Below are 117,493 nucleotides of genomic sequence, written 5' to 3' on the forward strand. Positions count from 1 at the left end.
TACATAATTTTGGCATGAAAAGGTTTGAGAACCACTGACAGAAATCCGGATCTCATCTCTAAATGGGTTTTGACTGGGAAAGCATCTGTGTCATTTTAGATTTTAACCATTTTAACCATACAATTTTATAATGTGGCAAATAAATATGAAAGAATAATACTAGCTAAAAAAAACACAGCCCTCACCTTTCTCTTGGCGTTGCCGGTGTAATGTACTTGCCACGCATGTCCAAGGCCGCTACTACGTTGAGGTCAGAGTCGTCGTCGACAGGAAGAACCACGTGTTGAGTCCGATAACGTCAACAGAACCGGAGCAGACTTCATGGGACACACCAGAAACAAAAAATGTTATAAGGACTCTTCAGTTTAGAATTAGGCCACGGACCCCCATAAGTTAGTGTGCACAAATGGTATCAAATGCACTCAATAATGGTAAATATGGTTCCATCAAGTGTTCCACCAGTAAGATTCCCTGAGGGAGAGAAGCGACCTCGCCCTAAAAGGGAGAGGTTGCGTGCACGCATCCGCCTGGGTGACGGCAGACTGCTGGGTGAGTGCTGGCGCTTTCGCATGGGGGGTCAGATCAACACATGGAATGAATTCTGTACTGGCCATATATGGAGTGTACCTTGTGTACAGGGTTTGATTAGGTCAGATCAACATATGGAATGTCGGAACAGGTCAGCTCCATATATGGAGATCTAAGGGTTTGAGGTAAGATGTAGAGTTGCTGGCCGGCTCCATATTAGTGGTGCATTCAATTAATCGATATGGCAATATATTGATTGAACATCCAGACGATAGGTGAATCGATCGAGAGGCTGCTGTATGGATACGGCAATAAGCGGCATGAATTATCTGGGTGACGCAGTGTTGACAAACATACCTCTGTTTTATGTTATCAAAGCCACCCGTGCAGGTTGCAATGCACTCCCTTCCCAGACCCCTTGTTAGGAATTAGCCGGGGAGCCACAGGCCCAAAAGCTCAACGGTTAAGGATTAACCTGTGATGTCATGCCGTACTTTTTATTTGTGTTTTTTCTATTAATTTGGTCATTAAGGTCCACAGAATGAGAGGTCTGCTCTGCCGGAAACAATGCGAAAACAAGTTATGGCCATTTTTGTATACCACACCATAGACAACCAATATAAGGCAACATTTTCCAAATTCCATCATGCTTTAAGTAGCATGTGACAATTGTGACATGTCAAACTAGGGTGTTTTCATGCTTCTGAATCCATTCCAAGCAATAATTTTGCAAGAACAAAACTACTTGGCCTAAATTCGGCCATAGCCACTTGCCAAAATGTGCCCAAATGAGCTGACCTCATCACATTTGTGCTGACCTCATCACATTTGTCATTACAGCTATGGCCGTTTTTAGGTCAAGGAGTGTTTTTCGCGCAAAACTAATGCTTGGAATGGATTCAGAATCATGAAAACCCTCTAGTTTGACATGTCACATTGCCTCTCATTCTGTGGACCTTAATGACCAAATGAATAGAAAAAATCACACCTGTGTGAAGTGAGTGGTGCAACTCCGTGTGGGTTTTCTTTTGGGGGGGGTGGGGGGTTTCCAGATAAACAGGAATGCACCCAGGGTGCCGGGCCGGTTCCGGCGAGACGCCCCACGTCCGAAACGGTAGAGAAATGACAGAGTTACCATGTGGGGGAGTTCCAGACCCCGGTTCCGGCGTGCCGCCCCGCGTCCAAAAAGGGTTGAGAAATGACAGTTACCGTGCGGCAGTCCCTTTACTGTACCCTCTACTGTACTGTACTGTAAGCATCATACAGTTAATATGTGCGTGTGTGTTTGTGTGTGCGTTAGGTTGCGCACAGGTGGTGAAAAACAACCATGTTGTTTTCGTGCTCATACCCAGCCAGCCAGCCACCCAGCTACCCAGCCACCCACATAGCTCCGTAAGGGAGTGGTTGCACCACTCAAAAACACAAATAAAAAGTATGGAATGACATCACAGGTTCTGTCCAATTTTGGGCCTGTGGCTCCCCGGCTAAATAGGATGTTTAGACATTTTATTTTAATTTAAAGAGCTCTGTGGGCCTGAAAGCGTTTTATTGTATTTGTGCAACATGGTCATTGTTTTGAATAAACGTATAATCGATATATATCACTCACCTGCCCTGGCACGCAGACCTGATGGACTTGTTAGCTGTGGTGTTACTGGTCCCTGTGGTCACTCTGAAGGACGCCACTAGCTCCTGGGTATGTATGTTCAGCACTACGATCTGTGAAACTACAGGACAATAACTCACTCCACGTCATTGGAATTATTTAATGGGCGAGTACAAACGGAGCATTTATCACATTTATGCCGCGCATGTTTCATTTTTACCAGGAGCGGGTGCAACCGATCTATGGCTCCTGTATGTGGAATACTGTACCAACTGTATGTAACAACAGAGACAGTCTAGGGCTAAGTCGGGACATGATGCAGGTGTGTACCAATTTCCATACATGTAGGTGAAACCTAGCCCCTCTCGGAACCCTCGTAAAAGGTTTCTGACATTTGGATGTTTAACTTTTACGGAGGGTTCCTTCTCAGTTGTCGCCCGCAACATGGCGATTCTGGGATACACACAGACTTGGCCTCGCATATGTCCATGCTGCGCTATTTGAGTGATGGTTATATGTCTCTAAAGAAGCATATATCGGCAATAGGAGACAACGGAGACAACGGAAACCTCAGCGAACGGCGCAGAAGCCGTTCGCTGAGGTTTTGGCAGCTCTGAAAAACATCCTGCATGTATGCGGTCGGCCAATCAGAGGCAGTAACTAGGACGTGCAGCTAGCCAGGGAGGCGGGATATGGGAAGTGAGGAAGAGGGAATTTCAGAGCTGCCAAAACGGTCTAACAAAGATTAAAAATACTTAACGGCTTCTGCGCCGTTCGCTGAGGTTTCCGTTGTCTCCGTTGTCTCCTATTGCTGATATATGCTTCTTTAGAGACGTATAACCATCACTCAAATAGCGCAGCAAGGACATATGCGAGGCCAAGTCCGTGTGTATCCCAGAATCGCCATGTTGCGGGCGACAACTGAGAAGGGACCCTCCGTAAAAGGTAAACATCCAAATGTCAGAAACCTTTTACGAGGGTTCCAAGAGGGGCTAGGTGAAACCATATTGTGGGGCTTCAAGCACAAACTTTTGTAGGAGGCACTATTGAGCCATTAGGCAACGCCCTCAATTTTACGATAAAATACGTAATCTTTCGCCTCTTGGGATGTGTGCAAAGTTTCACAACTTTTCACGTACATTTAGTACCTCAAAAACGTGATTAATTCAGGGGAATAAAGAATAATAATCATTGTGATTTCAATAGGGCTTTGCACTACTGTGCAGTGCTTGGGCCCTACAAGTGTATTGCATCACTTAACCCTACTGAATATACACAAAATAGCTACGTGTCACAATGTGAGCTTGTAGATCTGCTATAAAAAAACTCTAAACATTTTAACACCACAAACCATGTAGGAGGTCCCTGGCACAAAATCTGTTAAGATGGGGGTCCCTGGCCAAATACATATCAACCTGGGGCTGGCTGGGGGTCCTTGACATGAAAAATAATTGAGAACCACTGCTATAGCCTACCAGGAAAACAAACCAGCTCAATAACAATGGTGTTCTGAAATATAGCCTGTAGAGACCAGAGCCAACACACATTGATTAAGTTAATATTATACAGGCTATATGACCGTTAACAGATAGGCCTACTACTGTACAGACAGTTTGGTTTCATGTCTTAATCTGTGTCCTAAATAAAATAGACACTTTGGCTATCAGCCTGTGTGGCCACTTTCTTGTTTTTTCAAGATTCCCTCTATACTGTACAGACTAGTGACGTAAATAAATCAAATGAAAAAAGATAGACCTACCAGCTAGCAATAATCATCAAATCACATCAAACTTATGTTTTATGGAGGAATTACACATCCTGTAATTTAGCAGAAATTAGCTCATAACATATGTACATTGGATTTTTATGAAACAAACTATTTGCAGACAGAAAGAAAGGATAATTCAAGCTTTCCTTACAGTTGCACTTGCAATGATGGTGAGTAGGCTACAAAACAATGATGACGTCTATAAACACAGACACTCTAAGTAAACAAACGTAATATATGGATATCATTTATGTAAACATGATTAAAACAATGTTCATCAACTGAAGTAGCCGCCCTACATCACAACACAGCATTACACAACAGACAACACTAGACTGCACACAACTCATGTTGTCAAACGACGAACAGAATAAACAGTGATCCACAACTTTGTGACTTTTGTCCAACAATAACGTAGGAGAACAGCCAGATAAAGAATAAATAATATAAAGGTTAACTCACTCACGTCGCTCGCTCGCTGAACTGCAGCAGAAAAGACACGGGTGCTATGATAATGAGTTAAAAAACAATTGCACGTGTGCATGTTATTAGTAGCCTATAGATGTAGATGATTCACTCCACCAGTAGATGGAGCCATTGATCTACTGCTCCCAGAAGGGAATGAACACACAAGTCCTTTCCTATACTCTCTCTCTATAAAGACTATATTAAAGGCTTTCAGTACATATTTACAAAACATTAAAATACATTATGAAGATTTTAAAATTACCAAAATATTATATTAATCAATATGTGTTTATGCAGGGCTCCTCAACTTAAGATGGCTCAGGGGCCAATCATTAAAATTCCAAAAGTCCAATTAAGGGCTGCAAGCTAAAATGTCAATATTATTTTGAAACGTGTACAAATGTATTTTGTAACAGACCACACGACTAGTCTAAAAATGAAGGAAACCAAGTAAAAAGCCACATTTAAATCTATAAGGCCAATTAATTACTGGGTTAGTAGTACACACACTGCATGTGTCGTTTAAACGCAGACGTGGTCAGTCTGCTAACCGCCTGGGACCGATCTATGGCTGTGTAATTGGAATACATGCATGTATTACATGTATGCATGTAAGATGATATCACAGACATTCTTGAGCTACAGTATTAACACAATTGGGAAGGTGATTATTAGGAAAGCAACACAATAGTGCCACACAATATTGGTGGCTGCTATAGGAGAGTCACAGAAAAAGTGAAATCAATAGCCACTTGTCCAACGGACAAGTACAATTTTAATGTAGGCCTACTTGTCCGGAAAGATGTATTACTTGTCCCGGACAACCGGACAGGCCTTAAAGGACAACTGTAGTCTGTTTTTTTTCAACCAAGGTTCATGTTTTAGGTTGTTATTAGAGAAAGTAAAAGATGTGTCTTAATATTTTTCATTTGCTATACTTTCTTTCGTTTTAGAGATTTTAGCTATTTTTGATAATTCATTTTTACTATATGACCTGTCAAACTAGGGGGTTTTCATGATTCTGAATCCATTCCAAGCATTAGTTTTGCATGAAATACACTCCTTGGCCTAAAAACGGCCAAACGAACATTGAACTAAAAACAAACATTAAACCTACACAAATAAAAAGTATATCATCATGACATCACAGGTTAATCTCTATTCCTTAAGCTTTTGGGCCTGTTGCTCCCCGAGTAAAAGGGTTTCAACTTGGATGCATGCAGATAGCATTAAAGACTTAGGTTGCTTGTGGCTAGCGGGTTCGTCGCTCTGCTCCAGCTAAACTATCGATAGGAATATGAACCAACCAAGTGGAGTCCACCTCGTTAAACTGGAGTTTCCACTGCATATTTATCTCAACATTAAATATGAAGACGGAGTGATTTATATAGTGCTGTCTTTTTGTTATATATTTAATCTTACTGTCAACTTCCTCATGTGTTGTTCAGCACAATAGTTTCTCCTTCTGATTAAAAAGGCAGAATAAAATGCATTAGACACGTCTGAATGTGGATTTATTCATCACTATGCATGTAAGACAGTGAATGTGAAAGAATAACGGCAAGTCACCTCATGCACTTCAACTTATTGTATTAAACTAGATATTAGCCACACTAATTCAAACACACTGCAGCTTTCTTAAAATAAAAAATGAGGAAAACTAGGTAAGCATGCAGGTTTATAAAGTGCAGTGTAGACTAGAACATAAATAATGACACATTGAAAAGATGCTGTAATGTAACAGAGTCAGATATTCACAAGGTAGTGCAATAGGTATTCACAATGTTGGTGAGAGTCATTAAGAGAAGCAAATAGTGACCACAAGGGGGTTCCACTGTGCCTCAAGCCTGTTATTCAACAGGGTGCTCCTTCTAACCCAGCAAATAGTGAGGTTTTGTGTGTGTTTAGGTGTCATTCATCACATTGTTGTTAGTTTAAAGCTGCACTCAACATGCAATACTGTCTCCGTCCAAAATCAGCAAAAGTAGCAGTTCTACAAGCTCAAAAGTCAAAACGCATTGATTTGCGGCGTTTTGAGCTTGTGGATCTGCTACTTTTGATGCTTTTGTGACACTGTTGTATGACCCATTAGGTTGTTAAATTACGAAAACAAAAAACTGATAAGAGGTTTCTGCCAGAGAGGTTTCTGGCCAACAGCAACGATATATCCTCCCTGGGATTTCAATGTGCATCCTACAGCATGACCTCACTTGACCAACATTTCCTAGTGGATTTATCAACTCACACCTGTGTTGAGGAGGTGCTGACCACACCTGGTAGCCTATAATAATGTTGCACAACTCTTAGCTCACGATGCAAACATGTGGTTAAAAAGGGACAGCAAAACCAACATGTTGATGGAAGTGTTCCTGTACCTTTTCAAATACATGTTTGCATCGTGTGTGTGTGTGTGGCCTCCTCCTCAAAGTGGCACTATACGTATGTATCTATGTTTTATGAATATATGGTCATGTTGTCCAATCTGTATGGTAGAACATGTTAATAAAGGTGCCTTAAAGGACTCCGTGAGTGCTGGTATTCTCCTTCTTCAGAACATGTTAATATAACTTATACAATTGGGGCGTTTGTATTTGGTCAACCTGCTCCTCTATTGAGACATATAGATACTGTGTCTAGGTGAGTCATGACCTTTGACCTGATCCTGTGTTGGGTATTGACATGATTTTGTTTACCTGAAGGTCGATATTAAATGTGTCACCTCATCTGATCAAGCAGAAAACTAAGGTGTGCCTACTGTAGCTTTAACATATCAGGCATACTAGTTCTAAAGTCTCATTTAATTTAGCCCACAATGTAGGCATTTAGCAGATGAAGGGCCACACACGAGTCCCACAGTGTAATGACTTTGTGACCCAGTTGTAAAGCTACGGCTACTTAGGCTATCGTATGCCCATCAGAATCCTCTCTTTCGCCACGTGCACACACCCTGCTTACACGCCTCACAGTGGGACGCCTCATGGGGGCCGTTGAGCTCTCTTTTGAAGTGCTCTTTGTACTCCTTTTTGGCCGGCATTTCATTGTAGAACTTGACCCCGATCTTCTCCATCAGGTGATCCAGGAGGACGTTGATGTTGGTGGGGGAGAAGTGCGCCTTCTCCATTGGGGCGTCGCTGCACTCCTTGCAGTTCTGGCGTAGAGGCCTCACCTTGACGGTTCCCTGGCGGCCCGTCAGGCGCATGTGGAACACCACCATGGCCCGGCCCGACGGCCAACATCTCCTGCACTTGGAGCAGCTGAACCTTTTTAAGAGAGAGGGCGTGGTGGATCAATGCATTTGTTGTTGTTATTGTTGTTGTTTTATTGATACATGATTTGAATGGTTGCCAAACTGGGGGTCGGGACCCCCACATTATTTTGGGGGGTCTCCAGGGGATTATAGCTTAATGTGTAACATTGCTTTCTCACTCAACAGTAAAAAATAAATAAAAATACAAAATACAGTAAGCTAGTGCATACAAGATATCTGCACATTTATACAGTTACAATGAAATTACTATTTAATGCCAAATTGGCCAAATTGTCAAACATTGTGAAAATAGCTGATCAACAAGCTTGTATAGTTATTAGTTTGTGAATACCCAATGTCAAACTTGAATGCTTACAAGTGTTTGTCAGGGTGGGGGTCCTCAGTTCAAATATGCTTATTTTGGGGAGTGGCATCCTGAAACGTTTGGGAACTCTTGTTTTTATTGACAAAAATGCATATGACCATGCTGTACATATTGGCCATGCTGTACATATTGGCAACACACACACACACACACACACACACACACACACACACACACACACACACACACACACACACAGCAGCCTAAATAAGAAAGTACATCTGCCACTGACCTTGCAAATCCACCCCTTTGACATTGTTTCCAGCCAAAAGGTGGTTTGTTCGGCACAATACTATCATCAAACTCCAAACGCCAAGAGTCACCTCGGTTGAGCTTTGCAGCCTTTGCCTGGAAAATGCGCATCCACTTCCCTGGCATGATTAGATTGACAGAGAAATAGAAAGTAGGCTATTGTGTAACTTCTCCAGGTGTCTGTGGGTGTGTGCTGTCTGCAATTACTGCATCTTATTATAAGCACTCAGGCAGTACACTGTTGCCAGATTTTGTGACCAGCTGGTTGTGTTTTGGTTAAAATGAAACTAATAGATTTCCTTAGGTTTCTGTTTCAGTTTCAGTTCATTTTCTCATGCTGTCTGCAAATTATATTGCTGATAATATAAACTCTATTGCTAATAAGACAAATATGCCTTAAAACATTATACATTCCCTTTACAACAAAAAATAAAATAATAAAAACACCTTAAATATTTTATTTATTTCATAAATAGAGAATCTTTCACTCAATAGGAACTGCTCCTGTCGCAAGTTGATGATGTCATATGTCCCTGTGTGGTCTAGCCCTGTGGAATATATGGAATGCACATGCTAATAAAAAACAACTTAATACTTCCTATGGTTAATATTTTAAATACTTTTTATTAGCACGTGCATTCCATTTATTCCATAGGGCTGAACACACATGGACATATGACACAACTTGCGACAGGAGCAGTTCCTATTGAGTGAAATATTTATTTTAGTCATAGAGGGAAAGTAGGCCATTCACACTACCGTTGTGTGACCAGATCCGATCTGTGCATTCAGACTGATTTTAACAACTCAACGCAAAGCCTGCATCGACATATCTGCTTTGGTTACCGTGGTAACCAACAACAATCTAATAAAAAAGTTAGGAGCGCACACAGTAGGGAGGTGCTGACCACGGGAGATAAACTTTAAAATAGAAAGGAGAGGTCGCACAGCTCGTAGTTTCCGATGCCAAAAATATTTTTTATTATACAATACATTGAGAAACAAGTATAACTGCTATAGCAGACAACACGCAGCACTCCAGGTTAAAACAAAATTCTTCTAGGTTCAAGGCTTGAGATATAAGTTGAGGTGAAGAAAATGCCAGCACTCATTGTATGTCCTTTGCATGATTTTATTTACCTCTGACGTGTCATTATACAATACATTAAAAAGTATTTTTGGCATCGGGACTACGAGCTCTGATTGATTGATTGAATTGATTGAAATATTTATTAACAGTTTGCAGAATTACAGTACATTTCAAGCACAAACTCAATACAAAGACTGTTAACTGTGAGTGGACGACCCAATTAAGCATTACACTTGTTTACAAGAGGGTCCACCATGTTCCTTTCTATTTTAACCAACGACTATCTGACATTGCAGATACTGTAGGACCGCGTGTAGCCGTTCTCCTCATATATCCTCATAAACGGCCTTAATTGTTTCTGTACATTTAGAGAAGTTTAGAATATTGTACGGAATAACGGAGGAATCCTCCAGTAGTGACATGACAGCCAGGATCGACTCGAGGAGCGCATTGTCATTTCACATCCTACCCGGTTTGCATTTAACCGCACCCCCCCCCCCCCTTCGGAATTCCAATAACTTCTTCATATCGCGTCAAATGAGAACTGTGTTCCAAAAATAAACAAATGATCACAGCGGTTTGACTCAAATGGATATAAAGAATCAACTGACTGAGAGAAAACTCTAATGTTACTGCTGCCGAATTATTAACATTTTCGCTAGAAAGAGACTGTATCAAATATGAGTGACTGACTGTTGTAACGATACAGAGACACCTCCCCGACATATCGTTTTGACAGTTTATTTATTTTTGGACCACAATGCTTATATGAGACGATTTAAAATTAAACTTTTTCGACCCTGGACCAAGGGATGAGCGAGTGACGTCAGGACTTTGGTACAGATGTCATCGTCTGTCCGCTCCGCTGTAGTGCTTACATAATGAAGTGACATTATTCCTATAAAACAAACGTGTGTTGCAATATTGTTTTCCTCTCTTTTCCGTCCTCTCGCTTGTTTTCTTTTTCTCTCGTTTGGTTGTTTTTCTCTCTCTCTTGTTTGTTTACTTAAATAAAAATACTCGCGCTCTGTAATGACGTCATGTTAGTAGCGCTCGGGTCGTGCTGCGGGTGACGTTTGGACATCTTGATATGTGACTCAGGTCAGTGGTCACTTCATGTGGTCGTTGCATTCAGACTGAGATTTCAGAATCGGATTTGAAACCACCTCTGGATGTGACTCAAGTCACATTTGAAAAAATTGGATTCCATGTGACCTGTCTGCATTTAGACTTATTTAAGCAAATCGGATTTCTATCACAGTGACACACAGAGCCGGATTTACCTTGCTGAGGGCCCCCGGGCTGGAGCAAATTTGAGGGCCCCCCTTGGGGCGCGCGGCGGAGCCCTGCGTCCCACGATTTTGCCGAGCGGCGCAGCCGCGAGGCCGAATTTTTTTTGGGCTATTTTGTTTTCATTTTGGGGTACCCAGGCCCCTAAAAAGAGAGGCAGGCAGGCAGAAGCTCTCAATGGTTTAACCATAATACAACTAAATACAATAACAATACACACATTTCACTTGAATTGGATTTCACTTTACAATTTTTTTTTTTTTTTTGGGCCCCCCATTTTTTTGATATTAGGCTACTCCTCCAGATTCTGTCCAAAAATCCTGCAAATCGTTACACAGTATCTCTATAGTCATGTGTCCAAGACGGATCTGTCCGATATTTCATATTCCATCCTAATTGGCTAACATTGGCTTTCAAAGTTAACAGGATTGTGTGTGCGTCTGTTCAAATCAAATCAAATCAAATCAAATCAAATCAAATCAAATCAAATCAAATCAAATCAAATCAAATCAAATCAAATCAAATCAAATCAAATCAAATCAAACTTTATTTATAGAGCACATTTAAAACAATCAAAATTCACCCTTTATCCGCCTTCTGATTGGTCCCTGACGGACCAACCAGCAGGCTCTTTCTGCCTTGTCCCGCCCTTGTTTATGTTGAATTTTCTAAAACATAATTTTTGGAAAAAATGTAAAACAAACATGACATGCCCACTGCCCAGTCACCATGCTGCACCTGTGATGATCATTTTTTACTGACACCAAGTTTAAAATAAGAATTGAGTGCACAGAATATCAATACGGAGCAACTGAAAAACACCTTATTTCAATGGTAGTGGATGAATAGAGAGGATTTTTGTCCAACCACGAAACGGCAACCAATGGGTGCGAAGAGGGGCACAACCACGGGCGGGACTTGACAAAGGGTGAATTGACCAAAGTGCTGTACAGGGTGAGATAAAAAACATCAACAATTAATACCACAATAACAACAACAAAAAGCATCAACAATTAAAGCCACAATAACAGGAGTGCAACAAAACACAAACATTAGGTGCGATTAAAAGCCAAAGAATAGAAGTGTGTTTTAAGAAGTGATTTAAAAGACTCAACATAGTTTGCATTTTTAAGTGGTGCAACCACTTCCTTTAGTGACTATGGTCCTCATTCACAACGGCGTTTACGCTCATAACGTTACGTAACGTGAGCGGAGCGTGAGCGGACTGGCATTTACGTGGATTCCCACATTACGTGGGAATTCATGAACTTGAACGTGAACTTTACGGTGACGTTGTTTGTTCGGAAACTCCGCTATAAGCTGCGCCAGCTCAGAGGGTCGTGTACTGCTTGCGTAGATTTATTCAGAAGGCTTTAGTCTTCATTCTGAATCAATTAAAAGTCCCCAAATCTCAGATAAAATATGTAGGCATTTGTCCAAAACATTGGTCAGCACATAAAAAAATGATAGCTTATATAAAAGCCAAGTATCACTTGGATGCCTAAATGCATGCATTCTAGAGGCAGGTTAGCCTAGAGTCCCATACAGAAACTGCCCCTGCAAACCCGACACCTTTTTATTTATTTATTAGGATATTTCTAGCATGCGCGATTGCGCTGCACTTGACAGCTTTCTACTCGCAGTGCAACGCGTTGTGAGCTTGTAGATCGGCTCTCGCGGACTCGCGCTGCATGTTAAAAAACAAACTCACAATTATAATAAGAACATACACTTATCTGCATTCTGCACTGTACGAATTCATTGGAAAATGAATATAACGGTGCGGTGAGCCCGGCCCGGACAGAACAGATTATTTCTATGGTTCACAGACATGCAAGTCCACATTATTGCATCAGCGCGTGCAATTCGGCCAGTCATAGTTTTAAGCCAGTGCACCTTAATTAATTATAATATGGGGAACTTATAGCTAGGCTGTAGGCTACTACATTGATGAGATCAATCCAGTTTGGTGCCAAATGTCTCGCGAAATTCGCGAATCATTTTAATATGACGACATCATCATAAATGAACCTGCACTTAGATCTGACAAAGAGGAGGCTACCCGCCGTATATGGTTGAAATTTTAAATAGCTATAGGCCTATGCCTACGTGTCCATGATCAGAACAAATCCATTCTCCACATGGCATTCAGACAGATGACAGTGAGATGATATTAATCTATTCCCCGCATGAATCAATGCAGCTCTGATACAAATATCGGATATATGTTTTACCTCTGCAAAGGTGTGAGTGAGCAATTGTTCAATAGAAAAGAAAAGGCTTTATAATATAATTGCCAAGTATACGCTAGCTTGCTGCCTTGGTCCCGAACTTAAATAAATAAATGACCAAGCTGCATTTTATACCGTAAGTCAGCTTGACATTGCTGCAGCGGTGCGGAGCAGCGTTCACCGTTTTGTAAGCTTGGGAAATGATTTATATAGTTTAATGGTAGGCTATAGACAATATAAAGAATCACGCACAAATGTAATGGTATATGGATGTAAAAAAAGAGACTGCAGGTGGTGGTCGTCGCTCCGGCGCTTGACATGGTCAGATCATTTTCTTTTAATTTCCTAATATAGCCTAATTCTTTCCAGCAATCATTTTTATTTTAATTTGTGAAGCCACTATACTGGAAAATATCATTATTGTGTTGCATTCCGTCAGGAGGACCTCTATTTCGTTTGAGCTGTAAGGCCTTCTTTTTAGTTTTTTTTACTGCTGTCTGCTGAGTCATGCTTGACGCCTTTTATGGTGTGAAATGGGGCGTGGATCAATGCAAATGAAGTTATCCGCTGATTTTCCGATCATTTGGCACCCGCTCGCATTCACCTGCGTACCTCACAACATACACCTGCGTACCTGTGGTACACACCGCTCTTTGAATTGCACGGGAAAACAACGTTGCGTGATCGGACGGAATTTCCCGCATCTGTTTACGCTTCCGTTACACTCTTGCGTATTTCTCCTTTGTGAATGAGGACCTATGTGTGTGGGTGGGTGGCTGTCTGGCTGGCTGGGTGCGTCTGAGCACGAAAACAGCATGGTTGTTTTTCACCACCTGTGCGCAACCTAACACACACACAAACACACGCACATATTAACTGTATATGGTGATTTCGGGTGTGCCAGTACAGTACAGTACAGTGACTACAGTACAGCACAGTGGAGGGTACAGTAGAGGGACCCCCACACGGTAACTCTGTCATTTCTCAACCGTTTCGGACACGGGGCGGCTCGCCGGAATCGGGCCGGCACCTGTGCGCAACCTAACACACACACAAACACATATTAACTGTATATATGGTGATTTCGGGTGTGCCAGTACAGTACAGTACAGTGACAGTACAGTACAGCACAGTGGAGGGACCCCCACACAGTAACTCTGTCATTTCTCAACCGTTTCGGACGCGGGGCGGCTCGCCGGAATCGGGCCGGCACCCTGGGTGTGTTCCTGTTGGTCTGGACCCCCCCCCCCCCCCGGGGACCCCCACATGGAGTTGCACCACTTACTTCACACGGGTGTGATTTTTATGTTAAAGGACAGACTATTCCAGAGCCTAGGAGCAGCAGCTGCATTTTGCACCAACTGCAGGCGCTTGAGTGATGCCTGGTCGATGCCGAAGAGGAGGGAGTTGCAATAGTCCAGTCTGGATGATATGAAAGCGTGTATTGCCATCTCCAGCTGTTTAGGTGGGAGATATGGTTTTACCGTGACCAACAGTCGTAGTTGAAAAAAGCTGCTTTTAACTATGGAACTAATGTGTTTATTGAGTGTGAAGGTGAAGCCAAGGTTTTTGACGGAGGAGCGAATGTTTGAGCTGAGGCGAGGGTGAATGGAATGGTGTTATTTATGTATGGTGTAGTGTCAAGGCCAAATAATATGACTTCTGTTTTGTTTGAGTTCAGTTGTTTGTTGTTATATAATGCTAATCTCCGGCACCATTAAAGGAGAATTCCATGCTAGAAGGCTTTCTTACCTTTCTTTGTAGTTGTTACGTCCCCACCAAAGAGGTCCAGGTGTTATTTGTAGTTGTTACATCCCCACCAAAGAGGTCCAGGTGTTATTTGTAGTTGTTACATCCCCACCAAAGAGGTCCAGGTGTTATTTGTAGTTGTTACATCCCCACCAAAGAGGTCCAGGTGTTATTTTGTGCAAAAGCTCCTTATTAGCTATTTCCCCTACCATAAGCCCTAAATGAATTGCATTGAATTGAATGGGAATTGAATGGGGCTATGGGGTGTTGTGCTAATTCGCTTATTTCCATCGCTCAAAATTATAATTTCTTTGTATATATCCTCTCTTCATAATGTAAATAGTATCCCAAGCGGCACACTTTACTACTTATTTCGATGGAAATAAGCAAATTAGCACAACATCCCATAGCCCCATTCAATTCCCATTCAATTCAATGCAATTCATTGAGGGCTTATGGTAGGGGAAATAGCCAATAAGGAGTTTTTGCACAAAAAAACTCCACTTTGGTGGGGATGTAACAACTACAAAGAAAGGTAAGAAAGCCTTCTAGCATGGAATTCTCCTTTAACCCGGTCGATGCCAAATTCTGCACACACACTCCCTGGATGCCAACGATGAACCTATGCCCCACGTTTTTTTTTCTTCACGTTGGCCTATTATAGCGCCACCAGGAGGCCACAACCTCATCTGCCCTCGTGGAGACCTGTGCCCCGAGGGGCACTTTATCTAGTTTCATGGGTAACAGGAAGGGTGGGCACCAAAACATTCTGGGCACTAGGGAAAACTGGGCACCCAAGGAACAGTGGGCACTAGGGAAATGTGGCCACCAAAACAGATTGGGCACAAGGCCTCGGAAAGGTGTGCACTACATACCCAGTAGTCTTTGCCACAATTACAATAATTATTTTTCATTGGTTGCATTGACATTTTTCATGTTCTGTTGTATCAATTATAATTTATTGACAAATATTTAAGCATGTTCTAATCATGTATACTTTACTTTACATTTAACCTCTTGAGCCCATTTCCCCCACCGGCGGGGCGATGGCTGTTTACCTCTGAACAGCACTCAATAAATCTAATCAGACCTAATCAATCTGCAATTGCAATGTTGATTCTGGGGATTTTCCCCCTGGACCCCCTTATAATTATTTTACATTGAGTTGCCGATGTCCCTAGTGCCCACCTGTTACCGTTAGGACACTACAGCGAGTCAGACAGTCTCAAAGGCACGCACCAGTCGAGCATCATGTGAAACAACAATGTTTGACGTGCAGGTGTGTGCTGGAACCAGTGAAGGGTCCTGGTCAAATTTGACCATGAAGAAAGAAAGAAAGAAAGAAAGAAAGAAAGAAAGAAAGAAAGAGTTTGAGAACCACCGGCATAAAAAGACTGTCTCGGCGTGTCTCGCTGTATTGCTCAGGCTGCATTTTCGTCCAAAATACAGGGAAATATGCTACTGCAGCACAGCCCCCCCTCCTCAAAAAGGGCCAATAAAGTAAACATTAAAGACATGTAGTATAACTAATAATTTATCAAAAATGTTAATGCCTTTTTATTTGTATTCAGACAGCCAGCAATATAGGGATATATAGGGATATAGTCTGAATTAAAAATAATAATAATTTTAAAAAGTCATTACAATTTTGATATATTATTACTTAGTTATAGCTACTTTAAATAAAGCTCATGTCATAGTAATGTCTCATTTGCCGGTTTAATGGAAACAGATCATATCTTAATTACAGCTGAAGGACACAAATGATTTATAAAGGAAACCAGATGCCCAATTAGCAGGTAAATTCTTTTTTCATGTTTTGTATATAAAAAACTGTTATTGCAAAACTGGAAAAACTAAGAAGCACCCTCCCTTCAAGATTGGAAATCACTAATGAAATATTATTTGAGTATTGAGAAAACAATGGCGGAGGACAGTCATAAAGAAAACCAATTTAACTCTCTGTGGAGTTCAATTTATGAGGCTTTGTAGGAGGAGTGGAGCCACTGAGTCAACCTGTGCTGGACAACCTAAGGAACCTGCTGTGTGTGTGTGATGTTTTGTGTCGTTCCCTTCTTGTTTCTTCCCGCATTTCCCTCGTGTGTGTGTATATACGGGAGGGCTGAGTACGTAGGTGGGTGGGGATAGACATGTAGCAACGCAGATAGGTTAGTTAGGTAGCCTGTCTGTGTGTGTGTGTGTGTGTGTGTGTGTGTGTGTGTGTGTGTGTGTGAGAGAGAGAGAGAGAGAGAGAGAGAGAAGAGAGAGAGAGAGAGTGTGTGTGTGTGTGTGTGTGTGTAAGCGTGAGAGCGAGGCTGAGTAAGAATGAGGTGTGAATGAGGTGTGACCTTTGCCCCCTCGGGGCACAGATCTCCACCAGGGCAGGTGAGGTTGTGGCCTCCTGGTGGCGCTATAATAGGCCAATGTGAAAAGGGTGCCATTTCTTCTTACGCCTTGGATGGCAATTGGATGATTTGAGGCATTTTGTTCCAAAAATGTGTTTTGCAAACATCCACCTGGTGGTGGCGCTATAACAGGCCAACGTGAAAAGGGTGGGATATATTCCTCAGCCTAGTAGAAAAGTCTGTGAAAGATTTCACGTAAATTGCATGCTGCAATCTGGAGGAGTAATAACAAAAAATGTGTTTTAAAAAAGTCGGCCTCCTAGTGGCGCTCTAACAGGCTGTTCTGGAAAATTTGGGGCATAGGTTCATCGTTGGCATCCATGAGGGAGTGTGTGTTTAAAATTTGGCATCGACCAGGTTAACGCTGCCGGAGATTAGCTGTTAACAGACGGACACACACACAATTAACTTTGAAAGCCAATGTTAGCCAATTAGGATAGAATATGAAATATCGGACAGTCTGTCTTGAACACATGACTATAGAGATACTGTGTAACGATTTGCAGGATTTTTGGACAGAAGCTGGAGGAGTAATATAACAAAAAAATTGTTTACAAAAGTCGGCCTCCTGGTGGCGCTATAACAGGCCGTTTTGGATAATTAGGGGCTGAGGTTCATCATTGGCATCCAGGGAGTGTGTGTGTTCAAAATTTGGCATCGACCGGGTTAACCCATTTAGGCCTGACGTCGAAATTAAAAAAATGTCTTCTAAATCATGACAATTTTCAGAAAACTGAAAAATCTCATGTTGGTTCTCAATATTTCATGTCAAGGACCCCAAATATTATATGTAATTGGCCGCCGACCCCCATATGAAAATATATTGTTCCAGGGACCCTCCCCAGAAGCAACTATTTGAGTTAAAAACATCTGAAATAATATATTATATTCAAAGATTTGCGGCACATTTATACGACTTTCCAAAAAATAGCAGATCTACAAGCTCGTAGCAGGGCACTCAGAGCCGCGCTATGAGCTTGTAGATCTGCACGCGCACACACACACACACACACACACACACACACACACACACACACACACACACACACACAGTGCAAAACATACTCTATCCCCATGCCTTCGGCCTGGTGGAGACAATGAAAAAACCATTGGGTGGGTGAAGCCATAACTTTACTGAAATACGTAATGTTTAATAATTCTATTGTTACGTAAAACCATTCCTTGTTCTTCCTTGACTACGATCATGTATTCAAGAATGTATGTAACAACTCAATCACCCAATAAAAACATAGGCCTAATTATATTAAAACAAAAAACAATTGCCCTTGTCTTGGAAGGCCACTACCCAAAATCCAATGTCCAAAAGAACATAAGGATTATAGACCCACAGCTCTCACTTCAGTGATTATGAAATCACTTGAAAGAATACTGTTACAACATCTTGTTAGTATAACAAAAGATAAATTCAACCCCTGTCAGTTTGCTTATAAAAAGGATTGCGGTACAGAGGATGCGGTTGTCACACTGGTCCACTTAATTACAAAACACCTAGATAAGTCAAATAAGAATCATGCAATGGTGCTATTCTTAGACTTTTCTTCAGCTTTCAATATAATACAGTCTGATATACTAGTGTCAAAAATGGTACAGTTGGAACTGAATCCATACTTAATTCACTGGTATGCTTATTTTCTTACTATCAGAGTGCAGAGGGTGAAGGTGAACACAGCCCTCTCCTCGGCACTAAACTAATGTTGGTGCTCCCCAGGGTTGTGTGAGCTCAGCTGTACTTTTCACCCTTTATACTGACAGCTGTTGTATTGAGGAATGTCATGTCTGAATGTCGCACTGACATACGAGACCAATACATTCTAAAATACTCCGATTTCTCTCCTAGATAGTTCCAGTGATCCTGGACTACACCCCCTTTACACGAGAACGGTGTTCATAGAAATCGGCAAAATAAAGTATTGTTTATTTTAGACGAGAGTCTTCGGGGTGTGACCCAGGCAGTTCCAGACCAAGGCAGACCTTGCCGGCCCGATTCCGGCAAGCCGCCCGCGTCCGAAACGGTTGAGAAATGACAGTTACCGTGTGGGGGTCCCTCTACTGTACCCTCTACTGTACTGTACTGTCACTGTACTGACCCATAGGAACGCACCCAGGGTGCCGGCCCGATTCCGGCGAGCCGCCCCGTGTCCGAAACGGTTGAGAAATGAGTTACCGTACTGTACTGGCACACCCAAAATCATACAGTTAATATGTGCGTGTGTATTAGGTTAGGACAGGTGGTGAACAACAGCCATGCTGTTTTCGTGCTCATACCCAGCCAGGCACCCACCCAGCCACCCACGCACACACATAGCTCCGTAAGGGAGTGGTTGCACCACTCAAAGATATAACCATCCCATGGCGTGCGCTGCCTCCATGACTCTGTGCTGCCTGTCAGCCTGTGTGTTACTCAGTGCTTAGTAGAAAGCAGTTTTCATAAAGTGTGCGTTCTCGTGTAAAGGGTCAATAAAAAATAAGAACGCAACAGGACTTTGCCGTTGCCGTCTGAAAGAGGCCTTAGAAGGCATTTGTAGGTTAAAGTAGGCTACATTATATTTTGTTTACTCAAGTACATTTTCAATATGGTACTTCTACTTGTGTAACAGTGAGTATATCTACAATACAGTATTGATACTATTACTTAAAATTGATACTATTAAGTAAAAAAAAAAAAAAACTTTGCCCCACTGATAGCTTGACAACATTTCCCAAATGTGTTGTTCACCACAAAGGACTATGAAGACAACATCAATCAAAACATTCCCAAAGAGTAGTCTACAACACTTTACATTTTTATTACAAAAACAGGATTTGTTTTCTTCAAGAATGAAGTCCATCTACTCGGAACAAACAAAAAGGAGGAATAAGAAGGTGTAAAGTCTTCTTTTTCTATCTCTATTACTTAAACAATGTCTTAGATGGCAAATGCTCCCCTCACAATTGGGAAGCTAGGGTTGAAGTTATTATACATACAAAGTCAAAATAACACATATTTGGTGGACCCCCTGTAGTAACTCTGAGGGTAACAGGACAAGTCACCCCTTTTCTGTTTTCCTCCCGGAAGTTTCCCCAGTGAGGGGTGGGAGAGGCTGGACGGCAGCTGGACTTTGAATATCTCTAACTATAAACTCCGTAATCGGTCATGGCCAACAAAAAACAGCATTTATTTTAGAATGAATCTACCAAAAAAATAAATTGAGAGAAAGGCCGAATAAGGTGTAAAGTGTTATTTTTCTATTAATTAAACAGTTACTTAATATATGTATATATTTTTAATTTGCTTGCGTGTGTGCGCATGCATGGTGTGTAATACGAGTGAAAAAACAAATGGCTGGGAGAAGAAAGGAGGGGTCAAATCTGCCATGCTTGACAGTGTGTGTGTGTGTGTGTGTGTGTGTGTGTGTGTGTGTGTGTGTGTGTGTGTGTGTGTGTGTGTGTGTGTGTGTGAGTGAGTGAGTGAGTGAGTGCGAGACATTTATTTCTGCCGTCTCTTCTTGGTGGATGAGGGTCTGGCGGGTGGAGGAATCTTCCTCTTCTTGCGTCCCTCCTCGGGTTCCTTGTGACTCTCTCTGTTCGCTGCAGGCAGACGAGAGGGTTACAACGGGTTAACAACCATTTCGTCCATTCAGCGCATGACAAAAACACATGCGTTTAGTTTAGTTTAGTTTATTTGATCATCCTTCAGTTTCAGATGCAATATTTAAAGACAATGAATGGAAGCAGTTACAAAAACAAAACAAAACATGAAGATGATCAAAAGGAGTAGGCAGAAGCTAAAAGCTTTTAAATGCCTATCCTACTTACAACAGAACATGATTCGTAATACTCATTACATTAACATTAACAGATTCACAAAACAAAAGTCAGATACGAGAATTCCACCCTACAACCCCCCCCCCCCCCCCCCCCCCCAGTGTCACCGTAGAGATCCACCAGGAACCATATTAGTTACATAGCACTATATAACCATTAGATTACACATTATTAAAGGACCAAGCAGTTCTGAAAGAACTTGGTCCTTTTTTGAAATTTCTTTTCTTCCGCCAAAAGTAGCAGTTCTGGCTGAACCGTGCAGTCGGTTTTCGCGAAATTTGGAGATATGGTAGAGGGCCATGCCAAACGGTGAGGATGCGAAGCCCACAACCATTGGCCAAAGGGTGGCGCTATATTGAAAATGCAAACTGGTCATATTGCATGACCAGGCATAGCTCATGAACCGTTTGACCGTCGGCAATGAAACCTCGACACACATATGCGTCTCCTCATGCCGAACAAGTTCCGCGCTGTTACTTTTGACCTCTGACCTCTAGATCACCCGCCATTTTGAATTATATGAAAATCAATTCAAATGCATCTCCTCCCAGGATCTTTGATCAAAATGCACGAAAACTTCTACACATGAACTTTGGACCTATACGGACATGGGAAAGTATAGTACGTTTTTTTAAGTGAAAAAATTAAGGTTTTATGAGCCAATGAAAATTGCCATTTTGTGAAATTGTGTCTTTACTTAGTTCTGTTGTAGTGCCTGTGGCTTTGCTGACCTCTGCTGGTCTAAAGTGCCTCACCTGTCAATCACCTGAGATTGGCTGCCACACCCTTAGTCAGCTGTTCTTGATTAGTTGCAGGCTATATAAGTGGACCTGTGGCCAGCAGCTCATTGTCTCCCAAACACCCAAACTGAACAGTTGTGTTCCCTTTTTGTTGCTGTTATTAGTTAAGTTTCAGATGGGCTGGTCGTATGTATTCTTGTCAATCAGTCCCTGTTTTGCAATGCAGGATTTTAAATAAATGTGTAATATCTTTGTAAACTTTTGATCTGACTTTGTGTCCTTTTATATTAGCCCTTGGTTGAGCCAAGTTTAAAGGGCCGTAACAATGAAACTGATTTGTTTAGTGAGAAACATGTATAAAGAACTTGATCCTGATCAAATCAGGTTCTTTACTCATGACTTGATAGATTATTTGATGTCTACAACAGTGATTTTGAAACAGACTGATTTGGACACCTGGCCTTTCAGTTCAGGTTTTTTGTGTCCTGAAAGGATTCCCTTGCATGGATGGTTCTGGTACCGGATGGTACCCAGACCTGGCGAGCCGACCCGGAACTCTGAACCCCCCTTCACCCACAAATGTGGTAATCTGGTTCTCCAAATTGGAGAAAGAGACTGCTTTCCCTGAACTGAATAGGAACTGAACTGGGACTTTTCAAGTCAACAACTTAAAGTGGGCCCCATTTGTTTGTTTTTCATGAATGTTCAAAGCTGTTTATTTTCTCTGAAGTTTAATCATTTTTCAGTTAACCTTTAATCCCTGTTTCAGACTCATTTCATTGGTTTTCACTCATTGAGCTCCTCATCCGAATCTGGTATATTTTCTGGTTTATACACAGTCAATTCATAAATCTTTATACCCACCTTTATCATTAGTTATCCTTGTGCAACTTGCTACAAAAACACTGAATGATTTTGCTTGTTAGCTCGGTAGGTAGAGCTCTTGCCTTTGCAACACAAAGTCATGGGTTCAAATCTGGGCACTGCCAACTCTGTGTATGAGTCTTCAAGAACCTGTACCTGCCCCCCCACTATAAAAAACCGACCCTGTCACAATTCCATGGTCTTTTTCTCAAGTTTAGTCTTCCATGTTTCTTGTGCATATTATTCTTATTGCCTTCCTGCTTGGTCCGGCCTTATCGCTGCTTGCAGCGATCCTTTTCTAGTTGTTATTATCCTTATCCTTATCACATTACCCTCATTACCAATAATCATTATCATTTATGTTGTTGCTGAGTAATGTCATTTTGTTCACATTTTTAATGTTAACAATTACAATAATATAAATTAATTATTAATGACAGCACTAATGACTATCAATACTACCATCACCATCAATACCTGTACAAAATGTATCAGTTGATTATACAATAACGTCAACATCCACAATATACGTAATTTGATTGATTGATTGAAGAATTTATTAACAGTTTGCAGAATTACAGTACATTTCAAGCACAAACTCAATACAAAGGATTAACTGAGTGGACGACCCAATTAAGCATTACACTTGTTTCCAATAGGGTCCACCATGTTCAAATCATCAAAACATTTAGAGACGTACAAATAGACACTTCTATAGACAGAACAGGAATTCATCATAAAGGAGGTAAAAAGGGAAAAGAAACATATACAGTGAGGGGAAAAAAAGGGGGTGGGCGGTGGGGGGGATTCACGTTCAGCTCCGTTAATTTGTTTGTTTTCCTTGGAGGAGCTGCGTTGGGTCCCCAAGTCGGCTCCGTGGCCGTACCTTGAGTTGGCTGTGTGGCCGTGACCGTGGCTGTGTGGCCGTCACTATAGTATGCTGTATTTGGCCAAAAGGATTCGCTTGAGCAATTTTTTGAATTTGGAAAAGTTACTACTGTGTTTGACTTCCTCTGGTAGGCCATTCCAGATCTTAACCCCTCGGACAGAGATACACATACTCTTCCGAGTGGTCTTGGCACTGGGTTGTTGGAAATTTAAGTCTCCTCTCAACTCATACCCCCCTTCCCTATCCTTGAAATACGACAAGATAGTCTTGGGAATTAGTCTATTTCTTACTTTATAAATGATAAGAGCTGTTTTAAGTTCAACTAAATCAATACACTTCAATGTATTAGACCTTTAAAAACAGTTTGTTTGTATGATCATAATACCCTACCTTATGCACTATTCTTATGGCTCTCTTTTGTATTATGACAAGTGGCTGGAGGTTTCCTTTCCCCAGACCCCCACACAATAAGATAGATATGGTAATATTAGCGTATTGTATAATGTGAGCAGTGACTTATAATTTAATAAATACCTTGTTTTGCCTAGAACACCAACACTATGCGTGCATGCACATGTGGCGGGTCTAAGCTTGTACCAGATGTAAGATCCCCCCCCCCCTCCAAAAGGCCAGAAATGAAAAGATTTCATCTATCTAGCAATCTAGATAGATGATGTTACGGCCCTATGTGGCCTCATATTGTGTGTTAACTCTCCTGAGTGATTTTTGTGATTTATGTGCCCTACATGGTGTTTGGAGGGTGGAGTGAAGATTGGAGGAGTGGCTTGTTTGGAGGCACACCTGGGCCTCATCTCATCATTCCCAGTCATTATATAAACCTGTGATGAACACCACTTCAGCCCATTTGCCATCCGTCACCTCCATGTGCTGAAACCTTTGTGTAGCTAGCATTTCATTCCTGTTGAGTCTGTAGGCTGTGTCCTTGCCATATTCTGCTGTGTGCTTAATGAGGTAACTTTACTTACTGTGTGCTTAAAGTACAGACAATAGCTAAGATATGTTGTAGTTAAGAAATCAATTGCAGTATGTCAAAACATTTCTTGAGTTTCAATCCAAATCAAAAGGGAAGCTGGTAAGGGTGTGCTGCCATTTTCTTTTGTCTCTGTTTTTATTTAGTCAGGGAGCATAGACCTGTAATTTGTTTGGTGTAGTTTTAGGATTTCCTTTTCAGGTAGGGCGGGGCTTTTGTTTGTTGTGTTGGCTTTGGCCACCCTGAAGATTATGCTCTCCCTACTGTAAAGATCCATTATTTACAATAAATGTGAATTATTATTTGGTTACTCTGGTTTGGTTCCTTGCTAGCTATATGTGTTACTCCTTAGGCCTCTAGACTCCATATAAGGTCGTAACAGATGACATTTAGCAATTTAACCGTTACTTTCATTAAACTGGTCTGCTATACTTGTCCCTCTACACCAAACCTCGTAGCCGAAAATATATAATCCAGACATGATGCCAGACTTTGGGTATTGGCATGAGAACAACCAAAGCAGAAGCACATGTTTTGGGGGCCGAGGGGTCCCGCATGCCTTTTTGGGGGCATGTACTACAATACTAGAGGGAGCTAGAACAACAATCTGGTACCACCCACTTACAAAACAAACATGGGTAAATTCTCCTTCTGCAGCACTGCCACCCATGGAATGCCCTGACCTTCCCTCAAAAAATGCAAATCACTGGCATCCTTTAAAACAAGCCTGAAAATCGACCTTTCAGCCAAAGGGAGAGGAAATGATCGCTCCTCCCTTAGTCAAGCGACTACCCACCCACGTCTTTATAAGCCCTTTTCCCCCCCAACCTGTACGCGTCTTTTTTTTGGTGATGGTTTGAATTCTGTTATTCTTAATGTCATGATTATGAATGTTGTTTGACTATACTCTGTACTGTTTACATTTCTGCCAAATAGGCCTAAAGGTTTTTTTATTTTACTACCTTTGGCCCCAATCTAGAAAGAACTGGACTACCATGTTGTTACAAATTAAGTAAAATTGGGTTTAAGTTGTGAAAGAAATAAATACGAATATTGAATGTCTAAAGTTCTAAATCAACAATTCGTGTGTGTGTGTGTGTGTGTGTGTGTGTGTGCACACACACAAGGAAAACAATCGAAGGCCAACTTAGAGCAAATAACCTAGGCTCGGCCTGGGATGGTATGAAAACCATAACAGGGCTGAAAGTAAACGGCAGGAAAAAGGTTATACTAGCCAATCACAACTGTGACCAGCAACTGGCTCAGAACCTCAATGGCCTCAGTTACATGCACAAAATGTATTCAGAATGAATTCATTCCGAACAGAGATTCATACCCAACTGTTTACAAGTATTCCTATTCCTCAATTGTTTACATGACCAAAGCATTCATTCGGAATATAACTTTGGACTATAGAGATGGCCAACCCATAACCGTTATCCCTTAAGAAATGAATAACCGACAAACACTAACAGCTATTATCTGATAAAATAAAATAAAAATATATTTTTACGCGTCCTCCACCCAAAACAACCCAGAACTAAAAAACACAGCACCCATACACTGCAATTGGCAATGGCACTGTAATTCGCCGATGGGTTTTTACGTAAATAGCGCATTTTATTATGGGGAAAAAAATTGGTGTATTTGTATTTTTCTAATGGGTAAAATAGCACATTTCTGCGCACATAAAATGTCTCCAAATGGCCATCCCTGCATGGACATGGGCATAAAGCACTATAGTCTACTAAGGGCAGACATGTGTAAAATAATACATGTATTCTAAACTCCCAGTAGCATTCGGAATAAAGTGTTTATATGGTGATCTATACCGATTCAAACGGTATATACCACCCCTCCAGACCGGAATGAAAATTCATTCGGAATGGGATATTCTATTCCAATTGAGGTGTTTACATGAGCATTTTTATTCTGATGACTGGAATGAATCCATTCATTCCGAATGAATGTCTGCATGTAAATGTAGATGTCAGATTTGATACTCACAACTTTAGTGAAAACCACTCGGAGATCAGAAATAGACTTCTGTCTGCCCCCCCCTCCAGTTCTTTCTTTGATGAGCAGGATGTAATTAACTTTCAAAAAATGCAACCCTCGTAAAGGTTCAGGCCCGGACCACATTGGTGGTCGCCTTCTAAATACCTGTGCTGAACAATTAGGTCCTATTTTTAATTCTATCTTTAAATTATCTCTTAGCCAGCAGAGAGTACCCTCCCTTTGGAAACGGTCCACCGTTGTACCCATAGCCAAGAGCAGCAATCCTAAAATACTCAACGATTTCAGACCCGTGGCTCTTACTTCCCTGGTCATGAAACAGTTTGAGAGGCTCGTCAAGTCAGAGCTTGTGGCTAAAACTAAGAGCCTTCTTGACCCTTTTCAGTTTGCTTATAGGGAAGGCAGATGCGTCCAGGACGCAACAGCCACTCTTCTCAACCTAGTTTTCAAGCATCTTGAGGGCAGTAAAAAGCATGCCAGGTTACTTTTTATTGATTTCTCCTCTGCGTTCAACACGATCCAGCCCCATGTTCTGGTTGAGAAATTAATGAACACCTTCAGTGTGGACCCATGTCTGGTAGGTTGGATCCTCGACTTTCTAACCAACAGATCTCAATGTGTAAGGGTGAATGACACAGTGTCTAGCCTTTTGCCCACCTCCACTGGTTCGCCACAGGGCTGTGTTCTTTCTGCATTTCTGTTTATTTTATACACTGATGACTGTCGCAGTAATCACGACAACCACTTTATCATAAAGTACGCGGACGACTCAGTCATTGTTAGCCTTCTCGACAATGACAAGGTTGGGCATGGCCAGGTCACAGAGGACTTCTTGTCCTGTTGCAATGATGCGTTCCTTGAATTAAACATCTCAAAAACAAAAGAGCTCTGTATTGATTTCAGACGTGGTCCCCATCCCACCCAGAACACCGATATCTGTGGCCAGCCAGTGGAAATCGTGCCCAGCTATAAATACCTGGGTACGATCATTGACAGCAAACTGAAATTCGATATAAACACCGACATGCTGTGTAAAAAGGGCCAGCAACGCCTTTTTTGCCTAAGGAAACTAGCCAGGTTTAATGTCGACAGAGACCTGATTAAACTGTTTTACAGTGCCTATGTACATTCTATTATCTCCTTCTCTATCATCTGTTGGTATGGCAACCTCGCCATTAAAGAGAAAAAATATTTTATTGTGAAAACTGCCTCCAAAATTACTGGCATTCAGTTGGAGCCTCGATCCTTTTTACAATAGACAGCTGCTCATGAAGGCCAGGGCCATTAGGCAGGATAATGCCCACCCACTCGAGTCAGAGTACACGCTGTTGCCATCGGGCCGTCGTCTGGGGGCCCCCGTTGTAAAAAACAACAGATATAAGCACTCCTTTGTCCCTGCCTCGATCCGTGCAGTCAATGCTGCCAGTGGTCATGTGGTGTGATGATGATGATGCTGAAAGATGCACTTTATGCAGCACTTTATATATTATATCTTAAGCACTTTTTTTGCTTTCTTATCTCTTATTCTCCTACCTACACTAGATGCGACCAGACCTCCGGTTATGCTATGGTGTCTCTTGTCTGTTGTTGTCCTGTATTGTTTTGTATTTGTATGTCAGAAACCACTACTGTTGCTGTAAACACAATTGCCCTTCTGGGACATTAATAAAAACCTTGAACCTTCCTCAGCGTTGTGAACATGTGAAAAAGGACATTCAATGAATGCTGGCATTCCTTCTTTTAATTGAGTATCTTTGAGCCTTGCACCTACAATAATTCACCCTAAATTGGAGTGTTGCAGGTTTTCTGCTTCGGCAGTCAGCACAGAAGTGTGTGTCATGCAGGTGAAATGAGAGAGTTCCTTACTGAGGTTTTCCCTGTGTTTTTTGCCTCTATTGTGTTCCTCTTCTCCACCGAACGGGACCATGACATCACACACCTGTAGGAGTGAAACCATTCATACATTCATTAATCAAACCAATATCAACAATATGCTGCTATGGCGTCTCTGACAGTGCATTCGAGTTAGCGTTTGCAAACTCTTAAAGCTGCATGTAACTTTGTAACTTTCCTCTTCTACCCTGGATTTTAACCCGGTTTCCTGTGCAAAGTTCTTTAGCAACGCTTGCTCAGGGGATACATATAATCTCTGACATGGGGTCAAAATGTGTGTCAGATCCTGTGTCTGGGTGAGACATGACCTTTGACACGATCCAAATGTCTCAATAGAAGAGCAGGGAGACAAAATACAACATAATGAAACATTTTCTATACATTGACTGCAATATAAATGTTTTAGACCCAGAAGTCCCAACCCATTGCTCAGGGGGATGCAGGGGGGGGAAGAGATTTCAAGTACCCTTGGGTTGGAAGAGTGAAAATGTTATACAGCAAATTGTTGTTATCCAGGTGAATTATGTTTGTAGGATAATACTGTTAAGACACAGTAAAGTATGGACGAGACGGGACATAGTCATTTGAATACTATTCCATTTATTGTAAAGGCTGAATAAAATGTGAGAACGGAACAGGACTTTGTCGTTTTCTCTGGATCCGTTGCGATGTAAAAGTGGCCTTAGTCAACTAAATCTACAGTTGATTTAGTAGACTAGAATGTATGTTGGCAGGCTGTGATGGCATCGCAACATCTGATTTATACTTAGTTAGCTGCGTGGCCAATCTACATGTGGATACAATGGACATGTTACTTTAGTCGACAAAATCAACAGTGATTGAGATGATACTAGAGACAGGGCCAGTGGTGTAACATCATGGGGATAGGCGCTGTTTAGACCGGCTGTTCAAGGTGTGAGGTCAGGTGGAGAGGTGATTCTGGTGGAATAAAAGACATTGTGATGTCCACTATCCAGCATTGCTTTGTTTTCATTCTGCATGCATAGCGCGCCAGGTGGCTCGACAAAAGAAAAAGGTAAAAACACTGAAATACACTGGCGGATTCTCTCACCCATTTGTTTACTATGTGGGTCAAATAAAAATAATGTGCTTGACTGTCACTCTGGGACGGGGTAGGCGACCGGGAATAGGCCAACATAATAGCATAAAACTGTCCCAAAATTTTACACACGCGCATGTGTAGGGGGGCCCTTCCAGCTTCAGCGCCCAGGGGCCCTCAGAGGTGTTAATCTGGCCCTGCAGCCAAGGAGCGGTGAGCTCCTTGGCTGCAATGGCAATCAGCACTGGAATGGCAATCAGCACTGGAATGGCAATCAGCACTGGAATGGCAATCAGCACTGCTGGTGCCATTCCATTTAAAGCTGTGGTGGCGTTATGCACTAGACAACCTTCAGCCACTAGATGAACACCTCTGTTGCATGAGGTTTCTTGCTTGACTCACATCTGTTCTGTAAGGCAGCAATGCAGTTTGTAACGCTGCAATATGGTAGCAAGTGTTAATTTTGACAGCTAATTCTGATTTTGTGTTTTGAATAACACACACTTTAGTTTTAGTCCTATTTTACTCATCTGAAATCGTCTAGTCTTAGTCTAGTCTTAATCAACAACATATCAAAATCTTAAGTATTTTAGTCTTATTGCTAGTCAACAAAACTGGTGGCAGCTGCCTCCAAGCGTTCCTTTAGGGGGGAAAGTACGGTTCCCAACAAAAATGGAAGCACATGGATAATGGCATCCATCAGCTTACAACGTAAACAAAAACAATAACTTCGGACCCGACAAAAATATTCAAATTATTTCACAATGCTAATCTTTGTGTGTGAAAACATTTTTTTTATCCCACATTTCTTTTAAAAGCTCTCTGTAGTGTGTACATACCTGGCATATGTTCGCCTTCCAGTTGGAAGTCTTGGTCCTTCTCTCTTTGCGGGATTTTTGGACAGAATCTGGAGGAGTAATATAAAAAAGTGTGTTTTTTTAAAGGGGGCCTCCTGGTGGTGCTATAACAGGCCGTTCTGGAAAAAGAGGTTAATCGTTGGCATCCAGGGAGTGTGTGTGCCGGGATAACGGTGCCAGAGATTAGCACGCGCGCACACGCAGCCGGAGATGCGCGCGCGCACGCACGTCATAATGCAGATCGATTTTATATAATTTAAATGAAAATTAAGAAAAAAAAGCCTAATAGCATTAGGCTCCGCACAAGATAGGGCCTTGTATCTCAGTTCTAACTAAATGAGACGCCTACATCCAGTCTTACCTTCAGAAGAAGAATCAGAATCACCATGAGACTTGACCTCCTTGGCCTTCTTGGATTTCGCCTTCCTTTTACGAGCTCCTATGAACATAAAAACCTTTTAGTCTTAGAGGCTCACTCAAAAATAAAAAAAGGAAAAAATGCAGAATATTATTCTCTCGTCTGATATCATTGAGGATGCGCCTATGCATCCGTCGATTGGATTCCATAGGACGTGTGGACGGGACCTGTTAAGCATGAAGGGAAGCACATTTTTGGGGGGCCGAGGGGTCCCGCATGCCTTTTTTGGGGCATGTACTACAATACTAGAGGGAACGAGAACAACAATCTGGTACCACCCACTTACAAAACAAACATGGGTAAATTCTCCTTCTACAGCACTGCCACCCATGGAATGGAATCCCTCAAAACATGCAAATCACTGGCATCCTTTAAAACAAGCCTGAAAATCCACCTTTCAGCCAAAGGGAGAGGAAATGATCGCTCCTCCCTTAGTCAAGTGACTACCCCCCCACGTCTTTATATGCCCTTTTCCCCCCAACCTGTACGTGTCTTTTTTTTGGTGATGGTGTGAATTCTGTTGTTCTTAATGTCATGATTATGAATGTTGTTTGACTATACTCTGTACTGTTTACATTTCTACCAAATAAAGGTTTTTTTCTTTTACTACCTTTGGCCCCAATCTAGAAAGAACTGGACTGTAAAATTGGGTTTAAGTTGTGAAAGAAAGAAAGAAAGAAAGAAAGAAAGAGTCCTTATGGCTGTGAGTGTGTGTGTGTGTGTGTGTGTGTCCTTTTTCACATGTTTATTTACCTCTGACGAGCCAACGTACACAAACTACACATTTCGGCCAGATGGGCCTTCCTCAGCGTTGTGAACATGTGAACATGTGAAAAAGGACATTCAATGAATGCTGGCATTCCTTCTTTTAATTGAGTATCTTTGAGCCTTGCACCTACAATAATTCACCCTAAATTGGAGTGTTGCAGGTTTTCTGCTTCGGCAGTCTTTGTTTCACTGTCAGCATACAGAAGTGTGTGTCATGCAGGTGAAATGGGAGAGTTCCTACCTGCTGTGGCAGCAGCCTTACTGAGGTTTTTCCTGTGTTTTTTGCCTCTATTGTGTTCTTCTCCACCGAACGGGACCATGACATCACACACCTGTAGGAAACCATTCATACATTAATGAATCAAACCAATATCAACAATATGCTGCTATGGCGTCTGACAGTGTTAGCGTTTGCAAACTCTTAAAGCTGCATGTAACTTTGTAACTTTCCTCTTCTACCCTGGATTTTAACTCGGTTTCCTGTTCTTTAGCAAAGCTTGCTTAGGGGATACATTTAATTTCGCCTTTATTTTATTAATTTTTTTATAGGAGGGACAGACAGTAGGCTGACAGGAAATGGGGGAGTGACATGCAGTAAAGGCCGTCGGGATCGGGAGTCGAACCCGCGGCACACTGCCAGACTCGGACAACCGGCCAAGGTACCTGAACCGCTGCTTGCCCATCAGCCAGATAAATTTAATCTTGAACATGAGGTCAAAATTTGTGACAGATCCTGTGTCTAGGTGAGACATGACCTTTGACACAATCCAAATGTCTCAATGGAAGATAGCCTTTAGATTTTTTAATAATTCAACATAACAAATTGTTAAAATATAAAATTGAATTTATTTAATTGTGGAACCACCTACATTAATTGAGTACCACAGACGAATAACAGTCTAAGTCCACACTATTGATCCATAATATATAAATGATAGATAAGGGTTCAGGACAACGAGGCCTTTTCGTGGAGGGGTCAGTCTGAAATTTGGACTTAGACTGTTTTTCGTCTGTGGTACTCAATTTTAAAAAAATGGTCTGTACATTAATAATAAAATGGTGATTATAGTAATATTATCACAGACATTGTTGAGAATTAAGAGTGAGGAAGCATCCCGACAAGGAGGAAGAGATTGCATACACACTCTCTTCATCCGTTTCTATGGAAAAAAAACAGCTATATTATTATTATATTTCATTGGATTCATGAAGGAATAAGCCTTTGAAATGCCACAGATCAGATGGAATGGACCTGCGGAGTTAGGGCTGTCTTTCCGTGCGTGATGTGGCAAACATCGTCCAATACGACGCTATGTTTTTGCTTGATATTGTGTGACTGGATAACAATAGAAGCATGTACGATGTACAAATTAAGCAGGCTTCCCAAGGAATATGGAGAATTTTTAATTTTAAAAAAAACAGACCGATCTATGGCTTAATTATATGCCAGTGGTCTTGGCTGCAAGTTATAGATTTGCGCACTCACCTTTCGGCACGACAATAGGTCTTTGCTTGATAGCATTTCATTGGGAGACAATAGAAGCACGGTTGACAGCATTTTTTTAAAGGTTCAGAAAAGACTGATCTATGGCAGAGTTAAAACTGCAGTGTTGTTTTATCTCTATGGATAGACGAAGCCAGCAGCCACTGAGGAGCAGTGTTGCCAGATTGTGTCTGAAATAAGTAACCAGGTCCATGAAAATAATCCCAAAAGAAGTGGCTAGATACCAGGGGTTTGCAACCTTTTTCTTTTTTGAGTGGTGTAAACCACTCCACTGGCTTTGTTAGTCTGTCTGTGCGTAAAAAATGAGCATGGTTGCTACGGTCACCCAGTTCACACGGGTGTGATTTCATTACGTCAGACATTACGTCAGACCACAGCTGATCAGGCTATATAAGACCTTACACCACTCAGTTCACACGGTGTGATTTTTAAATTACGTGCCATGTTTTTGTTGAGTGGTGTAAACCACTCCTACAACTGGCTTTTGTGTGCATAAAAAAATGACCATGGTTGCTATGTTCAAAATAATTTCTGACGTAATTAAATCACACCCGGGTGAACTGGATGACCGTAGCAACCGTGGTCATTTTCTCTGCACAAAAAAAGCCAGTTGTGAAATCACATCCAGGTGTGATTTCATTACGTCAGATCAGAGCTGATCATGCTATATAAAACCTTACACCACTCAGTTCACACGGGTGTGATTTTTTATTTTAGGGATAGTCATAACCGGGGAGCCAGCCATCCGAAATTTGAGAGGACCTGTGATATCATGACATACTTTTTATTTGTATTTTTTCTATTAATTTGGTCATTAAGGTCCACAGAATGAGAGGTCTGCTCTGCTGGAAAAAGTTATGGCCATTTTTGTATACCCCACCATAGACAACCAATATAAGACAAAATGTCCAGCTCTGAACTCGGTAGAATCTGCACCTGGCTCGCTGATAACACACTATCCTTACACCTGGGAAAAACGTAATCCATTCTCTTCGGATCAAATAGTAATTTCAGCAAGGCAGATGCAGGCTTCTTGGTTAGAGTGGGTGACAATATTATCACACGAAAAGATGAAATTACCTAGGTTCCATCCTGGAAGCTAATCTTTCCGGTGATAAAATAGTCACCAACGTAATAAAAAAGTCAATCAAAGAACAAGATTCCTTTACAGGATCTCCTCACTGGTCAACAAAAACACCTTGAAGACCTTAACAGGAGCCCTCGTACAAGGTTTCTTTGACTATGCATGCACCTCTTGGTACCACAGCACCTCAAAGGCCCTTAAAACAAGGCTCCAGACCTCCCAAAACAAACTGGTCAGGCTCCTACTTGGCCTCACCCCCCGAACCCACCTCACCCCTGCCCACTTTGACAGGCTGGAATGGCTTAGGGTCGACGACAGAGTACAGCATCTTGCAATGGGTCTGGTCCACAAGATTCGATACACCACCAAGATACCCATGTACCTGTCTAAATACTTCCTTAATGTTAACGAAGTCCACACCCACAACACCAGAGGGAGTGCAACAAACCATGTACAACCCAGATTCGGCACAAACAAGGGACTAAATTATTTTCGCTCCTATGCCACCAAAATGTGGAACGCCCTACCAACAGTCATTAAGACATGTGAATCCCTTGACTCCTTCAAAACCGCTCTCAAAGGGCACCTACGGACGGCTGCAATTCGAAACTGGCCCCCATAAAATCTGAATCCCCCCCACCGCTGCCCCTTTTTACCTCCTTTATGATGAATTCCTGTTCTGTTCTTTGACTATATAGAAGTGTCTATTTGTACGTCTCTAAATGTTTTGATGAATTGAACATGGTGGACCCTCTTGTAAACAAGTGTAATGCTTAATTGGGTCGTCCACTCACAGTTAACAGTCTTTGTATTGAGTTTGTGCTTGAAATGTACTGTAATTCTGCAAACTGTTAATAAATATCTCAATCAATCAATCAGTCCAACTAGGGGGTTTATGATTCTGAATCCATTCCAAGCAATAGTTTTGCACGAAAAACACTCCTTGGCCACTTGCCCAAATGTGCTTACCTCATCACATTTGTGATGACGGCCATCGCAGTTTTTAGTGTGGTAAACAAAAATGTCCAACTTTTTTTCCGCAATGTTTCCGGCAGAGCAGACCTCTCATTCTGTGGACCTTAATGACGGTGATGGTGACGTAACTAAGGTACAGTACGTTTCAAGGTTGGTATAAGGTCAATAACGGGTCTAAAGGAATTAGAACAGCAGTTGTAATAGACATAGTTAGTAGCAGTACTTGCGCGCTCTGTTGGTCACCTCGACAGAGTGCATTTCTAGTTTACATAGCGGTGGCGGCGGTGGCTCAGGGCCAGGGGTAGAGAGGTGCTGAGGGGTAGGGTGGCCGGATGGGAACCACAAGGTTCCACAAGGTTCCCAGTTCGAACCCGGGCTCCCCCAGACTTAGTGTTGAAGTGTCGTTGAGCAAGACACTGAACCCCTAATAAGGGCCTTTCTCTGCCCCACCCCTCTCCCATTTGTTTATATTGTGTTTAGGATCCAAGATGGCCCCAGCACCAGGAGGGGGTGGGGCGGAGGTGAGCGGGCGGGGTCGACATATGCCCTTACTGGGCTGCATTCAAGACACTTGCCTTGTGTCTGACACCTGACTTGTGTCTGAACACAGCTTTGATGGATGTGTTCTGCCCCCCTCCCCCCATCAAACAAAATGTTTGGTCAAACCATATGGGCTCCATTGGAAATGCATTGGAGCGGCCATTAAACACAGACACAAGACAAACACAAGACAGGTGTCTTGAATGTGTGAATGCAGCCCAGTAAGGGCATATGTCGACCCCACCCGCTCACCTCCGCCCCACCCCCCCCGGTGCTGCATCCATATTGGATCCTAAACACAATATAAAGAAATGGGAGAGGGGTGGGGCAGAGAAAGGTCCTTATTGCTCCCGATGTGCAGGTTGCATCCTTGCATGTTTTTTCCTCTTTCATCGGTGTATGAATGGTTGTGTTTGTGAATGGGTGAATGTAATGCACATGTAAATCGCCTTGGATAAAGGTGCTATATAAATGCACCATTTACATACATGTGTGTGACTTCATATATTTGAATATATTTTTTTAAATAGTTTATTTTAAACCAAAAATGCTCTCTCATACACTTATGCCGCAGTGTGCCAGTGATCACCCTCCTTATTTGTGCCAATGTTGGCACTGGTGCCTAAGGTTGCCTATAGGCCATTTTATAGCCAATTTATAAGCTCCGTTGTAACCAAATGGACCCATAGCAATCTCATGGATAATGGCAGCCATCAGCTTACAACATAAACAAAAACAATAACTTTGGACTCAACACAAATATTAAAATTATTTCACAATGCTAATCTTTGTTTGTGAAAACATTTTTATCCTGCAACATTTATTTTAAAAGCTCTGTGGATATAGTTGTGTTTATATTATTCATGTACATACAAATGTTATCACTCTGACCTTTAAATGAACCCTCATGAAGTATATGTGTAGTGTGTACATACCTGGCATATGTTCACATTCTTGTTCTCCTTCTCTAGTCGCAGACTGGAAGTCTTGGTCCTTCTCTTCTTCTTGGGTTTCTCGTAGTGACTCTCTATGACTATAGAGTCTATGTCCACTGCAGGCAGACGAGAGGGTTACAAAGGGTTAACAATTTCCTCCATAACCGCACAACAAAAAACGCTAGCACCGCACACATACTTTGCCTATGCAACGATGATCACAGCTGTTTGTTCTCCTTGCCGAGATAATTTTTTATATTAGCATTTAGAAAAAAGACAATCAAATCAAATAGTCCGAAAAATGCACACAAAGTGCACAAAGACACCGTTCATTCTTAAGTTGAACCCAAGCTACAAGTTGAGAAAAAAAAATCGTTATCTGACGAAACCACGTTTACCCCCACGGCTCCTGGACTACACATTTTTGCAGTCATTTGGACAATATACAGTGACATCACATTATATTGCTTATATATACTGTAGGCAACCACACTCCCCAGGATTTTGTTGTCAGGAAAGTTATTGTTCCATTAAGCCTTTGCGGAAATAGGAAGCGTATGTTCTTTAGAAAAAGTGCATTTGTCAGTGCCCAGCAACTGCCTCCGGAGTCCCCCGGGATAACATACCCCAACCCTGTCGCTGGAGCTCTTCCTCGCACTGTTCCATTGTCCATATCGGCCGATATGACACTGCAAATAATCAGAGATTGGATATCGGTCATCATTTCAATATCGTGCATCTCAAATATTATCAAGAAATATGAAATCATTAGTGCACTTTGACAAATCTGAAAACATCATTATGATCATAGCAGTAACCATATGAAACTCAGCATGCTGGGCTGGGGAACATGAGACTAAAATATAGGTAATAGCCCATGTCTGTATGTGAAACTGACTTGATTTATTTTGGATAGTAATGTATCATTCTGCTATTATTTATTATGCTCACATAAGCTATTCAGATGGGGTAGACAGTACAAAGTATTCAGGCCATTCATCAGGAAATAAGGATCTCAGGATATTTCCTTCTCTGTTTAAATCTGTATCTTTGCACCTCAGGAGTTTACTCACATATAGCACTGGCTTATTTACGTCAGTTAGAGTTTTGCATATTATTCTGTCAAAGCTAGTCCAACTACTCACCTTCTTCCTCATCCTCCGCCTTGGTCTTGACCACAGAGTCTAAAAGCCACAACACATACAGGTACATCAATATGACCACATTCCAACCCACTGATCCTGCATTAACTGTCATCATCAATGGAAAAGGTGACATCACACACCCAAATAAGGATGTCACCCACCCAAATAAGGATGTCAAGGCTATTAATGTTGATTTCCTCAATCAAAATCACTTTCATACTAGTGTGTAACTGATCGAAGTTGTAAAGTCATGACAATAAAGTCTGTTCTCCATTCACATAAAAGCAGGAGGTCCAGTAGTTCTCATACATGTTTTCAAACAACGAAGAGCATTATTTACCAGAATCATCGTCTTCATCATCCTCACTCTCCGGCTTTTAAGAATAATAGACAAATGAGATTAAGAGACAATGTAATACAATTGTAAACCACTTAGGCATTATATAGAGTTCCACTTTCCACCCATTCAGTTGCAAAAAATAAATCTCATCTCATCAAAATATATTGAAGTACAGCAATACAATACATGGCAACTTGAGGGAGGTACTCCCTCATTATGACTTTTCACAAAAAGCGAAAAATATATCTCATGGAGTTTCAATTGTTGAAAAACAGCACATTATTTCTAAAATATTCATACAAATAAATGGAGCTGGGATCTTCTCCTTTGGTCCACCCATTCCTGGGACATGAGAGAATGGTCCAGTGAAGAAGAAAAAAATCACACCCGTGTGAACTGAGTGGTGCAAGGTCTTATATAGCCTGATCAGCTGTGGTCTGACGTAATGTCAGTGACCATAGTAACCATGCTCATTATTTTGAGGGACAGGTACACAAACACACACACACGGGTACTAACAAAGCCAGTTGTTGGAGTGGTTTGCACCACTCAACCAGTTGTTGGAGTGGTTTGCACCACTCAAAACAAAGCCAGTTGTTGGAGTGGTTTGCACCACTCAACCAGTTGTTGGAGTGGTTTGCACCACTCAAAAAATAGTCCATTGTGGGTGTATGGGATTGTTCTCTGTCACACTAGCACTAAACACGGGTGAAATTCACCCAAACACCTGCCTGTAGGAAAAACAAATCACACCCGTGTGAAGTCAGGGGCGCGAATATATTAAAGTCTAACTCATGTTGATTAGGTATGATGTAATGGTGATGTAAAACAAACATTAAACGCCATTAACAATAAAGAGACAATATGACGTAATGAGGCACATTATGACGTAAATTTTCCCTTCATTGTCAATGGCGTTTACAAAACAAACATTGAACTAAAGACAAACATTAAAGCTGTGTATAGGAGGGGCTAGCGCCCCTCAAAAAAGAAACGGGGATGTGGGCAGGGAAACAAACCTACCTTCTATGATGTCACTGTCGCATCATAAGGTACTGAAAGACCCACCCACCTCAGACATCAGCAACATTATGAAAATTACAAAAAATATAATTGTCAGGCTGAAAAAATGTTTAGTGGTTAAATAGGAACACCAGGGTTATGGTTACTTTTTATCATCCCATACCTCTTTTTCTTCTTCTTCTTCTTCTCCACCACTGTCCTCCTCACTACTAGTAGTGTCAAGATCCACTTCCCATGGGTGCTTGAGAGAAGGAAAACATACATGCAAACATACTATAACCATACATTAAAATTATTATTATACGTAATACATTGTGAGTCTGTACGTGCATGACACCGTTGTTCAACAAAGTATGACTTGGGCTGTATTCTGCGAGGTCTCCTGTAACACCTTTCTATGGGTAACAGGTTTCAATTCATCAGGCTCAAATGTTAGAATGTTTTTTGTTTTGTTTTACAGCTATGTTTAACAGCATTTCTAAGATGATTTCAACATGGATTTGGTTGTTTGGCTGAACAAGACATGAGCCTTGTTCAGCAGCCAGATGAACAGCCGGTGTCGTCAAGCTCGTAGCCGCGCTAAAGTATAACATAATGCATCAAACACCAAAAAGGTGTTCCCGTCCTGAATGTAACTTTATAATTTATTATGTAACTGACATAATATGCTATATAGTTACATAGTGATGCTTTAAATTTTTCAATGTGATGCAATTGTCTGTCAATGAATATGAATGGCAATACAAGTTAACTACTAGCCATGTTTATAAAAATCGTCTAAATATTAATTCAGTCGTGGTACCTTCTCCATGTGACGCTCCATGTAGTCAAAACAGGCCTCTTGAACATCTGTGACATCCAACAAGGTGGATGCTGCCAGCAGGGCCTAGATCAAAGAAAACATTATGTGTAAGCAGTACAGATGCAGGACAAAAACACAGACAATGAATATGGTTTATGATGATATGATTTATGGATGTACTCAAGAAAGATGCAGGAGCGCAAAGCACCAACGAGCTGGCCGGATGTATGGAGAACCGAGATGACTGGAAGCGACGATGGAAGGCTCGTCTGAGGACGACCTAGAGAGATCATACATTACCTGCACATTTTTCAAGGAGATGGACACTGTCGAGGTGTAGGCGTAGTTCAACAATGTGTCCAACACCTCAGGTTCCATATCACAGATTTGGAGCTTTTCCTGTGTGCACTCCATCGGGACAGATCTAAACATAGCCTGTGCAGGTTGAAAAGGTAAAGTTAGTTCGGTTAAGGTGGAAGCCAAGTCAGAAATGAAGGTCATTCCCTGAACAGCAGCAGATCAATGTATGTTGTGCATTTACCTCAAAGTAGGTGCTAAATGAGGCTAGTAAGGCTCGATGGCAGGGGAACTCCTGTCCCCCACAGCTCAAAATCACATCACACAAGGAACAGTTGAGTCGTAGCCTGTTGAGGCCCTCTAAGACCTTGACTGGATGGCAGGGATCCAACATCTCTAGGCTATTGATGTATACTGGTGCAAAAGAGAACAACATGTCTTGTCAATCTAGATTACATTTCAAATGAAGATGTATAATAATGATGTAATATGATGTAATATTTGTATTGTCGATATGGCCATGTGGATTGAAAACTGTATTTGTATGCACGTGTGTATGGAACATAAAGCTGCCAAAATTCAAATGGAATGGCAAATACGAAAAGTCAATTGAAACAAGACAAATGTCTTTATTTTCAGGTCATTAACGCATTTCTTGAGACAAAAATAAATATAAAATGCAATAGCATTTACATTTAATCTACAGATGTGCTCATTCTATGACACAATTGGAATTATAAATAAAAGATGATTTGATTTTCAATTTTTAAAAAAAATGCCCTGCTAATTAGTGGACAATATAAAAACAATGTATATGAAATAAGAGAAATGCTTTTTAACCTTCAGATAATGAACGCATTTAAGAGAATATATAATTCAATAGCATTTACATTTCATCTCCAGGTGTGCTCATTCTATGACAGAATGAAAAAGAAAATAACATTGCATTTTCATTTTCAAATTGGCGTGTGTACGATTTGAAAATAAAAGTGCAATATGATTTGCTTTTTCATTCGGTCATAGAAGGAGCACACTTGGAGATGAAGCAAAAGCAAAGCACATCGCATTTTCATTTTCCACTAATTAGCAGGGCATTTTTTGAAAATTTAAAATCAAATGATCTTTTATTTATAATTTCAATTGTGTCATAGAATGAGCACATCTGTAAATTAAATGTAAACGCTATTGCATTTTAGATTTATTTGTCGTCACAAGAAATGCGTTAATAAATGAAAAAGCATTTCTCTTATTTCAATTGACTTTTTGTATTTGCCATTTCATTTGAATTTTGGCAGATTTATAGTTTCGAGTGTGTGGGATATCAGAAGCAACTGAAAAACATGTGTGCCCTTGATAATGCATTTTATTGATGTGGACTCAAATAAAGAAATTTAAATATGCGCATGCGCAAGCAAGGAAAAAAGTTGGTGGCAGCTTTACATCTAAAGCTAAACTGACTTTTTATTCACATCGAACTGCAGACACTTAGTTAGATGATGCAAGCAATGCTTGCAAAGCTCGTTCTAACCAAGGTTTACAAGCAACCAGAGCAAGTGAGTCCAGCCCTGAAATAGACACACCTGGGTGTCCAAGACTGCCCCAAAAGTATGCTATGATATTGTCTTAGTAGTAACTGGTTAAACAACAGTGCCCTCTTCTGGTTGAGCTAAGAGGTTCAGAGGTGGGTGGCTGGCCATTGTTACATGAGGGAAGAGAGTTTCCATGAATGGATTACATTAAAACACATCTCTAGTGATAACTCGTACTACGCATGTCATAAATCTACATTTCTCTTGAGTAAAAGTACAAATGTATTGGCATCACAACTACTTACTGTACCAAATTAAAACATGCTCAAATTTGTAAGAATTGGTTAAACAAAAATAGCCAATCTACAAATCACAACGACGGATTGTACGTTTGTAGATCGAGCCAATATCCTGTCAAATAGTGTAAGAACATAATGCATAGTGCAATAGTTAATAGTGTAATATAATAGTGTAATAATGAAGTAGTGTAATAATAGCTATATTCTCAGTGTGTGTTCAGTAACAGAAGTCTCCTTGTCTCTGGGGCTCTTTATTAAACAAAAAAAAACACATTTTCAGGTTGGAATGTCGGGATACAAAACCAATCAGGAGAGAGAACTCAAACAGGATGCATATTAAACAAGTGGATTTGGAAGTGATGACACAAAGCAATAAGCAGACAAATCTGGAACTGAAACACTGTAAGCTGATAAATGGGTACTCTCTCCAGATGTATATTCTGTTTAGTAAAGAGCTGGGGAGACATGAAGAGCTCTGTTACTGAACAAACACACTATAACAATGATTACTATAACAATATACTATACTTTAACCTTTTAACAAAATACTTGTTTTCATCAAACATATCTATCAATGTGTCTATTTGGTTCCATTTGTTAAAAAAAGAAATATTGAACCAAGTATTAAAAAGTGCTTCTGACAAAAATAAATAGCCTAACAATAATAACTCCATTGGACCCTCAAAACTGTATGCTAAAGAACTTCCCTCCCACTCGCCTCTCATGCAAGAATCTGACAATATAAAAAAATACCCAACTTTGATGAGGCAGTATTGCTTAATTTTGATTTGTTTTCCCCTGAAAAATGTATATTTTTTATTTCCTGAAAAAATGAACATTTTGGAGTTAGCTGGTTAATGCAACAGCAGAGACACCTTACATTAAATACAGCATTGTTGGTATAGTAACCTTGATTATTCTACTGATTATAAACCAACGTGAATGTAACTATGTAATTATTCTAAATATTTAGATATCGCAATTGCACTCATAATAACCCCCAAATTCATATGTAGTTTCAAACTGACCCCGACCCCAACTGAAAAGATGTGCCAAACACTTGTCAACATGTTTCAACTTTCAACATCATTTGAAAATAATTGATAATGATCTACAAGCATGCATCACATCTGGACATGGGTTGTGAATGAAGATTGCTCCCTCCTTCACATAATAAAACAGAAATTCAACAAGCATAATGCATTAAGCCATAAGCATCTATAAATAGATGATTATGGCTTAATGCATTAAGCTTGTTCAACTTATTTTACAGACGTACAGAGACTTAAATGCACCAAGTCTCTGTACGTGTGTACGTAAATGGTAAATGGTAAATGGTGCATTTATATAGAGCCTTTATCCAAGGCACTTTACATAGATTGTGCATTACATTCACCCATTCACACACACATTCATACACCGATTGCAGCGGAAGCCATGCAAGGTACCAACCAGCACATCGGCAATTTGGGGTTCAGTGTCTTGCCCAAGGACACTTCGACATGTAGACAGGAGGAGCCGGGATTCGAACCGCCGACCCATGGATCATTGGACGACCTGCTCTACCTCCTGAGCCACAGCCGCCGCTGTAATCCGTGTGTAATCCATGTAACTCAGGAACTGACTTCAAATTCGACACGCGCGTTCCACAACCCCACAGGGAATGCAGTGTCCGGTGTCGAGTCAGACAGACCCACGGTTGTCCAGAACTGCCACAAAAGGCCTCTGCCCGGGCTCTGGACAGGGCCTTTCCTGTTCATATTTCCTCCATACTCCATATTTGGGTATGCCTGACAAAAAACTCCATATATAGGAATAAAGGGACACAGAGAGACACAATGCAGAAATGCAATCATTCCAAGTAGGCCAGTGCCCAACGGGCACCGCCACCTCTCTAGTACAGACACATACAGAAATATCCATATATGGGCATAACAGCCTAGGGACACAGACAGATGGGTGAAACGGGTACTCTGCTTTTCCGGTTGTCCAGAACCAGCACAAAAGCCTCATTTGGCATGCTTGAAAAAAAAGTCCATATACAGGCATAACAGGGATACATACTGTACATAATAACTGCGTGGGGCATGCATGCAGGTATGTGGGGAAACTAGCACAAGCGCCCAGGTTCAAATGCACACATATTTGGACAAAGGAAACCACCCCAGGGTCAAGACAGGGCAACATGAAGCAATGCCAAGGAGAATGAGATGATTTGGCTGCTGTCCCACTCCCTTCCATGACAATGGAGGGATGAGACGGACCACTGCAGCAAACCTTGCAAAGGAACTGGAGCCTCAGTGAGCACAGAGAAATGTAATGGGGTCCTGGTGGTCTTTTAGATGGGTCCCAGGGACAGTCCTACTTCAACAACGTTAGAGTAGGCCTACAGTGAGTACAGCATTGCATCCCAGGACTCCCGGAGGGTGACATCACATGATTGTGTCCAATCTAAATTTAGTGAGTCTAAGGGTGCAGGATGCAGGCTATTGTTTTACATTAACAACTTGAACCCTATAGCATCCCTATTCTGCATTGCAGTGAACATTAGCTGGAAGAAAAAAAAAGATAGACGCTCACAACGTGTCGCAGTGCTGCTGGTTGTGAGCTTGTAGATCAGCTATTATCTATGAAAACAAGTTTTATACAATAGCAGTGGGGGTCCCTGCTTCATCTTTAGCCAGAAAAACGTTGAAGACCCCATGTAAAATATGCTGCCACGATCACATTCCTCATCCTATCGTCTGTCAACAAGTGATGTCAGAAATGGAGTCATTGAAGCAGTCCTAACCCTATACATTGGAAAATGACAGATCTACAAGCTCACAACGATGTGGGCGTGTTCAATTAGATCACCAAATACATTAATTTGGGGGTTGTTGATATGAAAAGGTTTTAGAACCAATGAGAGTACAGCAGCTGTCTAAACAGGTCATCTAAAAAAACATGTAAGCCTACATTTGATAGGCCTGCTATTAGATACCACCAGGTAAACAATCCACTGTAAATTCACAGTTAGCAGATCAGCATAGCCTAAGAGTGTGTGCAAATTCATCTGAAATGTGTAACCCATGCATGTGAGACCAGAGCCAACACTTGGCAGGCAATGTATGAACACCAACTATTAATTAAACCTGTATTTAGGAGGGGCTATTAGCCTACCCCTCAAAAACAGGAAATCATGTAAGGAGGTAAAAAAGGGAAAAGAAACATACAGTAAGGGGGAAGGGGTTATCCAGATTGTACAGGGGCCAGTTGCGAATTGCAGCAGGTCTACAATGTAATGAAGGATCACACACAATGTTGTACAAGTTTCCGCCAACTAATACTTAGACTAGCTCATGGTCCATATAGCTTTGATTACGTTTCCATTAAAAGTAGCCAGCCATACATAGTACAAAACAACGATGACGTCTGTAAACACAGACACTCTAAACAAACGTAACTTGGATATCATTTATGTAAACATGATTAAAACAATGTTCATCAACTGAAGTAGCCGCCCTACATCACAACACAGCATTACACAACAGACAACACTAGACCACACAACTCTTCGCATGTTGTCAAACGACGAACAGAATAAACAGTGATCCACAACTTTGTGACTTTTGTCAAACAATAACGTAGGAGAACAGCCAGATAAAGAATAAATAATATAAAGGTTAACTCACTCACGTCAGTGAAAGAATTGTGTGCTCGCTCGCTGAACTGCAGTAGAGAAGACACAGGTGCTATAAACGAGTTAAACACAATTGCACGTGTGCATGTTATATTAGTATAGATAGATGTAGATTATTCACTCCACCAGTAGATGGAGCCATTGATCTACTGCTCCCAGAAGGGAATGAACACAGAATCAAATAGGCTACATTTAATATGAAGATTTTAAATTTACACAAATATGAATCAATGTGTGTTTATGCAGGGCTCCTCAACTTAAAGGATCAGTTCGCCACTATAACATGGCATTTGTCATGCTTTAGTATGATATCCGTTCATGAAAAAAATATAAATATTTTCATTTGGCGATATAGTGCAGAGGCGCAGCCAGAAATGCGATTCTAGATGGGCCTCGCTATGGCTAGGTGGGCCGGCACGCACGCTCACGCAGCGCGCGTGCGTGGTGGTCACGCGCGCGAGTGGGGTTAAGCGGTCATTTATTTATTTATTTGGCGTATTTCGGTTATATTTCGGGTTATATTGCCCCCAGAGTGACAGCCAGGCAGTTCTTATTTTTACCGGCTTTAGTTAACATTAACAACTGAATGGGAGTGAATGGGACTGAATGGGAGTGAATGGGAGGTACTGTTACTATGGGACTGTCACTCCCATTCATCCCATTCACTCCCATTCAGAGTGAAAGGGAGTGAATGGGAGTAAATGGGAGTGAATGGGAGTGAATGGGAGTGAATGGGACTGAATAGGAGTGTATGAGGAGTGAATGGGAGTGAGTGGGAGTGAATGGGAGGTACTGTTACTATGGGACTGTCACTCCCATTCATCCCATTCAGTCCCTTTCACTCCCATAGTATCAGTCCCATAGTAACAGTACCTCCCATTCAGTCCCATTCACTCCCATAGTAACAGTACCTCCCATTCATCCCATTCACTCCCATTCATCCCATTCAGTCCCATTCACTCCCATAGTATCAGTCCCATAGTAACAGTACCTCCCATTCAGTCCCATTCACTCCCATAGTATCAGTGCCATAGTAACAGTACCTCCCATTCACTCCCATTCAGTCCCATTCACTCCCGTTCACTCCCATTCACTCCCATTCACTCCCATTAAATCCCATTCAGTCCCATAGTAACATTACCTCCCATTCAGTCCCATTCAGTCCCATTCACTCCCATAGTATCAGTCCCATAGTAACAGTACCTCCCATTCACTCCCATTCAGTCCCATTCACTCCCGTTCACTCCCATTCACTCCCATTCACTCCCATTAAATCCCATTCAGTCCCATAGTAACATTACCTCCCATTCCCTCCCATTCAGTCCCATTCACTCCCATAGTATCAGTCCCATAGTAACAGTACCTCTCATTCAGTCCCATTCAGTCCCATCCACTCCCATTCAGTCCCATTCACTCCCCTTCAGTATCAAATGTCTTTGTGCTCTGATATTATTTTAAACACTCTGTGGCTGACCCTAAACCATGGTCTATTAAAAATAATTGGAATAAAAACATTTTGCCTAAGTCACTTACTGCAGTAAGTAATTTGGCCTAAATAAGGTTTATAATTGCCTAAGATAAAATGGCATGTTCAGATTTTGGCCTAAGTCATTTTATCCTTACATGTTACATGATTGACATACAACTTTATTTGTATGTCAATAGTCATATTTTTTCATATTTTTTGGAATTGAAATAATTAAGAAATATAATATATTATACATTAGGCACAGTTTTTTGTGTTTCCTGAAAACCTTGAAAAAATGACTTAGGCAATTAGTTTAATAAGGTGACGCAATAATACTATACTAACCCTAACCCCATTTTATGAATTTGGTAGAAGAATAGGCTACAGTCTGAAACTAGCTATGAATCTCAACAGTGGCCTCACCTCAGCAGTTTATAAGTAGTTCATGAATCAGTAGCAGTAGGCTAGTTTAGTGTGTTGGCACACAAGTAACGCATTGAACCACTGTGTACATCAGCGCCGGTTCAGCTGTAATTGCTACAATGCTACAGTACTAGAGCAATATGCTTTAATAGTGCAAAGGTGCAGACCCCCCACTCTATTGACACTGTACATTGCAATGGTAATTTGGAACCACTATAGGGCGGGGTAAACACATGCTGGGGTTTGATTGATTTAAACTTGTATTAACATTGATTGATTCATTGAAGTATTTCTTAACAGTTTGCAGAATTACAGTATAGGCTACATTTCAAGTACAACTCAATACAAAAATTCACACAAAGTCAATTGTCAGTGGACGACACTTGTTTACAAGAGGGTCCACAATTTTCAATTCATCATTAGAGACTTACAAATATACACTTCTATATAGCAAAAAAACAAAACAGGAAATCATCATAGAGGAGCAGCACGTACAGAGTCGACAGTTCAAATAAAGTAGGCTATAGGCCTACAGGTCATTACAAAAACTGCTAAGATTATAAAACCAGTAAATAAGACTTGTTTACATAATTAAGGGTCGTCCATTTAGGTGGATTAATTAGAACATGATGAATAACAATTTAACCCCTTCAGTCAGACAGATCATTTCAAGGGGCTCCATCCATGCCCCCGGGGGCCGGGGCTCTGATCCTAACGATACAATGTTTACTTTAGAGAGAAAAAGATGAAACAATAAACAACAAAACAAATCCACTGTCAGCTAGTAACCATGTGACCATGTCCACTTCAACCAAACAATAACAAATGTAAGCAAACAAACAAACCAACAAAACTAACTATTATCAAATGGACGAAATGTATACAGGGCTGAAGTGGGACATGTTTACTTTGTAATAATAATGAAAATCTATACAAAGTAACTAGGCTAACTAAAGTTTTCAAGTAATTGTAGTGGAGTAAAAGTGCAATGTTTGCCTCTGAAATGCATAGTGGAGTATGCTAGAAGTAAAATTAACATACTCAAGTAAAGTACAAATACCTAAAAATGTGTACAGTAGGCTACTTAAATAAATGTACTTAGTTACTTCCCACATTTGACATATCATGGCTCACACAACGTACTCCAGCATAGTAGGGGGCGGTAATGTCCAAAAGTTGGACGGCCGCCAGAAATGGAACAGAAGTTTACACAAAACAACACGGAACAGAAGAAGAAGTGTGGCGGCCACTCGCTCGCGCACTCACACCGGCGGTGTTACGGTGAAATTAGTGACCTGCTGAAATATGTGACAATCGTCGTCAGTGTCTGAAGTATTGTTTATTAGCAGAGTTCAACCTAGCGATACTTAGGTCTCGTATTTAAAGACCTCCATGTAAGGTCTTATTTGAAGAACTTATGTGAAGTCCACAAGATGGTCACATATTTCGACAGGTCACCAAATTCACCATAACACCGCCATGCTGGAGTGATCGAGTGTGAGTGAGCAAGTGGCCGAGATTTTGGCGTATTGGAATGTGGCTAAAAAGAACACAACAGGTAAGGTTTGTTGTGGGTTGTGGCAGACAAGGACATGCAGTCGCCAGACTTATATTTGAGGAGGATTCTGACCATGACAGTAAAACGTCTAGTGATGGAAATAAGGATGGATTTAAACAAGAAAAGAAAAGCAAAGAAAGAAAGGAATGGGGTGGGATCAAACAATTCAGAAAGTGATGAAGAGAGATTCATTGTTGGCATGAAAGCGGAGACGCAGATCGAGACATTTTCAATGATAATATGCGCTGGGAAAGGTTGTTGAGAAGAAAGTGGGGTGGGGGGAATCAAATCAGTGCTGATCAGGTGGACAGTGCTTTGAAGAGTAACACCAAGGATTTGTCAGTGATGTCACTGACTGACTGGTTTATAAACAGCTTGAAGTCCATACTACTTCCGTGTTACATACCAGTGACATCACTGACCTCTCCTTAGTATCTTTACCACAGCCTTGTTTCAACGCTTGGTTACTGCATGTGTTCATGCATCTCAGCAGCACAACAACAAAGATCAGCTGTAGCCTATTTTGTCACGTTCCGCTAGATGGGATTATTATGTCATGTCAGCATTCAAGAACAACTATCAGAAGATGTAACCCAGGTAAAGTAATCTGTCACTCTGCAAATTTAACTAAAGTTTTTTCCATCTGTCCAAAGTAATTTGTGATAGTCTGCAGGCTACAGTCCTGCTCTTGACAGACAGATACATAGGTTGATTGAAAGTGAAACATACAAATTGATGTAAACATACAGATTTATTGACCACAGATCGCTTAGTTCAAAGACCCCCCCCCCCCCCCCAAAAAAAAGCTCTCAAAGGGCACCTACGGACGGCTGCAATTCGAAACTGGCCCCCGTAAAATCTGAATCCCCCCCACTGCCCTTTTCCCCTCACTGTATATGTTTCTTTTCCCTTTTTACCTCCTTTATGATGAATTCCTGTTCTGTTCTTTGACTATATAGAAGTGTCTATTTGTACGTCTCTAAATGTTTTGATGAATTGAACAAGGTGGACCCTCTTGTAAACAAGTGTAATGCTTAATTGGGTCATCCACTCACAGTTAGTCTTTGTATTGAGTTTGTGCTTGAAATGTACTGTCATTCTGCAAACTAATAATTCTATACAAACTAAATATTTCAATCAATCGACCCCCCCCCCCCCCACACACACACACACAATATTTGTATTTTTTAGGCGGCCTAAACAAAACATTTGCACTGGCCAGGTCGAGCACCTTTAGCCTGAAGGAAAACGGAGCAAGGGAATTATAAGTGGATCGAGTTCCATTGTCAGTGAGACCACAAGTGTTTGTGAGCCTTGTTGACGGTGTTTGTGGATTGTCCAGATTTAGAGATGGGAAACGAGAGGAAAGTGGGTCAGTTTGTTTGACGTTTGCAGCAGGAGATGATCTACCCCAGAGAGTGTACTTGACTTACATGAGCTATTGGGTCAGGCAGGCCATATGAAAGAGCACCGCTCGGGTGCTTTTGTTGCCAACAACATGGCGATGTGGCAGCAGTGTGCAGTACAGGGAGAACAGGAGGAGGTGTAGGTAGGAAACATGCGAAGAAGAGGAATGTAAAGAAAGCCAAGAATAATTAAAGTGTGTGCATTGTGGTGGGGGACATTACACAGGATCAACTGGTGTCCTAGGAGAGAGAAGGAGAGGATGGTGTTGGTGAGCAGGGTTAGAGCAGAAAGGGAAAGGATTGTCCTACACCAAAGCTGTAAAGAGAGTGTAGAGGAGCCACTTCACCACTTTTCAACCTATCTTCATATAATAGGTCCTCACTAATAATCATGATAAAATGGAACAATTTTTTCTACTCAGTCTGTGTCTCATAAGAGGGCTGTGGGCAGTTCAGAAACCCGTCCACCAGTGACCTCATCGATGGGGAATCCAAGCGAATAGAAACTGCAGGCTTTCTAGTCATGAAAAGTTGCAATGCGAAAATGGAAGCCATCGTTCTCACGATAATAAACCTCTAAACATTTTTGTAAAAAAATCTGCCTAACGATGATGTCACTGGTGGACGGGTTTCTGAACTTCCCACAGCCCTCCTATGAGATACGGACTGAGTAGAAAAATCACACCCGTGTGAAATGAGTGGTGCAACTCCGTGTGGGGGTCCCCATGGGGTCCCCGGAACAACCAGACCCCCAGAAACATGCCCAGGGGGCCGGGCCGATTCCGGCGAGCCGCCCCACATCCGAAACGGTTGAGAAATGACAGAGTTACCCGGTCCCTGTACTGTACTGTACTGTACTGTACTGTACTGTACTGTACTGTACTGTACTGGCACACCCGAAATCATGATATATACAGTAGTTAATATGTGCGTTTGTGTTTGTGTTAGGTTGCGCACAGGTGGTGAAAAACAACCATGCTATTTTCGTGCTCATACCCAGCCAGGCACCCAGCCAGCCAGCCACACACATAGCTCCGTAAGGGAGTGGTTGCACCACTCAAAAAAATGTGTGCCATTTTATCATGATTATTAGTGAGGACCTATTATATGAAGATAGGGTGAAAAGTGGTGAAGTGGTTCTTTAAGTTGATATACAGACTAAGGTGGTTTTTACACGAGAACGGTGTTCATAAGAAACGGCAAAATAAAGTATCGCTTGCTGGGGTCCGTTTAGACGAGAAGGGTGTTTTCAGGAGGTGAAAACGCAACAAAGTGAAACCACCTCCCAGAGTGGAAATCTTTGAGAACGCCGTTTTATCCCTTCTCCGTGTAAACAGGCAAAACGGTGAATCCGCAAAACTTATGACATCATGGCTCACGTTGGCTTGCAGCGCATATATTATTACATTGATGCAGAGCCATATAATTATGATATAATGGAGTTCATGAACAAGCCTCCCTCCTCACCTACAAAGCGCTGCTCATCAGCGATGGTGAATGTAAAACCATGATGTAAATAAAATGCCTTAATTGTGATAGGTGGCAGCCGCGGCAGCAGCGTTTATGTAGCCTAATGTATTATAAAATATATAACCATCCCGTGGCGCGCTCTGCCTGCATGCTCTGGGCTGTCTGTCAGCCTTCTCTGTCACCTCGATGCGTTATAGAAAGCAGGCTGCGAGCGACGGCCACAACCACGTGTTCTGATTTGTTATAGATTTGTAATGTTGTATTGTTTTCTATACTAACTATTCTATACTATACTAACACTACTATACTAACACATTTCCCAATGGAAATGGAGAAATATACGGTATTGTTTACTGTCGTGTCTCTTTAGTTTCTAGAGAGACTAAATGGTCACAGATCAATATTATTAAAATTATTTTTTTTAACATCCGATATTCAGCTATAATGTAACATTAATGTTGAATAGCAAAACCCCGATAGGGTTGCGTGAAGGGGGAGCTGGCTCTTCTTCTTATACGTAACGTGGGTGACTGGTCTATTTGGCAGCCCGTTACCGCCACCTAGCAATATTATAGCGTTTTCATAAAGTGTGTGTTCTCGTGTAAAGGGTCAATAAAAAATGAGAACGCAACGGGACTTTGCCGTTTTATCTGGAGATGGTCGCCGTCTAAAAGAGGCCTAAGTCTGAACATATCAAGATGGTGATGGAAGCAGCAAAGAGATTCTTGGACATACTGGATGTCAGTATGACTTGAATAATATTCTACGGGAAGAATTCACACCCTACAGCCTGTAGATTGATTGCTTATTTTAATGACATGTCCAAAATAAGGATTGATTTTTGAAGGATTATTAATTTATCAACTTTATTGTTGATACAATATGTTTTGGTTGAAACAAAATGTTTTTGATACAAAGTTAAAACACTATATTCTGGATCATGTCTCTGCATCTCAATCTCATGCAGGGGGTGAATCTTCAGCCAATCAGGAGAAAGTACCCATTTATCAGCTTCAATTTTATAAATATAATTTTTGCCTGCTCATGTCTCTGTGTCATCACTTCCAAATGCTCCCAGCTCAGCTTCAGCTTGTTTGTATCTTTGTATCTTTTTGCAGAAGCTACTCTATAAGCCATGGAAGTCAGGACAGTGTCCAGCGGGGGGAGACCAGGCCCCAGCCAGATGTGGGGACCGCAGGTAGGGCTGAAGAAACCTCTTATCTCCATTGTGTGTGTGTGTGTGTGTGTGTGTGTGTGTGTGTGTGTGTGTGTGTGTGTGTGTGTGTGTGTGTGTGTGTGTGTGTGTGTGTGTGTGTGTGTGTGTGTGTGTGTGTGTGTGTGTGTGTGTGTGTGTGTGTGTGTGTGTGTGTGTGTGTGTGTGTGTGTGTGTGTGTGTGTGTGTGTGTGTGTGTGTGTGTGTTCAGCTAAGCATGGAATGTGATTGATGTATGATGATGCATGATGATAAGAGCGCCCCGGCCTCACTTCACATTGTAGTGATGAGGGGGTAAATGACTCCAATGTAGAGTGGACATCTATAGTCTGCTCGTCATGTTTCACTGTGCTGACTACTGGTGTAGTGTGAACTAGATACCATATTCTCACTCTCAATTCCAAAACCAATAGATCAACTCCAAAGCAAAGCTAGCGGGTTTTGTTTTTGTTTTGTTTTGGTGTGGCTGCAGAAGCTCTGTGTAACCAGATTCTGTGAGTGATATAAGCCAGGGGTTCTCAACCCCCCCCCCCCCCCTTTTTTATTTTTATTTTGCAACTGGATGGCTGGAAAATGGAAATGAAGAGTTTACATGGTACACATAGTACATGCATACACCTTCCCTAATGATTATATCTGGTTTCAGTATTTATTTATGGTGTATTGTCTCTATTATTACGGTTATTGTAGCAGTCAATTTACATTGGGGGCCAAAGCATTTCCGGGGGTCCCCGGCCAAAAACGTTGAGAACCCCTGATATAAGCGACCAGGTGCATGAAAACAAGCCCAAAAGAAGCAACCAGTTTCACCACTTGAGCCCTATTACATCAGCTATTTAAAAAAAAAATCGTGAAAGCAAGCCCAAATAAGCAACTACACTTAAGAAATAAGCCCAAACTAAAGCAACCCGCAACTATGGATATTAAGTTATGTTACAGGAAAAATAGGCCTAAGTTAACACTGCAAACTTTGCATGGGGAAAAATAATGTTTCGTCTGCCGACTGGTTTGTGGCTGATTTAAGAAATTGCTAGTCTGTTGCAATCTGACAGTTGTTGACTAGTCTGAACAAGACTGTTTGGTGTGGAGTCACCTTAACATGAAGAGTTCAGAAGCGGACTAAGGCCGTTGTGACTCGTTGGGCCAGCAAAAGTACACAGAAGTGACAACATTTTATATTCCGCTGTGCGATGGTATCACACAGCGGAATTACATTTTGGGTTTGAATTTGAATTCAGGCTCTGTTTAATTTAGCCTGTGTGTGTTTGCCTTGTCTCATGTCTGTCCACCTCCAGTCGTCCTCTGCTGCAGCCTCAGCGCCAGCGATGTCCGCCCCGTCCACACCGCCTCTCCGCTCCTCTCAGGGGAACGACGCAGATTGCGACATCTGCCCTATCTGCTTTGAGCTGTTCACCGTGGCAGGAGACCACCGGCTGGCCGCGCTGCGCTGCGGACACGTGTTTGGGTCCGGCTGCATCAACCGCTGGCTGAGGAGCAAGGGCCAGGCAGCCAAGTGCCCAAAGGTCGGTGTGGAAGAAGTCATTTGTGATGGATCATGGTCTTTGCTGTATGACGTCTTTCAAAGTCAAATGAACCCATTTAGACTGTGTCGCCTTATAGCTTTTAAACACTTTAACCATTGTTTTAAACTATATCTTTTGAAAAATAGCAGATGTGCAAGCTCATCGTGCTATGAGCTTGTAGATCTGCTATTTTTGAAAAATTGTGAATTATTTTTGAATATATATTATTTTTAACTAACATTTTGAACTCATATATTTGCTTCTGGGAGTCCCTGAAATGTAATATTTTGAGATGCGGATTCGCGACAAAATACACGTAATGTTTGACTCCCTTGACATGGCAAAAGAAGGCTTTCTTACCTTTATTTGTAGTTCCCACGTCCCCACCAAAGAGGTCCAGGTGTTGTGCAAAAGCGCATTATTGGCTATTTCCCCTACCATAAGCCCTCATTGAATTGCATTTAATTGAATGGGGCATTGGCGTGTTCGCTTATTTCCATCGCTCAAAACCATTGTTTTATATCCTCTCTTCATAATGTAAATAGTATCCCAAGCGGCACACTACTTATTTCTATGGAAATGCGAATTAGCACAAGAACCCAAGAGCCCATTGTTGAGGGCTTATATTAGGGTAAATAGCCAATAATGCACTTTTGCACAAAATAACACCTGGACCTCTCTGGTGGGGATGTAACAACTACAAATAAAGGTAAGAAAGCCTTCTAGCATGGAATTCTCCTTTAAAAGTAGAGATATTTTTGGCATGCGGGCGACGGCAGCGCATTCAAATGCCATCACTGCCAAAGAGTCACTCACGTGTTGGGCCGCTCAGACATACAAAGTACTGTTCCCTCAGCACCACCTGATCCAATCCAAGTGAGCTTGTGCCATGGTCTCTCGAGACTGAAGGCTGCTACTACTACTAAGGTAGTTCTGCCAACGAGCACAGGGAGCCATCTTTGGCTCATTATCCTATCATAATGTGTTCTATAAAGAGATTGAAAAATACATCTTATTTGTTTTAGGTTTTCTGAGCTCAATTGCACAAAAAAAACCCTGGACTTTTAACATTCAGTAGATTTTCTGTGGTCTGTTTCTTTCTGGCTCAAACAAGTGCTTGATTTTCCTACAGACTGTGACGTCACAGCCTGCAAATCCCATATATGACAATGGGATTTGCCAGCAGATGTCACTGTTTTCACTGTTTTGCCTTGTTTTCATTGCAGCTCAAAAGGCTTCACAGACACAGAAAAAACACTGAATGTTCAGGTGTTTGGGGTGTAATTGAGGTCATCAAACCTAAAATTAAATAAATAAATAAATGAAATGATATAACTTTTTATAAATGAAAATTAAAGTCATGAAACTCACAAGACAATATAGCATAGTGTATAATTCTTCTACATTGTTGAATGTGTCTTTCGTTGACCTGATTGTTTATATTTTGGTCGTCCGCAGTGCAATAAGAAGGCCAAACGATCCGATGTGGTGCTCCTGTACGCAGGGATCAGTCTAAGACCACTGAACAACTCTCAGCTAGTCAACATGAAGAAGTGAGTGTCAGTACATTTCTCTGCAGAAATACTCGCTTTACATGAAACAGCATAGATTGGTCTCTCTATAGACATGTAAGGGTGCTACCTGCTGCGCTACTGCGCTTTATTTATCTGCACTGTGATGTTTTTTAATGTTGATTATATTGCACTTTATTTAAAATTGCATTGTTAGTTTTTGAGTGGTGCGACCACTCCTATATAGACAGCAATGTGTGTGGCTGTGTCCCTGGGTCTGTCCCTGTGTCCCTGGCTGTGTCCGAGCATGAAAATAGTGTTATAGCGTTTGTTCACCACCAAGTGTCACTGTTGCACAGCCTAACACACAGACACAGACATACACAGGCCAGGGAGGAGGGCTTCTACAGCACAGCACAGCACAGCACAGCACAGCGGTGGTTGTGGTGCGGTTCTGGAGATACCGGGCACTGCACTCCCTTCGGGGGTGTGGAACGCATGTGTCGAATTAGAAGTCGGTGGGGCAAATGGTTCTCGAGTTGCGTGCATTACAACCATACACACACACACACACGCAGACACACACACAGAGATGTGGCACATTTATAGTAGGATTGTCCACAGACATCCATCCGAAAATATTGTGTGCCTTTTTTTTTTAATTAAAATGTTTAAAAATTATAAAAATCACACGCGTGTGAACTGAGTGGTGCAACTCCCCTCTCCCCCTGCTTCTCTCTCTGTCTCTCTCTCTCGCTCTCTCTCTCTCTCTGTAATTAGCAGGCAACAGTGCAACACTATCTCTCTCTGTTTCTGGCACAACAGCGCCACTTTTGCCCCTACTGGTACTCTAAACATAGTCACATAGGTTAGGACATAGTCACATAAGTTAGGACGGACATTGCTGTTCCTTGGAGTGGTTGCACCACTCAAAAATATTTCAATGTATTCTCATTGTGTTTTTAAATAGCATATGTACAACCTCACAATGTGTCGCTGTGAGCTTGTAGATCAGCTATTTTCATTTGTTTTCATAGACCTGGCCACTTGTTTCTCTTGCAAAACTGGCAACACAGCAAGAGAAAGAGGAACTTATGCACACACAAACACAAAGACGTATGGGTTACAGGAAAAAGGTGGATATGAGATGATTTTCAGATGACCCCATGTTATTCTCCATAGAGAAAAACTTCCATGAACCACGGGATGAGCTGACCTATAACTACCAACCTTACCATTAATGTGCTGATTATAAAACACTTGGAGCTGTGTTTTGTAATAATAATAATAATTAGGGATGTGCCGCTGAGACATTTTGGCCGATATCGATATCCGATATAATGAATTGCTGTTATGGCCGATAACCGATATTACTGATGTCGATATGATCTCATTCTGTATTGAAAAATCACAGGCAGTGGTGTGCCTGGTGTCGAGTCGGTCGGTTGTCCAGAACCGTCACAAAGGGCCTCTGCCCGGGCTCTGTCTGGACAGGGCCCCTGCCCTGGCTCAGGGCCCCTGCCCTGGCTCAGGGCCCCTGCCCTGGCTCAGGGCCCCTGCCCAGGCTCAGGGCCCCTGCCCTCCATATATGGAGGCTGGAGCTGGCCTGTTCTGACATCACAACACTCCGTATTTGGGCATGCCTGACACAGAACTCCATATATAGGAATAAATGGACACAGAGAGACGGATACAGAAGTCTCCATATTATGGGCATAAAAGGGACACAGACAGATGGGTGGGACGGGTACTCTGACACGGGTACAACGGTTATTGCATAGCCGGGTGGGGCATGGATCTCCAACTTCCATCGTTACCGACTCGGTGCTCTACAGCCGGGCACCGGTCTAGTCATTTAAATTGCATTCTTGGTGTGTGTGACCCTTTACCTATATTACAATGTTGATTTAAGCGCCTAACGCACCATAAGTCAGAGCGAGGTGGTCACAAGAAAAGTTATCTTTGTTCACATGTTGGATACGGCCCAAAATCAAGCAGCGCAGATTGATATATGAGCCATGTGCTCTGAGGGCAGATTCACACCCGGGAACACTTGGCAGATGTTGTGGTTATTGTGAACGCTGTGAAAGCTGATCACCCAACCGTTCCCGTGACTGCATGGAGGTAGTCTCGGGACCGATTGAAGTGTACTCGGATACGGATCGCTGCAATGTGAAAGCATTGAATACAGTTGAATCAATGAAGTATACTCGGGTGCGGAAGAATCAAGGCCAATGTGAATCATTGCCAGCGGGGACCAGGCAAACATATTCGGGAACAGTGTGAATCTGCCCTGAGTCTTTGATTAGACAGTGGTCTGCTATTGAGTTCAGCGGTCATTATTCACAAATAAGACTTCAGGCATTGGCCATTCGAAATCAAACATTCAACCAAGCCGTGTAATCAGGGGTGGGCGATATGGAAAAATATGTCACTATTTTCTCCAAGCAGTATCACGATACACAACATTACCACGATTTTATTTTCACGTTTTTATGGTTCATGTTCAAGTTACTTAACGGTACAACCCACCTACAACTAAGGTAACAAAAACTAAAAAATAAAAGTGACCATTTAGGCCAAAATACGTATTATTTTACGATACGTCGTTCTACAGAAGTATGAATTAAGGTATAGAACTGGGAATAATAGGATGTGAATAGAATAGAATAATAGCTACCGGTATGCTGGATAGTCTGATGTGAGGTTACTCCACGGTGGAAAATAATACAAGTACGGTATGATACAAGAGAACTATATAACTTGTAACTTTTATTTTTGTAGAAGAGGCAAACTGATATTGTTTATGCCGTTTGCTTTGATGGAGTAATTGATTGAACATGCACTCCGTATTAATATGATTTGATTTGGGTGTGTTCTAAAATAAAGTGTTTGTGTTGATTATGGGGGAATTTGTTTGTATGTGTAAACTTGAAACATTATTGTACTATAAAAAGGTCTATTTTCCCTTCATCTTTATCCTTTTTAGGGTGATAGTATTAGTTAACCATAATTAGATGAATAAACAACGTGAATGAATCAACACTAACACTGTATTTAGAACACACCCATATCATATCATAGTACAACGTACGTGTTCAATCAATTATTATATTAGTTATTTATTTTGCCTCTTCTACAAAAAGTAGAAAGCTAGTTACAAGGCTGCATTCTGTCGCGTGTGCCAAGCTGTCATTCTCTTGTATATTTATTTCTCAATCTCACCACAGAGTAACCTCGCGTCCCGACAGTCAAGACGGGCAGTGTCGGTAGGCCAATCACAGGCAGGCGGGGCGTTACCATGCCTCAGCCATGCCTATGCTCGGACGCAAACGAGATTCACGCTGTAGAGTGATTGTGGGTGAAAGGTGATTGGTTGAGTTGTGCGTTTGTCTCCTCCTACAGGACACTGGAGGAGGAGCAGAGTCTCAGGAGGAGGGCGGAGCTAGAGTCTGCTCAGTGCAATCTGCAGCTGCAGGTGATGACCGACGAACGTAGCAAACTGCAGAGGCAGCTGCAGGTACGGACGCACGCATGTATGCATGCAAGCTGCAGCATTCCTTCACATCGGCAACCGCTCAATTAACCACTTATCCATGAAGCCTGTCATATTCTGAGGATTAAAGTTGTCAACGTCTCCCCGGCTGATTTCAGTTTTGGTGAATCCCCTACGACGCCTACGTCATCATACCACAGCGTCAAACAAAAGTAGCAAGAGTAGCAGATCCACAAGCTCAAAACATGGTGCAAAGCGACATGTTTTGAGCTGGTAGAAGATAGATCTGCTACTTTGAATCCTGAAATGGGACAGTTTTGGACATATTTATTGTCTGTGTTAATCTTTTAATTTCGGGTTGTGTGACTTTTTTTTTTGTTTTTTTTGTTGAATTTTTCTTTGTTGAATTCCTCGCATGCACCTCATAACTTGGTGTTTGTTTGTACTTGTATTGTAAAAAAAAAACGTGGTATAGGAGTTGAAGACATTGATGAGCCAGGTGGGCAGCAGGTCTTCCTCCCAGTCCTCCCAGCATCCCTCCTTCCTCCTGGGTCAGTCCAGGAGCACCCAGGGGGCCCAGTACAAATTCAAAAAGGCTGTGGTGGTGTCCCAGACGGGTGGCTGCAGGGTGCTGGCCTACTGCGAGCCGCTCACCTGTCTTCTGGCCTCCCAGAACTCTCCACCGTACCATTTTCCTGGTAAATATATAGCTGCCTATATTATTGGATGACAACAAACTATGTGTTATGTGTAGGGGTGCACGATTTTGAAATTATGACCGATTGCGATATTATACAGAGGACCACAATGGAAACAAGCCTAGGTCCTAGGGGGGCTTGGCCCAAAGCCTGTTAATAAAGTATTCAATCAATCAATAAATAGCCTTTACTCTAAAGAGTCTGTTTTCACAACTGAATGAGACGAGTACACACATTATATGTAGAAAAAAAAGTTAATTTTTACTTAAGATTTTTCATCATATTTGATTTGGCTTTTGTTCTAGACAAGAGGTACTAGACACTTTTGATTTATATTGAACTTAATGATGATTTTTTCTTTTACATTTTTCATTTAAAAACATTTTTGCTGGTGAAAACCAATGAAATGATCTGTATTATTTTGGGACCGTTCCGATACCGATATGGCTGATTCCGATTATGCTACCGATAAATTGTGCATCCCTAGTTATGTGGTATGCAGCCAATGTGCGCCCGTGAGCACACGCACACGGCTCAGAAACGTCCAGCGCAGAACAAATCTGTGTAGCGCACATGAACAATAACACCAGAGATAGATTTGTGTATTGTAGTTGTGTTGCCTGACCTGAACCCCACAGAGAATCTATAGGTTGTATTGTCAAGAGGAAGGTGTGAGACATAAGACTGAACAATGCAAATTAATTCACGGCTGTTATAGGTTTAGGTTTATTTATTTAGCACGTAGAACAACAAATAGACAATAACATATCAAAGAACAAAAATACAATGCAAGTAAGGGAAGAAGCCAGCTGGCTTATTTGGAATCCTTTCCTGTATGGAAGAGGTCATTGATTTAAACAGATTACAAGTTCATTAAGAACAATACAAAAGTCTACAAGTTGGCAAAGGGGGGAAACCTGGGAATTCTAATGGCAAAGGCTAATCATGACTTATAAAATATTTCAAAATGGTTTAAATTACACAAATTATCACTGAATATTAAAAACAAATCTAATTTGATTATATTTACATTAAAATAAAAAGAATCTAACACCTGTCTGTCTAGAGATGACCCAATCACTCAGGTTACATCAACAACCTTCCTTGGTGTAATTATCCATGAAAGACTAAGACTGCAAAAAAGATTCTGCAGGATTGCCACATACAGTAATTGTTCTGCTCATTTTGCCTACCTCTTTTCAAACAACTTAATATTTGACCAAATGTTAATTTAATGAAATACCAAACCTGCAACTTTATTTTTCAAATTATCGTTCCAGCCAGTTTCATTTCCTTTGCCCGGTAAAGCCTCTTTCAGTTCAACAGTGATGTGCACCATTTCAATACAAGACAGGCAAATCATTTACATCTCCCAAAGTTCCGTACTGGTCTGTGTCAGTTCTCCATCAGATACAGGGGGGGCCCAGCTATGGAACAGCTGTACAGTGATCTCATCAAATTCTACTTCATTAAATCATTTCAAACATAAGCTATTTATTTGTCCTGATCACTTAATGATATGTTTTTGTATTATCTCTTTTATTTTTATATACTGCCATCGTGTATCTTGGAAATTCTATATTGTTTACAATCGTGTTCTGGATGTTTTATTGTGTCTTACATTGAGACTTAGGTAGAGGCCTCGTATAAGCTCTTTGGGCTTTTTGACTCGTCCTCCTAGCACTTTATTATTTTATTATTTTCTATTATGTTTTTTATACTGTGCTAAATAAATACAAAATAGATTCAAGCCCATACTTTCAAGCAATGTGCTCATTGTGCTGTGATGGAACGGTCTTGACGTCGACATGAAACGTCAAATTATAATGAAAACGATCTATTTAGTCCCATTTCTTTTACATCCTCCTTCCCTCCAGGCTGCGGGGTGATGAAGATCAGCGCAATGAACACGAAGGCCATCCATTACGTTCCCATCCACGCCAAGCAGATCCGAGGCCTGGCCTTCAACAGACAGGACAACAGCCTGATGCTGTCTGCGTCGCTGGACAACACCATCAAACTGACCAGGTAGGAGTAAGGAACACAACACAACACAAAGGTGGAGTGCAGATCAGGTGCCATGCTTTTATTGTTTTACCTTTTACACTATGTTGAGAACCGTTTCCACTCTTTGCTTCCATCTCTTTGTCACTGGTCACTACTTGGCAGATATGGGGCACGGTGGCACAGTTGGTAGTGCTGTCGCCTCACAGCTAGAAGGTCCCGGGTTCGATTCCCGTTCGGGACGCTGTGGGTGCTGGCGGCGTGTTTCCTCCTCCGCGTCATCAGTGCCCATACCCGAGGCGGGGTTGGTGAAAGGGCCTTTCTGTGTGGAGTTTGCATGTTCCCCCCCATGTCCCCTAGGGTAGGTACCCTCACAAAAAACATGCAGTAATCCTGGTCTCTAAACTGCCTCCCCCTGGCCCCCGGATGGAGGGGAAAGGAACTGGTTGGAATAACGTGTTCCTTCCACGCGTTACGTCCAACCAGGGAAACTCCCCCCTGTCAGGTGTAAAGGAGCAACTTGGACACTCAGGCATGAAGGAAGCATGAGTTCAAGTCCGTTGCTCTCCCCATGTCCCCCATATATGGGGACTAGGTTGGCGGAGGGTGTGTAGAGCCCAGGATCACATTAGATAATTGACACGGGTGAAAAATGGGTTACAAAATCGTGGGATAAAAATTATATTAAAAAAAGAAGAAAATGGCAGATATACATGCTCCCAACGCGTAGCAAAATGAGACTTGTTGTGCGCTTGTTGATCTGCTCTTTCCGTCTCAAGTGAGTCCCAGCGGGCAAAAAAGTATAAATGAGTGTAAAACTCGAGGGGATTTGAAATTCTCTTGATCTATACATCTTCTATCAGACTTATCTTTTTTTTTAATTAATGATTTTGTCAGAATCAAAATAAACCATAAACGGCCATTGATGTATTGTTCAGACCACCTGCCGTTTGATGTTCAGTTGAATCTTTGAAGTGAAGAAGAGCCTCTCTCTGTCACGCACGCACGCACGCACGCACGCACGCACGCACGCACGCACGCACACACACACACACACACACAAATACAGTCGAATATTTGATGGAAAGCCAAAAGTGCCGTGGATGTTTCTAATGCTACTACATTTGGAATGACTCACGCCGTCTGCAGAATGTGTAACACGAGGCACGCGTAGGACAATGATAACTGACTTGTAGGATTAGATGGTGTGTGTGTGTGTGTGTGTGTGTGTGTGTGTGTGTGTGTGTGTGTGTGTGTGTGTGTGTGTGTGTGTGTGTGTGTGTGTGTGTGTGTGTGTGTGTGTGTGTGTGTGTGTGTGTGTGTGTGTGTGTGTGTGTGTGTGTGTGTGTGCGCGTGTGCGTGTGTGGGCATAATAACTGTCCCTCTCAACTCTGTTAGAGCAACAGTGACCTATAGCGGACACACCCACCTGTTGACACCTAAGGGTGCCTGGCGGACCCTGTTGGATATGTTCCACATCGGCAACAACAACACTGGACTGGACTCAAACTCCAGGGAAAACTGGCTTGCCTTCCCCATGCTGACCACTCTGTTTCCCATTCATTTATAAGGAACACTGCTCTCAATGGGCCTCATGCGCCAACCGTTCTTAAGAAGTTCTTAAGAAGAAATGTGTTCTTAGACCCACTTGGGAAGTTTTTAAGAAGGTTTTGGGATCCCTCAATGTTTTCTTAGCTATGATTTGTTCGTAGGTAAGAACAGAATCTACGAACACTGTGGAGCACTCTTAGGGTGCCTTTTTTGTTCTTAAGTGCAATCTGAAAACATAAAGGAAAAACAGCGCCCTCTGCATGATGCTCAAAGTTTGGTCTGGGGACCTCAAGGGGTCCTTGAGGAAGTTCCTGGCAGTCCACTTTAATCCCATTTTATACTTTGAAAATAGCCAATCTACAAGCTCACCCATTACTGTCCATTTTGAGCTTGTAGATCGGCTATTTTCGAAACATTTTGACAAATCTTCAAAACATTTCCATAGCAGAAAATATTTTCATATGGGGGTCTGCAGAATGCATGTCAATTTGGGGGTCCTTGACATGAAAATGTTTGAGAACCACTGGTTTAGAGTTCACAACCCAACCCAAACAAACGCACCATACCCACCACATAACCCCCACCCCACCCGCCATCACCCCCCCCCCAAGTTGACTATTGTGAGATAAATAATAAAATACATTCATGAATATTGAAATATTGAAATTATGAACATTTCTGTTCACTTCAGTGAACCACCACCACAGTATTATTGATTTTTAATGTTTGGAGTCTGGTGTTCCACCATATTTAGACTTTAGTTTAGGTATTCTTGACTTCACTCAACTTTATTTCTATGTGTGAGGTCCTGTGATTTCTGTGTGCTGCAATCACACACAGGTGTGACTGCAGGCAAGGCCATGGGCTGCGTTCGAATTGCTAGGGTTGTTCCCTACTCCCTACTCCCCATACGGGGATCCAGACTCAGTGGACTCAAATGGTGATGAATTCGGACAATACTCCCTGTATGGGGAGCACCGACTCTGACGTCAATATCGGTAGAGGGCGCTATAGGTCTGCGGGTTCATGTACATTTTATTTGCATTGTAATCCCCATAGGGTTTTTTCAGATCGCCTCATAAAGAACTGTATGAAAAATAAACAAATCATCCCGGCCATTTCACTCATTTGGATATGAAGAATCAACTGACTACAAGAAACCAGTGAAAACGCTGCTGCTGGATTTTCGCTAGGAACAGACTGTATCAAAAGTGACTGCAGGCTGTCACCTCCCTGCAAGGACAGTTTGTTAAATTATTTTTAAATTCATGGATGAATAAAGAAAAAATAGGTTAATGAAAATATGTTTGCAGGCATTTAGGCCTATATGTCTATGATAAAAAGGTTATTCTTTTAAAATAACATAGGCCTATGATTATTATCAATAAATTAATATTATATCCATTATCCAGCAATATGAAAACAGTGCACCACCTTGACAATATGAAAATATCAGCAGCATGATTATGAACCCCGCTAATCCTGGGGGGGGGGGGGGGGATACGGCAAAAATAGCCGATCTATAAGTCCGTGTTGTGAGCTTGTAGATCGAGTACTTTTGGTAAAGAATTACCAAAAGTAGCCGATCTACAAGCTCTGCTCACAATATAAACGTTAACAGAATTGATTGAAATATGTATTAACAGTTTGCAGAATTACAGTACATTTCAAGCACAAACTCAATACAGAAACAGAAACGGCAGTCCAATAAATTACTGCCTACATAATGAGGTTTAATGTATTTATCGCAATTCAATGAAATAATGTTAGATAACATATCTTTTTTCATGGCAGGAATTAATTAATATTAATAAAACATATGTTCGGAGACACATGCATGTACTAAATATATATTGGACTTTAGCACATAGCTTTACAACCTCACCAACCTTAATCCAAAAACTATTAAAATATATTCTACACAAGCAACTGATTCCTCTCCTAACGTCATGCACTGGGCCTGGGTGATACAATTAATTAGATTAGTAATACTATTGCAAATGAATTGTTTTATTATAAATAAAATAAAACAATTGCAAATAAATGCACAGATCATTTGTCTCGATCTGTAGCTTCGAGATCCGCCAAGGAAGAAAAGAGGGGAAAACGAAAGTTTAAAAAGTACATTTGTGTTGATTTCTTTCGCTGGTTCAACTTCTGCCTGAGTTGGAGCGCATGCATGCATAAGCAGCGCACGTGCGCGCAAACGTGTGCATGTGCGCTCAAGAGCGAGCTTGCGTAATGCATTATGGGGCAGATTTGCTTCACTGTGTTTTTGTAGTGACCATCGGATGGTCCCTACAATTCCCGGTGCATTGTGGGATACTTCAGTCCACTACATTAGGGTGCGAAAATGCTCACTACATATTCGGACACTATAACACAATGGCGGAACCCCAAAGTAGTGCACTATATGGGGCATAGGGAATGAATTCGAACGCAGCCATGGAGTCATGCAAAACCACACCCACCTGGGTGAACACAGGTAGGAAAGTGAATTCCCAATGCCTTATATGGGATTGGTGGGGCGGTTCCCTATGGTAATTAGGATGCTAATTAGGATATGTGGGGCGTCTACCTATGATAATTTGAATGAACTGGCACACTAGCCTGGCTAATAAGCCAGACTAATATCACACAACACTGTCGCGGTATATTAGTCTGGGCTGGCTCCACTTGGATTTCATTTCCCGGGGGGCGGGTTCAAACATTTTCTCTTTGACGCAATTGGTCAGAGCTACTGTCAGTCAAAGGTCTCAAGCATTGAACGTCACTGTACCAAAGCCCGCCCATATTGCATACCGTGTCCCGATTGGCCCGACCTGTTCTCGGTTGTAGGAAAGAGGCGTGCTACTGAGCCTCGCCAGACCCTAATCCGCTGGCAGGCAAAAAATGTTTTGCCAACGGCTGATTCGGTCTGGTTTATTAACCAGGCTACTGGCACACCCCTTCAAGTTACGAGGATTTGGATTCATCATCATAAGAACATGCTTACGAACAATTCTGCCTACTTAAGAACGTTTCATGAATCTGACTGGACTTCTCTTAGGAATTCACTTAGGAAGAAATGTAAGAGGAAAAGTTAGGAACTTATTGGCGCATGAGGCCCAATGAGGACATTATCACCTTTACAGTAAAAGCCAGGCTACAGATCCTTCCCACCAAACTCAACCTATCCCTCTGGTTTCCCTCCGACCATGCACCTCATTGCTTGCATCACACCACAGGGCTCGTTACAGAAACCATGTCACACATTCTGAATGGCTGTTATGCCTATAAAGGGCTTTACATAGCATGCCACGACAGAATAGTTGATTTCATAACAAAGGACATATCTAAACATTTTGCACTTTTTGTCTGTGAGAATGTACAAACATTCCTGTGTCAAAGCTTCCATGTTTCAACTCTGTACTGAAAATACTGAAATTGTTGCACATCTCTCTGCTAACACACCAGATGTTGTTGAGTGAAGAGAACAGATCAGTTTTCATTGTTGAAGTGGCCTGCACCTTTGATTCTAGCTTAGAGGAAGCTATAGGTGCAATCTACTTGTGTTTATCTTCGGCAGCCTAGGACACGTACACAGTTTGGTTGTAAGAGGCTTCCAACAACTTGGGATGCCAAAAAAAGCAGCCAAACGGCTTGCGAAATTCTGTGCAATCTCTTCCACTATCGGTAGCCGCCAAATATGGCGAAGACGGTGTTACTTGTACCTTTGTCCGGGATTTGCTGATTGCACTCTGTACAGCACCTTGTAAATATTTGTGTCCTTGTATTGTATCTCTTATGTGTACATAAATAAATGATGCTGCCTCACGCCCACAGAAACAGGGGATAGGCTCCTGCCCTATGGGCCTCATGGCTCGGCAAGGCTTACTTACAGTATGCATCTGCATTACTTATACTGTAATTCTTGAAAGTGTATATTATTGTGTTGTTATTCTGCCGTATCTATCTACTGTAGCTCCTGTGTTGGCTCCGGCTGACGCAGCAGACGGGATCAATGAAGGTATCTTTATCTATCTATTGATCAGTCGTGTGTGTGTGTGTGTGTGTGTGTGTGTGTGTGTGTGTGTGTGTGTGTGTGTGTGTGTGTGTCTGCGTGCGTGCGTGCGTGCGTGCGTGCGTGCGTGCGTGCGTGCGTGCGTCAGTTTGACGTCCAACAGGGTGGTGCAGACGTACAACACGGGCAAGCCCGTGTGGAGCTGCTGTTGGTCTCTGGACAACGACAACTACCTGTACGCCGGTCTGCTCAGCGGAGCCGTGCTCGTCTACGACATCAGAGACACCTGCACGCACGTGCACCAGCTGCAGCCGCCACTCGCCAGGTTAGTTAGTTAGTTAGTTTAATTTATTTAATATTAACACCAGCACGCACCAGCTGCAACCGCCACCGCCAACCCATTCTGGACGGGTTAGGTTTTTTTTAGCATAATGTTATGCTTTAGCTGTTGGAAAATTAGCAGATCTACAAGCTCATAGCGCTCTGGATTAAGAGCGTCTGCTAAATGCCTAAATTGTAAATTGGCACTCGGTGCCGCGCTATGATCTTGTAGATCTGCTATTTTTGAAAAATCGTGAAAATGTGGCGCAAATCTTTGAATATAGATTCTTTCTTTCTTTCTTTTCATATCGAATCCATTATATATTCGGCATTTGAGCCACGGACCACCATTTGATGACATTTACATGATGTTTAGCTATAATTTAACTCTTGAGAGTGTAAAATCAAATGAAACCAAATGTTGGTTTTATATTATGGTATCTAGAGTTACAGATGTAATAAGGGTCCATTTGGTTAACAACCCTCCATAATTTAACTGGGGAACACCTGGAACCCCCTCGAGGACCACTGGTTGAGAACCACTGCATTAGAGCAATATTGAGTTTTCTTTTTGACTGCCACCAAAGACTCCAGCTAGTCCCTTTTACTGTCGCCTCGGACGCACGCGTCTTTTATTTTGAAAACCTTCACTTTCACGTCCTAAAAAAATCAGGAAGCAAAATCGCCTGTAACTAATCTAACATACTTTTATCAGAAGCGAGGTATCGCCGATTTAGTATTGAGCCCCTAACATCCGAGTTCTGTGCAATCACCTAAACCTGAGGCGGGCGGAAAGGTGGGCGGAGAGCGGCTATTACAGCCACCTAAGCAGCAGCATGATCTTGGTCCATGTAAATCCACCGAGCCGAGGTGAACGCTGCATTACGCTAGATATTATTCTGAGTCAATAAAAACAAATCAAACGAAAAACCTGGGGCGACAGGGCCTTCTCTGTGGCCGCCCCCACCCTCTGGAACGCTCTCCCCAAACACATCCGAGATGCCCCATCACTTCCCACCTTCAAATCTGCACTGAAAACCCACCTGTTCACAATCGCATTTCCAAGCTGATGTGTTTTTAAAACTTGTTATATGTTTTATTGGTTGTATTCTTATAATTGTTTTTTCTAATAAATATTGTTTTTTCTTGTTCCCCCCCTGGCCCTAACACATGTAAAGCGTCTTTGAGTGTCATGAAAAGCGCTATATAAGTCCCAGATATTATTATTATTAAATCCTTATCACGTCAATCATGTCAACAGCAGGAATCGACATTGGGATTTATCACGTCTAACTGTGGTCTGTGTCTCTCTGTCTGGAGCTAATATCACAAACTGAACAGAACTCTTGTGTACAATTGATTGACGTCATGAAATGGCAGACGTCGCATGAAGTCCGATATCCACATTGGAGCCACTGTGTTTCTATGGCCCCATAATTATATACATGCAGAAATTCATTCGGAATGAATGGATTCATTCCAGTCATCAGAATGAAAATGCTCATGTAAACACCTCAATTGGAATAGAATATCCCATTCCGAATGAATTTTCATTCTGGTCTGGAGGGGTGGTATATACCGTTTCAATCGGTATAGAGCTACCATATAAACACTATTCCGAATGCTACTGTTGGGAGTTTGGAATACATGTATTATTTTACACATGCCCTTAGTAGACTATAGTGCTTTTTGCCCATGTCCAAGCAGGGATGGCCATTTGGAGACATTTTATGCTCGCAGATTGCGCTATTTTACCCATTAAAAAATGGGTAACCACCGCATCGTTGAGTTTACCTACCAGCCAGGTTGTCTGCTAGTGCTGTCTGTGTCTGTCGGGCAAATTCTGTGTGACGGCTGACTGACTGATGAATTAACGTGCACTCCTCGTCAATATAGTGGCACGTAATTATCAAATAGCTCTCTGTGGTGACTGACGAGTGCCGTCCAACAGTAGGTCGTAAGAGCCACTGTTGCGCTTTTAGCTTTATGTTTTCTTTAAAATGGGCTTCAATTTGACGGACCCGTGAAAGTCTGGGCGCGTTCGGAAATAGCGCACTGTGCAATGCAAACTAACTGCCTTTGGAAGGCAGCAACTCCTGAAAACCCTCGCCATTGACCACGCTGATATATCGCATATATATCGTTTTCGACCATCTGACATTACGTAACCTCATTATCATTCTTTAATCTCTTGTGAAAAACTTTCCCAAACACCACTTCTCTCACCCGCTTCATGCTGTTATTTAGTTCTGGGTTGTTTTGGGTGGAGGTCGCGTGTGGTTGCAGGGACTCTGCACTTCAAAACATATATATTTTATCAGTTAATAGCTGTTAGTGTTTGTCCGTTATTCATTTCTTAACGGATAACGGTTATGGGTTGGCCATCCCTAGTCCAAAGTTATATTCCGAATGAATGCTTTGGTCATGTAAACAATATGAGGAATAGAAATACTTTTATTCAGGTTCCATGTAAACAGTTGGGTATGAACTATGAATCTCTGTTTGGAGTGAATTCATTCATTCTGAATACATTTTGTGCATGTAACCGAGGCCTATGTGGTTTGGAGATGTGGTTGAGATGAGATGAGAGTAACTTATGTTTTTTAAAAGCGAACTCTCATATTGCCAGGGTTCCTACGCAAGTATATTAGAAAGTATGGTAAAGTATGGAATTTAATTTGGAAAATGTAAAATAATGTATGTAATAAAATTTACATTATTATTTCAAAAAATCATTCCCAAAAAAGCTATATATTTGTCATGAATTAAAAACAAATTCAATGATTTTCAATGAGTAATTTCATTTTTGAAAAATCAAAGAAATTCCAATTAGAAAACAAATGTTTTAAGTATATAAGGCTATATTTTCACTCGTTTGGGAGACATCAGATTTCTCTTTTGGGTCACGGGCTAAAAGGTTTGGGAACCCCTGCTATAGATGATGTGAAAATGAAAGGGTGCTCTGAAATCACTTTTGTTTTCAGGACAGGTACAATACCAAATTGAATTTGGATTGTGATCGATTTTTCTCCCCGCTGTGGCCCAGTAGAACGACATACAGTACAGTACAGTACAGTACAGTACAGTAATGCACAGCTCACGTTGTTTCTCCTCCAAGGTCCCAATAGAACGGTGTGGGACATGCAGTACAGTACAGTACAGTACAGTACAGTACAGTACTGCACAGCTCACGTTGTTTCTCCTCCCAGGTCCCAGTAGAACAGTACAGTACAGTACCGTACCGTACAGTACAGCACAGTAATGCACAGCTCACGTTGTTTCTCCTCCCAGGTGTCCTGTGGCGTCTCTGTGCTACGTGCCCAGGGACGCCTCCAGCAGCTTCCCCTGCGGGGGGCTCATCGTGGGCAACCTGGAGGGGGCCTACTTCTGGGAGCAGGTGGACGGGACCACCTACAAGCCCCACAGCCTGCCCCTGGAGACCAGCGGCTGCACCGACATCCAGATGGACACGGAGAGCCGCCACTGTCTGGTCACGTACCGGCCAGGTGAGAGAGACTGTCTGGTGGTCCCAAACCGTGTACTAAGGGGGGTCCCTGCTTTATATCTCTCGGCTATAAGGGTTCCTTGACCTGAAAAATGTTGAAGACCCCCTGATCTAAAGCTGCGCTCAGACCTGAACAGTTAGAGCGGCGCGATTTCATACAAAGTCAATGCAAAGACGAGAAGTTGCGCGAACAGGCGCGGTGGGAACGAAGCAAACGGCCTGTTTGGTTTTATTCATCCAGTTCCAACTGAAAAAACTAAACCCTTTCCAAAGACAGGAACTAGTTTTGCTGCTCATACACGATATAGTGGCAGGAATTATGTTGAATGTATTGAACGATAGCCATCTTGTGTGAACAAGCGGGTCCATTTGGTTACACTGCCAAAGTTAAATAACGGTGTCTACAGCCAATCGGCGCGCGACACAAGCAAAGATACTTTTATTTCTTATCACTGCTGACCGACGACCAAAGTCAAGCGATTGAAGCGACTCGAAACAAATGTATATGTTCAGGTTTGAACGCACCTTATGTTTTTTTGCGTGTCGTCCTGAGCATGGCTAATTGTCAGCATGTTGAGAGGCCATCTCTTTGCTGTTTGTCAAGGCTTCACACCTCATTATACAAAGGATGTTTCAAATGGCAGTTTATTATAAAAAAGGGAAATATTTTCGCTACACTATGTAATGGAGGGTAAATGTCGCCCCATGTCATGGTGATGTTCTCTTCCTCCTGGCCTGGAATCAGTAAAAAGAAACAGTTTATTTGTTAGAAATGGTGTCCCCTTGAGTTCTTGTTAGGTACTACAGTTATGCACAGAGTGTTGATACAGCGCCCGGGGAGCAGTAGTTGGGGGTCAGGTGTCTCGAGTGTTGCTCGGGGGCACTTAGAGGGTTGAACCAGTGACCTTCTAAATCCCATGTCGTCTCTCTAGCAGCTGAGATACAGCCGCCCCGTGTATGTCTGTAGTAACGATCAACTTTAACCAATTTAGACCTGAGACCAGATTCTACAAATGGCTTCTAAATCAGTTTCCTGAAAAAAAAACTATGTTTCTATGTCAATTGTTTCTCAAACATTTTCATGTCAAGGACCCCCAAAATAAGTTATGTAATTGGCCACCGACCTCCATCTGAAAATATGTTGTTCCAGGGACCCTCCAGAAGCAAATATTTGAGTTAAAAACGTTCGCTGGGATATATATTATATAAGATCTGCACACACAATTTAAAAAAATATATAGCAGATCTACAAGCTTGTAGATCTGCTTGAGGTTGTAGATCTGCTGTTTTTCAACAGCTAACGTTTAAAATAACGATTGAAATGGTTAAACGCAGGGCCTTTCTGTGTGGAGTGTGCATGTTCTCCCCGTGTCTCCTAGGGTAGGTAGTAGGTACCCTCACAAAAAACATGCAGTAATCCATTACACGGCGCAATCCTCCTCTTTTGCATTTTACTTTGAAGAGGCCTTTTGGCCCTTCTTAATTTTTGCCTCTTTCCAACTCTCTCTTTCTCTCTCCTGCACCCCAGGGCGCTCCAACCCGGCGCTGCGCAGCGTACTGATGGAGCTGAGCAGGACGCCCCAGCTGGACGCGGCGGCCCAGGAGCCCGGCTGCTGCTCCTGCAAGCCGGTCCGGACCTTCAGCGCCGGATCCTCCTGCAAGCTGCTCACCAAGAACGCTGTGTTCGGCAGCCCCGCCGGACGGGGCGCCACGCTGGTCTGTGTCGGAGACGAGGCCAGCAACTCCACCATGGTGAGAAGAACACTCCCCTTAACACGCCCTTTAAACGCAGGTGCTGAACTCCAAAGAAACATTGATCAAAAGCAAGAAGAGGGCTTTAGTTTGCACTGTAGCTCCCTGTCTGTGACGCGTGATTATGAATCCCACCAACGTTCTAGGGTAGACCCGCCTCACCATGTGTCTGATTGGCTCCCGGGAAGGCCGTTCGGGTTAGGTTTAGGGGGGTGCATACTTAGTTTAGACTAGTCATTGGTTAGACATGGGTTAGGTTTAGGTGTGCTGCCCCGTGGGAGGTTAAGTTTAGGGTGAGGGTTTGAGAGAACTGTCAATCACAACGACTACTGGCCAATCACAGCAGGGCTTTCCTAGAACTGCGGTGGGATACATAATAACGCGTCTGTGACTTATTGTGGCATCCACCTTTTGAGCACACTGCTTTTCTTCTGGCGTGAGGCTGAAGGAGAAGAACCCGGATATATTTCTACTTGCAAAAAAGAGATTTCAACCTTACTACTACTTTGTACTACTAGGACTTATCAGAGGAAATGATGGGGGGAATAAGTGTTATGCAAATTCTATTCTATGCACATTTATAATAATTATTAAAATAAAAATTAATTAATAATTTACATTTGGGAGATATGTTTCTAGACATTCTAATGAACACAAAAAATATATATTACAGGCATTTAATTACTTTTAGCAGGGTTAAAGGTCAAAGGTTAAAATGTGTTAAATTGTCCAGAGATTTTGAAGTTGTGTAAATCTCTGCCTCTGTGGGGGGTATTTATATGCAAATATCATGACCAATGGCATTGCAAGACTAAACAATGAACATCAATGATGATGACTCAAAAGTCAAAACCATTATTATGGTCTTTTCCTTGATGATTTATTCCTATGACTGTACCGCACAGTAGTTATTTGACTCTGTATCAGTATCTTAACCCATTTAGACCCGAGTAAAAAACATTCACTTTGAAATAATATATATTCAAAGGTTTGCGCCACATTTACGATTTTTCAAAAATAGCAGACCTACAAGGCTACAAGCTCGTAGATCTGCTATTTTTCAATAGCTAAATTATAACAATGTTTAAAACACCAAAAGGGGTTCCCGCCCAAAATGGGTTAACTGTTGTACTGCCTCTGGGCCTGAATTTCCTCTGCGGTATCAATTAAGGTCTTCTCTCATTGATGAAAGTTCTCAGTCGCTACGACTGATTTCAGTCATTTGGATTCCATAGAAGGAAGCTTCTATGGAAGCAAGTGGCCCAGCGAAAATAGCCGATCTATAAGCTCTCAAAAAAGTCGCAGACGCATTGAGAGCTTGTAGATGGGCTATTTCCATTAAACAATGAATAAAGATGAGAGCATTTGAAGTGGTCATACTAGCAATACGTTTAGAAGTATTTTCCATGACACCTTAACAGCAGGAACAATGTTATTAGAACAAAACCATTTAGCATATCGTGTTAATTGTTTAGGAAACTGCTAGTGTGGTGGTCTCCTTTCAACCTGTTTCACAAATCACATAGTATGACTTATTTCAGGCGTGTGAGAGTTTTATTTTTGCTTCAATCCCTGTACTCTCTTCTAGGTGTGGGATGCAGGGAGTGGCGCTCTCCTTCAGAAGCTACCCGCTGACCAGCCGGTGTTGGACATCAGCCCCTTCGTCGTCAACGGAGACCACTACCTCGCCTCCCTCACAGAGAAGATGGTCAAAATCTATAAATGGGAGTGAACACTATAGTGGAACGTCATCAGTCTACTGCCTGGGAGCGTCGATTGGGCAACATTCGATTCCAACCATTAACGGTTGGGACATCATCCAAAGTGTTCCCCCTCCATTTTAATGGATGGGATCGCAAATCTTAAAATGTGAATAACTCTTGATCTAAATCAATAATTCCAATTCTAACCAAAGATTATGTTTTTGACGGTCCATCGCGGTCCCGTCGCTAGTCGCATTAGAAGTAATCATACCTACGTTGGTTGCCGATCCTCCAAAGGGTATTTTGGCTACATCTACTGTAGCTACTTCTAGCTCCTTCCAAGAGATGTTTATTGTTGTTATGTTTATTTGCTACGCAAATGTTTGGTATTTAAAGGTTATTAAAAAGTGATAAGTAACCTATACTGGTGATTATGGGTTAGGGTTAGAATAATATGGCCCTACTTGCTCTAATTTTGTTGCGGTTATGAAGAGTTTTGTTGCATTACATTTATTATAATGTAGTTTGTTTGCTTGTTTTCCAACATGTATCAGGAAATACCTGAGTTGCACATGTCCATTATTTTGTAGGGCACTGTCTGATAGTAGCACGGTACTACTGTACTAATCATGTGAGTTTTTCCCCCATTAAAGTTATGTTGTGTGGAAAACGCATTTGAGTAGGTGATATTTTCCTTTTGAAGGCCTGTTTTGTGACAATGCATTTGAGTCCAGTCAACCCTAGCTTGTGGTATATCATGAAATCAGAATGAATTACTTTTAACAAAATGTTGTGTAGAAGTTAATGTACTGCTGGAGAATTGTTGTTTGTCCATTAAAACTGTCAGCATTTGTGTGCTTTTAAGATAGCCTTGGCTATTAAAAAATAGCACATGTACAAGCTCACATCGTGTTACTTGGTGCCGCGCTGTGAGCTTGTACATCTGCTATTTACAATTATTAGAAATACATTCTAAAGTAATTGAAAAAAAAACACGGGCACCTCAGTGACCTCACGAAATGGAAGGACAATATCATCAGTCACCAGAAGAAAAGGACGGTGTTTTCGATGAATCTATAATGGTCTAAATGGAGTTTGAAATGGCAATGTGTTTGTATAGGCAACGTACTATCCAAGCTTCTGGTTCAAAGCCCTACAGCGCTGTGACCTTTGTCCTGTTATATAATATGAAATGCACTATTTCACTAGAGTGTAAAGACGCTGTGTTCAGATTACCACACCTGAAACCCATATTATTGTCTACCAACAGTAATACATCATTTGTGAGATATAGCAATGCAATTGTAATTGTCATATCGATATTTATAACACCCAGACAGCTCTGTAATTACACCCTTTACACACAAAAAAAAAAGAATAGCAAATTGATTCCCTCCCTTCTATTTGGGAGACTATTTGATCTAATGCAGTGTTTTCTCAAACTGTGGGTCTCACTCAACAGTAAAACAGTCAACAAACCAACACACAGTTTAAGTGTATACTTGAGTTATTTCAAGGTGTATAGCTTTGCTGAAAGCACCTCCACCTCAGCACCTCCCCCGGGCCGTAAGGAGTACAGACAACCCTCACCTCCACCTCAGCACCTCCCCCGTAAGGAGTACGGACAACACTCACCTCCACCTCAGCACCTCCCCCGTAAGGAGTACAGACAACCCTCACCTCCACCTCAGCACCTCCCCCGTAAGGAGTACAGACAACCCTCACCTCCACCTCAGCACCTCCCCCGTAAGGAGTACAGACAACCCTCACCTCCACCTCAGCACCTCCCCCGTAAGGAGTATACGGACCACCCTCAACCGCCTGAGGACAGGTGTGGGACGTTTGGGTGCAGCCATGCAGAGGTGGGGTCTCAGACTGTCCACTGTGGGGTCTCACAGACAGTGTCCACTGTGGGGTCTCACAGACAGTGTCCACTGTGGGGTCTCAGACAGTGTCCACTGTGGGGTCTCACAGACAGTGTCCACTGTGGGGTCTCAGTGTCCACTGTGGGGTCTCAGTGTCCACGTGCATGGGTCTCACAGACAGTCCACTGTGGGGTCTCACAGACAGTCCACTGTGGGGTCTCAGTGTCCACTGTGGGGTCTCAGTGTCCACTGTGGGGTCTCACAGTCCACTGTGGGGTCTCACAGTCCACTGTGGGGTCTCAGTGTCCACTGTGGGGTCTCAGTGTCCACTGTGGGGTCTCACAGACAGGCGCATGTGGGGATCCACTACAGACTGTGGATACATGCTGACCTGCTGCCCCAAATACCGGCCATCAGATGGGGATCGTGGCTTAATTGACCGTCCTAGACGATGACACACTGGACTGGCTTGCTGCAACGGAGCTGAAGGTCTAAGGACATACGACAGAAGACGACCATACAACCACACATATACCCCACCCAAAAAAAAAAACAGATTCAAATAAATGAATGACTAAAGAAAAAATACATTGCATGGATGCACCTGGGACGTATCCTCAGTGATGTATCCCAAGGTCATCAGGTTTCAGGTCTCGCGAACATCATGCCACTCACTCAGGTGACCCAGCCGGGGTGATCAAGTCACGACTTACGTCTCAGTAGCTATACCCTCAATCAGTCCCATTAGGGAAAAAACAGGGCCACACAATCCGTTCCTCTAGTCTAGAACTACTCTGCCCGGGACTGGGGCAAGCTGTACATCAGTTAAATCTCTTAACTTCATAGTGTATGCTGTTACCCTGAACATTGACCACTTATAGACCCTCTATTAGTTAAGCGGGCTGTACTTTTCTTTTCATTCCCAGTTTCACCAAATCTCTAAATCTCCAAAAATTAGCATAGAACAGAAAATATAGCCTACTAGTATAGAGCCCTGCGGGACTCCGCTCAGCCATATGGGGTTTAAGTGGTTAATAATACCATCTCATACAAAAACCACATATCTGCTGATATATCATGACTAATTACTGGCATGATTGGTGAGAAAAGAAAGGGCGGGAGGGGAGGGGGGTGGGGTAAACGACAAAACACAGATTTATAAATAAAACGAGTACAGAAGAGGGGAATAATCTATATAATCTAATAATAGAAAACAAATTTAACATTTATAACAACAACAACAGAGAGAACGCCGTTCGGCACAGGCGTGTGTGTGTGTGTGTGTGTGTGTGTGTGTGTGTGTGTAATCTGCAGCCTTCACCTCTACACAACTCATTCAACCCTTCTAAACACTCTACTCATTTAAACATACTTCTACACCATTCACTTCCACAAATCGACCACAAGATGGCAGTGCCAGCACACGTCTCTGCAGTGAGAAAGAGGATATGTCTCTTATCTAGCTAGGGATGGGAAATAAGTTAAATAACCCAGGGGACCCCCAGGGGTCCTTGAAGGGGGTTCCACAGAGAGACCCCCAGGAGTCCTTGAGGGGGGTTCCACAGAGAGACCCCCAGGGGTCCTTGAGGGGGGTTCCACAGAGGGACCCCCAGGGGTCCTTGAGGGGGGTTCCACAGAGGGAACCCCAGGGGTCCTTGAGGGGGGTTTAACACTGATTATCACTAAACACACAGTGGTGGACAAAGTACTCCATCGCAGGACTTGAGTCAAAAAGGTAGAGATCCTCCTGGTCAAATCACTGGACCGAAAGTGGCCTAGTAATTATTATTATAATTTTTTACTTGAGTAATATAGAATTGGGAGTACTTGCTTCATACAAAAGTATTCAAAAGTACATGGTTTTGAAAATAGTAAAAAGTACAAATTACAAAGTACATTTTGTTCAATCAATGATCAATTATTGATCAATTAATTAATGTTTTCGAAGAACAAAACATTAAATTCAGAAATGGTGAAAATGGCCGGTCTACAAGCTCGCAGCGCATCACAACACGAGCTTGTAGATCGGTTCTTTTCACGATTTTTGACATAGAACGGTTCATTCAGAATGTACTTTTGTGTAAGTTTGGGTCCCAAAAGTACAATATTTGTCGTAGTTTAATGTATTGGAGGGGGGGGGGGGGGGGGAGTGTACAGATAACGGTACTCAATAGTCAAGACAAACATGTACGTAAGTACAGTACTTAAACAAGTACGTGTACTTAGATATAGAGCGCCGAAGTCCTGACGTCACTCGCTCGTCCCCTCGATTCCCCTGGTTCACAGAAGTAATTTCTCTATGGAGAATAACATGGGTAGTTCAGGCTCCATTTTGAATCGACTCTGGAAACAGAAGAACTTCATGTCTGGTAAGAGTTTTATACATGTCACTCTGTTAATAATGCAATGTGACACACCTGTGTGTGTGTGTGTGTGTGTGTGTGTGTGTGTGTGTGTGTGTGTGTGTGTGTGTGTGTGTGTGTGTGTGTGTGTGTGTGTGTCCAGACCTAGGAAGAGTGGTCACTAAGTGGGCAGTCAGGTCAGTATTGACCTGTACCTTTCCTGAACTCTACCCATTCTGCAAACTGTTAATAACTTCAAGGTAACTCCGTCTAAAAAGTAACAATGTAATTCATAATATGACATACCCTATTGGCCTGAATATAAGACTGTTTTTTTTTCCAATGGAAATATCCTAAAAATAATAATAAACAGGGTCGTATTATAATCGGGGACTAGAGACTACTGTATTTGACATTTCAATGTTCTTTTTCCACAAATTAGTTGAGAAATGGGGGTCGTCTTATATTCGGGACAATACCGTTAAATATAAGGTTCAATAAAGTAACAATGTAACTCAGGGTGTCCTGGATGAACCAGTTCTTTACAGCAGGGGTTTTCAACCCTTTTCACATCAATCAAGGTTCAGTATTTATTCAGCATCTGAGCCACAGTTTGATGACATTTAGCCTCTCAGACCCATTTGAGCCACGGACCACCATTTGATGACATTTAGCCTCTCAGACCCATCTGAGCCACGGACCACCATTTGATGACATTTAGCCTCTCAGACCACCATTTGATGACATTTAGCCTCTCAGACCCATTTGAGCCACAGACCACCATTTGATGACATTTAGCCTCTCAGACACATTTGAGCCACGGACCACCATTTGATGACATTTAGCCTCTCAGACTCATCTGAGCCACGGACCACCATTTGATGACATTTAGCCTCTCAGACCCATTTGAGCCACGGACCAACCTTTGATGACATTTAGCCTCTCAGACCCATTTGAGCCACGGACCACCATTTGATGACATTTAGCCTCTCAGACCCATCTGAGCCACGGACCACCATTTGATGACATTTAGCCTCAGACCCATTTGAGCCACGGACCACCATTTGATGACATTTAGCCTCTCAGACCCATTTGTAGCCACGGACCACCATTTGATGACATTTAGCCTCTCAGACCCATCTGAACCATGGACCACCGTCTGATGACATTAGCCTCTCAGACCCATCTGAACAGACCCATCTGAACCATGGACCACCATTTGATGACATTTAGCCTCTCAGACCCATTTGAGCCATGGACCACCATTTGATGACATTTAGCCTCTCAGACCCATCTGAACCATGGACCACCGTTTGATGACATTTAGCCTCTCAGACCCATCTGAACCATGGACCACCGTTTGATGACATTTAGCCTCTCAGACCCATCTGAACCATGGACCACCGTTTGATGACATTTAGCCTCTCAGACCCATCTGAACAGACCCATCTGAACCATGGACCACCGTTTGATGACATTTAGCCTCTCAGACTCATCTGAGCCACGGACCACCATTTGATGACATTTAGCCTCTCAGACCCATCTGAGCCACGGACCACCATTTGATGACATTTAGCCTCTCAGACCCATTTGAGCCACGGACCAACCTTTGATGACATTTAGCCTCTCAGACCCATTTGAGCCACGGACCACCATTTGATGACATTTAGCCTCTCAGACCCATCTGAGCCACGGACCACCATTTGATGACATTTAGCCTCAGACCCATTTGAGCCACGGACCACCATTTGATGACATTTAGCCTCTCAGACCCATTTGAGCCACGGACCACCATTTGATGACATTTAGCCTCTCAGACCCATCTGAACCATGGACCACCGTCTGATGACATTAGCCTCTCAGACCCATCTGAACAGACCCATCTGAACCATGGACCACCATTTGATGACATTTAGCCTCTCAGACCCATTTGAGCCATGGACCACCGTTTGATGACATTTAGCCTCTCAGACCCATCTGAACCATGGACCACCGTTTGATGACATTTAGCCTCTCAGACCCATCTGAACCATGGACCACCGTTTGATGACATTTAGCCTCTCAGACCCATCTGAACCATGGACCACCGTTTGATGACATTTAGCCTCTCAGACCCATCTGAGAGGCTTCAATGTTTGCGTTCACACAAACCCTGAAAAGCTGCTCATAGGAGGGTCAAAGAAGGTGTTCAACTGCATGAAATGTAAATATGCTTTTAATCAACACATTTCAAATGTAACAGCATTGTGACAACAAATATATATAAGTGGCCAGTCTTTGGCTCTCAGGGCACGACTCAGTTGGAGAGAAGTGGATTCGGTGGCTGTTTATTGGAGGTGCCGTGCCCCCTCGCGGTCCATTTGGTTCCATTTGAACCAACTGGACCCAATGCACATCACACTGTGCGTGTGTGCGTGCGTGCATGTGCATGTTTCCTTGAGGTATGGAAAAGCTCTTTAAAGTCATTACATTGGCCTGGGCCATAGCTTAATGGTCCAGGCACCTTGGCTGGTAATCCAGTCTGGCAGTGTGCCGCGGGTTCGACTCCCGATCTCGACGGCCTTTACTGCATGTCACCCCCTCATCTCTCTCCCCATTTTCCCCAAGAAAAAAGTCATTCAATTAATTCGTCAATAAGTCATCTGGGGACCCCCAAAAACATGTTGGGGGGGGGGGGGTTGGCCTAGCAGTCCAGGCGCATCATGCCACATAGGCTCTGGCCTGACAGCGTGTCGTGTGTTCGAGTCCCGTTCATGACGACCTTTGCTGCGTGTCTCTCCCCTTCTCCCTCTCTCTCTCTTTCCTGTCCATCTTCACTAATAATAAGAATTATCAATAAAGGCAGAAAAGCCAAAAGCTAATCTTAAGAAAAAACATGTTGACCCTCGGGGGTCTCAACCTGTGGGTCGAGACCCTGTCCTCACAGCCTGTCTGTCCTCACACAGAAACACAGAGGAGTCATCATCAACAGAGAACCCAGCGTAGAGAGGTTCAGTGAATGTGTTCTGGAAGGTGTACAGGTGTGTCAGAGTGTCCTCTAACACTCTGTAGAAGGACAAAGTCCCAGCGGGACGGTCCAGATACACTGCTACTCTGTTGGAGCCAGAGGGACGGATAGGAAGGAAAGTGTCCTTACTATTGTGTATGACAGAGTAAACGTTACCATGGTGACCAACTCTACAGAACAGACTCCAGGAATGTTTATTCCATCCAAGCACACAGTCCCAACCCAGTCCTTTCCTACCGATGTCTCCGTCAGTCACTCCTATCACAACCGATCCACTGAACTCTATCTCACTGTAGCAGCGTTTATCAAGACTCTCTTTACTCAGAACCTGAGGCCTGTACTCAAACCTGTCAGGATGATCACGATCTGAATGATCCTGAAAATCATCCCGTGTCACCTTCCTGTTGTTCTCAGACAGAATGAGGGATCTGCATGCTGTGTTTGTGTCCAGTGTGAGACGCTGGAAATCTGAGAAAACAACACAGTAAACATTAAATACATCATGCACTGAGCAAAATGCATGCACGCACGCACGTACGTACAAACCAATATTGAACCAACATTAACACAATCATTGTTAAAAGCATATGCAATGTCAGATGGGTCAGAGTAAACTCTAGTTGATGACTCTAGTTGATCGACTCCCCAGGTGGTTTTGATGTTGTTTGAAGCCTCATTGAATGAAAAGTCTGAAAAGTACTTTTTCTTAGCAGTTCTAACAGGATGAAGATGAATTTCTTATACAACCTATTCTTAGCTTTCAGAGACTTATGGAGATCTGGTGTAAACCAGGGTTTTCTAAATGCACATTGCTTTTTTACTGACAAGAGGAAAGCACCTGTTGAATACTTTAAAAATGACTGATATGCTTGTTCAACATCCCATAGGATGTCATCAATCAGCTTCTCAAACCGGTCAACATTTATTTTGTTGTGGTTAACTGAGGGTTTTGATGAGAAGTGAAACACAGGATAATGGTCAGATATATCAGAATGAAAGACACCAGATTTCCATACATTATTAAGAGAGTTAGTAAATATGTTGTCAATAAGGGTTGCAGATGAGGAAGTCACTCGAGTAGGTTTAGTAATTAAGGCGTATAAGGAGTTTGCATACAGAGTATTCAAAAATGCTGCAGTGAGTGAAGAGGACTCACTGTTAAATAGACTTATATTGTAATCGCCCAAGAGGAAACATACTTTTAACCTGACTCCGCCAGATGGGGCAGCAGAGAGTACACTGGGTTCCCCCCTCCTGCTCCCATCTGGGAACTCTCAGGCAGAATTGATGCCCGGCCACAAAACGGCCTGGCTGCCCCAGGCGGAGTCAGGTTAACATACTTTACCTTCTCGGTTAATTTTGCCCAGGACACATGCAAGACTAGAATTTAAATGTTCAATGTTTGAGTATGGGGGCTTGTACTGTATATGCAGCCTATGACAACATGCTTACCATTACAAATGTCACAAGAAGAGGGTATTTCAATAAACAGCGATTCAACATCGTGACTCTCAGAGTTGAGTGCTAGATCATCTCTATGTTTGAATTGATATTTATTGTGTAGGTATACGGATACACCTCCACCAGATTTAGCCATTCAAGACAAAAAATGAAAAAGTGCCTCATGATTTTTTAGAGAGACTACGGATGTTTAAATGAAAAGTAGAGAACTGCTTTGTTTGGGGCTTTGGAATATAGCTTTGGAAGTAGTATTGATTGATTGAAAAATGTATTAACAGTTTGTAGAATTACAGTACATTTCAAGCACAAACTCAATACAAAGGCTGTTAACTGTGAGTGGACGACCCAATTAAGCATTACACTTGTTTCCAATAGGGTCCACAATGTTCAATTCATCAAAAACATTTAGAGACGTACAAATAGACACTTCTATATAGACAAAGGACAGAACAGGAATTCATCATAAAGGAGGTAAAAAGGGAAAAGAAACATATACAGTGAGGGAAAAAAAGGGGTGGGCGGTGGGGGGGATTCACGTTCAGCTCCGTTTTTTTTTTTTTTGATTGATTGAAGAATTTATTAACAGTTTCCAGAATTACAGTACATTTCAAGCACAAACTCAATACAAAGGCTGTTAACTGTGAGTGGACGACCCAATTAAGCATTACACTTGTTTCCAATAGGGTCCACCATGTTCAAATCATCAAAACATTTAGAGACGTACAAATAGACACTTCTATAGACAGAACAGGAATTCATCATAAAGGAGGTAAAAAGGGAAAAGAAACATATACAGTGAGGGGAAAAAAAGGGGTGGGCGGTGGGGGGGATTCACGTTCAGCTCCGTTAAATTGTTTGTTTTCCTTGGAGGAGCTGCGTTGGGTCCCCAAGTCGGCTCCGTGGCCGTACCTTGAGTTGGCTGTGTGGCCGTGACCGTCTCTTGTGTTGTCCTTGCGTTGGGTCCCCAAGTCGGCTCAGTGGCCATACCTTGAGTTGGCTGTGTGGCCGCGACCGTCTCTTGTGTTGTCCTTGCGTTCGTGTTTGAGGAATTCCGATTTTACAGGGGCCAGTTTCGAATTGCAGCCGTCCGTAGGTGCCCTTTGAGAGCGGTTTTGAAGGAGTCAAGGGATTCGCATGTCTTAATGACAGTTGGTAGGGCGTTCCACATTTTGGTGGCATAGGAGCGAAAAGAATTTAGTCCCTTGTTTGTGCCGAATCTGGGTTGTACATGGTTCGTTGCACTCCCTCTGGTGTTGTGTAGACTATGAAATGGATCGATACTAAAATAGTCACATGATAGTGACTCAGCTAGGAGTTAAAGAGCTAAAGAAGTTTGAATCAGGATCAAGAGGGTCCATACATATATAGTCACTACGGATGAAGTGGTTAAAACTAAAGCTAAGATGACACAGATGTGTTCCAGGTCTTAATTGGGTTAGACAGACAGACAGACAGACTCACTTGTAAGGAGTTGAGGTTTAGTCCAGTGTTCTCCTCCATGATTCACACTGTAGGAAATAGAACAACAATGAATCAAGTCAAAACCTCTGCTGCTTAATGTCTCACACCAGCCTGTTTTAGTCCCACAAAATATTTACTAAACACATTTTGTCATCATTCTCCCACAGACTCTGTCCAAACAAGACACACATTGGTACACCATATCTCTATGGTCATGTGATTAAGACGCATCTCTCAGATGTTGATAAGATTGAGTGTCTCGTTTTGAACAACATGCTTTAAATCATGAACGATTGCCTGTGAAACATTGCTGGCCCACAATAAGCTACCCGGCGGAGACCTGTGTTCTGAGGAGCACATGTTTCTAGTTGAAATAAATGTTACATTTATACAGCGCTTTTATACAAAGCGCTTTACATAATTACATTCACCCGTTCTCACACGCACACACACACACACACACACACACACACACACACACACACACACACACACACACACACACACACACACACACACACACACACACACACACACACACACACACACACACACACACACACACACACACACACACACACACACACACACACACAGCATTACATTCACCCATTAAGCAATTAGGGGTTCAGAGGACACTTCCACATTAACTCTCTGGGGGAGCCCACAGGGATCAAGCCGGGAACCTTGCGGTTCCCATCTGGTTGTTCTACTGGCCACTCTACCGCTGACCCACTGCCACCCCTGTTTAAACAGTCTAGATACTTCTATCTGGACTTTATGGGTCCGCCTGGCCAGCCAGTTAACATTCTACACTGCACTGACCAACATGGACACACTATAGTCTACTCACTTGACAGTCTCCAGTGCAGCAGACAGCTTCTTCATAGCAGAGTCTCCTAAGTGGCTGAAGTTCAAGTCCAGCTGTTTCAGCTGGGACGAGGGGTTGGAGGTCACAGCTGAAGCCAGATAAGAACAGCCTTCCTCTGTGACTCCACAGCCTGACAACCTGCAGAGAAATACACATTTAACAAAGTGCTGTTGATGTTCAAGTAGAGATCCACACAGAGAGAACACACATTCTTTACCTCAGGATCTGCAGTCTACACTGTGGACTCTTCAGTACAGCAGAGAGCTGGAGCAGTTGTGATTCCTGCAGGCAGATGAAACTGAGGTCCAATTCTCTCAAATGGAGACGATCAGAGCTGAGAGCTGAGAGCAGGACTTCAAATCCTGTCTGTGTGATGGTACAGCCAGCAAGTCTGTAATTACACATGCAATATCTGGATTGAATATCAGACTTTTGGAGTAATGACCCCAAGAGATGGAAAGAAAAGGCAGGCACATATTGTAATTACTGTACCGTAGAATTGATAATGATAATTCCCTAGCAGCCATGATGGATCACTTATTGTAGTTACGGTACCGTAGCATTGTGATGTGAGAGTGCGAACTAGACAACTCAAACTCTGACCATATTATTATTCTAATCAGTGCGGGATACCATGATGTCAACTTTATTCACACTCTTCTTATTATAATCAAAAGATAAATAATACAACAGAACTAATCAAAATAATAATCTGACCTCAGTATCTCCAGTTGACAGTTTGGACTCTTCAATCCAGCAGTGAGCAGGTCCATGAATGGATCCGTTATGTCATTATAACTGATGTCCAATTCTCTTAGATGTGAAGGATTAGAGCTGAGAGCTGAAGCCACAATCTCATATTCTGCCTTTTGGAGGCAACAGCCAACAAGTCTGAAAATGTAGATTATGTAAAATCAGTGATTATCAACACAGATTAGATCAAGTTCATGTTCAAGGAAATTAACTATAAAGTGTAAAGTAAATGCACAATCTAGTTGGTCAGATATTGACAGGTCATATAAGAACAGGGAACCAGAAAACATAAAGGTGAAAGACACATAATCTGAATTAATACTACAGTGTAATTTGCATCAGTTTCATTTTAAATACACTTACATTTTATTTAAATAATTTAAATAATAGTAGATTGATTCTATTCACATGACTACTAACCGAGCCTTTCTGCTGTTCCTCACAGCTGGGATCAGACTGTTTCTCCCCCATAGTGATGGTGTGTTGTATTGGTCGAGGTCCAACTCCTCCAGAACCTCCTCTGACGTCAGCAGCATGAACGCCAGAGCTGAACACTGGCTCTCAGACAGTTCTGTCTTTGATCCGTCAGCTGACTTCAGGAACTGTTGGATCTCCTGATGTACTGAGTGGTCGTTCATCTCCATCAGACAGTGGAAGATGTTGATAAATCTGTCAGGAGAGAGACTCCCATCTTTATTTGTCATCTCCTTCAGGTTGTTGATGACTCTCTGGATGCTCTCTCGACTGTTCTCTGTGTGACCCAGCAGGCCTCCTAACAGACTCTGGTTGGACTGCAGTGAGAGGCCATGAAGGAAGCGGGCAAAGAGGTCCAGGTGGCCGTTCTTACTCTTCAGGGCTTTTGCCATGGCTCTCTGCAGGAAGTCCTCCAAGGAACTGACATCATCTCTCAGGAATGTCTTCAGTACCTTCATGTTCTTCTGTGTGAAACAGTGGAACAGGTAGACTGCAGCCAGGAACTCCTGGATACTCAGATGAACAAAGCTGTAGACCTTTCTCTGAGATTGCACAGTCTCTTCTTTGAAGATCTCTGTGCACACTCCAGAGTACAGCGCGGCGTCTTTCACATTGAAACCACACTCTTCCAGGTCTTCTTGGTAGAACATGACGCTGCCTTTCTCCAGATGTTCAAACGCCAGCCTGGCCAGCTCCAGAAGAACATCCCTGTCAGTCTCCCATTTTCTTCTTTCTCTGATTCTCTCTTTTTTGTTTTTTTTCTTTTTCTTTTCTTTTCTTTTCTCCTCATGAGTCTCGTCATACTTCATCTTCTTCCTCCTTATCTGGAGCCACATGAAGTGGCTGAACATCCCAGTCAGGTTCTTGGGCAGCTGTCCTGTCTCGTCTGTCTTAACCAGGTCCTCCACAACGGTAGCGGTCATCCAACAGAAGACTGGGATGTGACACATGATGTGGATGCTCTTTGATGTCTTCACGTGTGAGATGATCGTGCTGGCCAGCTCCTCATCATCACTGAACATTTTCCTGAAGAACTCCTCCTTCTGGGGGTCTGTGAACCCTCGTATTTCTGTCACCATGTCAACGCATGCAGGAGGGATCTGATTGGCTGCTGCAGGTCTGGTGGTTATCCAGAGGAGAGCCGAGGGGAGCAGATTCCCCTTGATGAGGTTCGTCAGCAGCACGCCCACCGATGATGTCACCGTGACATCAGAGACGACGTCATTGTTGTTGAAGACGTCAGAATCGACGTCAATGTTCTCGAATTTTAGCGGAAACCTGCTTTCATCGAGACCATCGAAGATGAAGCCAACTTTCCAGGCAGCGAGCTGCTCTGCTGTGACCTTCTTTAACGTTGGATGGAAAACATGGATCAGTGAGAGAAGACTGTGCTGCTCAGCTCGGACCAAGTTCAACTCCCGGAATGAGAAGGGAACCAGGAGAATGATGTCTTGGTTCTTCAAACCTCTTGCCCAGTCCAGAGCGAACTTACGCACAGAGAATGTCTTTCCGATGCCAGCGATGCCATTGGTCAGAACTCTGCTGCTGGGTGTGTCTCTGCCAGGGAGGAGGGTCTTAAAGACGGCACGGCACTTGATTAGGACGTCATGAAGGGTCTTCATGTTGGAGGCGGTCTCAAGCTGCCACACCTCATGTTGCTGATTAACCCCTTCACTCCCTCCCGCTGATAGGTGGAGGTCTGTGTAGATGTTGGAGAGGGAGGGGACTTCAGTGACGTATGTCACACCATAAAGACTGTCCAAAGTGACCTTATAGACCTTTAAATCCTCCTGCAGACTGACACCTGATATGAGAAGACAATTAATACATGTTAAACATTATGCTTCAATCATAACTTTACATTGAACATAACATATCATTAAAACAACTATGTATATATCCTCCAGAAAATCTACATTTGTAAAAGAAAAAAAAGAAGAAAATTGGCTAAAATAAATAACATTGGATCATTTTTTGTAGTCTAAGTGTATGTGTTTATCATCGGTATTTGGACATTGACACAGGAATACGATGTGTATATTAAATCTGATGAGTCTGCTGCTATTTAAACATTTCATTCATTGAAATAAAATGTTAGTGTAAAATGTGTCCAGTCTTACTGTCTCCACTTGTGGTTTGACTGAATGTCTTCTGTCCAGGTGTGTTTCTGAATGCATCTCTGTGGAGATGAAGACAATAGAATATAGATACATATAGATGAAGACAATATAGATAATAGATAGTTTAATATATAATAGAGCTGGGACTCGATTAAAACAAATAATCTAATTAATTAGAGGCTTTGTAATTAATTAATCTCGATTAATCGCATTTTAATCGCATATGAATATTCGACCTGGGAACAGTGAGAAACATTTCTTTCAAATGGATTTTTGTATATCAGTGAATCAATGAATATTGACTACATAAGCTTAAGCAATAAAACATTGTATTATTTTTTTAATTAAGGTGGTACGCTACTTAACCAAGACCAACAGATAAGTGCAGGTAGTCTATATGAATATTCAAATGTGCTTTACTTGGGGGGCATGAGAAAACAAATAAAAGCTACTGTATTAGTCAGTCTCAGTCCTGTCAGTCTCCTCATCATACTTTGTCTTCGTCCTTTTTATCTGGAGCGACGTGAAGTGGCTGAACATCCCGGTCAGGTTCTTGGGCAGCTGTCCTGTCTCGTCTGTCTTCACCAGGTCCTCCACAACGGTAGCGGTCATCCAACAGAAGACTGGGATGTGACACATGATGTGGATGCTCTTTGATGTCTTCACGTGTGAGATGATGGTGCTGGCCAGCTCCTCGTCATCACTGAACATCTTCCTGAACAACTCCTCCTTCTGGGGGTCTGTGAACCCTCGTATTTCTGTCACCATGTCAACGCATGCAGGAGGGATCTGATTGGCTGCTGCAGGTCTGGTGGTTATCCAGAGGAGAGCCAAGGGGAGCAGATTCCCCTTGATGAGGTTCGTCAGCAGCACGCCCACCGATGATGTCACCGTGACATCAGAGACGACGTCATTTTTGTCGAAGACGTCAGAATTGATGTCAATGTTCTCGAATTTCAGCGGAAACCTGCTTTCATCGAGACCATCGAAGATGAAGCCAACTTTCCAGGCAGCGAGCTGCTCTGCTGTGACCTTCTTTAACGTTGGATGGAAAACATGGATCAGTGAGAGAAGACTGTGCTGCTCATCTCGGACCAAGTTCAGCTCCCGGAATGAGAAGGGAACCAGGAGAATGATGTCTTGGTTCTCCAAACCTCTTGCCCAGTCCAGAGCGAACTTACGCACAGAGAATGTCTTTCCGATGCCAGCGATGCCATTGGTCAGAACTCTGCTGCTGGGTGTGTCTCTGCCAGGGAGGAGGGTCTTAAAGACGGCATGGCACTTGATTAGGACGTCATGAAGGGTCTTCATGTTGGAGGCGGTCTCAAGCTGCCACACCTCATGTTGCTGATTAACCGCTTCACTCCCTCCCGCTGATAGGTGGAGGTCTGTGTAGATGCTGGAGAGGGAGGGCACTTCAGTGACGTATGTCACACCATCAAGACTGTCCAAAGTGACCTTATAGACCTTTAAATCCTCCTGCAGACTGACACCTGATATGAGAAGACAATTAATACATGTTAAACATTATGCTTCAATCATAACTTTACATTGAACATAACATATCATTAAAACAACTATGTATATATCCTCCAGAAAATCTACATTTGTAAAAAAAAAAACATTGGATAATTTGTTTTAGTCTAAATGTATGTGTTTATCATCAGTATTTGGACATTGACACAGGAATACAACATGGATATTTAATCTGATTGAATCTTCTGACATTTAAACATTTCATCAATTGAAATAAAATGTTAGTGTAAAATGTGTCCAGTCTTACTGTCTCCACTTGTGGTTTGACTGAATGTCTTCTGTCCAGGTGTGTTTCTGAATGTATCTCTGTGGAGATGAAGACAATAGAATATAGATAATAGATAGTTTAATATACAGTATATATATACAACAGGTCGTTTCGAGGAAGCAATCTGATTGGTTGAAACAGCCTTCTTGCCGTGGTTCAAACGAGCACCACTCCACACCTAATCAAAACAAAGAATTCAGCTGCTCTGTTCTCCCAGAGCGCAGCAAACTTGGTGGCTAGGCTAGCTAGTTTCTTGGGACATTTGTGGCTGTAGTGACTTCATCTGTCATTAAAAAAATATGTTTTTTCAGCGATTTTCTTAGTTTTAAGGTTGTATAATTGCAATATTACACTAGAGGGGGTGGCTTAACGTCATTAATGAATGCCTGCGATGCTGCAGGAACGAGCCCGCAGGGCGAGTTCCGAAAGCAACGCAGAAACCACCCCCTCAAGTGTAATATTGCTAAAAACTATACCACCTTTTATTAACTATAGAATATAGATAATAGATAGTTTAATATATAAACTATACCACCTTTTATTAAACGTTCTTTATCATTAGGTCTCATTATACAAGTAGAAGAGAACACAACATCTTGGGTTAAAACTAAAAGACAATGTTGCTGTTTTATTTATTATTATTATTAGTAATATTATTAATATTATTATTAGACCAAGGTTCATGTTTTAGGTTATTAGAGATTGTAAAAGATGAGTGTTAAAACATTTTCATTTGCCGTTTTATTTCATTTTAACCTCTGTCATCCAGGGAGTGTGAGTGTGTGTGTGTGTGTGTGTGTGTGTGTGTGTGTGTGTGTGTGTGTGTGTGTGTGTGTGTGTGTGTAGTTAGCTGAACCTCTCCCGTCCAGGGAGTGTGTGTGTGTGTACAGTTTGGCTGCCATCAAGCCAACGGTGCCGGAGATTAGCTGGTCTCAGATGGAAGGACTGACAGACGGACAGGGTGTAAAACATGGTCTGGACTCTGGACCATTCAGTCAATCGAGAGCCAGTTATACCCCGGCATTGATACATATCTTCATTACGTCACTCTCGAAATCAGTATATGCACCACGGCATACGCATCAAAGCGCCGGAAAAAACACCTTACTTGCACGCTCTGCTTGCGCAAGTAACAACAGAGACAGTGAATAACACTACTAGAAATAATAGTAAGTAAATAACAGACAGTAAAGCATAACAGTAGCTTGTATTCCATGCAGTGCAATGGAATGATTTGACCAAGGAGATAAAGACGAGTGCCTCTCTAAACACTTAAAACTTAGGTCAGGATTGAGAAGGCGTTTTTAGAATCCTAAATGGGTTAAAACTAAAAGGTGTCTGTTGAATTGAGCAATTGTAACAGTTATCTCCTTAACAGTTAGTTCGCCAGCATTTATTGATACATTGTGATATAATTCACGCCAGCATTTTTCCCTGTTCAGCTCTTATTTCCCGACCGGAAGTGATGAATTTATGATAGGGTGTGTGACGATGCAAGATCTCTTCCTTGTTTACCGTCCGGTCTAATGGAACGCAACACAGAGTCTGCTCGTTTTGACCAAAAATGCCATCTAAGGACTAGGAGATACAGGCGATTGAAAGAAACCCCTGCTGGCGTAGTCAAGTTGTGTCTCTATAGTTATGAGTTGCTTTTGTTGTCTTGTTGTTTTTAGTGAACACAATGGAAACAACCCAATAGTTACATCATAACCGCTATAAACAACCATTAAAGTCCATAGCCTTGGCTGGTGACTGGTTATTGATTATTGGGCTCTAATATACAAACATTAAAGACCAAAGGCTTGGTTGCCACATGACGTAATTTCAGAAAGCCATGCATTGGAGGGGCTAGCGCCCCCTAGCGGTCCTCAACAGTTGAGAAATGGGGTTGCGTAGCTGGGTTGTGTCTGACGGCAACGTTACGTATAACTCCATCAGAATATCTCAGTCTGACGCAACAGGTCGACTCGCAAAACCAGAGTACAAAGTGTGGATCAAATATCAATCAATATTCTGTCAAAAACATTCTTTAATGTACCGTTTAGCTGTGGAATGACATTGTTTCTTTCTTTGTTTTATTGTTGTGTATATTGTACAGGAGGATTGACATACTGTGTATCAGGAGGTCCAGGTTCATTAGTGAAGTTAGGAGGATGTGAAGACCAGTCACTCTTCACAGACAGAAGGCTGGGAGTTGGAGACTGTGGTCCGTCAGCTCCATCCTCCTCTCTCTGTGGTCTGTCAGCTCCATCCTCCTCTCTCTCCCCAGAATCACTCATCTTTAGTCTCTATGACACCTGCCAATCAAGATGAAATGAATGAATGTAGATGAAAACAAAGCAACTACCAGCAGCCAAAAAGACAAAATTGGACAAAGAAGATGGAGATGGATCGGGCACACACTGCGCAAGGCAAGGCAGCCTATACCCCAGTAGGGGTGTCAGGTACCAGCCTATACCCCAGTAGGGGTGTCAGGTACCAGCCTATACCCCAGTAGGGGTGTCAGGCCCCAGCCTATACCCCAGTAGGGTGTCAGGTCCTAGCCTATACCCCAGTAGGGGTGTCAGGTCCGAGCCTATACCCCAGTAGGGGTGTCAGGTCCTAGCCTATACCCCAATAGGGGTGTCAGGTCCTAGCCTATACCCCAGTAGGGGTGTCAGGTCCTAGCCTATACCCCAATAGGGGTGTCAGGTCCCAGTCTATACCCCAGTAGGGGTGTCAGGTCCCAGCCTATACCCCAGTATGGGTGTCAGGCCCCTTGTCAACAGCCTATACCCCAGTAGGGGTGTCAGGTCCTAGCCTATACCCCAGTAGGGGTGTCAGGTCCTAGCCTATACCCCAATAGGGGTGTCAGGTCCCAGTCTATACCCCAGTAGGGGTGTCAGGTCCCAGCCTATACCCCAGTATGGGTGTCAGGCCCCTTGTCAACAGCCTATACCCCAATAGGGGTGTCAGGTCCCAGTCTATACCCCAGTAGGGGTGTCAGGTCCCAGCTTATACCCCAGTAGCCTATACCCCAGTAGGGGTGTCAGGTCCCAGCTTATACCCCAGTAGGGGTGTCAGGTCCCAGCCTATACCCCAGTAGGGGTGTCAGGCCCCTTGTCAACAGCCTATACCCCAGTAGGGGTGTCAGGCCCCTTGTCAACAGCCTATACCCCAGTAGGGTGTCAGGTCCCAGCCTATACCCCAGTAGGGGTGTCAGGTCCCAGCCTATACCGCAGTAGGGGTGTCAGGTCCCAGCCTATACCCCAGTAGGGGTGTCAGGTCCCAGTCTATACCCCAGTAGGGGTGTCAGGTCCCAGTCTATACCCCAGTAGGGGTGTCAGGTCCCTGCCTATACCCCAGTAGGGGTGTCAGGTCCCTGCCTATACCCCAGTAGGGGTGTCAGGCCCCTTGTCGACAGCCTATACCCCAGTAGGGGTGTCAGGTCCCAGTCTATACCCCAGTAGGGGTGTCAGGTCCCAGCCTATACCCCAGTAGGGGTAAGTAGTGAAAGGTCCTGAAAGATACATAACGTCAGTCTTACCCAATACCCAATCTTTTTGTTTTAGGAACACAAGGCTGCTGTACTTTATACCTCATACTAAGCATTAAAGTATGTATCCTTCTACTACATCCATTCACTGTAGTAGAAGGAGGCGCGGGGAAACCACAGATATGTCGTCTCCGCCTACAAGAAATATGTTGCCTGCGACCATGAGACCCGTTTCTGAATCGGTCTATACCCCAGTAGGGGTGTCAGGTCCCTTGTCGACGGCCTATACCCCAGTAGGGGTGTCAGGTCCCAGCCTATACCCCAGTAGGGCGTCAGGTCCCTTGTTGACACCCCTTGTTGACAGCCTATACCCCAGTAGGGGTGTCAGGTTCCATCCTATACCCCAGTAGGGGTGTCAGGTCCCAGCCTATACGCCAGTAGGGGTGTCAGGTCCCAGCCTATACCCCAGTAGGGTGTCAGGTCCCTTGTTGACACCCCTTGTTGACAGCCTATACCCCAGTAGGGTGTCAGGTCCCTTGTTGACACCCCTTGTTGACAGCATATACCCCAGTAGGGTGTCAGGTCCCTTGTTGACACCCCTTGTTGACAGCCTATACCCCAGTAGGGTGTCAGGTCCCTTGTTGACACCCCTTGTTGACAGCCTATACCCCAGTAGGGTGTCAGGTCCCTTGTTGACACCCTTGTTGACAGCATATACTCCAGTAGGGTGTCAGGTCCCTTGTTGACACCCCTTTTTGACAGCCTATACCCCAGTAGGGTGTCAGGTCCCTTGTTGACACCCCTTGTTGACAGCCTATACCCCAGTAGGGTGTCAGGTCCCTTGTTGACACCCCTTGTTGACAGCCTATACCCCAGTAGGGTGTCAGGTCCCTTGTTGACACCCCTTGTTGACAGCCTATACCCCAGTAGGGGTGTCAGGTCCCAGCCTATACCCCAGTAGGGTGTCAGGTCCCATGTTGACACCCCAGTAGGGTGTCAGGTCCCTTGTTGACAGCCTATACCCCAGTAGGGGTGTCAGGTCCCAGCCTATACCCCAGTAAGGGTGTCAGGCCCCTTGTCAACGGCCTATAACGAAACTTAAAACTAAGGAGGGTTTTGTAGGTACCCTCACAAAAACATACAGAAATCCTGGTCTCTAAAACTACCTCCCCCTGGCCAGACGGGGCACCTGATGGAGGGGAAAGGAACTGGTCGGAATAACGTGTTCCTTCCACGCGCTACGTCCGGCCGGGGAAACTCCCCCTGTCAGGTGAAAAGAAGCAGCTTGGACTCCTCATTCATAGAAGGAGGCATGAGGTAAGTCCGCTGCCCCCCCAGGTTGGCAGAGGAAATGTAGCGCCCAGCATTACATTAGATAATTGGCACTGGGTGAAAAAACTGGGTTGCAAAAATTGTGGGATAAAAAAAACAACTAAGGTGGACCTTAGAGCATTTGCAGTGGTTGCTCCCACTTTGTGGAACGCCCTGCAATTTGCATTAAAAAAAAAAACATCCGTCGACGGTTTTAAGAACCGTACTTATTTCGTAAGGATGTTATGTCATGACACTACTTGCACGTCACTGTTTTGCTTTTCTATTGTTGTTTTGCCTTGTTGACCAATAGTCTGTACAGCACTTTGTAACATTGTTTCGAAAGGTGCTCTATAAATAAAATGTACTTACTTACTATACCCCAGTAGGGGTGTCAGGCGTAAGTAAGTAAGTATTAGTATAGTACTTATACTTAGTAGTAGTACTAGTAAAACCTCTTACCTTAGATCAAAGTGTAAGCTTCAGTTAGTAGTAGTACTAGTAAAACCTTTTACCTTAGATCAAAGTGTAAGGTTCAGTTAGTAGTAGTACTAGTAAAACCTCTTACCTTAGACCAAAGTGTAAGCTTCAGTTAGTAGTAGTACTAGTAAAACATCTTACCTTAGATGCTTCAGTTAGTAGTAGTACTAGTAAAACATCTTACCTTAGATGCTTCAGTTAGTAGTAGTACTAGTAAAACCTCTTACCTTAGATGCTTCAGTTAGTAGTAATACTAGTAAAACCTCTTACCTTAGAAGCTTCAGTTAGTAGTAGTACTAGTAAAACCTCTTACCTTAGATACAGTGTAAGGTTCAGTTAGTAGTAGTACTAGTAAAACCTCTTACCTTAGATCAAAGTGTAAGCTTCAGTTAGTAGTAGTACTAGTAAAACCTCTTACCTTAGATCAAAATGTAAGCTTCAGTTAGTAGTATTACTAGTAAAACCTCTTACCTTAGATCAAAGTGTAAGCTTCAGTTAGTAGTAGTACTAGCAAAATATCTTACCTTAGATCAAAGTGTAAGCTTCAGTTAGTAGTGTAGTAGTAGTAGTAGTAGTGCTGCATTGTATGTAGTCATAGCACTTCATAGTACATATGTACAGCATAGTATTGTATATATGTATAGTTTATATGTATAGTGTCATATGTTCTAGTTACGTTATTAGCTTACGCATGTTACATGATAAATGCATTTTATATATGTGATGTATTCCTATGTTTTTTGTTCTTGCTTAATGTAAATCGCTCTGGATTAAGAGCGTCTGCTAAATGCCTAAATTGTAAATTGTAGTAGTACTAGTAAAACCTCTTACCATAGATGCTTCAGTTGTGTCGTCTCAAATCAGTCCATTGTTGTTGTTGAGTCTCAACGAGGTTGTTTCTGAGAAGAACTCAATCTGTAGTAGAGAGAAGAACTATATATATATACTCTATGGAGAAGAATGACCGAGAAGAACAAGGAAGTAAAAAAAGGGAGGGGGAAAGGAAATCACACACACGCACACACGCACGTGTGTTTCCTGTTAAGTCACTGTTGTAATCTAAATACTGGACCCTCGTCTGGTTCTGACAGACAGGTAGTGTTCGCAGGCTGGGTGGTGTGTGACAATCAGGGCCGGTTCTAGGGGGGGGGGCAGGGGTGCATGGGCATAGCCCACCCAAACGTGCGTCCTGCCCACCCAATGTGGGTTTGTTCGATATGGTGATAAATATCGTCGGGACGATACAACGTCTCTAGAGATACGGCTTTTTAGAGTTATCGTTTCCATCACGATAAATTCACTCCATCAGATGCAGCGCATGCACGTTCTATGATGTGTAATTTATACTTCTGCAGTACGACGGTTTCGTTCACCAAAAATAACAAATCTACAAGCTAACAACGCTTCGCTACTGCACCGCAATGCAAGGCATTGTTGAATACGAGACATCTCACCCCGGTGAGTTGTCTTCACTTTTTGACATGTCGGGGTGAGTTGTCCGGACAGCTCACCCCGGACAGCTCACCCCGGAAAGTGAAGACAGCTCACCCCGGAAAGTGAAGACATCTCACCCCGGTGAGATGTCTTTACTTTCCGGGGTGAGCTGTCTTCACTTTCTGACATTGCGGGGTGAGTTGTCTGTACTTTCCGTGGCACCCATTACAGTAGGCATAATTCAATTTCGGATCTAACTATCGGTTCCTACAGACGTGCGCAGTCACGGCTAATTATTTATTTATTTAACAGTAAAATCCGGTGAAACACTTGTAAGGAGTAGAGCGTCTCTCTCTCTCTCTCTCTCTCTATGCAGCATTGAGGGGGGGGGGGTCGTTTGTGGATAATGTTTGCGCTTCAAAGGCAGAGTCTGACGGCTGTACAAAGTTGCTAATTAGGTCACATTCTCACCTAATACTTCGGTAGACTCAAATGCGTATGGGCGGAGAATTTGGATTCTTGCATATTTAATTTGATGCGGTTTGCCTTCACACTGGCTGTGTCAGGCGCAGCAAGGAAACGTAGCAGGGAATTTTATCAATGTGTTCAGAAGCCGATGTTAAAAAATAGACATTTCACGTAAAGTGAGAGTAACGGATGCAGTGTGTCGTCGGAGACTTACTGTGTGTGTGTGTGTGTGTGTGTGTGTGTGTGTGTGTGTGTGTGTGTGTGTGTGTGTGTGTGTGTGTGTGCGCGCCACTGTTCTTTTTTTGGGGCACATGAACGAGGCACAGCGGAGACGGGAGCGCAAAATGATCCGAAGTTTACAATAGTATAGATAGCCTACTCCCAGAGTCCCATTGATGATCCGATCACAATTATTATGCATATTCCATGTTAGCTATACAGTTTATAGATCATGCTGAGCTAAACATGTGTTTTCATTTTGAAGTATTTATATTTAAACAAGATGAAGAAAGTCTCCACTCGGATCCCCACACAGTGACAGACAGACACGCACGACAGACAGACAGAATATTCTGTACACTGCAGTGTTTTTTATGTGTTTCCTTAAGCAATAGATTAATGTGCTCGTCCTCATATTTCGATGAGGGCTTAATTCGGTCTCCTTATTTGACCACGTCACATGATAACGGGACATCTTTGCACTGCGTAAAATGAATATCCCTTCTCCGTCTCCAACTGTGTTTAGCTCCTTATCCGCCACATGATAGTTTGCTTCATTTCCTTTATTTGCTACGGATTGCATTCCCACCTGCACCGAATCGAAATCAAGTGCGCTTGGAAGCGAAGTGAAACCCCCGTTTTTGGGAGGAGTAGAATGCGGTTCTTTGCTGCGCATTAGGATTCGAATGAGCCTTCACACCTGCCAAACGAAGCGAACTTTCGGACAATGCGCAGCAGGATTCGTTTGAATCGCAGTAAAGCTTTCTGGTGTGAATGTCACCTTAGACGCACAACGGACGCATGATCAATCAATCACAGTTCTAATAGGCCTATACTGACTGAATTACATCTGAATAGCATTAGCATGTGAGAAAAGTGACAGCCATCTGGAGTAACCAAATTGAGAGGGGTTCAGTTCACATTTCTTCAGAAGTTTGCACACACACACACACACACACACACACACACACACACACACACACACACACACACACACACACACACACACACACACACACACACACACACACACACACACACACACACACACACACACACACACACACACACACACACACACACACACACACACACACACACACACACACACACACACAATACATACTATATAAAGTGCTATGGCTTGGTGCCTTGTATGGTTTCTGCCGCCATCGGTGTATGAATGTGCGTGTGAATGGGTGAATGTAATGCACAATCTATGTAAAGCGCCTTGGATAAAGGCACTATATAAATGCACCATTTACCAGTTTCGAATTGCAGCCGTCCGTAGGTGCCCTTTGAGAGCGGTTTTGAAGGAGTCAAGGGATTCACATGTCTTAATGACAGTTGGTACTTGGTAGGGTGTGATCAATGTACATAAACAAATATTCTGTTTTCCGTAGTACACTACAGAGTTTCGCTAAAGGTGTAAACTCAGGTCAGGCCATAATACTTTAATTACAATTACTACTCACCCAGTCCACAACACTGTTCCTCACAAAGACATCATAAGTGCCTTAGGGTCTTTCAACATCAATGATGGATGGACATGAAGTGCTCCACCCCTCCTGTCAGTAAATACAAGAAAACACAAATGCATTACAATACATACATTTATATATTCTATTTCTGGCAAATGTGTGCAACTGATTCAAGTGTTGCTCAAGGAATGGGATTATTAAACCTAGTACAGTAATGCCACAGTAAAGCAGTGCCAGTGATACATAGTGATACATAGTGATACATAGTGATACATAGTGATACAGTGCCAGTGATACATAGCACACATTTGTATAGGACTATATGTACAGTAGTATACAAATACCTAAAAGGCTATGGGGGCTGACTTCCCAAAGAAACATGAATTATTACACCTCCAGGTGTGAAGTAGAAGTACAGTACTGAATTCAAGTGGAGTAAAGCATGCAGTAGCATACTACTAGTATAATTTCCACTACTGCTAACATGTATAAACATATCGTTTTCATATGCCAGCCAAGCACTAAGAAAGGTAGATTTGCAAACGGGTACACGCTTTATACTGTGTACTGTACACAGTAAAACCATGATTTGCTGTGTACAGTACAGAGTGTTAAATATGCATGCGACAGTGACGCCTGGTCTTATGACTGATGATAAAGCGATGATAAAGTACGTTCAGATTATAGGGTAAGCACAAGAAGCCATTCTGATGCAGAAAAATTAAATTATGTTGTACAATGTACATAATGAGGTGATGAACAACATGTTTAGAAAATAGGAACGCGTTCGGGTACAACACTGTCCCTCCCTGTGTCCGAGCACGAAAATAGCGTTTGTTCACCACCAAGTGTCACTCCACAGCCTAATACAAAGACACACACAGGCCAGGGAGGAGGGCTTGTACAGTACAGTACAGTAGAGCAGGGGTTCTCAACCCGTGGGTCGCGACCCCTCGGGGGGGGGTCGCCAAATTATTTTAGGGGGTCCCCAAATTATTAAAAAAAAAAGATTATTTTTTAAATTTTATTTTCACGATTTTTCAAAAATAGCAGACCTACAAGCTCGTAGCGGCTATTTTTCAATAGCTAAATTATAACAATGCTTAAAACACCAAAAGGGGTTCCCGCCCAAAATGGTTTAAGGTTATTGTAGCAGTCAATTTATATTGGGGGTCGGGAGGGGGCGGGGCGGGGGTCCCGAGACGTTGCCAAAGCATTTCCGGGGGTCCCCGGCCAAAAACGTTGAGAACCCCTGCAGTAGAGTACAGTACCACTCACTTCAGACAGCTCAGATTGTTGTTAAATTAAGAATTCTTGGTAACCAATGTGCTATTTCTCTTATTATTAAAGGACCACTACCACAACCTCACTAATAATCATGATAAAATGCACAATTTTTTTCTACTCAGTCTGTGTCTCATAGGAGGGCTGTGGGCAGTTTAGAAACCGTCCTTCAGTGACATCATCATTAGGCAGATACGTTTTTTTTTACAAAAATGTTTAGATTTTCATTATCGTGAGAACGATGGCTTCCATTTTCGCATTGCAACTTTTCAGGACTAAAATGCCTGCAGTTTCTATTAGCTTGTATTCCCCATCGATGATGTCACTGGAGGACAGTTTCTGAACTGCCCACAGCCCTCCTATGAGACACAGATACCTATTATATGACGATAGGTTGAAACGTGGTGAAGTGGTCCTTTTAGCAGGCACAACTTAACAAAATAAAAGTGTTCTTTGTGTATATCATTTGCTGTGATTTTTTTTGGAGGGGAATATTTGTGAAACATTTTATTTTCATACAGTATTGGTTGGTTGGGAGGGGATCCGATTTGTATAAGCTTGCCTTGGTTTGACTGTACTAAACAGGCATAGAGCCCCGCTCTCCGCTGCGTGGTCCGCAGCGACCGGACCTTAGTCTTTTTCAAAAATGATTAGTGGACCTTCAGCATTTCTAGTTGAGGACCTCTGGGCTAGGCCTTTTAGCGAGAATAGAGGTACATTTTCTTTACCTTGTAGTCGATCAACTGCTCCGTCTTTTTCCAAGGAAGACAATGAGGCCTCTTCTCTATGGGACTCAATGCTGTGGTCCTACAAACACATGAAATGAGATTGTACAGTACAGACATCACATTCACTATATCCATACATTTTCTTTGGTCTTCCTCTAGGCCTCCTGCCTGGAAGTTCCAACCTCAGCATCCTTCTACTGATATACTCACTGTCCCTCCTCTGTACATGTCCAAAGTAAACCATCTCAGTCTGGCCTCTCTGGATTTATCTCCAAAACATCTAACATGCACTGTCCCTCTGATGTACTAGTAGTTCCCAATCCTATCCATCTGTGTTACTCCAAGAGAGAACCTCAACCTTTTTGTCTCTGCTACCTCCAACTCGGTTTCCTGCCTTCTCCTCAGTGAATAGTTTTAATCACATTTTAGTCACCTGGAATGTTTTAGTGTTAGTCTAGTTTTAGTCGACTAGATCTACAATTGATTTAGTCGACTAAAATGAATTTTGGCGGGCCTTGATGCCATCGTAAATCGTAATGGCTGATTTTACACTTTCTGAAATCTTTTGCTATTTTCAGCATACAACCAAGTGTAAAATGACTTATACTGGGTCTCTTGTCCACTAGTCCATTCCTAACATTTGTCTAGTTTTTATTTGTTGACAAAATTGTCAATATATTTACTCTTAGTTTTAGTCATCATAGCTTAGTTTTCATTTAGTTTCTATTTAGGTTTCGTCAGTGGAAAAAGGTAGTCGACGAACATTTTCCATCTTAGTTTTAGTCAACGAACACTGGTCTAAAAACCAATGAACCATACAAGATAGCTGTCTGTAACATAGCTGGTCTCACCATCGTCCTGCACACCTTCCCTTTCATTCTTGCTGATACTTTCCTACAATACTTCAAGTACTTACCTTATTTAAGACCCCAAGAAGTGTCTCGTCAAGTTTCTTCCCTACAGCTCCCTTCTTGGGTGTATTGGTCCAACTTCCCCAGGAATGTGTACTGCAGCGCTTTAAGGGTGATTCTCCAGAACACTTCCTCGATCTGAGACAGAGAAAGACATACAAATTAATTAGAGAGACAGGCCATGCTTAGTTTCAATTTCAACATATGCCAGACTGAACAACGAACGCTACCTTGTCAGAGGGAGTGCTCGAAATGTTCGAGGGGGTACACTAAGTGTTTTTTTTACAGCTATTTTATGTAGACTTATAGCATTGTATGTAAACAGCACTATCTCTCTATATTATATATATATATATATATATATATATATATATATATACATACATACATACACATAGTTTAATATTATAGATATTCCACTGTTATGTTCTTAGCTTACGTATGATTCATGATAACTACATTGTATGTATATGATGTATTGCCATGCTTTTTGTTCTTGCTTAATGTAAATCACTCTGGATTAAGAGTGTCTGCTAAATGCCTAAATTGTAAATTGATTGCGTTGTTAAATCTGGAGTTGTGGTCTCCTCTTCAATGCAAGTATGAATGTTACCTTGAATTGCAGTTGTAGACAGACACCAGTTTGAATAGCATACTAATGAAATAGTGTGCTTTAGAACACTGCATTACTATGCCATCTTGGGAGTTAAGCATTAAACAAGTGAGCTTGTAGATGGGATAGTTTTGACAAAGTGTAGAATACTAGGAGACCTAGAGCTCCAAAGAAAACTGAGAACCTTGTGTGCATGTGAATGCTTAGTGGTCTTTACCTGTGTGACCGCTTCTGTGACTTGGTGACCAGTGAGCATTCGTTTTGCACAAAATACACTCCTTCAGCTAAAAACGTCATGACAAATGTGATGAGGTCAGCACATTTTGGGCACAAGTGGCTATGGCTGTTTTTAGCCCAAGGAGTGTATTTTGTGCAAAACGAATGCTTGAAATGGATTCAGAATCATGAAAACCCCCTAGTTTGACATGTCACATGCAAAAGGAAAGTTTGACATTTTTGCCAATGTTTTATCCAATGTTCACATGTCCAGCAGAATGTGAACAAAACAGTGAGCTTATTAGTTTGCCTTGAACACAGCACCAATATCATTTCCAGTGGTCCCCAGCCAAATGGAGAGTTGACCGTGTAAAATGAAACCAAATGGACATGGTTGATTTGGCCCGGTTTCATTTTACACTCTCAAGAGTTAAATTGTTGTTAAACATCTGCATTACTGAATTTACAAGAAGTCTATACAATTAGAGAATGTGGAAGAATTATTACTTTGATCAACGTTTTTGCCTGTGATAACACATACCATACATTCCACATTGGCTTAATTGTGGTGGACATTTGTCAACATTCCATTTTTGCCACGGACATACAAAATGACTAAATGAGTGGACAAAAATATTACCAGAAACACATGAATAGATAGCCCTGACCATAACAAATGTGTAGTGTTCGAATGGAACCAAATGGACCCATGTCTTTGCAAATAAAACATTTGAGAAGCACTACTAGACTACTAGTGGACTCCTAATGTGCCATATATAGTGTCATAGTAAATAATTCTCGTACATATTCTTCACCAGTATTAAAGTGGGTGTTATGATCAAAATAAGAACATTATAATGGTGTGTAAAAGAAAATCAAACATTTATTGCCACGTTCATTGTTGGTGAACAACAACACTAGCTACACTTCAGTGGCTGGAAGAGTGAAAGGCAACAGCCCCGGCCCGGCTATTAATGATCTTAAATACATTTATTTTAGATCGCTTTTTAGTAATAGTACAACATAAACATTACAGAGACTTTAGTTGTCACTGAGTAATACTTTAAAACAGTTGTCATTTTGCATACATACCTAAAATGTCCGATATCCGCGGCGCTCTCGTTGAAAACAATGTACTTCAACTCCAGGCTGTCCCCAGGGTGTCCCTAATCAGGCTCTCCATGAGAGTGCAGCTGTGCGCCCGAGCGCTTCCGGGATCACGTGACCGGGCTGTTCTGTGCCCCCTCAATAACGCAACTCTTCTATTATATGGCTCTGCCCCAGCCTAGGCTTGATTAGGGGAATTCCATACACCTGCTAGATCCCCCACACGTGTAGCTTAATCAGAGTATCTCCTCACTCACACTCAGTCACTCTCCAGCCACTGACACAGACAGTCATTCCACACAGAGACTCTTCACCAGGACCTTTCTTCCTTTCTACTGTCCAATAATTCTACAGTCCTTCCAGTGTGTGTGTGCGTAGATGCACATATGTAAGTCTCCTTTGTACTTTGAGTTAGATATTTACAGACAGGTGAATTTACCACTTTAGTTGTATTAGGAGGAATGTTTGTGAGCCATGTTAATTCCTAGCCTCCATTAGCCATGTGCATTATTAACCAATGCTGTGTGCATTTAATGTCAGTTGGTAATTCTTTAATCCAAACTGTGATTTGTTTATGATGATTGTATATCCATATTGAATGATATTCCTGTCTTGTATCTTGTACTGTGATTGATATTATTATTTATTATCTTCTGTTTTAGACCACACACATCCAATGTTATGCCCATGTACCTTGTGTTACCAGTAAAGCACGCTGTGATTTCAAGTCCTGTGTCCGTGTTCTGATCGACACCCCATACTGGTGAAAGTATCCAAACCACCCACCGTACTCCACTACAATGCCAGTATGGCCATATTGGCCCTATTCGAAGGTGCTGATAACGGATGATTTTGCCTATTCAATCGAGAGATAACGGTCGAATGGGGTGCAAGGGCAACTTGGTAGAGGTTTGGGTTATGTAGTTACATTACCATGATGTAACTCCAAAGGTGGGCAAATCAGAACTTCAGAAATTCAACTTTTTATTTCTTATTACATTTGGAGTTGCATTGTGGCATAATGTTTTCATCATTTACTCTTTAAACCAACAGGTACTTTCTGGTATGCCCTGTTTGCAAGAAAACCCAGGGATTCTTGTCAACGCATCTGCGTAGGGTCTGCATGAAGGTCAAATATGGAGGAACACCGGAGTTGTGGAGAGCAGCGGTGCGGAAGGCAAGAAAGGAAGCTAAAGAGGTCCTGGCGAATGGCAGGGTGTTTAGTTACGAACACCTTCGCAAAATGATGGCTAATGCTGATCCACTCAGCAGGTAGGTGGAACAGGAAATCTAAACCGAGGCCAAAAAGGCACGGTTTTGTGGTGAGAGAGGACTGGAGTGACCGAGAACGATGCAGAGAACCGAAGCAGATGGAAACGGATGACTTCTTGTGGTGACCCCTGATGAGAGGTAGCTGAAAGAATAAGATTCCAATCATGACAAATAGTTGTGATGTGATTCATGTACTAGTTGACAAAGATCATGTACTCATATCCCTCCGGTAACTGGCAACACTGTAGCAGAAGAGCAGGCTGTGCCAAAATACACATGGGACACATAGTGCGGCTTAACTGCTTGGATTGGGAGGGTGGGACTGTACACACTACACCAGGGAAAGTGTCAGACATTATTCTGCCATGTTCTGCACAATATTGACATTTTCTCCATTGTTAGTGGGGTGCCATTGGATGTTCTTATGCGGCCAGGAAGCCGTGGTTATGCACATCCCGACTGCACAAAAAGAACGGGGCATTTGTTCATCACTTATAGGCTGTGGCTACGGGAGACACACACAGTTTAGTCAAACTTCTTCTTTGGGCTAATCAGGGGTCGCCACATCGGCATGCACCTGGTTCCGCTTTCTGCATCTTCCACTGGGACCACCTGCATGTCACCTGCCATCGCCTCAATAAACCTCCTCTTTGGCCTTCCTCTTCCTCCTCTTACCTGGGGGTTCCATCTCCTTCTCCCACAATGCACCTGTCATTTCTCCTCTGCTCTATCTACCAGACAGTGGGTCGGGACCCATGTTTGAGTCGTGGACTCATTTTAATAAGCTTCCTACATACAAAAATAAAAGTATTTGTGAGCTTGTAGATCTGGTATTTTGTCCCAGGCAAACGTCTAATTTCTCTTTTGTGTCCTAAGCTAAAAGTTTGGGAAACACTGCTTGTCACTAGGGATTGTCCTTGCTTGTCCTTGTCACTAGGGATGGAGCCCAAAAATCGGGTCCATTAAAACCCGGTTCGGTCCGAGTATCAATAAGCGTTTGGCTTGTCGAGCCTGTTATCGGGTATAGCCGCAGCGGCTGACGTCATGGGCTGCTCGCTTTAAAGGTGGCTGGGACGCGACGGGTGGTTGCGTGGTTCGCCCTCGTTTGCCGTGAAAGTTTGGTAACATTAAAAAAAAGACAAGAGGGGAGCTAAATGTAATAATGTAGCCTACCACAGTTGTTGCATGCACGAAAGGGAGCATTTCGACAATGCATAGACATCTGTCCATAATGTATTGTATTAAACCCAAATGCGATACCTTTGCAGTTTTCATGTCTGCACCGAGTCGAAACAACACGGGAGCCGTCAGCTGCTGCTCTTCCACCCAAAGGCATGTTGTGCTTACCGTGCTTGCTGCCCAAGCACGGTAAGACGTTGCCATAAGTTATTAATCCAATTCATAATAATATGTTTGGGAAACTCTAATCTCCCTGCCATAGACTTATAATACTGTATCTCCCGCGGATCGATTGAATAGTCTCACAATGTGCAACTTCTCAGTCTATTGTTGCCGAAAAGGCAGAGCTACAACCTCACATCGCGGTGCCATCAGATGCGGTGTGAGGTTGTGGATTGGCTATTTTTGGTGTGTGACACCGCCGTACGATGATGTATACATTACGCATTTAAAGTGACGTTACACAATTAACAGTTCCCTCTGTCTGTTAGAAAGGTACTGTATAAGGCCCTAGTAAAATGTAGTGCAAAGGGATGTCTTGGTTGGTTAAAATAAAGAGAAGATTATTAGAATATAATAAGAATATTAAATATGCATAAAAAATGTGCATATTCTGTTTCTAAGTGTGTGTGCGTGCGTGCGTGCGTGACTGTATACACCTTAGAACTGTTTATTGGCATACAAACTCACAACTGGCCAATAAAAATAAGGTTCTGTTCAGAATGAATTGTCTTCCGTCTTTCCACAAAATAATAGCAAATGCTCGATAGTGGGCTCGATAAGGACCCGGCTCGATAAGCCTGCTTGATAAGGTGATCGTTATCATTAAAGATTAACGAGCTCCATCCCTAGTCACTCCTGGTGAGAATTGTAACATCCATACTCCGGCTCCACAGTCCACACCGGTTCCAAACCGTATAGCATAGCATGATCTCACAACCGTCTTATACATCTTCCTTCTCACTCTTACTGCTACACGTCTGTCACAAATCACTCACACACTTTCCATCTGTTCCAACCAGGCTGCACTTTTTCAGGTTTTGCCTTAGGTTATATGTAAACTAGTGTCATCTGTGTGGAGTTTACATTGTCCCCTAGGGCAGTCAAGGACCCCCAAATTGACACTAATTATTGCCAACTAATAACGTGTTCCTTCCACGCGCCGGGGAAATTCCCCCCTGTCAGGTGAAAAGAAGCAGCTTGGACTCCTATGCATATAAGCATGAGGTCAGTCCGCTTGCCCCCCCAGGTTGGCAGAGGAAGTGTAACGCCCAGGATTACATTAGATAATTGATACTGGGTGAAAACAATGGGTTGCAAAATCCTGGGATAAAAATTATATAAAAAAGGACCCCCAGTTTGACATGCATATTAGTCTACAGACCCCATTTAATGGCATTTCTATCTCTGGGACCCCCAATTTATATTGTAAAATCAATGTTAATTTGACTCTGAGAGTGTACAAATGGAACCAAATGGACCCATTAGGGTCCATTTGCTTCCATTTGCACACAAACGGACCCTTATGGGTCCATTTGGTTCCAAACTATCATTTAGCTGAGGACCCCCTGGAACTCCCTCAAGGACCCCTGGGGGTCCCTGGACCCCACTTTGGGATCCTAGGGTACGTACCCTCACGGAAAACATACAGTAATCCTGGTCTCTATACTGCCTCCCCCTAGTCAGTCAGGGGCTGCCTGATGGAGGGGAAAGGAACTGGTTGGAATAATGTGTTCACTACGTCCTACCTGGGAAATGCGTAATAAGAAGCGGCCTGCTCACTCCTCATGCTCAGTTCAGGGCTCTCCCCAGGTTGGCAGAGGGAGAGTAGCGCCCAGGATTACAGCTTAGGCAATTGGCACTGGGTGAAAAATGTGTTGCAAATGTTGTGGTATAAAAATGTATTTAAAAAACAAACAAACAAAAGCACTTATTATCCTGGCTTGTAATCCTATTTGAGGCTATCTAATTGGAGTATATCTAGTCTTTAATTATATTTGATTTGTGCACAGATGGCCATATTTGTACATCACATGCTAATGTTATTATGTTAACCATGTTCTTTGGTCAGCATCAGTTAATTTATTCATAATGTTGTTATAAATATTTATTGTTATTGTTTGTTTCAAGTATGATTGAGGAGCTGCAGCGCCGTCGCATGCTGGTGGTGACCGACGTCCAGCGAGAACTCCACAGACCTGGCTCCACCTCTCAGCAGTGACACTTTTACTACTTCACTGATGTTCACATGTTTTGCTCGTTGTGGATTGTGGAGCATGTGCATGACATCTGATACCGTATCACCTTGCAGTTGCCCGGACGTGAAGTGGAAGACCATGCCCAAGAAGCTGATGGCAGAAAAGGGTCTGTACAAGAAGCACTCTCTGGAACATCCACTGCTGAAGGGCTTCAGCACATACCTGAAGGTGGACATCGATAGGTCTAATCATAAACAGGAGGTGAGGAATATTAGCATAATGCATTCCATCTCACCTCAGTCCTAGTTGCACGGACCCCCACTCCCATATCAGCCCTACTGTTGTCCCAATGGAGGCCAGTGACATGAAGTTACAAACTGACACCTGACACTTGCAGCTTCTTTTCTTTTCAAAATCTTTTTATTCAGGTTTTAGACAGTAGCCCAGGGGCAAGTATTAAACAGACATAAAATATAAAAATAAAACTCAATCCCCTATCCCACCCTCCCCCCACCCACAATCCCAAGGATAGTCGGAAAAACAGTCTGGAGGAAATAAAATAAATATATACACACATACACAAAATACATGCATACATAATTACAAAAATTAAAAAATATAATAAAATAAAATGCAGATTTTTCATAGCAGAGCAGATTTTGTTTCCGCTGTGGTTTGGCGTTGGCCGAGGCATAGGCACGGCACACTATGCAGTTTGTGTGTTGTGGTAGAATGTCATAAACGGGCCCCAGGTCTTGTAAAACTGTAATTTAGGACACATCCAATACTGATGGATCAAAGTTGCATCACCGCTCTTGCACTTGTCACAGGTAGGAGTTACATCAGGATAAATACTAGCCAGTCTAGCCTTAGACATATGAGCTCTATGGACTATTTTAAACTGCACTAAGCAATGTCGTGCACAAAGAGAAGACTTATGTATAGAAGAAAAAACAGAATCCCAAACTTCATCAGACAGTGTAAGGCCCAGATCATGTTCCCAGTCGGCCTTTATCTTATCTAAGGGCGCTGGCCTCGAATTTGAAATGATATCATATAATATTGAAATGGCGCCCTTAATCGTCGGGTCAAAAGACAGAAATTCATCAATAGGGTTAGCATTAGGCTTATTAGGGAAGTCAGGTAGTATAGAGCTCACATAATGTCGGGCCTGCAAAAATCTGTAGAAGTGTGGTCTAGGTAGACTATATTTCTTTGAAATTTGATCAAAGGATGCAAAGCTCCCCTCTATAAACAGGTCTTTAAACCATTTGATGCCCTTTCCATGCCAACTCTGAAAGGTCATGTCTTGCATTGATGGAACAAAAAGGTGGTTGGAAGCAACAGGACTGACCAGGGAGAGGTCTCTATAATTATAAGTTTTCCTGAACTGGGCCCACACTCTCAGCGCATGACGCACCACCGGGTTAGTTATTGAATCAGGCAGGGGGCGGCCAAGCGGTGTACTAAGAATAGCTGGAAGTGATAAATCCCTACACGACTTTACACTTGCAGCTTCTGAAGCTACCAATGTAACATGCTTTTATTTTCAGGTTCAGAATGTGTCCCGTTTCCTTTATTACATGAACCCACGGGAAGTGTCCCTTGAATTTGTCAGGAACAAGGAAAAGACCAGAAAGTACCTCCGTGAGCTCGATGATGCAAAACTGAAACATCAAACTCAGCTGACTTACATCAAGAACGTGAAAAGGTTGGTAGTATTTGGTGTGAATTACTGGCCCTCTTGTGATAACTTGGGAAACCTGCAGTTAATATGGTATATGAACTTCATTGACTTTGATTAATCTTTGATATTTTGTACTTTAATCTATTTTTATTTTATTGTATATATAATTCTTAAATAGAAATTTCTTCCAATAACGATTGCTTTAGAGCAGTGGTTATTTTTGCCGACCCCACGCTTTAGTGCAAGTGAAATTCATATGCCCGCCTGAACATGTATTTTCTGTTCATTAAAGCGTTTGAGAGACGGGAAGACCCCTTTTATGTAACAAACACATTTGAATGTCTTAACAAAACATTTAGATTTAACCAGAAATATCACTTATAACACCATCAAATATTTGTACTTCCTTGGACAGATTCCTGAAGTACCACACGTACACCACCGACCTGAGGCTTCAGAATGAGACACTCTATGAGGACTGTGTGCACTTCATTCATTTCATCAGAGCTCTCCAGAATAGCTCCTCCAAGAAAGTGAGCAAAGAGATCACCAAAAAGAAGTGAGTTGACTTGTTTACACGAATACTGGAGAGGTCGCCTTTTTACCAACTCGGCGTACAGCCGGCAGAACTGCTCAGCCTCATCTAAACTGATTGATTGATTGAAAAATGGTATTCACAGTCTGTAGAATGGGTACATTTTAACGAAAGTACAGGTAATTACAAAAACTGGGGATAAAACCAGAAAAAGCACTAAGATGTATTTACATCAGGGTCCTCCATTTTCAATTCATCAGAACATTTAAAGACGTAACAATATACACTTCTATGAAAAAACCTTATTTCTAACCTTATTCTCAGTAAAACCAATGCAAGAAGTGCCCAACCGAGCATCCGGAGTGATTTACATAGTCTACCCGGAAAATACAATTTGTAAATGCGATCATTGGTTGTATTTAGCTGTGAGCTGTTGAAAATTGGCCAAATTGGCCAAAACTCTGGGAAAATAATTTTAAAGTCCACACGAAGAAAACTCTCTCTCTCCTGCAGTCCAGTCCCCCCACTCATTAGTTTTTATTGATAACGATCACCTTATCGATCAGGCTTATCGAGCCAGGTTCTTATCGAGCCTACGGGAGATGACAATACATTCTGAAGAGAACCAGTATCTTTTACTAGGGCCTACTAGATGGAAGGCAATTGACCTTTTTACCAATAAAATAATATTACAGAAACTGTTAACTGGTTAATATGTGTACCGTCACTTTTAAAGCGTAATTTTGTTTACCCGAGCAGCGATGGTTGGCAGGTATCAATACACTTTTAGACCGACATGTTTGTGCCAGCATGGATGATTACATTTATTTCTTGATCGCCTCTTGTCTTGATTGTTTAAACATGACGTCATGGACCGCTATGCTCGATAACAGGTTTGATAAGCCCAAAGCTTATTGATACCGGGTACCCAATAAGCTTGTTATCGTATTTTTCCGGGTGTCGGTTATCGAGCTCCATCCCTAGTTTTTACCCACTATGCAAGCACCATCCCCTCCTGTACTCTGAATATCTTTGCCAAAGCATTGCTGATGTGCAAGCTCTCAACGGGTCATTGTGAGCTTGTAGATTGTCTATTTTCACAGAAGGTGCACCCCAGGACACTGAGGAAAGGGACACTATGGTTCAAGTGATTACATGGTATCTCTTGTTTTTCATATAGGTATAACATGTTGATAGAGGAAAACAAATTGACACCAAAAGACTGCCTTGCTGTGCTGAGGGCTTCAAAGAAGGACTTCTTGATCATTTTGGGAAAGGTCTACCCAGAGCAAAGCACAACCCTGCATGTGGCTGAGTGTGCCTTCGTGCTTTACTATCTGGAGGCACTGGTGATCCTCAAACACCTCCAACGACCAGGTGTGGTGAAGGGCATGACTGTGAGTATTACTATATTATTCTTTATTGATTGCGATATTTATATCCGATGATGTGTTTTCATCCCGGGCCGTGTCTGCGAACAGCTGATATCAGGCACCGCTGGACCGATCCACATGAAACTTGCATGTACTGCACTCCCCGTGGGCCAAGGAGGAACGCCCACATCGTTCAGATTATGGTGGCACTATAACAGTAGGGGTGGGCAAAAAAAAAAAAGATTCATGGATATATCACGATTTTGAATGCCACGATATTAACATGGATGGAATCGCAAAGTTCATAATAATTTATTTATGTATTTTCAAACGTTCTAGTACTGTAAAAGCAAAGTAACTTAGGAAACAAATCGGAAAAAATTGCAATATCGAATCAAATCGCAATATAAATTTAATTGGCACCCTAGATATTGATATGGTATCGAATTGGGAGGCAAGTGAATCGTCCCTCTCCTATAACAGTCTCTTCACACTCTGTTTTATTACTGCCTGATTTCTTGGCTCATGACATGCTGCCATGCCCATTTCCACCTGACTAGATGACATTCTGATACGATTGGCTTCAAAATTTACGAGAGGTACCCACTACCCACCTCATTAATTTCCTTCATTTCCACCCTGAAGAATTTGTTGCCAGGCAGAAACCAGTGACGGCTCCAGGCATTTTTTACTGAGGGTGCTGTAAGGGAGCTTGATTAATAATGGAGGCGCTATGTCTCGCACACAGGTTTGTTTTGGTTTTATCCCCAAACGCACACCTTTGGGCGGCTTTTTTTCCGTTTTTCCTCCCCCAAATTCACACCAGCAAACAAGCAAGCAATAATGCACAGCTATTAATGCGTCCGGATGAAACGAGAGAGTGAACTTATTAATGAAATAATTAATTGAAAGACTAAACAACTACAGGCCAGGCTACTGTTTTCAAAATGAATAAATGCCGACTTCCAGCATACACCTATTGCTCTACGGCTGCAGTCAATGCCTATCCAACACAATCTTGAGCATTATGGATTATCAGTAAACCAAGTAACCAACACAAAATCGTGCATACGTAGTTAGAGGGACCACGACCAATCCATCTTTAAATAAGTCTTTATTTGAATTGTGCTGGGACTAGCCTATAGCCAATTAAGCCAAATATATTGCTGAACAGACCTGCCTGCAGTGCAAAGTCCGGAAACATTGATAAATGTTGATGCATTATGACTCAGGTAAAAGATCAAGATAGAGAAGGAAAAAAAACTAAATTAATTCATGACACTCGGACCAATATATGTAATAGCCTGCACCCTAAACAAGTTATTTGTCAGTGAGAGAGTGAGATTGGTGCATGGCAACAGAAATACAGTCGTGTCACGTTCGTATAGAAACCTGACACTGGCACTTTTCTAGCACAAATGTATCGTCCATTTGGCAAAATGTTGGCATATATCACCCAACCTTACTAGTTGCCATTGTGATGTCCTTTTGTTATGCAGGTGGAGGAGTGGATTGGCAGAAAGACAACCAAGTTGGGCCATGCAATCATTGGAGTAAAGGACCACAAGAACGGAGCTCAACAAGTCGCCATGTTTGCCCTGTCACCGAAGCAGGAGCTGGTATGTTCATCAGATTTCCTGTCGGAACCCAATCGAAAACTGTTCAAAGGGAGACATTGATCTTAATTCTTAATTCTCCGCCAACAGTGGTTTGACATTTACTTCAACCAAGTGAGGCCGATACTCCTAAGCGCTAAGCCTGACAACAGGAAGCGCAAGCGGAAGGCCAGCGATGCAAACTATTTCTTCATCTCCACCACAGGGAGGCAGATCCACAATCCCACCAGTGACCTGAAACGTCTGCACAACAAGTACGAGAACCCCCGATATGATCTATTATTAACCCATTTAGACCTGACGTCGGCATTAAAAAATGTCTTCTAAATCCTGAGAGTTTTCTGAAATACATATGTTTCTATATCAGTGGTTCTCAACCCTTTTCATGTCAAGGACCCCTAGAATTATCTGTATTTGGCCGTGGACTCCCATCTGAAAATATGTAGTTCCAGGCACCCCCAGAAGCAAAGATTTGAGTTAAAAATGTTCGTTGTGGAAGAATATACATTCAAAGATTTGGCCACATTTTCACGATTTTTCAGAAATAGCAGACCTACAAGCTCGTAGCGCGGCACTTGCTACGAGCTTGTAGATCTGCTATTTTTCACTAGCTAAAGTATAACATAATGCTTAAAACACCAACAAGGGTTCCCGTTCAGCATGGGTTAACAGCTGTTTCAGGTGAGCTGTGTCGAGATAAATGTTATTAAAATGTCCTCTCTTAACTTTCATTTTAGAGCCGGAAGACGGTCAGTTACGAGCCAAGAGACACGCCGAGTCTTTGAGACTGCTACCAAGTGTATGAGCGACATAGACAAGTCTTTGGTGGCCGACTACCTCACCCATACCGTTACAGTGGCAGAAAAGCATTATCGCATGAAGGAGCCAGATAATATACTGAAGGCCAATCAGCTGCTGGCTAAGCTGGCTGGTGAATCCAGGTGAAGATGTGTTATACTGTATGTATCAATAGAATTTATAATTTTTGATTGATTGATTGAAATATGTATTAACAGTTTGCAGAATTACAGTACATTTCAAGCACAAACTCAATACAAAGGCTGTTAACTGTGAGTGGACGACCCAATTAAGCATTACACTTGTTTCCAATAGGGTCCACCATGTTCAATTCATCAAAAACATTTAGAGACGTACAAATAGACACTTCTATATAGACAAAGAACAGAACAGGAATTCATCATAATACAGTGAAGAAATTGTAGCCATGATCAAACTCATCATAAACTATATTGTAGGCCAACGGAACTCTGATCTTCTACTCTTTATTTAGTGCTGATGACGCAGATGACGCTTCCAATCACGATGAGCCTGCCTGTAGATCACGTCATGAGATAAGAGCCCAGAGAACAAAACAAAAGAGAGGGAAAAAAAGGAAGATAAACGTCCCCAGAGCTGAAGGAATCATCAAAAGCCGGAGAACCAAGGGATCTATCAATATGGCTATGGAGTGAGGAGGTCTTCAGATCTTCTGCTAACAGGCTTTTCTTACGCGTTTCGGCGTAAAGCCTTCCTCCGTGTGTATCTGAGATATTCAGAGATACTCAGATACACGCTGAGGAAGGCTTTACGCCGAAACGTGTCCGTGTTGTGATTGTCCGTGTTGTGATTGTCCGTGTTGTGATTGTCCGTGTTGTGATTGTCCGTGCTGCACAATATGCAATAAATTTACCATTAATGGACTTTGGAGTGCTGGCTGTCTCTCTCTTTAACAGTGATTCTTCGTGAGCCGTGCACCCGGTAATCTGCATTTTTGTATTGAGTGCTCGTTTTTTCTACTTCTAAACAGGCTTTTCTACCCCGTGGGAGAAAACAAGATGGACCACAATATACACCTTTCTAGTCCAGATTAACCCCACACAACCTGTGTTAATCATTTGTGTTATACCCATTATAATTGTCTGAGCAATACCTTAGTAAGTAATTAATTCATCCCAGTTTATATAGCTCTTGTAATTTGCTGAATTAAATATGTACTGCATTTTGATGTCTGGAGTTTGCAAGACTATAACCCCTTGCGTTTTTCACTCGCCTGAATAATCTCTAGGTGATTATAAACCTCTGACGTTTTTCCATAAATAAGGTAACTTGTGTGAATAATATATTGGAATTAGAATTAAGTAATACCTCTCTAGTCCAGACTATACCCCCTTTTGTTTTTCATGAATAAAGTAACATATACCTAAAAAGAATACCTCACATTCAATGACATCTCTGCACATCTGCATTGTATTTCAATGTTTAAAGGGATATTTCACTTTCAAAATTACTTTTTGTAATTCATACATCAACTCAGGCTTTTTGTGAACACCCCAGTTTGATGAATCCATCATGATTAAAATTGAGTTTTAAGTTACAATGGGTTTGTATATAGGAAGTTTACAGGGCAGCTAAAATGAATATCGAATACTGTATCTACATCAATCAATAATTTACAAACTGCGGGTATTCACACATGCCTGAGATGATAAAATGACCGACAGTTTTTTTAAACTGAAATATTCCTTTCAAAAAGGGTGAAGTGGCCCTTTAAGACAGGTTAGGGTTAGCAGCAATGATGGCAAACGTGTTCAGGTGGGTGTAAATTTCTCTAAAAATGCTGCCCACCCAATCAGAAATGATAAATGGTA

At 42.3% G+C, this 117,493-nt stretch overlaps 4 protein-coding genes across 9 annotated transcripts; 2 read left to right on the forward strand and 2 right to left on the reverse strand.

Moving 5' to 3' along the window:
* Positions 1-19,807: 19,807 nt before the first annotated feature.
* LOC306916508 (uncharacterized protein) lies at positions 19,808-45,543 on the reverse strand. Its single transcript, XM_079494397.1, has 14 exons — positions 45,488-45,543; positions 40,230-40,399; positions 39,989-40,123; positions 39,689-39,772; positions 39,050-39,127; positions 37,864-37,897; positions 37,524-37,562; positions 37,005-37,067; positions 36,379-36,494; positions 31,582-31,672; positions 30,516-30,593; positions 30,137-30,204; positions 28,211-28,283; positions 19,808-20,607 (listed from the first exon to the last, which is right to left on the reverse strand). Exons 2-14 carry the CDS (start codon positions 40,377-40,379, stop codon positions 20,507-20,509), a joined length of 1,110 nt encoding a protein of 369 aa, XP_079350523.1. The 5' UTR covers positions 40,380-40,399; positions 45,488-45,543; the 3' UTR covers positions 19,808-20,506.
* A 3,318-nt stretch (positions 45,544-48,861) lies between these two features.
* On the forward strand, positions 48,862-75,705 carry LOC306916232 (E3 ubiquitin-protein ligase rfwd3.S-like). 2 transcript variants are annotated; one of them, XM_079494042.1, is made up of 11 exons: positions 48,862-48,944; positions 52,939-53,018; positions 54,329-54,556; positions 56,015-56,109; positions 59,473-59,587; positions 60,039-60,261; positions 62,139-62,289; positions 67,968-68,144; positions 71,432-71,646; positions 73,174-73,397; positions 74,986-75,705. In XM_079494042.1, exons 2-11 carry the CDS (start codon positions 52,956-52,958, stop codon positions 75,127-75,129), a joined length of 1,635 nt encoding a protein of 544 aa, XP_079350168.1. In that variant the 5' UTR covers positions 48,862-48,944; positions 52,939-52,955; the 3' UTR covers positions 75,130-75,705. The 2 variants fall into 2 exon arrangements, with proteins under 2 accessions (XP_079350168.1, XP_079350169.1); XM_079494043.1 differs by lacking the exon at positions 48,862-48,944 and adding an exon at positions 49,493-49,541.
* A 6,402-nt stretch (positions 75,706-82,107) lies between these two features.
* LOC306916594 (NACHT, LRR and PYD domains-containing protein 12-like) lies at positions 82,108-105,109 on the reverse strand. The gene is made up of 15 exons (XM_079494531.1): positions 104,971-105,109; positions 103,055-103,187; positions 102,139-102,217; positions 100,121-100,213; positions 97,356-97,439; positions 93,371-93,555; positions 91,238-91,296; positions 89,948-90,947; positions 89,455-89,513; positions 87,281-89,138; positions 86,825-86,998; positions 86,325-86,498; positions 86,090-86,245; positions 85,237-85,283; positions 82,108-82,782 (listed from the first exon to the last, which is right to left on the reverse strand). Exons 6-15 carry the CDS (start codon positions 93,535-93,537, stop codon positions 82,202-82,204), a joined length of 4,275 nt encoding a protein of 1,424 aa, XP_079350657.1. The 5' UTR covers positions 93,538-93,555; positions 97,356-97,439; positions 100,121-100,213; positions 102,139-102,217; positions 103,055-103,187; positions 104,971-105,109; the 3' UTR covers positions 82,108-82,201.
* A 127-nt stretch (positions 105,110-105,236) lies between these two features.
* LOC306916425 (uncharacterized protein) lies at positions 105,237-116,520 on the forward strand. 5 transcript variants are annotated; one of them, XM_079494270.1, is made up of 12 exons: positions 105,244-105,373; positions 105,648-105,936; positions 106,039-106,257; positions 109,567-109,653; positions 109,748-109,895; positions 111,188-111,345; positions 111,737-111,880; positions 113,037-113,253; positions 114,729-114,848; positions 114,936-115,099; positions 115,583-115,786; positions 116,137-116,520. In XM_079494270.1, exons 3-12 carry the CDS (start codon positions 106,109-106,111, stop codon positions 116,315-116,317), a joined length of 1,572 nt encoding a protein of 523 aa, XP_079350396.1. In that variant the 5' UTR covers positions 105,244-105,373; positions 105,648-105,936; positions 106,039-106,108; the 3' UTR covers positions 116,318-116,520. The 5 variants fall into 5 exon arrangements, with proteins under 5 accessions (XP_079350399.1, XP_079350395.1, XP_079350398.1 ...); XM_079494271.1 differs by having other exon boundaries at positions 105,692-105,936; XM_079494273.1 differs by lacking the exon at positions 105,648-105,936 and having other exon boundaries at positions 105,237-105,373; positions 106,039-106,395.
* Positions 116,521-117,493: the final 973 nt, after the last annotated feature.

This window comes from Electrona antarctica (genome assembly GCF_951216825.1).
Source record: "Electrona antarctica genome assembly, chromosome: 23".
NCBI lineage: Eukaryota > Metazoa > Chordata > Actinopteri > Myctophiformes > Myctophidae > Electrona > Electrona antarctica.

Coding starts and splice junctions, on each gene's coding strand:
- LOC306916232 (XM_079494042.1), top strand. CDS start 52,956: ATGGAAGTCAGGACAGTGTCCAGCGGGGGGAGACCAGGCCCCAGCCAG. Junction 60,262..62,138: donor TCCACCGTACCATTTTCCTG/GTAAATATATAG, acceptor CCTTCCCTCCAG/GCTGCGGGGTGATGAAGATC. Junction 73,398..74,985: donor AGGCCAGCAACTCCACCATG/GTGAGAAGAACA, acceptor ACTCTCTTCTAG/GTGTGGGATGCAGGGAGTGG.
- LOC306916594 (XM_079494531.1), bottom strand. CDS start 93,537: ATGAGTGATTCTGGGGAGAGAGAGGAGGATGGAGCTGACAGACCACAG. Junction 91,297..93,370: donor CCTGGACCTCCTGATACACA/GTATGTCAATCC, acceptor TCATCTCCACAG/AGATACATTCAGAAACACAC. Junction 89,514..89,947: donor ATAAAAAGGACGAAGACAAA/GTATGATGAGGA, acceptor TCATCTCCACAG/AGATGCATTCAGAAACACAC.
- LOC306916508 (XM_079494397.1), bottom strand. CDS start 40,379: ATGTTGGATCCCTGCCATCCAGTCAAGGTCTTAGAGGGCCTCAACAGG. Junction 37,898..39,049: donor AAGAAGAAGAAGAAAAAGAG/GTATGGGATGAT, acceptor TATTCTTAAAAG/CCGGAGAGTGAGGATGATGA. Junction 31,673..36,378: donor AGAATGTGAACATATGCCAG/GTATGTACACAC, acceptor GGTTTCCTACAG/GTGTGTGATGTCATGGTCCC.
- LOC306916425 (XM_079494269.1), top strand. Junction 109,654..109,747: donor CCTGGCTCCACCTCTCAGCA/GTGACACTTTTA, acceptor ATCACCTTGCAG/TTGCCCGGACGTGAAGTGGA. Junction 113,254..114,728: donor GTGTGGTGAAGGGCATGACT/GTGAGTATTACT, acceptor TTTGTTATGCAG/GTGGAGGAGTGGATTGGCAG.